Below are 144,179 nucleotides of genomic sequence, written 5' to 3'. Positions count from 1 at the left end.
TCCATGGGCTCACCTATGCTGTGGGTGCAAAAAAACTTTCCATTGCATTGTTTTACCTTCTGGCAGACAAATACACTGACTGACTTGGGTAGGATGCAGACAGCTTTCCTATTGTTGTGTTTTATCTATCTGCCACAAATATACTGAATGACCAGAAGTGTTGGCCAAGGTCCTGGGCGGGGTAAATTCTGCCATGTTTGGGCACTCTCTTTTCTTCCGGCTTAATTTTTGACCCTTGGTTCCAGGGGCTCGCCTATACTGTGAGTGCACAAAGGCTTCCCCATTGCATTGTTAATCTATCTGACACATACAAAGAATGAATTGGGCAGAAATGTGGGCCGAGGCGGAGGTCCTTGGTGGGGTGAAACTCTGCCATGTTTTGGCACTCTGATTTCTTCATGTGTAATATTTTCCTTGAGTTCCTGGGGCTTGCTTATGCTGTGGGTGCACAAAGACTTGCCATTGCATTATTTTACCTGTCTGGCACAAATACACGGACTGACTAGGGCAGAAATGTGGGCCGAAGCCGAGCCCTTGGCGGGGTGAAAATCTGCCATGTTTGGGCACTCTGTTTTCCTCATGTGTAATACCATCTTTCAGTTCTTTGGGCTTGCCTATGCTGTGAGTGCACAAAGACTTCCGATTGGTGTTTTTCGTGTCTGGCACAAATACACTGACTGACTAGGGTAGAAATGTGGGCGGGGTGAAACTCTGCCATGTTTGAGCACTCTCATTTCCTCATTTGCAATAACATGTTTGAGTTCCTTGGCCTCGCCAATGCTGTGGGTGCACAAAGACTGCCCATCGCAGTGTTTTACCTGTCTGACACAAATACACTGACTGACTAAGGCAGAAATGTGGGCCGAGGCCAAGGTCCTTGGGGGGTGAAACTCTGCCATGTTTGGGCACACTGATTTCTTCCTGTGTAATACCATCTTCGTGCACCAACAGCATAGGTGAGCCCAAGGAACTCAAAGACTTACCATTGTGGTGTTGAGCTATCTGACACCTACACAGAATGAATTATGTGGGGACACATGGATTTCCCATTGCTATGCAACTCACGGCACCTTGGGTCACACAAGATGGAGGCTGGGACTGAGCCTGACCCTGGGCCCGCTCACATGCTTCCCACACAGAGTATTGCTGCATTGTGGAGATGTGTAGAAGTGCACGCACCTGAGTCCCTTTATGCCCACATTTGCGGCTCCTGACAATTTTGTGATGGAGGAGGCACGGGATTGGAATGATGATCGTACGTCAATCTATCATCCATTCTCAACAGCATTGTGGGCTATCACCCACACTTTAAAAGAGCGTCGCTGCCTGGCCCTGCCAACTCTCTGCAGTGTGTGCATACGGTTCCTCCTCATCCAGTACACACTTATAAATCGACATGAGGGTGGTGTGGCTTTGAAGCGAGTGTGTGGCATGAGGGCAGCTCAACGCTGGGCAGGGAAACTTTTGTGTGCGCTGTGGACGCAGGGTCGTGCTCAGGGTTGGACAGCAATGCCAGCATGTAACCCAAGAGAAGAGGCAGCGGTGTCACCCGCATGGAGGGATTGTCCTTGGTTGCAGATACTGTGGTGCTAAGCTAAGGTGTGCCTGCCAGGCTCTTGCCCCATTTTTGCTTAATAGTGGGACCTGGAAGCCTCAGATGCAGCCATGCATGCTGCCCCTGCCCTTCCCTATCCGTTTCTGTGGTGTTTCCATGACTTTCTAATGTTTTCCTGTGTTTCACAAGTCATCAACTATGTGGAGCATTGGTTCCATACAAGAATGCTCGAGTCGCCCATTGACTTCAATGGGGTTCCTTACGCAAAACGAGCTCTCGAGCATCACAAAAAGTTCGACTCAAGTACCGAGCACCCAAGCATTTTGGTACTCGCTCGTCTCTAATCTGGAACGAACACACTCAGGAAACCTCTCTTCTTCTTCCATTCTTCACCACATGGGAGTTGAAGGTACCCCCATGTGGCTGGCACTCTCAGAAACCCAGAAGAATCTCTGATGAAAGCCCTTTCCCGCTCTCAAACACTCACATTTATAACTTCATTCATACCACCTGTCGAGACAGAAATTGTTACATTTTCCAGACAGTCATGCCCCAGCCTCATGCAAACAGTTAACCCATCCCACGCTGCAGCTGTGCAATACACATAACAGAATGACTAGACACTTTTGCGCAGCGCACCAACATAAGACATTACACATATGACATTATGGAGAGGCCAGGAAAGTATGTACTGGGCTACTACACAGTGAGAAGATGGACTGATCAAGCTGAGGAGTAACAAAACGTTGTGCTGAATTACAGAGAATGATAACAGAATAGAACAGGGACACTTGGGATAAATGCCTGATGGGACATCCTGTTATAAGCAGCCTGATGGGAGCAGAACATGTTATAAAAACTTATGTCACTTTTGGAAGTAAGTAAGATAAGAGATAAATCTGATTTAATGGAAACGTGTTATTTTCTAAGACCAGGGAAACATTTCAGTCAGTAAACAGCTGAGCCTCGACCTAAATCCAGACCAGAGATGTATGATACTGTACTGCATAAAAGGAGGGGAGATGCTGACATCTAGTACATTGTCCTTGGTCCTACACCATGCCTCATGACCCTGCGCTCCACAAACACCTGGACCCGCTTTGTGTTATATTGGGGTTCCCTGTGCTGCATGATGTTTTATGACCCAATACTCTACAGCCAGCTGCTCCTGCTCTGTGTTATATTGGGGTTCACGGCTTTATCTGGGGGAGTCCTGCGCAGATCTCTATTCTCCGCACACTCCAGGACAGCCCTGTTACTTGTACTGATTCTCTATGTGACACATTGTAGCTCCCAGAATCCACCACCAGCAGTCTGTAATCTGCACCTAATAGACTCTGTTGAGGACTATGAATATTTTCAGGATGGAGACATCATTGTCGGAGGAGTTTTCACCATCAATTATTTTGTGAATTACATAAGCTTTGATCGCTTTATTTATAATTACCTTTGCTTGAGGTAAGTGGGACTGTCTTGGGGTGAGCAGTGACGAACTCTCAGGGTGAGTCGTGAGGAGTGCGCGGTATAGGTGATGAAGAGTTCTCAGGCTCACATGACAAATTTGGTACCACATTTCTCAGATTATAAGAAGCCCCCGGGTTTAGACAACAGAAAACAGGAAAATATTTCATACTAATTTAAATGTCTCTGGGGGTCTAAGGAAGTGCAGAGGTTACTGTCATTAACTTTGATGTTCCAGTATAGGAAAGAGGGTTAACAGTGAGCAGTCAGCTTCTATCAGACCTAGTGTGTCCACTTAAACAATGGAGTAATCACATAAATTCACATTATACACAGCACTGCTGCACACAGATGTACACAGCTCTGCAGCATTCACATACAGCTCTGCTACATGCGCACACACACACACATCCAGCTTTGCTACATGCACACAAACTTAAAGCTTATCCAGCTCTGCTGCATACACACATACAGCTCATCCAATACTGCTACATAAACGCACACACATACAGCTTATACAGCTCTGCTACCTGCACGAACAAATACAGCTTTGCTACATGCACACACAGCTCATCCAGGTCTGCTACATGCAACACAGCTCATCCAGCTCTGCTACATGCACACACACAGCTCATCCAGGTCTGCTACATGCAACACAGCTCATCCAGCTCTGCTACATGCAGACACACAGCTCATCCAGCTCTGCTACATGCACACACACAGCTCATCCAGCTTTGCTACATGCACACACACAGCTCATCCAGCTCTGCTACATGCACACACACACACACACACACAGCTCATCCAGCTCTGCTACATGCACACACAGCTCATCCAGCTCTGCTACATGCACACACACACACACAGCTCATCCAGCTCTGCTACATGCACACACACAGCTCATCCAGCTCTGCTACATGCACACACACACACACACACACAGCTCATCCAGCTCTGCTACATGCACACACAGCTCATCCAGCTCTGCTACATGCACACACACACACACAGCTCATCCAGCTCTGCTACATGCACACACACACACACACACAGCTCATCCAGCTCTGTTACATGCACACACACACACACAGCTCATCCAGCTCTGTTACATGCACACACACACACACACAGCTCATCCAACTCTGTTACATACACACATCTGCAGTTAGCATGTAAGACAGTCATTTTATCCCCAATAAATACCCCTATACAAGTGTAGTAATACATGACCCCCTCTAGCGGCTCCTGGTCACATGATTATGACATCATCTGTGGTCTTGCTCTTACTGCAAGCACTTTCATCTTTGCTCTTGTCTGTCCCTGTGTGTACAGAGGAGCATTCCTTCTGAAAACTATACTGGGATTTTCTGATATTTGTCCGATAAACATGGGGTCCCCTTTTAAAATACTCCAGTGTTTACTCAGAATGATTTTCATTTTTTTATGTTTGGAGTTATAGCGAGTGATGAATTGTAATTCTGAGCTTTGATTTAGCCGGATGCTCTTTTCTCCATTCAATCTATGCTTTCCTTCTTTTTCTGCTCCTTCTAAAGATGCCAGAGTCAAGTTTTCTGGATAGCTCTTCTCTCTAAAACGCTTTGTCAAAGCCTGATTGTTTTTTTAAAAACTTGTAGGGATGAGTAATTCCGCCTGATGCCTTTATATTGTCTAAAGGGAACATTAAGTTTCCATTTTTTGGCATGACAGCTAAACAAATCTAAAAAACTATTGCAGTCTACCGGTTTAAGATGGGTCTTTGTCTGAATGCAGCCCTCCTCTATATATGGATCCAAATCTAGAAAAGGGATATTCCCTGAGTTAAAGGATCCCATACATTTTAGACCCCATGTATTAGTATTTAAAGTCTGAATAAAACAATGTCAATCTCCTCACAAGTGCCATCCCATATAAAAAGAACATCATCAATAAACCTAATGCGGGGGTTATTAATACATTGTTCCTCAGATGCCCCCATGTACAAATTCACATAACAAGGGGCACACTTAGTCCCCATTGCTGTTCCCTTTAGTTAAATATAAAATTGGTCATTAAAAGTGAAATAATTATTAGTAAGAATAAAATTAATCAAGTATAAGTTCTTTTTGTCGATCTGGCATCAATGGGTCTTGGTTTAAAACATATTTGACTACTTTCAGGCCTAGATTGTGTGGAATATTTGAATATCGGGGCGCTCACATCTAGAGACACCCATATATCAGATTCTCTCCATGGGATTGTTATCAGAGATAACAGGTGACTCTTACAAATCTATGGAGCTGTCTGCTGATATACTCTGACAGACCACTAGTCAAGGACCTAATACCCACTATAATGGGTCTTCCTGGGGGTCTTATCAAGGACTTATGGATCATTGAAATCTTTGTGAGCTGCTTCAGGATGTTTCAGATGTAGAAACTCTTTTTCTAGTTTATTTAGACACTTATTATCACATGCTTGTTTTATAAGATCTTTCAAATCTTCCATTAGTTCAGCTGTCTGATCACCCTTAAGTTTTCTATAATACTGTTGATCATCTAAAAATTCTTGTAGCTTCCTCCAAGTAATACCTCATATCCATCAATACGATGCCCCCACCTTTATCTGCCCCTTTAATGATTATGTCCTTATTTTTAGACAAGGTATACAAACAAGACCGTTGTTCCTGATTTAAATTCCCTTTTCTGGAACTCTCCCCATTTTTGGATTTCGTCTCCTTCACTGTCACTTTCTTAAGATCTTCCATTACTTCATCATAAAAGGTCTCTACAAACAGGCCTTTATATTCTGTTGGTTAAAAGCTACTCTTAGGTTTTAGGTTTGTCATTACAGGAGCTTCTAAGACGCTTTCAGCATCTCAACAAGTATCTTCTTCACTACCCCTTGTTATTTTAAACTATTTTGTAAAAAGAATTTCTTAAGGGTTAATTTCTAGAGATGAGCGAACGCGTTCGTCCGAGCTTGATATTCGTGCGAATATTAGGGTGTTCGGGATGTTCGTTATTCGTAACGAACACCATGCGGTGTTCTGGTTACTTTCACTTCCTTCCCTGAGACGTTAGCGCGCTTTTCTGGCCAATTGAAAGACAGGGAAGGCATTACAACTTCCCCCTGCAATGTTTAAGCCCTATACCACCCCCCTGCTGTGAGTGGCTGGCGAGATCAGGTGTTCGCCTAATATAAAAGTCGGCCCCTCCCGCGGCTCGCCTCAGATGCGGTGTGAGTTAGATGAGGGACAGTGCTGTTTATACCGGAGCTGCTGTAGGGAAAGAATTGGTAGTTAGTGTAGGCTTCAAGACCCCCCAAAGGTCCTTATTAGGGCCACTGATAGCTGTGTGTTGGCTGCTGTTAGCAGTGGGATTTTTTTTCTTCTCAAAATCGCCTCTGCAGACCGTTGCACCTGGCATTAGGGACAGAAGTGCTGCATAGGCAGGGAGAGTGTTAGGAGTGAGTGTAGCCTTCAAGAACCTCAACGGTCCTTTCTAGGGCCATATTTATCCGTGTGCAGTACTGTCCAGGCTGCTGTTAGCTGTGCTGCATTTTTTTTGGGCTTCTCAAAATCGCCTCTGCAGAGCATTCCACCCTCCATTGATACTGCAGGGAAAGAATTGTATAGGCAGGGCCACAACACAGTTATTATTCATAGAATATACGCAGTGCTGCCTTTTGGTGGGAAAAAACTGAAAACAAATCTATTTGTCCAGCCTCTGTCCGTCCTTACGGGCGGTGGAGACGTGTGAGCTGCGTGAAGAACAGTGCTAAATCAGACGCACCCAGCTACGCTTTACTGCTGGCTTCGCCATTTGCTTTCCTTAATTGGGAAAAAAAATACCTGCTCTGCCAGAGTTATAATAACTCTGCTACCCTCACGTTCTGTGACACATAAGCAGGGACACAGCACAGTTATTAAACTTCTCATGTTCATAGAATATACGCAGTGCTGCCTTTTGGTGGGAAAAAACTGAAAACAAATCTATTTGTCCAGCCTCTGTCCGTCCTTACGGGCGGTGGAGACGTGTGAGCTGCATGAAGAACAGTGCTAAATCATACGCACCCAGCTACGCTTTACTGCTGGCTTCGCCATTTGCTTTCCTTAATTGGGAAAAAAAATACCTGCTCTGCCAGAGTTATAATAACTCTGCTACCCTCACGTTCTGTGACACATAAGCAGGGACACAGCACAGTTATTAAACTTAGATAATTCATTCACTAGAGGCAGTGGGGCCTTTCGTTTTCCAAAAAGGGCAAAAATTATATTTGGCCTGCAGTCTTGCGCCAATTTATTTCCTGCCTGTGAAATCAAATCACTGGTAATACAGCATGCTGAGGGGTAGGGGTAGGCCTAGAGGACGTGGACGCGGCCGAGGACGCGGAGGGCCAAGTCAGGGTGTGGGCACAGGCCAAGCTCCTGATCCAGGTGTGTCGCAGCCGACTGCTGCGCGATTAGGAGAGAGGCACGTTTCTGGCGTCCCCACATTCATCGCCCAATTAATGGGTCCACGCGGGAGACGGTTATTAGAAAATGAGCAGTGTGAGCAGGTCCTGTCCTGGATGGCAGAAAGTGCTTCGAGCAACCTATCGTCTACCCGCAGTTCTGCGCCGTCCACTGCTGCCAATCCGAATCCTCTGTCTGCTGCTCCTCCTTCCTCCCAGCCTCCTCACTCCACTACAATAACACCTGCTCAGGAGCGGGAGCACTCCCAGGAACTGTTCTCGGGCCCTTGCTTAGATTGGGCAGCAGCGGTTCCTCTCCCACCAGAGGAGTTTATCGTCACTGATGCCCAACCATTCGAAAGTTCCCGGGGTCCGGGGGAAGAGGCTGGGGACTTCCGCCAACTGTCTCAACAACTTTCTGTGGGTGAGGAGGACGATGACGATCAGACACAGTTGTCTTGCAGTGAGGTAGTAGTAAGGGCAGTAAGTCCCAGGGAGCAGCGCACAGAGGATTCGGAGGAAGAGCAGCAGGACGATGAGGTGACTGACCCCACCTGGTGTGCAACGCTTACTCAGGAGGACAGGTCTTCAGAGGGGGAGTCAAGGGCATCAGCAGGGCAGGTTGCAAGAGGCAGTGCAGTGGCCAGGGGTAGAGGCAGGGCCAGACCGAATAATCCACCAAGTGTTTCCCAAAGCGCCCCCTCGCGCCATGCCACCCTGCGGAGGCCGAGGTGCTCTAAGGTCTGGCAGTTTTTCACAGAGACGCCTGACGACCGACGAACAGTGGTGTGCAACCTTTGTCGTGCAAAGCTCAGCCGGGGAGCCAACACCAACAGCCTCACCACCACCACCATGCGCAGACATATGATGGCCAAGCACCCCGCAAGGTGGGACAAAGGCCGTTCACCGCCTCCGGTTTGCACCCCTGCCTCTCCCCCTGTGCCCCAACCTGCCACTGAGATGCAACCCCCCTCTCAGGACACAGGCACTACCGCCTCATGGCCTGCACCCACACCCTCATCTCCGCTGTCCTCGGCCCCATCCAGCAGTGTAGTTCAGCGCACCTTTCAGCCGTCGCTTGCGCAAGTGTTCGAGCGCAAGCGCAAGTACGCCGCCACGCACCCGCACGCTCAAACGTTAACCGTCCGCATCGCAAAATTCATCAGCCTTGAGATGCTGCCGTATAGGGTTGTGGAAACGGAGTCCTTCAAAAGTATCATGGAGGCGGTGGCCCCGCGCTACTCAGTTCCCAGTCGCCACTACTTTTCCCGATGTGCCGTCCCAGCCCTGCACGACCACGTCTCCCGCAACATTGTGCGCGCCCTCACCAACGCGGTTACTGCCACGGTCCACTTAACTACGGACACGTGGACAAGCACAGGCGGGCAGGGCCACTACATCTCCCTGACGGCACATTGGGTGAATTTAGTGGAGGCTGGGACAGAGTCAGAGCCTGGGACCGCTCACGTCCTACCCACCCCCAGAATTGCGGGCCCCAGCTCGGTGCTGGTATCTGCGGAGGTGAATGCTTCCTCCACTAAAGCACCCTCCTCCTCCTCCTCTGTCTCACAATCAAGATGTGTTAGCAGCAGCATGTCGCCAGCAGTCGGTGTCGCGCGGTGTGGCAGCACAGCGGTGGGCAAGCGTCAGCAGGCCGTGCTGAAACTACTCAGCTTAGGCGATAAGAGGCACACGGCCCACGAACTGCTGCAGGGTCTGACACAGCAGACCGACCGCTGGCTTGCGCCGCTGAGCCTCCAACCGGGCATGGTCGTGTGTGACAACGGCCGTAACCTGGTGGCGGCTCTGCAGCTCGGCAGCCTCACGCACGTGCCATGCCTGGCCCACGTCTTTAATTTGGTGGTTCAGCGCTTTCTGAAAAGCTACCCACGCTTGTCAGACCTGCTCGTAAAGGCGCGCCGGCTCTGCGCACATTTCCGCAAGTCCCACACGGACGCTGCCACCCTGCGCACCCTGCAACATCACTTTAAGCTGCCAGTGCACCGACTGCTGTGCGACGTGCCCACACGGTGGAACTCTACGCTCCACATGTTGGCCAGGCTCTATGAACAACGGAGAGCTATAGTCGAATACCAACTCCAACATGGGCGGCGCAGTGGGAGTCAGCCTCCTCAATTCCTTTCAGAAGAGTGGGCCTGGTTGGCAGACATCTGCCATGTCCTTGGTAATTTTGAGGAGTCTACCCAGGTGGTGAGCGGCGATGCTACAATCATTAGCGTCACCATTCCTCTGCTATGCATCTTGAGAAATTCCCTGCAAACCATAAAGGCAGCTGCTTTGCGCTCGGAAACGGGGGCGGGGGAAGACAGTATGCCGCTGGATAGTCAGGGCACCCTCCTGTCTATTTCTCAGCGCGTACAGGAGGAGGAGGAGGAGCATGAGGAGGATGAGGAGGAGGGGGAAGAGACAGCTTGGGCCGCTGCTGACGGTACACCGGCTGATTGCCTGTCATCCTTTCAGCGTGTATGGCCTGAGGAGGAGGAGGAGGAGGAGGAGGATCCTGAAAGTGATCTTCCTAGTGAGGACAGCCATGTGTTGCGTACTGGTACCCTGGCACACATGGCTGACTTCATGTTAGGATGCCTTTCTCGTGACCCTCGCGTTGCACGCATTCTGGCCACGACGGATTACTGGGTGTACACACTGCTCGATCCACGGTATAAGGAGAACCTGCCCACTCTGATTCCCGAAGAGGAAAGGGGTTCGAGAGTGTTGCTATACCACAGGACCCTTGCGGACAAGCTGATGGTAAAATTCCCAGCCGACAGCGCTAGTGGCAGAAGGCGCAGTACCGAGGGCAAGGTAGCAGGGGATGTGCGTAGATCGAGCAGCATGTACATCCCAGGCAGTGCAACAGTCTTTAAGGGCCTGGCCAGCTTTATGGCTCCCCACCAAGACTGTGTCACGGCTCCCCAGTCACGGCTGAGTCGGCGGGAGCACTGTAAAAGGATGGTGAGGGAGTACGTAGCGGATCGCACGACCATCCTTGGTGACGCCTCTGCCCCCTACAACTACTGGGTGTCGAAGCTGGACACGTGGCCTGAACTCGCGCTGTATGCCCTGGAGGTGCTTGCTTGTCCTGCGGCTAGCGTCTTGTCGGAAAGGGTGTTTAGTGCGGCTGGGGGAATCATCACAGATAAGCGTAGCCGCTTGTCAACCGACAGTGCCGACAGGCTAACACTCATCAAGATGAACAAAGGCTGGATTTCCCCAGACTTCTGTTCTCCACCAGCGGACAGCAGCGATACGTAAGCAATACGTAGGCTGCACCCGCGGATGGAAGCTACGTTCTCTCTCACCATCCAAAACGGGGACATTTCTGCTTCATCAATCTGTGTCTAATATTCCTCCTCCTCCTCCTCCTGCTCCTCCTCCTGAAACCTCACGTAATCACGCTGAACGGGCAATTTTTCTTAGGGCCACAAGGCTCAGTCAAATAATTTTTCAGAACAATTTTTAAAAGTTTCAATGCGCTTAAAAGCATTGGAACTTTAACTTGAACCAATTTTTCGTTACACTGGGCTGCCTCCAGGCCTAGTTACCACTTAAGCCACATTAACCAAAGCGATTAATGTGTTTCACCTGCCCTCTTGGCTGGCCATGGCCAATTTTTGGGATGTACATTAGTACTGTTGATACAGCAATTTTTGTGGGCCCTCGCCTACAGTGTAATCAAATTAATTTTTAGCCCACCTGCATTACAGCTGACGTAACCTCAGCTGTGTTGGGCAATGCAATGGGATATTTTTGTGTACCGCCGGTGGGTTCCAGGGAGCCACCCATGCTGTAGGTGCACACGGAGTTTTTAATACATCTGTACACTTCTAAAGAACCCCAGTCTGACTGGGGCATGCAGTGTGGGCCGAAGCCCACCTGTATTACGCACAACATTACTACCTCAGCTGTGTTGGGCAATGCAATGGGATATTTCTATGTACCGCCGGTGGCTTCCTGGCACCCACCCAGGCAGTGGGTCCACAGGGAGTTTAACCTACATGTGTCCACTTGTAAAGAACCCCAGTCTGACTGGGGCATGCAGTGTGGGCCGAAGCCCACCTGCATTAAGCACGACATTACTACCTCAGCTGTGTTGGGCAATGCAATGGGATATTTTTGTGTACCGCCGGTGGGTTCCAGGGAGCCACCCATGCTGTAGGTGCACACGGAGTTTTTAATACATCTGTACACTTCTAAAGAACCCCAGTCTGACTGGGGCATGCAGTGTGGGCCGAAGCCCACCTGTATTACGCACAACATTACTACCTCAGCTGTGTTGGGCAATGCAATGGGATATTTCTATGTACCGCCGGTGGCTTCCTGGCACCCACCCAGGCAGTGGGTCCACAGGGAATTATAAATGCATCTGTTTCCACTTATAAAGAAACCCAGTCTGACTGGGGCATGCAGTGTGGGCCGAAACCCACCTGCATTAACCCTTTCCAGTCCACTGTGTGACCTGTGAAGACATTAGGGTTTAAGGCTGTACAGCTCCGTTGTTGGTAGACGTCCGTCGGGGTTCTCTTACTGTATATTGCCAGCCTCTCTGCTGTCGGAGCCTATCCTACGTGTCAGCTCATGCAGTACTGGCTTTAGCCAGCATATAGCGCCGTTGTATAACGGCAGAAAAAGAGTAAGCCCCCTAGGAAAACCATATACAAATTGGATTGGAAAGGGTTAAGCACAACATTACTACCTCAGCTGTGTTGGGCAATGCAATGGGATATTTCTATGTACCGCCGGTGGCTTCCTGGCACCCACCCATGCTGTAGGTGCACACGGAGTTTTTACTACATCTGTACACTTATAAAGAACCCCAGTCAGACTGGGGCATGCAGTGTGGGCCGAAGCCCACCTGCATTAAGCACGACATTACTACCTCAGCTGTGTTGGGCAATGCAATGGGATATTTCTGTGTACCACCGGTGGGTTCCAGGGAGCCACCCATGCTGTGGGTCGACAGGGACTTCACAATAGGGAGTTGTACCTGCCTGTGTCTATGAATTAAAAAGCCCGGTCTGACTGGGGCATGCAGACACCTTGACAGAATGAATAGTGTGTGGCACATAGGTTCCCCATTGCTATGCCCACGTGTGCAGCTCCTGATGGCGGTGGCACAGGATTCTATTTCTCATTGCTTCTGTACAGCATTGTGGGCTATCGCTCCGCCACTTTTAAAGAGGGTCGCTGCCTAGCCGTGCCAACCTCTGCAGTGTGTGCCTGCGGTCCCTCGTCATGGCAGACGCAATTCTAAATAGACATGAGCGTGGTGTGGCATGAGGGCAGCTGAAGGCTGCCCAGGGACACTTTGGTGTGCGCTGTGGGGGGGAGGGGGGGCGGTTGGTCAGCATGTAACCCAGGAGAAGTGTCAGTGGAGTGTCATGCAGGCAGTGATTGTGCTTTGTTGGAGGTAGTGTGGTGCTTAGCAAAGGTATGCCATGCTAATGAGCGCTTTTCAGAAGTAAAAGTTGTTGGGAGGGGGGGGGCCCACTCTTGCCGCTATTGTGGCTTAATAGTGGGACCTGTGAACTTAGGATGCAGCCCAACATGTAGCCCCTCGCCTGCCCTATCCGTCACTGTGTCATTCCCATCACTTTCCTGAATTGCCCAGATTTTCACACATGAAAACCTTAGCGAGCATCGGCGAAATACAAAAATGTTCTGGTCGCCCATTGACTTCAATGGGGTTCGTTGTTCGAAACGAACCCTCGAGCATCACGGGAAGTTCGTTACGAATAACGAACACCCGAACATTTTGGTGTTCGCTCATCTCTATTAATTTCCTTACAAACCGATTAAGATCTATAAACCATTCAAATATTTCCGTTTCACTTGACGGTTCATTAGATACTAGAATAAGTGTATACCTACTATGTACTTTTAATGATATTTATGGATCATATGATCCGAACTGGGTCACCTGTGCAGTGTATATGACAGTATCACACAGTTTTGGTATGCATGGTTGCGCAAGACCCGTCCAATAGCGCCGAGGAGTCTTCTACAGTGGAACGCTTATTGCGTTCCAACAAGGAGCTCCCCGGTCACATGAACGCGACTCACATTGCGTCAATAGCCGGCGCCCCCGCCCCCCTCCCCCCCCCCCCCCCCCACACACACACACTCCACTGTGTTTCAACGAGGAACTTCTGGTCACATGAACGCGACCGATATCACGTCATCAACCGGCGTCACTTCCCTGCATCGGAGAATGGCGTGAGGAGGTGGGTAAGAACCTTTCTAATATATATATATATATATATATATATATATATATATATATATATATATATATATATATATATATATATATATAATGTCATTCCAGTATGTATTTTACTGCTTGAGAAAGGCTTCCTGTTAGCAGAAACACGTTATATTTATTATGTCTGAATAAAAGAACTTGTCTTTGGAACGTGTGAAGTCTCGCATCACCACAAATTTCCATCTAACCATAAGTGGTATTCAGGTGGTACTGGATAAGGGGTGCACTCATCAGATGCACCCCTGTGAAGTTAGTTCTTCACCATCTACAATGATGAAGCTCTGAGTTTTTTTTTTATAAGATTTACCTATACTATTGGTTTTTGCTTTCACCCCCGATGAACTATTCTTCGGATTCCCATTGATGCTCTCCCAAGTGGATGTCTTAACCCCTTGAGTAGCATGCCCGGAAATTTTTCGGGACGAGCTCCATTGCCCATAGCCCATAGATTTCTGGGCTTTATTTCACTATGGAACCTGCAGAGCACAATGCTATAAGCTGTTGCATTGTGCTCTGCCTGCACAGTCACACACAGAGCAGTGCAGGACTTAGAAAATAGAAGCAGGAAGATATTACCGATCTGCCAGCACTGATATTACCAAACTCCAGCACTGCTTTTTTTACAGGTTGCCATGGAGACCATCATCTTGTCAGAAGCCAGATGATGGTCTCTGTGGAAGTGAGAGTTGGTACTTGGCTGTCAGAGGATAGCCAGGCACCAGCTCTTACAGCATAGATGGGAGAAAACCCCTGATCTCTGCTGTGTTAACCCTTTACATGCCGTAGTCTATACTACCAGAGCATGTAAAGGGCTGACAGAGGGAGGGGGCTCCCTCTGTCAGAGGATTGCTGAACACTAGCTCTTACACAGCAAAGATTGGAGAAAACCTCCGAACTCTGCTGTGTTAACCCTTTACATGCCACGGTCTATGCGACTACAGCATGTAGAGGGCTGTCACTATTGGACCCCCGGAATGTGATCAGAGGGTCCTGATGGGTCTCTGTTGAGGGACAAATTTTTTTTAAAAAGTTAAAAAAAAGTAAAAAAAAATAAAAATAACAACAATTTTCTCTCTTTACTTTGTAAGAAATTAAAAACAAAGTTACATATGTGGTATCCCGACGTCGTAATGACCCAGAGAAGGAAGTTAGTACATTATTTATCCGCTTAATGACGCGCCCACCCCCTTTTTTCCCTTTCTCTTTTTTCCCTATCCTGTTTAAAAAACTCATACCTCCTTTATTTACCCATTAACTTCGCTGCATGGGGCTTGGTTTTTGCTGAATGAGTTGTACTTTTTTAATGCTGCTATTTAAAGTACCATATAATGTACTGAAAAACCTTTACAAAATTCTAAGTAAGGAAAATAAAAAAATAAAAAATGACATTCCACCATCTTTCAGCGCATTTGTTTCTACGGCGCACAAGTTGCAACAAAAATGACATGATAGCATTTTTCTATGGGTCAGTACTAGAGATGAGCGAGCGTACTCGTCCGAGCTTGATGCTCGGGCGAATATTAGGGTGTTCGGGATGCTCGTTACTCGTAACGAGTACCACGCGATGTTCGGGTTACTTTCACTTTCATCTCTGAGACGTTAGCGCGCTTTTCTGGCCAATAGAAAGACAGGGAAGGCATTACAACTTCCCCCTGTGACGTTCAAGCCCTATACCACCCCCCTGCTGTGAGTGGCTGGCGAGATCAGATGTCACCCAAGTATAAAAATCGTCCCCTCCCGCGGCTCGCCTCAGATGCATTGTGACTAAGCTGAGGGAAAGTGCTATCGTGCTGGAGCTGCTGTAGGGAGAGTGTTAGGAGTGAGTGTAGGCTTCAAGAACCCCAACGGTCCTTCTTAGGGCCACATTTAACCATGTGCAGTACTGTGGAGGCTGCTGTTAGCAGTGTTGCACATTTTTTTTTTTCAAAATTGGCCGTGCAGAGCATTGCTCCCTGCAGTAATACTACAGGGACAGAAGTGGTGGTTAGGCAGGGAGAGTGTTAGGAGTGAGTGTAGGCTTCAAGAACCCCAACGGTCCTTCTTAGGGCCACATTTAACCGTGTGCAGTACTGTGCAGGCTGCTGTTAGCAGTGTTGCAGATTTTTTTTTTTTCCAAATCGGCCGTGCAGAGCATTGCGCCCTGCAGTAATACTACAGGGACAGAATTGTGTAGGCAGGGCCAGAAGACATATATTATTGATTGAATATAGTCAGTGGGCCTTTCCTTAAAAAAAAAAGGGAAACATTCTATTTGGCCTGCCTCTGACAGTCCTCAGCGTTCTGGGTACGTGTGTGGTGGGTGGAGAACGTAAAAAAATCATACGCAGCCAGCTAAGTTTAACAGCAGGCTTGCGCCAATTTATTTCCTGGCTGGGAAATCACCGCTCTGCTGCAGTTAATAACAGTGCAACACTGCAGTTCTGTGACACACAGCAGGGCCACTGAACACATTTGTTATTGATTGAATATAGTCAGTGGGCCTTTCCTTTAAAAAAAAAGGGAAAAATTCTATTTGGCCTGCAGGCTTGCGCCAATTTATTTCCTGGCTGGGAAATCACCGCTCTGCTGCAGTTAATAACACTGTACTTCTGTGACACACAGCAGGGCCACAGAACACATTTATTATTGATTGAATATAGTCAGTGTGCCTTTCCTTTAAAAAAAAGGGCAAAAATTCTATTTGGCCTGCAGGCTTGCGCCAATTTATTTCCTGACTGGGAAATCACTGGTAATACAGCATGCTGAGGGGTAGGGGTAGGCCTAGAGGACGTGGACGCGGCCGAGGACGCTTAGGCCCAAGTGAGAGTGTGGGCACTGGCCGAGCTCCTGATCCAGGTGTATCGCAGCCGACTGCTGCGCGATTAGGAGAGAGGCACGTTTCTGGCGTCCCCACATTCATCGCACAATTAATGGGTCCACGCCGGAGACCTTTCTTAGAAAATGAGCAGTGTGAGCAGGTCCTGTCGTGGATGGCAGAAAGTGCTTCGAGCAAGCTATCATCCACCCACAGTTCTGCGCCGTCCAGTGCTGCAAATCCGAATCCTCTGGCTGCTGCTCCTCCTTCCTCCCAGCCTCCTCACTCCACTACAATGACACATGCTCAGGAGCGGGAAGACTTCCAGGAACTGTTCTCGGGCCCCTGCTCGGATTGGGCAGCAGTGGTTCCTCTCCCACCAGAGGAGTTTATCGTCACTGATGCCCAACCATTGGAAAGTTCCCGGGGTCCGGGGGATGAGGCTGGGGACTTCCGCAAACTGTCTCAAGAACTTTCTATGGGTGAGGAGGACGATGACGATGAGACACAGTTGTCTATCAGTGAGGTAGTTGTAAGGGCAGTAAGTCCGAGGGAGGAGCGCACAGAGGATTCGGAGGAAGAGCAGCAGGACGATGAGGTGACTGATCCCACCTGGTGTGCAACGCCTACTCAGGACAGGTCTTCAGAGGGGGAGGCAAGGGCAGCAGCAGGGCAGGTTGCAAGAGGCAGTGCGGTGTCCAGGGGTAGAGGCAGGGCCAGACCGAATAATCCACCAACTGTTTCCCAAAGCGCACCCTCGCGCCATGCCACCCTGCAGAGGCCGAGGTGCTCTAAGGTCTGGCAGTTTTTCACAGAGACGCCTGACGACCGACGAACAGTGGTGTGCAACCTTTGTCGCGCAAAGATCAGCCGGGGAGCCACCACCAACAGCCTCACCACCACCAGCATGCGCAGACATATGATGGCCAAGCACCCCGCAAGGTGGGACGAAGGCCGTTCACCGCCTCCAGTTTGCACCGCTGCCTCTCCCCCTGTGCCCCAACCTGCCACTGAGATCCAACCCCCCTCTCAGGACACTGGCACTACCGTCTCCTGGCCTGCACCCACACCCTCACCTCCGCTGTCCTCGGCCCCATCCACCAATGTCTCGCACCGCACCGTCCAGCCGTCGCTAGCGCAAGTGTTGGGCCGCAAGTACGCCGCCACGCACCCGCACGCTCAAGCGTTAACCGTCCACATAGCCAAATTTATCAGCCTGGAGATGCTGCCGTATAGAGTTGTGGAAACGGAGTCCTTCAAAAGTATGATGGCGGCCCGCGCTGCTCAGTTCCCAGTCGCCACTACTTTTCCCGATGTGCCATCCCAGCCCTGCACGACCACGTCTCCCGCAACATTGTACGCGCCCTCACCAACGCGGTTACTCCCAAGGTCCACTTAACAACGGACACGTGGACAAGCACAGGCGGGCAGGGCCACCACATCTCCCTGACGGCACATTGGGTGAATTTAGTGGAGACTGGCACAGAGTCAGAGCCTGGGACCGCTCACGTCCTACCCACCCCCAGAATTGCGGGCCCCAGCTCGGTGGTGGTATGTTCGGCGGTGTATGCTTCGTCCACTAAAGCACCCTCCTCCTCCTCCTCCTCAACCTCTGCCTCGCAATCTAGATGTGTCAGCAGCAGCAGGACGTCGCCAGCAGTCGGTGTCACGCGGCGTGGCAGCACAGCGGTGGGCAAGCGTCAGCAGGCCATGCTGAAACTACTCAGCTTAGGAGATAAGAGGCACATGGCCCACAAACTGCTGCGGGGTCTAACAGAGCAGACCGACCGCTGGCTTTTCGCCGCTGAGCCTCCAACCGGGCATGGTGACAACGGGCGTAACCTGGTGGCGGCTCTGCAGCTCGGCAGCCTCACGCACGTGCCATGCCTGGCCCACGTCTTTAATTTGGTGGCTCAGCGCTTTCTGAAAAGCTACCCACGCTTGTCAAACCTGCTCGTAAAGGTGCGCCGGCTCTGCGCACATTTCCGCAAGTCCCACACGGACGCTGCCACCCTGCACACCCTGCAACATCGGTTTAATCTGCCAGTGCACCTACTGCTGTGCGACGTGCCCACACGGTGGAACTCTACGCTCCACATGTTGGCCAGGCTCTATGAGCAGCGTAGAGCTATAGTGGAATACCAACTCCAACATGGGCGGCGCAGTGGGAGTCAGCCTCCTCAATTATTTTCAGAAGAGTGGGCCTGGTTGGCAGACATCTGCCAGGTCCTTGGAAAGTTTGAGGAGTCTACCCAGGTGGTGAGCGGCGATGCTGCAATCATTAGTGTCACCATCCTCTGCTATGCCTCTTGAGAAGTTCCCTGCAAAGCATAAAGGCAGATGCTTTGCGCTCGGAAACGGAGGCGGGGGAAGACAGTATGTCGCTGGATAGTCAGAGCACCCTCCTGTCTATATCTCAGCGCGTTCAGGAGGAGGAGCATGAGGAGGATGAGGTGGAGGGGGAAGAGACAGCTTGGCCCACTGCTGACGGTACCCATGCTGCTTGCCTGTCATCGTTTCAGCGTGTATGGCCTGAGGAGGAGGAGGCGGAGGAGGAGGAGGAGGATCCTGAAAGTGATCTTCCTAGTAAAGACAGCCATGTGTTGCGTACAGGTACCCTGGCACACATGGCTGACTTCATGTTAGGATGCCTTTCTCGTGACCCTCGCGTTGCACGCATTCTGGCCACTACGGATTACTGGATGTACACACTGCTCGACCCACGGTATAAGGAGAACCTTTCCACTCTCATTCCCGAAGAGGAAAGGGGTTCGAGAGTGTTGCTATACCACAGGACCCTGGCGGACAAGCTGATGGTAAAATTCCCATCCGACAGCGCTAGTGGCAGAAGGCGCAGTTCTGAGGGCCAGGTAGCAGGGGAGGTGCGGAGATCGAGCAGCATGTTCAGCACAGGCAGTGCAACACTCTTTAAGGCCCTGGACAGCTTTATGGCTCCCCACCAAGACTGTGTCACCGCTCCCCAGTCAAGGCTGAGTCGGCGGGAGCACTGTAAAAGGATGGTGAGGGAGTACGTAGCCGATCGCACGACCGTCCTCCGTGACGCCTCTGCCACCTACAACTACTGGGTGTCGAAGCTGGACACGTGGCCTGAACTCGCGCTGTATGCCCTGGAGGTGCTTGCTTGTCCTGCGGCTAGCGTCTTGTCAGAGAGGGTGTTTAGTGCGGCTGGGGGAATCATCACAGATAAGCGTACACGCCTGTCAACCGACAGTGCCGACAGGCTTACACTCATCAAGATAAACAAAGCCTGGATTTCCCCAGACTTCTTTTCTCCACCAGCGGACAGCAGCGATACCTAAGCAATACGTAGGCTGCACCCGCGGATGGAAGCATCGTTCTCTATCACCATCCAAAACGGGGACATTTCTGCTTCATCAATCTGTGTATAATCTTCCTCCTCCTCCTCCTGCTCCTCCTCCTGAAACCTCACGCAATCACGCCGAACGGGCAATTTTTCTTTGGGCCACAAGGCTCACTCATATAATTTTTCTAAACAATTTTTATGTGTTTCAATGCTCTTACAAGCGATGAAACTTTAACTTGAACCAATTTTTCGTTAAACTGGGCTGCCTCCAGGCCTAGTTACCACTTAAGCCACATTAACCAAAGCGATTAATGGGTTTCACCTGCCATCTTGGTTGGGCATGGCCAATTTTTTCTGAGGTACATTAGTACTGTTGCTACACCAATTTTTTTAGGCCCTCACCTACAGTGTAATCATTGTAATTTCTATGTTCTTGGCCTGCACTCATGGTACAGAAAGGTGTGTGGGGTTGGCCTACACTTTTGCTACATAAATGTAACTGGGGCCTTGTCTATACTGCAGCTACTGAAATGTGAAAGAGACTGTTATCTCCCTAAACTGCTGCAATGGGAATTGTTACTGGAGCTTGTCTTGAGTGCTACTATTACTGAAATGGAACTAAGACTGCGCTCCTCCTATACTGCTGCTTCGGAATTGTTACTGGGGCCTGTCTTGAGTGCTACTATTACTGAAATAGAACTAAGACTGCGCTCCCCCTATACTGCTGCTAGTGATATGTTAGTGGGGCCTGTCCTAATGCTACCGCTGAAATGTTAATAATTCTCGGCTCTGCCTATACCGCAGCTAATGGTATGTCACTGGGGTGTGGAAACAGAGGCTTCACAAAGACATGATGGCAGCGAGGCCATTTCCCACCAACGCTGTTACTGTTAAGGTGCATATAACCACGGACATGTGGAGAGGACACATAGTGCCTCCAAAACATCCCCCTCCTCCTCCAACAATGAAAACATTCTTGGCAAATACCTTTGCATTGGTCCGTCTGGTGGCAGTCCAAGAATTTCACCTTTAACGACACAACAAGAGAGCACCACCACCATCCCCCCACCACGGCCCACTTAATCATGGCCACATTCCGAAAACCAACTACATGAAACCGCGCTACTAGGTCCGCAGTCACCACCACATTACCACCAACGAGGTTACTGTTAAGGTACATATTACCAGTCTGACTGGGGCATGCAGTGTGGGCCGAAGCCCACCTGTATTGTATCTGACGTTAGCTCTGCTGAGTAGGACACTGCAATAGGATATATTTATGTACCGCCGGTGGCTTCCTGGCACCCACCCATGCTGTGGGTCCACAGGGAGTTGTTACTACATCTGTCCACTTGTAAAGAACCCCAGTCTGACTGGGGCATGCAGTGTGGGCCGAAGCCCACCTGCATTAACCACGACATTACCTCAGCTGTGATGGGCAATGCAATGGGATATATTTATGTACCGCCGGAGGGTTCCAGGGAGCCACCCATGCTGTAGGTGCACACGGAGTTTAACCTACATCTGTCCACTTGTAAAGACCCCCAGACAGACTGGGGCATGCAGTGTGGGCTGAAGCCCACCTGCATTAAGCACGACATTACCTCAGCTGTGTTGGGCAATGCAATGGGATATATTTATGTACCGCCGGTGGCTTCCTGGCACCCACCCATGCTGTGGGTCCACAGGGAGTTGTTACTACATCTGTCCACTTGTAAAGAACCCCAGTCTGACTGGGGCATGCAGTGTGGGCCGAAGCCCACCTGCATTAACCACGACATTACCTCAGCTGTGATGGGCAATGCAATGGGATATATTTATGTACCGCCGGTGGGTTCCAGGGAGCCACCCATGCTGTAGGTGCACACGGAGTTTATCCTACATCTGTCCACTTGTAAAGAACCCCAGTCTGACTGGGGCATGCAGTGTGGGCCGAAGCCCACCTGCATTAACCACGACATTACCTCAGCTGTGTTGGGCAATGCAATGGGATGTATTTATGTACCGCCGGTGGCTTCCTGGCACCCACCCATGCTGTGGGTCCACAGGGAGTTGTTACTACATCTGTCCACTTGTAAAGAACCCCAGTCTGACTGGGGCATGCAGTGTGGGCCGAAGCCCACCTGCATTAACCACGACATTACCTCAGCTGTGATGGGCAATGCAATGGGATTTATTTATGTACCACCGGTGGGTTCCAGGGAGCCACCCATGCTGTGGGTGCACACGGAATTCCCATTGCGGAGTTGTTCCTGCCTGTGACTATTTATAAAAAAACGCGGTCTGACTGGGGCATGCAGACACCTTGACAGAATGAATAGTGTGTGGCACATACGTTCCCCATTGCTATGCCCACGTGTGCAACTCCAGATGGAGGTGGCACAGGATTGCATTTCTCATTGCTTCTGTACAGCATTGTGGACTATCGCCCCGCCCCTTTTAAAGAGGGTCGCTGCCTAGCCGTGCCAACCCTCTGCAGTGTGTGCCTGCTTTTCCTGTGGCAGACGCACTTATAAATAGACATGAGGGTGGCGTGGCATGAGGGCAGCTGAAGGCTGGGCAGGGACAGTTTGGTGTGCGCTGTGGACACTGGGTCGTGGGGGGGGAGAAGTGGCAGCGGAGTGTCATGCAGGCAGTGATTGTGCTTTGTTGGAGGTAGTGTGGTGCTTAGCTAAGGTGTGCCATGCTAATGAGGGCTTTTCAGAAGTAAAAGTTGTTGGGAGGGGGGGGGGCACTCTTGCCGGTATTGTGGCTTAATAGTGGGACCTGTGAACTTGAGATGCAGCCCAACATGTAGCCCCTTCGCCTGCCCTATCCGTTGCTGTGTCGTTCCCATCACTTTCTTGAATTGCCCAGATTTTCACACATGAAAACCTTAGCGAGCATCGGCGAAATACAAAAATGCTCGGGTCGCCCATTGACTTCAATGGGGTTCGTTACTCGAAACGAACCCTCGAGCATCGCGATAATTTTGTCCCGAGTAACGAGCACCCGAGATACCAAACTTGTATAGCTTTTTGTACTTGTATTTTTTTCAAAGACATTTAATTTTTTTAAACTATTTTCTGCTGCATAACTTTTTTATTTTTCCGTCGACGTAGTGGTGTGGGGGTCATTTTTTGCAGGATGTCCTGTACTTTACATTAGTTCTAATTCGGAATACATACGACTTTTTGATCGCTTTTTTTTCCATTTTTTTCTGGGAGACAAGGTGACTGAAAAAGTTCATTACTGGTGTTCTTTATTTTTTTCCAGACTACATTCACCGTGCGGGGTAAATAATGCACTACTTTGATAGATTGGACTTTTACAGACGCGGTGATACCAAATATGTATTTTTCTTTTATAATTTAGATTTTGTTTATTATAGACATTGCAAAAGGAGGGGAATTTAAACTTTTATTACTTTTTTTAAACTATGAAAAGGTCGCGAAAAAGAAAAATAACTCTTACAATGTGGTATTGGCGTAATCGTACCGGCCTGGAGAATTACTGAAACATATTATTTATACTGCTCAGAGAATGCTGGGAAAAATAAAAAAACAGCCAGAATTACAGATTTTGTTAATCTTGCCACTAGAAAAATGGAATAAAAAGCGAACAAAATTTAAAAATTCCTAAAAATTAGATAAATGAAGACTGGAGTTCATCCTGCAATAAACACGGCCTTCTAGAGCGCTGGCAATGGAAAAAATTAATACGGCTCTTGGAATGTGGAGGCACAAAAGCAAACCTTTAAGAAAAAAAAATGTTTTAAATGTACAAAAATAGCAAAACATAAAAGAACTGCATAAACTTGGTATCGCCGGAATCGTGTGACTCAGAGAATAACGTTATCACACTATTTATTCTGTACGCTGAATGCCGGAAAAATCTTTTTACAAAAGTTATGCAATACATTATATCCACCCAAAAATGATGGCTTCAAAAAGTACAACTTGTCGCGCAAAAAACAAGCCCTCCTATATCCGTGTCAATGGAAAAATGAAGAAGTTATGGCTCTTGGAATGCGACTGCAAAATTATTTGAAATTAAATGATTAGACCATTCAAAAAACCTGCCCTGGTGGGTCTGACAGGGTGGTAAGCAACCCAGCATTCAAAGGGTTAATGGACCAGTGCATACATATTCATAGCCTTACCAGGATATAGGATGTACCAGAGCACCCTGACATATTGGTGAGTCTGTTGCAACGGGCGAATCCAGCCAATATTTTATATATATTTTTGTACTCCTAATTAGAGATGAGCGAGCACCAAAATGCTCGGGTGCTCGGTACTGCAGTCGAACTTTTCAGAATGCTCGAGAGCTCGTTTCAAGTATCGAACCCCATTGAAGTCAATAGGAGACTCGAGCATTTTTGTATGGGACCAATGCTCCACATAGGTGATGATTTGTGAAACACCTGAAAACATCAGAAAGTCATGGAAACACCATAGAAATGCACAGGGAAGGGTAGGGGCAGCATGCATGGCTGCATCTGATGCTCCCACGTCCCATTAATAAGCCAAAATGGGGGCAAGAGTCTGGCGTCACCCCCCTAACAATTTACTTCGGACAAACCCTCATAAGCAAGGCACACGCGCGGGCACATCTTAGCCAAGCACCACACTAGCTGCAACCAAGGACAATCACTGCCTGCGGGTAACACCGCTGCCTCTTCTCCTGGGTTACATGCTGGCATTGCTGTCCAACCCTTCTCACAACCTTGCATCCACAGCGCACACAAAATATTCCCTGCGCAGTGTTTAGCTGCCCTCATGCCACACGCTCGCTTCATAGCCACACCACCCTCAGGTCTATCTATATGTGTTTAATGGATGAGGATGAACTAGAGGCACACACTACAGAGGATTGGCTGGGCAAGGCAGCAACCCTCTTTCACAGTGGGAGCGATAGCCCTCAATGCTGTTGATAAGTGATGATAAATTGACGTACGATCATAATTCCAATCCTGTGCCACCTCCGTCACAAAAGCCGCAAACGTTGCCCTAAAGGGGACTCAGGTGCATGCACTTCTACACATCTCCGCAATTCAGCAGCGCATACTAACACCAAAGATTGGTTTGAAGCTGGAGGTGTCATAAAAGTAGCCACCACAGGTATACACTGACCCTGTGAAAGTCTAATGAAATCCGTTTTGCTTCCTGTGAATGCTTCAATCCAGTATTTTGGATAACTGTCGTAATTTGGGCGAAGGGTCAGGCTCGGTCCCAGCCTCCACCTTGTGTGACCCTAGGTGCCGTGAGTTACATAGCTATGGGAAACCCATGTGTAGGTGTCAGATAGCAGAACACCGCAATGGAGGAAGCCTTCTACACCCAACCCAAGTCATTCAGTGTATTTCTGCCAGACATTGGCGAGCCCATGTAACTCAAAGATGGTATTACACAAAGACATCAGAGTGCTTTAAACAAGGCAGAATTTCACCCCGCCAAGGACCTTGGCCCACACTTCTGCCCTAGTCATTCAGTGTATTTGTGCTACCTAGGTAAAACACCACAATGGGAAGTCTTTGTGCACCCACAGCATTGGCGAGCCCATGAAATTCAAAGACGGTATTACACATAAAGAAATCTGAGCGCCCAAACATGGCAGAGTTTTACCCTGCCCAGGACCTCGGCCCACACTTCTGGCCTAGTCAGTCAGTGTATTTGTGCCAGAGAGGTGAAACACAGCAATGGGAAGTCTTTGTGCACCCATAGCATAGGTGACTCCATGGAACTCAAAGGCGGTATTACACATAAAAAAAATCTGAGTGCCCAAACATGGCAGGGTTTCACCCTGCCAAGGACCGCGGCCTCGGCCCACACCCTCAGAAATCATGGGCATAAAGCGGACTCGGATGCTAGTACAGCTGTGAACGTCTCATTAATTCAGTAACGCTCCTTTTGTTTGGCCCAAACCAGTGTCTCAGATAACTGTGGTAACACGAGAGCAAATACATATTGCCGAGTGCTGATCCCCAGACCCCAAGCAGGAGGAGATGGTAGCATAATAAGGCCGAGAAACCACGACCGAGGTAGGAGCCGCAATACTCTGTGAGGGAAATACCTGAGCGGGCCCTGTGTCAGGCTCGGTTCCATCCTCCACCTTGTGTTGTGAGGGTATATGTATATATTGCCATGTGTTTTTTATGCTTTTATACCTGTATGCAAGTTCTATTCAATGCTAAAATGAGAAAAACTTAAAGGGGTTGTCCCGCGGCAGCAAGTGGGTCTATACACTTCTGTATGGCCATATTAATGCACTTTGTAATGTACATTGTGCATTAATTATGAGCCATACAGAAGTTATAAAAAGTTTTTTACTTACCTGCTCCGTTGCTAACGTCCTTGTTTCCATGTAGCCGACTAATTTTCGCCGTCTAATGGCCAAATTAGCCGCGCTTGCGCAGTCCCGGTCTTCTTCTTTTTTCAATGGGGCTGCACGTGCTGGATGCCGGCTCTGTGTAGCTCCGCCCCGTCACGTGCCGATTCCAGCCAATCAGGAGGCTGGAATCGGCAATGGACCGCACAGAAGCCCTGCGGTCCATCGAGTGAGAAGATCCCCGCGGCCATCTTCATCAGGTAAGTAAGAAGTCACCGGAGCGTGGGGATTCAGGTAAGCGCTCTCCGGTGTTCTTTTTTAACCCCTGCATCGGGGTTGTCTCGCGGCGAACGGGGGGGGGGGGGGTTTGAAAAAAAAAAAACCCCGTTTCGGCGCGGGACAACCCCTTTAATATGTCGCCTTACATCAGATATTCCAAAGGTTTGCAAGGCTGAGAGAGATGTGTCCAGAAATTCAGACATGATACAGACCCGGATACGAAGGCCGCATGCTTGGCTGTTTTCCCAGAAGCGCCGTATCTAGATAACGACTGTTTAACTACGTATACAACTATCACTGCCTCAGGCAGAAATGCGGACTTCACAGATATGGTTATGCGGTGAATTTGAGCCAATGAGACCATCACCCATTCCTAGTGACGTGACCAAAGGGTATAAGACCCCATGTAATCTGTAATAAAGTGCGCAGTTATGTCCCCGTGTGAGGAACTATACCAGACCTCCGTGTGTGGTGTCTCTTCTTTACCGCCGGCAGCGGGGCATTAGGGTGGGCCTGATTGGTGCTGTACTCAGAATTTCCCTGACAGTGTGACGCAAGGTGCCGTGAGTTACATAGCTAGGGGAAATCCATGTGTCCGCACACACTTCATTCTGTGTATTTGTCAGGCAGCTGAACAGCGCTATGGGCAACCTTTGTGCACCCACAGTATAGGCAGATGTCTGAAACTTTTCTGTTGCAAGAGTATAGGTGAACCCGTCAAACCTTTCAGTTGGGAATGTATAGGTGGACCCCTGAAACTTTTCTGTTGCAAGATTATAGGTGAAGCCCTCAAACCTTTCAATAGCAAGTGTAAAGGTGGACCCCTGTAACATTTCTGTAGCAAGAGTCTAGGCGAACCCCTCAAACCTTTTAGCAGCAAGTGTATAGGCGGATGCCAGTATCATTTCTGTAGCAAGTGTATAGGTGAATCCCTTAAACCTTTCAATAGCAAGTGTATAGGTGGACCCCTGTAACATTTCTGTAGCAAGAGTCTAGGCGAACCCCTCAAACCTTTCAGTAGCAAGTGTATAGGCGGACCCCAGTAACAGTTATTGTTACCATACAGCGCGGCACGGGGTCCCGCAGTCGGCGCGCGTCGCTCCGGCGTCGGCTCCAGCAGCCTGGAGCCCTGTGTCGAGGTCATTCCAGCAGCTTGGGTTGGCCAGTGGGCGGCGGCGTGGGCGTGCCCGCCCGTAGGGTGCCGCCCGCACTCCTCTGTGCTTCTTATACAGCAGCGGGTGGAGTTGCCTCCTCCCACTCTCCGCCCCTGGGCGGAACCTTGTGGTTAAAAGACTGGCAGTGACCTGAGCTCACTGCCAGTTATTGGTTCTGCATGCACCTAGCCAGTCTGTCTGCGGTTCTGCTCAGCCAGTCCCTAGTTGTCGGTCAGCTCCCTCTGGTCCCCTATTACTCAGTCTGTTTTTGTTGGTTCTGTTTGCCTCTAATCTAGTCTGGCCCAGTCAGCACTAGTTGCTATCCAGCACCCTGCCAGTTTGCCTGTGAGTTCCATCTCCAGCCTTGTAAGTTTTGTTGGTCTGATTCATCTGCCTCCTCTGTCGGCACTCTGTTCCCCCCATTAGGTAGTTTCCTGCTTGTCAGCCGCCAGGTCCCTAGCCAGGGCAGGGACCACCGTCCAGTTGTCCGCCTGGGGTTAGCCAGGGCCGAGGCAAGTAGGCAGGGACAGTGGGGTGCGGGAAGATCAGGGCATCCCACTTGGCGCTCGGGGGGCAGAGTGCCGTAACATAATAACTGGCCCTTAAAATATTGTTTTTCTTTTCATGGCGGCGATCAGCGCCCTTGCAAACCAGCTGCAAGACCTGGTGCCAGTGATCCGGGATTTGTCAGCTCGCATGGTGGCCCAGGAGCAGTGGGCGTTGTCGCAGGGGCAGAACGCCTTTACCTGTCCCGAACCCAAGTACCCTCTTCCTGAGGTGTTCTCTGGGGAGAGGAACAAGTTTTTTGTTTTTCAACAGGCGTGTCGCCTGTTTTTTCGGATGCGTCCCCATTCTTCCGGCTCGGAGGTCCAGAGGGTCGGGCTTATAATGTCCCTGCTGCGGGGCTCTGCCCAGACCTGGGCCTTTTCCATTCCCGAGGGTTCCCCCTCCCTGCAGTCGGTGGACTCCTTTTTTCAGGAACTCGGGGGTATCTTCGATGAACCGGACCGAGTGGGGTTGGCGGTTTCGCGGTTGCTGGCGCTGCACCAGGGGTCGCTTTGTGTGGAGGATTATTGCTCCAATTTCAGACGCTATGCGGGCGATACTGCATGGAACGATAGCGCCCTGAAAGACGTTTTTATGCAAGGTCTCTCGGACGCGGTCAAAGAACTGTTGATCTCCCATCCCGTTCCCGGGTCCTTAAAGGAGGCTATGGAGTTAGCAGTGAAGGCAGATAGGAGGCTCAGGGCTGGGAAGCAAGATAGACTGACCCATAGAGTCAGGGAGGTCATTTGTCCTGTTCCCTCCCCGTCCGTACCAGTCTCTGTTCCCGAACCTATGGAACTGGACCCGCTGGACCCCCAAGGAGCGACGCCGGATTCGGTTATTACATCATCTCTGTCTCTACTGCGGGAAAGCTGGACATCGGGTGATAACTTGCCCCGGGAGGCCTCAGCGTCCACAGTCTGAATCGGCAGAAAGACTTCCAGTCCTAGGCGATTGCAGGGAGGGTCGCCTAGGACCTCAGGTACGTCCTAGACTTCTGATACCCTGCCAGGTTAGATTCCGGCACTTCTCCCGCCTAGGGCAGGGGTTTATTAATTCCGGAGCAGCTGCTAACCTGATTAGCATGCGTCTCGTTGAGCCCCTGAGGGCTGAACTTGTGGCGCTGAAGACGCCAATTCGTTTTGCTAGCATTGATGCTACTCCTCTTGCTTCGGGCTTGGTACGATGGAGGACCCCAGTGTTACAACTCATGGTGGGGGGTCGCCATTCGGAAGGTCTATCATTCCTGGTGATGGAGAAAATGTCGGTAGACATGGTACTAGGGATGCCGTGGCTGGCGTTGCACAACCCCCAATTCGATTGGGCCACTGGGGAGCTAACCCAGTGGGGGCCGTCCTGCCATAGCCATCGCGCTCCCCCTCCTCCCTGCTCAGTCGATACCGCACTCAGTCCCCGAGGTATCACTTACCCTCACACCCCGTCCGCCCGTCCTGCTGCTGATGTCGCCGCCGGTGCGCTGCAGGGGGGACGGAAGAAAGGGGTGGGGTCTCGTATGCAGTTGCATTGTGAGGAGAGTCGGTCGGTATTTGAGCCGTACAGGGTGGGACAGAAGGGGCACCGGTCCTCTGGAAATCGCAAAAGGAGGGGTCGCACGGGGTGCCATAAGTCCTTGTCGAAACCTGTTGTCTCTTCGGTGATGCCCACCTCCGGTCCCCCGCCGCCCACCCTGGTCTGTGATGAAGTTGAACACAAGGCCCAGGAGGTCCTGGATTCTTGCCGGGGTCCAGGAACCGTACAATATTTGGGGGCCCGGAAGAGTTTTTTGGAGTATGATAGCTCAGATGACAGTGATTTTAAAGTTAGAGATGCCTCAGATTTTGAAGGCAGCGTCATTGGTAGCGAGGATGGGTCAAAAGACAGTGGCGAATGGTTGGACATTGACTCGGAAGACGACCTGAAACATGACGATATGTCAACGGTTGGCCCTGAAGGAAATGGGGCAGCCACAGACTACCGAAGTCATGGACCTGAGGATCAGTCCATGGTGTCCGCTCAGGAGGGTCACATTCTCGGGTTGGTACAGCGTTTTCACAGCCGTTGCCTGGATAAGCCTGGTCGAGTTTCCGGGGGCCCGGAGGTCCCCCGTCAGAGGAGGGGTAATGTTACCATACAGCGCGGCACGGGGTCCGGCGGTCGGCGCGCGTCGCTCCGGCGTCGGCTCCAGCAGCCTGGAGCCCTGTGTCGAGGTCATCCCAGCAGCTTGGGTTGGCCAGTGGGCGGCGGCGTGGGCGTGCCCGCCCGTAGGGTGCCGCCCGCACTCCTCTGTGCTTCTTATACAGCAGCGGGTGGAGTTGCCTCCTCCCACTCTCCGCCCCTGGGCGGAACCTTGTGGTTAAAAGACTGGCAGTGAACTGAGCTCATTGCCAGTTATTGGTTCTGCATGCACCTAGCCAGTCTGTCTGCGGTTCTCCTCAGCCAGTCCCTAGTTGTCGGTCAGCTCCCTCTGGTCCCCTATTACTCAGTCTGTTTTTGTTGGTTCTGTTTGCCTCTAATCTAGTCTGGCCCAGTCAGCACTAGTTGCTATCCAGCACCCTGCCAGTTTGCCTGTGAGTTCCATCTCCAGCCTTGTAAGTTTTGTTGGTCTGATTCATCTGCCTCCTCTGTCGGCACTCTGTTCCCCCCATTAGGTAGTTTCCTGCTTGTCAGCCGCGCGGTCCCTAGCCAGGGCAGGGACCGCCGTCCAGTTGTCCGCCTGGGGTTAGCCAGGGCCGAGGCAAGTAGGCAGGGACAGTGGGGTGCGGGAAGATCAGGGCATCCCACTTGGCGCTCGGGGGGCAGAGTGCCGTAACAGTTATGTAGCAAGAGTATAGGGGGACACCTGTAATATTTCTGTAGCAAGAGCATAGGCGGACCCATGTAACATTTATGTAGCAAGAGTATAAGCGAACCCCAGTAACATTTCTGTAGCAAGGGTATAAGCGAACCCCAGTAACATTTCAATTGCAAGAGTATAGGCGAACCCCGTAACCTTTCAGTCGCAAGTGTACAGGCGGACCCCTGCAACAATTATGTAGCAAGAGTCTAGGCAAACCCCTCAAACCTTTCAGTAGCAAGTGTATAGGCGGACCCCAGTAACATTTATTTAGCAAGAATATAAGAGAACCCCAGTAACATTTCTATAGCAAGAGTATAGGCGGACCCCTCAAACCTTTCAGGAGCAAGTGTATAGGCGGACCCAAGTAACATTTATGTAGCAAGAATATAAGAGAACCCCAGTAACATTTCTATAGAAAGAGTATAGGCGGACCCCTCAAACCTTTCAGTAGCAAGTGTATAGGCGGACCCAAGTAACATTTATGTAGCAAGATAGAAAATGTACTTTAAAATGCGCCTCACTTGCAGTTTAAAAATGCTTTTGTAGCTAAATGAAAGGTGGACTTACCCGGTGCCAGAAGGGTTAATCCGGTGGTGAAGGAGTTAACCCCTCTGCACCTGTTGTCCACGTTTGCCTTCAGCAGGTTTCTTGCTTCTCCATGTTTCTTTTTTGGAGTGGCGTCCAGGGATATCCTTTCACCGTGTTTGCAAGCACGGTCGGGCTGGATAACTTAGTATAAAAGTAAAAAATAAAAACTATCCCGCGCCTTGGCAGAAAACCAATCTCTTTTTATTCTTTAAAACAACGCGTTTCAACACAATATGTGTCTTTTTCAAGTTCATCATTTCTGCCAAGGCGCGGGATAGTTTTTATTTTTTACTTTTATACTAATTTATGTAGCAAGAATATAGGAGAACTACAGTAACATTTCTATAGCAAAAGTATAGGTGGACCCCTCAAACGTTTCAGTAGCAATTGTATAGGCGGACCCCAGTAACATTTCTATAGCAAGAGTATAGGCAGACCCCAGTAACATTTCTGTAGCCAGAGTATAGGCGAACCCCTGTAACATTTCTGTAGCAAGAGTGTAGGCCAACCCCTGAAACATAGGTGCAGCAAGAGTATATGCGAACACCTGAAAAAATATCGTGACCAAGAGTGTAGGCGAAGGCCGGAAAAATTTGTTAGATAACAGTGTAGGCAAAGGCATGAAATTCGGTGTACCAAGAATACAAGTGCACCACTGAAAAATTGCTCAAACGCGAGGGCAGGTGAAACCCATAAACATTTTTTAAAGACACAGCTCGCTGTTACTTAATTTGTAAGCCCTCTGAAAAGATTGGTTTCAGTTAGAGTATAAAAACTTTTGAAGCTTTTAAAAATTGTAAAAAACTTTTAAACAGAGCCTTTTTGACGGCAGAAAAATTGGCAGTTCAGCGTGATGACATGATGTTTTAGGAGGAGGAGGAGTAACAATATCCGAGAGGGATTGATGAAGCTAATTCCCCCTTTTTTGTGATGATAGAGGATGCATTTTTATCCTGTTGCAGCGAAAAGAATCATTAGGTTCTGTTGCTTTCTGCCGTTGGAGAAGAGAAGTTTGGGGAAATCCAGCCTTTGTTCATCTTTATGAGTGTAAGCATGTCGGCACTGGCAGTTGACAGGCAGGTACACTTATCGTGATGATTCCCGCAGCTGCACTAAACACCCTCTCTGATAAGAAGCTAGTGGCAGGGCAGGCCAGCACCTCCAGGGCGTACAGCACCAGTTCGTGCCATGTGTCCAGCGCAGACACCCAATAGTTGTATAGAGCAGAGGGATCAGGGATAACGGTGGTATGATCGGCTATGTACTCCCTCACCATCTTTTTACAGTGCTCTCTTCGACTCAGCATTGACTGGGGAGTGGTGACACAGTCTTGCTGGGGTGCCATAAAACTAGCAAAGGCTTTGGAGAGTGTTCCCCTGCCTGCGCTGGACATGCTGCCTGATCCCCGCGCGTCCCCTGCTAGTTGGCCCTCGGAACTGCGTCTTCTGCCACTAGCGCTGTCAGATGGGAACTTTAGTATCACTTTTTCCACCAGGGCCCTGTGGTATTTCAACACTCTCATACCCCTTTCCTCTTTGAAAATGAGAGTGGAAAGGTTCTCTTTATACTGCGGGTCTAGAAGGGTGTACACTCAGTAATCCGTGTGGGCCAGAAAGCATCTAACGCGAGGGTCACAGGAAAGGCAGCCTAACATGTATTCAGCCATGTATGCCAGGGTCCCAGCACGCATCACATCGCTGTTCTCACTTGTAGGATGACTTTCAGGATTATCCTTCTCCTTCTCCTCCTCCTGTTCAGCCCATACACGCTTAACAGATGAGAGGCAAACAGCATGGGTACCCTCTGCAGTGTGGCCAGCAGTCTCTTCCCCTTCCTCCTCCACATCCTCTCCCTGCTCCAAAACGCGCTGAGATATAGACATGAGGGTGGTCTGGCTATCAAGTGACATACTGTCATCCCCCGTTTCCTGTTTCAACTGCAAAGCTTTGGCCTTATGCTTAGCAGCGAACTTCTCAGCAGACAAAGCAGCGGGATGGTAACACTAATGATGGCCGCATCACCGCTCACTATTTGGGTAGACTCTTCAAAGTCTCCGAGGACCTGGCAGATATCTGCCATCCATGCCCACCCCTCAATAAAGAATTATGGAGGCTGACTACCACTACGCCGCCCATGTTGCAGCTGGTATTCCACTATTGCTCTACGCTGCTCATACAGCTTGGCCAACATGTGCAGCGTAGAATTCCAGCATGTGGGCACGTCGCACAGCAGTTGATGCTCTGGTAGCTGAAACCAACGTTGCAGGGTCCTCAGAGTGAATGCGTACGTGGTGCACTTGCGGAAATGTGCGCAGACGCGGCGCACCTTGCCGAGCAGGTCAGACAAGTGGGGGTAGTTTTTCAGAAACTGCTGAACCACCAGATTGAAGTTGTGGGCCAGGCATGGCACGTGTGTAGGGCTGCCGAGCTGCAGAGCCGCCACCAGGTTATGGCCATTGTCACACACCACCATGCCCGGTTGGAAGCTCAGCGGTGAAAGCCAGAGGTTGTTCTGCTCTGGCAGACCCTGCAGCAGCTCGGGGGCCATGCGCCTCTTGTCACCTAAGCTGATTATTTTCAGCACGGCTTGCTGACGCTTGCCCACCGCTGTGCTGACGCGCCGCGCGCTACCGACTGCTGGCGATGTGCTCATACTTAATTGAGAGGTAGAGGTGGCAGAGGAGGAGGAGGGGAGGGTTCGGAGGAGGTGGCATAAAACGCTGCAGATACCAGCACCAAGGTAGGACCCGCTATTCTGGGTGTGGGTAGGACGTGAGCAGCCCCAGGCTCTGACCAAGTTCACCCAATGTGCCATTAGGGAGATATAGTGGCCCTGCCCGCCAGTACTTGTCTATGTGTCCGTGGTTAAGTGGACCTTCCCAGTAACCACGTTGGTGAGTGCACGATTTATGTTGCGGGAGACGTGCTGGTGTAGGGCAGGAATGGCACTCCGGGAAAAATAGTGGCGACTGGGGACCGCCATCATGTTTTTTAAAGCCTCCGTTTCCACAAGCCTGTATGGCAGCATCTCCAGGCTTATTAATTTGGCAATGTGCACGTTAAAAGCTTGTGCATGCGGGTGGGTGGCGGCGTGTTTGCACTTTCGCTCCAACGCTTGTGTTAGCGACAGCTGAACGCTGCACTGAGAGACATTGCTGGATGGAGTGGAGGGCGGTGGAGGTGAGAATGTGGGTGCAGGCCAGGAGGCGCTCGTGCCTGTGTCCTGGGAGGGGGATTGGATCTGTGTGCCAGGTTGGGGCACTGGGGAAGAGGCAGTGGTGTGACCTGGAGGCGGTGAATGGCCTTCGTCCCACCTTGTGGAGTGCTTGGCCATCATATACCTGCACATGCTGGTGGTGGTGAGGCTGGTACTGGTGGCTTCCCAGCTGATCTTGGTGCGACACTGGTTGCACACCACTGTTCGTCGGTCGTTCACGCTCTCACTAAAAACATCCACACCCTTGAACACCTAGCCCTCTGCACGGAGGCTTGCCGCAAGGGGGTGTTTTGGGAAACAGTTGGGGGATTCTTCACTCTGGCACTGCCTCTACCCCTGGCCACCCCACTGGCTCTTCCAACCTGTCCTGCTGCTGCACTTGCCCCCCCCCCCCCCCTCTGAAGCCCTGTCCTCAGTAGGCTTAGCAAACCAGGTGGGGTCAGTCACCTCATCGTCCAGCTGCTCTTTCTCCGAATCCTCTGTGCGCTCCTCCCTCGGACCTACTGCCCTTACTACTACCTCACTGACAGACAATTGTGTCTCATCATCCTCAACCACAGAAAGCTCTTGAGACAGTTGCCGGAAATCCCCAGCCTCATCACCCGGACTCCGGGATCTTTCCAAAGGTTGGGCATCGGTCACGACAAACTCCTCAAGTGAGAGAGGAACCAGTTTTTTCCCACTCATGTCAGGGACCCGTGAACAGTTCCCGGGAGTCTCCCTGATTAGAATATGTCATTTTGATGGAGTGAGGAGGTTGGGATGAAGGAGGAGCAGCCAGAGTATTCAGAGTTGCAGTCCCTGGGCCGGAAGTAGTGGACTGCGTAGAAGACTGGTTGGTCGATACATTGCTGGACGCGTTTTCTGCCATCCACGACAGGACCTGCTCACACTGCTCTGTTTGTAATAAAGGTCTACCACACGGACCCGTAAATTGTGATATGAAGCTGAGGAGCCCAGAAACTTGCCTCTCTTGTAAACCCACAGCAGTCGGCTGTGATTCACCACGCCAAGGAACTCGGCCTGTGCCAACACCCTCACTTGGATGTCCGCATCCTTGACCCTTACCCCTACTCCTCATCATGGCAGATTAAGAATAGAGCAGGGCCCAAATTTATTATCCCACTGTACAGCATTGACAACTGTGCTTAATTCACTGCACACAGAGACTTGTAGATAGCAGAGGCTCTATGCTGTGACTTCAAAAAATTAACCCGCTGTTTTGCGCTGATACCTAGGGGTAATTTACCGCTCGCAGAGACTTGTAGATAATAGAGGCTGTATGGAGTGGGAGAAGACTCTAAAGCGAGTGGCTAGTGCTTGTAACTGCGGTAATCTCAACCTCACCAAGGAAAGGGTATTGTGAGATGCTCTACACAGCGGCAGAGCTGAAATACTTTGCAGTGGCCCAGGAAATATTACAGTACTGTTTATCGGTGAGACCTCTGTCTAATGCACTGCAGACATTGAACAATATAGCTGAAATAGTTTGCAGTAGGCTAGGAAATATTAGAGAGTAGTTTCACGGTGAGAGCTGGTTGTACGGCACTGTAGGCTGAGAAAGCTATTACTGAAAGGCTGGGAACAGGCCTAGATGCGTAATAAAAAATGAATGCACTACTACTCCCAGCAGGCCACAACTATAATGCACATGGTCAGATGTAGCCCTAAGAAGGACTGTTGGGAATCTTGCACAGAGGATCAGGAGGGCTGTATAACTTTCCCTATATAGGCAGCACTGTCCCTAAACTCTGCATAATACACTGCAGACTGAGAACGCTATAGCTGGAATGGCCTGCACAGCCCGAGATGCTTAAAAAAAAAAAAAAAGGTGCACTACTGCTCCCAGCTAGCCACAGCAGTAATACACACTATGAAGAGTAGCCCTAAGAAGGACCGTTGGGGTTCTTGAAGACAGGATCCTATGCTAACACTATCCCTGAATGAGCAGCAGCAATTTCCCTAACCTCTGCCAGCATGCGTTTGAGGCGAGCCGCAGGCGGGACCAGTTTAAGTACTCAGCGGTCACCTGATCTCGCCAGCCACTCACTACTGTGGGGAGGAGAGAGGGCTGGCACGTCACAGCAGGAAGTGGTAATGCCTTCCCCGCATGTCTATTGGCTAGAAAATGGTGCGGAACATGCGGGGAAGGAAATGCAATTGACTCGAGTACCGCATGGTGTTCGTCTCGAATAACGAGCAACTCGAGTACCCTAATACTCGAACGAGTATCAAGCTTAGACAAGTGTGCTCGATCATCTCTATCACCGAGTCATTCAGTCAGTGAGTCAGTCAGGTAGTGAGTCAGTCAGCGAGTTAGCAGGGGGAGCTGTCAGTCAGTGTGTCAGTCAGGCAGTGAGTTAGTCAGTCAGCAAGTTAGTCAGTAAGTCACTTGGTCAGTTAGAGCCAGTCAGTCAGAGAGCCAGTCAGTCAGTCAGTGAGTCAGTCAGTCAGTGAGTCAGTCAGTCAAGGAGTGAGACAGTGAGTCAGTCAGTGAGTCACTCAGGTAGTGAGTGAGACAGTGAGTCAGTCAGTGAGTCAGTCAGTCAAGGAGTGAGACAGTGAGTCAGTCAGTGAGTCACTCAGGTAGTGAGTGAGACAGTGAGTCAGTCAGTGAGTCAGTCAGTCAAGGAGTGAGACAGTGAGTCAGTCAGTGAGTCACTCAGGTAGTCAGTGAGTGTGGGCTCCCACAAACTTGCGTTTGCATTTTTTGTTAACGTGATTGTCAATGGGACTTTCTAATGTTAAAAACGCAACGCAATGCACCAAAAACGCAAGTTGCGCTGCGTTGCGTTTTTAACATTAGAAAGTCCCATTGACAATCGCCTTAACAAAAAACGCAAACGCAAGTGTGTGGGAGCCCTCAGTCAGTCAGTCAGCGAGTCAGTCAGTCAGTGAGGGAGTCAGTCAGCGAGTTAGTCAGCTAGTGAGTCAGTCAGTTATTAAGTTAGTCAGTCAGTCAGCGAGTGAGTCAGTCAGCGAGTCAGTTAGGCAGTAAGTAAGTTAGTCAGTGAGTGAGTCAGTTAGTCAGTGAGTCAGTCAGCAAGCAGTCAGTCAGTGAGTCAGTCAGGCAGCAAATCATTCAGTCAGCGAGTTAGTTAGTCAGTCAGTCAGTTAGTGAGGGCTTTCACCTTCATATATATAGATATCTTCTGACATTGAGAAGCGATTCTTAAAGGGGTTGTCCCGCTGTGACAAATACATCTATACTTACCTGATCAAGTACCCCCCCCCCCTATATTTACCTGTCCAATGCCCTTGGATACAGCAATTCCAGCAGTGTCTCATGCACGCGCATGCACAGTCCACTCACCCCATGGCTCTCACTGACGGTCTGGACCTTAAGATGAGGAAGAACAGCGGCTTCCCCCTGTGAACTGTCCTCAGCTAAGGGGTAAGTTTGGGATGGGGGGCTTATGTATGTTACTGTTTATGTGCTGGGGAGGGGGGCTGTCAGAGCAATTTGTCGGGCCGGGGGAAAGGGGCTGTCACAGTAATTTTTCTTGCGGGGCTGTCACAGTAATTTGTCAGGCAGGGAGACTGTCACAGTAATTTGTCGTGGGGGTGGGGGGAAGGGTTTCTTTCACAGTAATTTGTAGTGGGGGTAGTGGGGGGAGGGTTGCTGTCACAGTAATTTGTAGTGGGGGGGAGGGTTGCTGTCACAGTAATTTGTCAGGGTGGGGGGCTATCACAGTAAATTGTAGTGTGAGGGAAGGGGTGCTGTCACAGTAATTTGCTGCGGGGGTAGGGGGAAGGGTGCTGTCACAGCAATTTTTCATGGGGGTGGGGGCTGTCACAGTAATTTGTCATGGGGGAAGGGTGCTGTCACAGTAATTTGTTGTGGGGGGGTGGACTGATGCTGCTTGGGCTACTATTGTGGGGTTACTATTACTGCTGTGACTATAATTGTGGGGGCACTGATGCTGTTAGGGCTACTATTGTGGGGGCACTGATGCTGCTGAGCTATGATTGGGGGTAACTAATGCTGTTGTTGATACAATTGTGGGGGGCTGATGATGCTGTGGCTACAATTGTGGGGGCACTGATGCTCCCGTGGCCACTATTGTGGGGGCACTATTACTGTTGTGGCTATAATTGTGGGGGCACTAATGCTGCTGTGGCTACAATTTTGGGGGCACTATTACTGGGGATAGTATTGTAGGGGCACTGATGCTGCTCAGGCTATAATTGTGGGGAAACTTATGCTGTCGTGGCTACAATTGTCGGGGGCTGATGCTGCTATGGCTACAATTGTGTGGGCACCGATGCTGCTGTGGGTATTTTTATTGGGCACTATTACTGCTGTGGCAATAATAATTTGGGCACTGATGCTGTTTGGGCTATATTGTGGGGCACTGATGCTGCTGAGGCTATAATTGTGGGGAAACCTATGCTGTCGTGGCTACAATTGTCGGGGGTCTGATGCTGCTGTGGCTACAATTGTGTGGGCACTGATGCTGCTGTGGGTATTTTTATGGAGCACTATTACTGCTGTGGCAATAATAATTTGGGCACTGATGCTGTTTGGGCTATATTGTGGGGGCACTGATGCTGCTGTGGCTATAATTGTGTGGGCACTATGTGGGAGTACCATGTGAGGGACTGTGGGAGCACCGTGTTATGTGGGAGCACTATGTTATGTGAGGTCACTGGGGGGGCACCGTTAGGAGACACTGTGGGAGTACCATGTGGTGGCAGTGTGGGGGCACCATGTTATGTGGGGTGCACTGTGGGAGCATCATGTTACGTGGGGGTGCACTGTGGGGGCACCATGTTATGCGGGGGCACTATGTGGGGGCAGTGTGTGGTGGTACTTTATTATGTGGGGACACACTGTAGGGGAACTATGTAGGTAAAGCATGGGGGGCACTGTGGGGGCACCATGTCATGTGGGGGCAATGTTTGGGGGGCACTATGTTATCTGGGGGCACACTGTGGGGGGGCAATGTCATGTGGGTGCACTATACTATGTGGGGGTGCACTGTGGGGACACAATGTCGTGCGGGGGCCCAATATTATGTGGGGGCGCACTGAGGGGGAACTATGTAGGTAAAGCATGGGGGCACTGTGTGCGTTACTTTCACTTTTCAATTACTTTCAATGGGACATAATCACCATCTCCTGCTAGAGCTGTGACAGCTGTGACAGGAGGTTCCTTCATCTCCCCGGCATGTCCCCTCATCACTGGACATGGTGACAATGATGTGACTGTTGTGTCCCAGTGTCCAGTGATGAGGGGACATGCCAGGGAGATGAAGGAACCTCCTGCTACATCTGTCACAGCTCTAGCTGGAGATGGCGATGCTTTCTTTCAGTGTGCACCTGTCGGTCTTCCAGTCATGTGACCGGCATCATCGGGACCGCGCCCGCTAAGGAGGAGAGAGAGCAGTGCATCATGGGTACTATCCCAGCGGTGCCATCTTTGAAAGTTTGTATAGGTCAGCTGTACAAGGAGAAGATAATGAATAAAAGGTGAGCAGAATATGGTTTCTATGTGTAATGCTGGATTGTAGGATGCTTTCACTTCACAGGCAGTAATGCAGCCCCTTTAATTACTGGGTATATCTGGGCCTCTGCAGCAGGGAGGCACAACATTCCATCGGCCATCAGATTCCAGCACTTCGATGTATAGAATGAACTTCTGGGACCAAGTACAGTAGGCTCCGATCTCCAGAGCTGTAGGCGCTCCATGCTCTGCCTCATAGCCTGAGCTCTATAGAGGGGTCATATGAGGACATAATGAGGCTTATTTCAGTTACATTATTTGTATTTGTGTTCAACTCATTTACATAAGATACAGTTAAGATAGCCAAAGGGGAACAACCTTATATTAGCCCCTTAATGACGCGGACCCTTTTTATAATCCATTTTTGTTTTCACTGCCCCTCTTTTTAAAAATCCTAACTCATTTATTTATCCATCGACGTAGGAGGGCTTGTTTTTGTGGGACAAGTTGTATTTGCTAATGGTACTAGAAAATGTACTGAAAAACTTTAAAAAAAACTGTAAGTGGAGTAAAATGAAAAAAAGAATGCAAAACAACATTCCGCCATCTTTCAGTGCGTCTTGTTTCTACGGCGCACAAACTGCACCAAAATGACATAACTTTATTCTATGGGTCACTATGATTACTACGATTCCAAAGTTATACAGTTTTTTTTGTTGTACTACTTTTTTTTCAGACATTTTGGAATACATACGACTTTTTGATCGCTTCTTATTGTATTTTTTTCTGGGAGACAGGGTGACTGAAAGTGCGTTTTTGAGGTTCTTTATTTTTTTCCGGACGATGTTCCCCATTTGGGGTAAATAAGCCACTACTTTGATAGATCGGACTTTTCTGGACGCAGTAATTCCAAATACTTATTTTTGTTTTATGATTTAGATTCTTTTATTAAAAGTATTTGCATGCCATCTTTCTGCATGTACACTTTATTATAAGTGTCCTTATTTGAGAAGAATTATCTTGTAACCGATTCTGGTTCAGATAGAAGGATGACACTTCTGTCTCTACTAGGAACATTGTATGCTAGCATTTAAATATCAAATCACTTTGGTGTAACTGACCATGTATTGGCCATATAGTAGGAGCATAATTATGATTCACAGTCCCTCAGAAATGTTTTCCTCCACAATTAATGTGTTCTGGTTGGCAAACATCTATTTTCTAAATCAACTGAGTTCATACCCTTTTTCAAGATGGCCGACAGGGATTCATTCATCTATCACGTCATCACACGGCCGGCCTGCCTCTGGCGTATGCCAGGGTCTCCTATGACAACACGCCGGTCTTGTCATGTCATTAGTGGCGCTGAGCGTGGTGACATCATCACGTCATGCCGCCGATCATGTCACGTGGCCTCTCAGGATGCCCAGCACAGTGATGTCACCACAGCACACAGACGATCATGTCACGTGACCCGTTAGGACGTCACGGCAATTCCCATTTTACAAATGGGTTGCACTGGGCCGGGCCTCCCACTGACATCTGATAAGCGGTCATCATGGCGATCATTATGCGGCGATTGACCGGACACTCAGGGACGTCTTATCTTCACCACAGTAATGGGTTTCTTTATACTGCAAACATTACTAATACCTATGAGAGGGGACATGGTGGTAGTGAGCAATGATCCTGGTATCGTTCATTATTTACATCAGTAATGAGGGGGAGTGTCAATCATGTACCCCCTCCTATGGGTGGAGCACAAACGCCATATATTCCCTGCAACTCCTCTTTGGCGGTTGATACTCTAGTCCACCATCCGGGCTATGAGTACTTTTTTATTTTTTATCTCTGATAGAGGGGGTGATCTTTAAGAGGCGACTTTACTCGCAGCCCTAGTTAGCATTAATCTGGGGCTTAGTAGCACCGAGGGTGGCATAGCACTATCTACTGGATTAGGGTGGATCACCAACTATTCCACCTTCTAACAAATTGGGTGCCACCATAGGAGCAGTTAATTGGACACATAGAACATAGTAGCCTGCAATATTATGGCTCCTACAAGATCTTAATACTCCCTCTCAGACAGTACATGCTATATTACGGGAGTTGTGATTTGGGTGCACCACTATTATCAGCCCCTAACACTCCCCCTCTCTTAGCACATTCTACACTACGGGAGCTGTGATTTGGGCACCATATTATCAGCAGCCCATAACACTTAGGCCCGTGTGTGTATTAGTATCTTCCCCCTAGCACAAATGTGCTCTTCTGTGTGCCCCCATCGTGTTACAGCTCTCTGTAAATTACACTAGCTGGTAGATGGTCTGTCTTCATTAGTTTGGGCAGTTAATTGAGTTTTGGCTATGCCACTGACAATTACTTCCTGATGATCTATGAGATCCATGGGGAAACGCGTCGAAGTTTCGAGTCATAACACATATACATATACTTACATAGGGAGTCATGATCCTCTGAATTGCAATTTTGCAAAAAGACCCTGTGGGTTTTGAAAGGTGCAAAAATAATGATATGCGCAGAAAAAAACATTGATTCAATAAATTCAAAATTATCCATGTTTGCCTTCCATATTTAGACCTGGATGCATTAGTAGAGGCGGGCAATCCATCATTAAGCCCCCCGCATGAGGCTGAATATACTATCCGAGCTGCATATTAGTAGATACTTTAGTTCCAAGTCGCAAGAAGCATTAATATATGCTATAGCTCCTTACATGGAGCAGTGATTCCATAAATTTGAATAATTAACACTGCCCTGGGTGCTCTTGGATTAGGCTGTATCAAGAGAGGTATTTCTTCTCACTTGAGCCTCCCACCTAGTATTATCTTGGAGAGAGTATCCCAGCAGCACACTTTAGGATAAGGAGTAGTGTTGGCATTAGTTTTTAAAACATATATCGTGAGTGCCAGCAACTTCGGTTCATTGCCCAAATGGTTATTTGTTTTGTGTTCTTGTATGTTAGGTGTGCCCTATTGTGGTAAATGTTTTTAAGCAAATATCAATAAATTTATTTTTAGAATAAGGTATATACTGTGAAACACAGACACACAACATATGAAAGCAAAAAGGGAGAAAGTAATAGAAAATACCAGTCTATGAAGCTGTTTCACACAGTCTTGGGGCGCGGAGTGAGTAGAAAGGTGGACAGTTCTGCATTTAGATGCATCTCCTGAGTCTGTGAGTGTGGGAAGATCCCCCTTTTGTTTTAAAGTCTATGAGGGTCCCACCTCCACCATCCTCTTCATGACTTCACTGAGGGTTAGCTGAATATGTGCACAGATCTTCCAGATGGAAAACTAATGTAACATTTCTGCCATATTTCCCTAGCAGGCCCTCAAATAGGTGAGATATGGCCACCATGTTTTAACCTACAAGTGGATACTTTAGGGGGTCTTTCAAGGGAGACCACTGCGAATGTTGCCGGGTCCAAATCAATGCGTCTGATCAGCGAGTACTCGGAGAAGACATAAAATGACACCACATGCAGTGTGGTGAAATCAGAATGAATTCTTCTTTATTGAAGCAAACACATCAGATTATATAGACCATAGACCATCGCCCATGCAGGAGGCGGTTATCTTACAGCCAGCATATTATTGCATAAACATATTCTTTCTTAATGAGCTATTATTTCTAAAACTTAGAGACAGAACATCCTGTTAGTCTAGCACAGATGTTCGTGGTCCGCTGCGTCCAGTTACAGGAGATAAGCAAGACCTTGAGAAGCTCGGAGAAATCAGTTTTCAACCAGCTGGTTCCTATCTCCACTAACCAAAGCATACTTTGTTTTTCAACTATTTATTCTTATTTTGATAGCTTAGCAACATAATTAACCCCATACATAATCCCCCATTTGGACATGGAGTCAAGGCAAGCACGACTCCTAGTCCATAAACACGTACTTCATATTGGTGCAGAGAAAGCTTTTTCAGTACATTTGGTGACACATGAGATTACAATTTTTATAGCTATATACATGCATAATAAAATCATCACAACTTGTAATATACTTTGTAGGATCCCCATAAACCAACCTCCTAATCCCGAGAACCAATTTGCAGGATTGAGGAAACTAAACCACCCCTGATCTTTATCTTGTTTTATGCTGGCGGCTATTTTCCCTAAGTTATTGATTCTTTGGTGTATGGATTCTGAGTGATCAGAAAGGTTAAAACAACACATCCCCTCAAATTCCTCACATCCGTGGTTTAGCGCAAGTAGCAAGTAATCTATGGTGGCCCTGTTCTGTAGGGCTGCTTTTCTAACTCCCTGTATATCTAATAGAAGAAGATCCAAAGCCTGAGATGTGGCATTCAGACCTTTTACCATATCACATGCTCGGCCATTAATTACTCTTGCCTTATATTGGGCCAGCCCGGGAACACCCACAATACTGACAGCAAGTGCCCTGTGTTCCGAAAAACTCAGTAAAGTGGGTGTTCCTTCACACTTGCTATCTAGCCCCTTCAACTCCCGTCTTTGTCTATTCATGGATCCCAGGCTGTTAGGTTTTTGGTACATTAGTATACTTAGCCTGGACAATGCACACAGTCCACCTGAAATATTACCAGGGATGTATGTATAGGTTTGATTACCACAGGATAAGACCCATCCCACCGGCAGTTTGACATGCCTAAAATGACTGGGGCTTCGGAGCGTGTAGTTGCAGAGCATAGGGGTCTGTATTCTCTTGCATTGCTCCTTTGTACGGTTACAAAGTATCTGGGAATCATTAGTTACTGTGTGCCCTGGCGCACACCCTCCAATATACCTTTTATCACATGTGAAGTTATAACACACCTCAGCCGGAGCAACATTCCTTATCTGAAACCGAGTCATATTTGACCAAAGTGTGTGTTCGATGGCATCGCAATGGGGACAATATTCATATACATTTAGGAAGGTATTTTCTTGAACAACATTACCATCTCCCACATAGCTATCATTATGCACTATTGAATATATATCGCGAAGTGTTTTTACAGGAGTGGGGACAGACAGTAGACAAGTCCGCAAAATATCTTTCCCACTCCGAAGGTTGGGCATACACATGTGGGAAATATTTAATACGTCTTTTGTGAGGTATTCCCACATATTGGGGTGTCCTTCTGCCCATCCAGTCCATCTTCTTTCAATATGGATCGTTGGTGGGGGTGCATCCCGATAAAAGGACAGTCCAATAAGACAAACTGCAGATATCAGGGTCAAAATACCCAGTATTGTCCACCCTGGCATAAGTGCCGCATCCCACCCTGGTCTCCTGACCGCAACCCTCCCTTTCATTCTGTGACAGGCTCGGGCACTTTCTTGCAGTGGGAGGCGTGAATCCAAGTGGCTTTTCCTTCGAGTTTAACTGAAGTGGGAGTGGTCAGCAGCACTTGATATGGTCCGTCAAAGTGAGGTTCCAAAGCCTTTCTCATGTGTCTTTTTACGACCACCCAATCTCCAGGCTGCAAGGAGTGAGTTCCTTCTAGGTTATCAGGGTCTGGAATTGAAGAAAACACTAGATTGTGTGTTATTTTCAGCTTACGGCATAGTTCTTGTACATATTCAGTAACTTTATCACATCCTTGCTGAAGAGCCTGTGGATGGTACAGGCCTAATCTTGGCATTGAGCCAAACAGTACTTCATATGGAGAAAGTCCTGTCTTTCGATTGGGGGTGGTACGTACAGAGTAAAGGGCCATCGGGAGACACTCTGGCCATGGCTTCCCTGTCTCAGCCATGGCTTTTTGTAACTTCAATTTCAGGATACCATTTAGTCTCTCAACTTTCCCTGAACTTTGTGGGTGGTAGGGGGTGTGGAAAGCTTGCTCTACCCCCAAAGCAGCCATTACCTGCTGCATTATTTCACCAGTGAAGTGAGTTCCTCTGTCACTTTCAATTGTTTCTGGCACCCCAAATCTACACACCAATTCCATCACCAGTTTCTTGGGGGTGACTTGAGCGGTGGCACTCCCCATTGCGTAAGCCTCAGGCCACCCAGAGAAGAGGTCCATGCAGACGAGCACGTACTCATACCTTCCTGACCTGGGCAGTTGGATGTAGTCTATCTGTAGTCTCTGAAAGGGGTACAAGGGCCGAGGTGTACATTTCTTAGGAGTTTTGACAACCTGCCCTGGGTTGTGTAGTGCACACACTTCACATGCCCTGACATATGCCTTTGCCATTCTGTCAAACCCTGGAGCGTACCAAACCTTATCCACAAGAGCTACCATGGCATTGTGAGAGGCGTGGACCTTTCCATGGGCTAGTGACGCCAAACTAGGATAGGCAGCAGCCGGTAAACACGCTCTCTCTCTCATCATCCACACATCCTTCACTTTCCTCCCTCCTGCCATGGCCCATCTCTCCTCTTCCCTTCTGGTGGGCTTCAGTACCACCTCGGTAGAAGCGGCTAAAGAAGAAATGCCGGCAGGTACCCCGGTGTCCTCAGGTGGGCAGGATCTTTGCTGGGTACTAACCCTGCGCACTCGGTCCTCTCTGTCCAGCAGGGCTGCAGCCTTGGCTGCTCTATCGGCCTTCTCGTTGCCCTTGCTCTCCATGGACTGACCCTGGGTGTGTGCTTTAACTTTTACTATAGCTACCTGTTCTGGCAACATGATAGCTTCCATCAATAAACGTACAGCTTTTCCATTCTTGATCGGCTTGCCTTGAGCTGTGAGGAAGCTCCGTGCGCGCCAGATAGGCCCATAGTCGTGTGCCACACCAAACGCGTACCTGGAGTCAGTGTAGATGTTGGCAGTTACGCCCTCGGCTAGTTTACAGGCTTCAGTCAAAGCGCACAGTTCCGCTTCTTGTGCTGACACATGTGGGGGCAGTGGTTGACTTACCAGTACCTCCTGCAGAGTTACTACAGCAAAACCTGTCACAAAACCGCCTTTCTCATTCAGGTATCTAGATCCATCCACAAACATTTCAAGGGGGGGGGGGGTTATGAGGGGTTTGTCAGTGACATGTGCGAACCCAGCTGTTTCCTGCTCCATGAGCGCTGCACAATCATGCTGGTGTTCTGTGTCAAAGGCCTCCTCCTCATCAGTCAGGGAATTTGCAAAAACCTGGTCCCCTGTACTTACTTCCCCATTTGAATCAGTGTCACCTAATGGTAATAAGGTGGCCGGATTCAAGGTGGTGCAATGTTGAAATGAGACATTGGATGAAGAGTGTACCGCAAGTTCCATTTTAATCTGTCTAGCAAGAGACAGATGTCTACGGCTTACCTGGGTCAGAATTCCATGTACATCATGGGGTGTCAGAACCACCAGAGGGTAGTCTAGGACCATCTCAGAGCCTTTCTCAAGTAGTGTTTGTACTGCCAGAACTGCTCTTACACAGGAGGGTGAACACCTGGCTACTGCGTCAAGATTTGCACTGTAGTATGCTACAGGGCCCTTTTTATCACCATGCTCTTGTGTGAGGACGGCAGTAGCATGTCCCGCCATCTCAGTCACGAACATCTGGAAGGGTTTATCATAGTCTGGCAGACCCAGTGCCGGAGCACTGGTAATCTGTATTTTCAGCTGACGGAAAGCTGACTCGGTTTCCGGGGTCAAAGCAAATGGCTTGGAACCCAGGCAGTCATACAGAGGCTGCATGGTCATGGAGGCAGAGCGAATCCACGGCCGACAATATGAAACTAACTCCAGAAATGTCTGCAACTGAGCATGTGAGGTAGGGAGTGGCATGTCCTCCACCACCTTGGTACGTTCTGGCGTGAGGTGTTTTGTACCAGAACCTAGGCAGTGACCAAGAAACACAACATGAGATTTGCAAAACTGCAATTTGTCTTTACTGGCTTTACACCCGCTGTCTGCAAGGAAACAAAGAAGGCTTAGGGAAGCATCTATGCATATAGACCTGTCCGGTGCACAGAGTAGTAAGTCATCAACATACTGTAGGAGGACCACTCCAGGCGGGGCGGCCCAAGCATCAAGCACTAACATCATACATCTGATTGGGGCTATTTTGCGCCCCTTGCGGTAGGACGGTCCAACAATACTGTTTCCCTCGGAATGTAAATGCAAACAAATACTGACAGTCAGGGTGCAATAGAACTGAAAAGAAGGCATTTACTAAATCCACCACTGTATACCAGCAAGTTCCAGAAGGTACGGTTGACAACAAAGTATGTGGGTTGGAAACCAACGGTGTTTCTAAAACAGTTACTTTGTTAATTTCTCTTAAATCGTGAACCATACAGTAGGTGTCGGGCTCGCCCTTCTTTCCTTTCTTTTTCACTGGGAAGAGTGGCGTGTTAGCGGAGGAGACACAAGATTTTAAAGCATTCAAGGCACATAACTCTGTGGCGGTGGAGGCTATTGCGTCTTCTTGTGCCATAGCAAGAGGATACTGGCGAATCATGGGGGCTTTTTCCCCATCTTTGAGGTACACCATGACCGGGGGTACTTGGAGACGCCCCAAGTCCATCTTCCGCCTTGCCCATAGAGTCTCTGGAACTGCTGAAAGAACCTGTGCATCTTCTGGGGTTAACATATAGACAGCACAAGAAGGAGGCGGAGTGACCAAGTCTGCTGCCATGAGACAGAATACCTGGTGGTCGGCCGCAGTGGTGCTGACATGAGCCTCACCCGAAGGGTGAAGCTGTATGCAGCACCCCAGGGGTCCCATCACATCGGTTCCTATGATGCAATCCCCAGCAGCTGACACCAGGAAGCGAGTGAGGACTCGTGACCCTTGAAAGCAGACTTCCACAGGCTCCGTCTCTCTCATCGGGGTGGGATCGCCAGAAATACCAAATGCCACATGTATAGTGTCAGATAATGGTAGCTGAAGGTCCTGAACTTTCTTTCTACTTATACAAGACTTAGTAGCCCCAGTGTCTATCAAAAAGGGCACCTCCTCCCCGCTAAAGTTAGAGGTTGAAACACCTGTATTCCACATTCAGCCGCTGCCATAAGGGCCATGGGGGCAGGATTGCCGGACCTTAATTGATAATTTACATAACCTCCTGGGGCTGGCGGAGGTGGTGGCATGTCTGGTGGCTGGCGTGTGGCGACGGGCGGCTGCTGATTTCGCGGGCGTTTAGGGACTCTACAGTTGCGTGCCAGGTGACCGGGTTTCCTGCAATTGAAGCATTTATGGGTCTCTCTCTGTTGGGGCTGGTCACTTATGCGTACTCGGTCACCATCCATGGTATAATTTTTAACAGCCACACCACCGGATCGTTTATCATCCATGGCGAAGCCCACCGCTTTCTTGTAAAGCTTTGATTTTGTTGGCCAGGCTCTTTTTTATGCCTTGCATAAAAGCTTCCGTGAACAAGGTGTCATGTATGTTATCAGGACAATTTTGTAGATTCATGTCTCTGGTACACTGTTCTAGCCGCCCATAATAACAATCAATAGTCTCATTTTTCTCTTTCTTACAGGTGGTTAAGGCTACCTGTCTGTCTCTTGATTGTTTTTCTAGCCAGGGACTTAAGTGGTCTAAGAATACTCTGCCGCTGTCAAGGGTGCGTGTATCCCGTGGCGGCCCGTCCAGTTTACAATGGGTGGAAATGTTAGCATATAACCCATCGGGACATTTAGTGTGCATTAGACAGTCCATGTCTGTCCATGCGGCATTGTAATTTTTCTGTATTACTTCTATTTTTCTACGGAAGGCTGCTGGTTCAGTCTCTGGGTCTGGTAACTGTTGGCATAAGGCCATTTGGTCCGTGACTGACCAGGGACGCCATGACGAGACAGTTTTAGTCTGTTCAGTCTGTGTAAAGGAAGGGGGGGGGGGCGCTCCCCCGTTAGCCGTGACCCCTTTTTCCGTGGTAGTGGTGGAGGTTACAGGGAACATTTGGCGGGTAACATTAGAAGGGGACCTATTGCCGGGGACACATTGTCCATGGGGTCTGGGGCCCCCACAAGCAAGACAATCTTCCCGATAGCAGGGATTCTGCTGCCTGCATCTGGGACAATCCCAAGCTGGACCCCTGAAAGGATTATTGTCCGGTGCTGGGGGAGCCGTAGAAGATGTGGGAGTTGGGTAGGCAGGTGGAAGCTCTTCTGCAAGGTTTGGATAAAGACCCGTAGGAATTGACGGGGTTGGTGGAGGGGCCAGAGGACAATGAACAACTATGCCTTCCCTGGCCTCCGTGTCCCAGTGTTCGTCTTGGGCTTTCCTAGATAAGTCTATTATGGCCTCGATACCTTTTTCTAGCTTTAAGTCACGTAGCATTTTAACATTTTTATTTTTAAATTGGGACCAAAATTCATAATTGAAAGTTCCTGCCTTTTTAAGTCCTATTTGTCTGTATATCTTATAAGCTTATTTACTGATATCCTACCCCGCCCTCTCTCTTATTATCTCGATAGGGGTAAGATAAGTTTTAGACTGTTCTGCCCCCATCTTCATATGCTCACTATTCTTCACGAAGTATACAGGACACTATATCACACAGTACTTTATAGGAGGACACACAGTCTTCCTTGTCCTGGAATAGTTTTATAGCATCTTCCAGCAATCACACAGATTACTTCGGAGGGTTCAGGGGAGACCACACTTTGCCTCTCAGGGAACTTTTGGTGATGTTATAGCAAAGCCAACAAAAACAGATAATTGCCAACGTGATACAAACAATCAGTACAGAAACTTCAAGAATTTCCTCAGGCAACATGGCATAAAACAACAGGGTATGAGTTCTTCCGTCTATTACAGTTTCATGAACATCATACGTTAAAACATGGCGGAGTATTCTTAAAGATACATGCAGCGACTAACCTTCTGCAACATTTCATCACACAGTGTATCTTTACACACCATAAAAACTACACAACCTTAGCCATCTGATTTCCTGAAAATCTAGAATCCATAGTTGTCATGAAGGTTTTTCCACAATAGAACATAAAAATATCAAAATGGTAAAAATATCAGTAGGGTTAATACTTACTGATCAGATGGTCGCCAACACGACCTCCATTCATCTCCTACCACTTTATCTCATCTCCATAGACCCGTGCCTCAGTACTACAGGTATCTTCTGACTTTCCGTTTCGCTATTGAGGAAATTAACCGAGATCAGACAATTCTACCCAACATCTCTCTGGGATATCATGTATATGACTCGTGCTCCGAAAGCAAGAAATCTGTGAGAAGTGTCCTACAGATTTTATCAGGACCCGGAAGGACCGTCCCCAATTATTGTTGTAGAGAGCAGAGGAATGTAGTCGGATTTATTGGAGACCTGGGTTCAGTATCTACGGTGTCCATGGCTCAAATACTCGCCATATACCCATACTCACAGGTAGGTGGCATCCTCATGTCCTTAGCTCTGTCAGAAAAACATGTTTCTGGTTCTCATTGATCATTGAGACTCGGATCTTAGCTGCATAGGTCGGTATCACTGAAAGGATAATGATAAAATATGACTTTTAATACTTAGAATTAAAAATCAGGAACTGCTCATAGCTAACAGTGATGACATTAATATGAAGCAAAGCATAAACCCAAAAACACAAAACCAAAAACGACACAAAAGAAGGGAGGACGGGGGGAACGCACCATGAAATGGCTGGATCTCCTTTTGTAGTTGGTTATCCCCATAGGCGTATACAAAAATGGCCTCTAATGGGTTTCCAAGCACAAAATGTGATAATTTGTGTAATACACACCGCGATCCTTCATTTATTAAATCATGTGTGTTGCAGACACAGGCCCTTGGCATCATAATGATTGATCGTGGAGGTGAGAGCACACTGTTTATTGGCAAATGCCACCATGCGAATGCGACCTCATCGGTGATGAACCATCAGATGCCGTATCAATAGTTTGTGTTAAATGTCGTATAGTTTAAGCTTTGGTTGTATTGTTGTTCTTAGGCCACTATCAATAGACCTTACACGCATCCGTTGTGGTACCCATCTAGTGACGTGAGGAGCGATAAACTCTTTTTATAACAACCGTTGTTTGACACTATGTGCGTTGCAACCACGTTAATGGTATCATCAGGGGTCCTATATGTGGACGTAACATTTATAACCATAAGCACAAAATGCAATGAAGGTCTAGGTCTAACCCCCGCATTCCTACACCCGATCTTAGCACTATTTAGTATTCCTCGTATATTTTGAGCTGCTGGGTGATTCCCTGTTCCATCATTTACATCAGATTTGAGTTCTACGTATGCATTTATGCTAGTATTATAATTGTTACATCCACATTACTGTCACTGAACGGCCACTCCTAGTAGGATATGAGGTACCAAGGATCAATGAACCAAAAAAGAAACTGGTACTTTCCGATATAGGACCGCTGATAGTTTGGTTGAAACATGCGTAGGGTCAAATAATGGTTGTTACAAAAGACGAGTCAATTAATGGATGTTATAAAAAGAGTTTATCGCTCATCACGTCACTAGATGGGTTACACAACGGATGCTTGTAAGGTCTATTGATCTTGGCCTAATAACAACAATACAACCAAAGCTTAAACTATATGACATTTAACACAAACTATTGATACGGCATCTGATGGTTTGTCACCTACTAGCTGATTACCCGGCGTTACCCGTGTATTTCCTTTTATACTCACTGACTTCTCCTGTAATTTTTGTTGCCAATGGCTATTTCTTATACCGCTGAGGTAAAATGAAAGCTGCACTGTGAATGGTGCCTATGGGTAACACAGACTTCCTTTCAGACAGCTTTCATAAGAGTGGGTGCTGGACTCATTTCTGTGTGGTACATAGTGGCTCAGTGCTAGTGGGAAGCTGTGTGGTAGTTGGAGCAGAGGAGGAGGTTGTCTGTGTAAGATATCGGAGGAGCAGGAGGTCTGTGTAATAGATTAGTATTTCAGGAGGAGGAGGTCGTCCATGTAATAGATTAGTGTATGATGAAGAGGAGGTTGTCTGTGTTAGATAAGACTGTGAAATAAAACCCATCTGCTCAAGTGCAATTCCTGCATTCCCACACCCCTACCCATATACATACTCACAGACAAGTGGTCGTTAGTAGTTTGATTATCCTTTCAGTGATACCTTGTTATTATAAGGATACCCATGACGTCTATACTGAGTATGTCATTTTCCAAATAAGGAATATGGAAAAATACCTCTGCAGCGCCACCTATAGGAGGGTGGCATTCCTTCAAATTAACGGGACTTTTTCACAAGTCTTAACAATAATTGGGAATAGAAAACCAAGACAGGAAACCATCCACAGACAGCTGCTGTTTTTCTGGTTTGGTTTCCTATTCCCAATCATTATTAAGACTTGATAAAAAGTTACATCGATTTGGGAAGATGAAACAAAAGGGGACCTTTTTGTACAAATGCACAATGTTATATTTGAAGGAAAAGAGAGCACTCAACACCAACACCAAAACCTCATCCAACAGTGGAGCCTTGTGGAAGGCGGATCATGGTTTGGAGCAAATAGTGGAAGGAGCATCATGGTTTGGGGCTATGATAGAAGCAAAAGGTTTTTTCAGGCAGCACTCACTCAACATCCACAAAGGCAGGACCAAAATCCCATGCAATGCCACGGAATCGGCATCCCAGATCTCAGTTCCACATAAACAGCATATAGTAGAAAGTGAGGTCCACGGCAGCATAAGTTGATGCATAAAATCTTTGTATGTTAGTCCTCCATGTAGATTGCGACGATCTACATGGAGGAATAAAATACGTTTTTATGCATCAACTTAAACTGCTGTGGACCTCACTTTCTACTATAGTTTGGGGCTACAGTGGAGGAAGTATCATGATTTAGGGCTATGATGGAGGGGTTTCATGGTTTTGGTGGCTTTGGCATGTGATCACAGAGGAAACAATGATCAAACTGAAGGGTGATGCAACAAGGCAAGGATCCAAAGTACACAAGTGATAACATAAACAATGGTGGTAAAAAAAAAAATGTTTTAGAATGGCAAAGTCAATCCTGGCCTTAATGTTATAGAGATGCTGGGACATCAACTGAAGAGGGATGCTCACACAAGGCATCCCAGAAATAATGATAACCTGTAAAACATTTTCAAGGATAAATGGCCCAGCATTTCGCAATATTGTGCAAATCTTATTTGCAGCTACAGCCCATCACAGAATAGACATATTTAAAACTAAATTTTAGTCAAACTATTAAAAAATTCAGGCTGAAAACACATACAGAAGCTGAGTAGTACCCACACATGAAGTTTGGAAAGTGCAGGGCTGTAAACTTTGAGACATACACATTACATAAAACTACATAGACAAACCCCTGTTGGTATCCAAGATGAAGGAATCCCTATAAAGTATACAGAACACAATGACCCATAAAGCAAAGATTGGTAAAAGGAAAGAGATCTGATTTAAGGTATGCCAACCAGTAAATGGGTTACAATGTAAGGTTAGTACACTGAGAATGACAGAGCCAGGATTGTCTTACTGCCTTCATTCATTCAACACAGATCTATAATATGATCCTTGGATTAAACAGTAAGTTGATTTGTGATTTTCAAATGTAACCTAGAATGATTTTTACTTTACAGAGTGAATTCATTCATGGTTTAGTACTAGAGATGAGCGAGCATACTCGTCCGAGCTTGATGCTCGTTCAAGTATTAGGGTGCTCGAGATGCTCGTTACTCGAGACGAACACCACGCGGTACTCGTCTCGATTAAACGAGCACTGACCATTGAGTTCAATGGAGCCGGCAATACAGCCGGCTCCATTGAAAGCAATGGGCTGCGGGCGATCTCAGGATGAATTTTCGGGAAGGGCTTAAAAATATAAGCCCTTACCTGAAAATCATCCTAAAATGTGTAAAAATAAAAAAAAAATGTATACTCACCTTTCCACTGCAGCCGGAGTTCAGCCGCGTCCGGCCGGCAGTTCTCCTGAACTGCTCTGTGTAGTATTCAGCAACCGGGGATTTAAAATCCCCGCCTGCTGAATGAGCTGCCTCTGATTGGTCACAGCCTCACCAATCAGAGGCAGCTCTCACTCACACCCATTCATGAATTCATGAATGGGTGAGTGCTGCTCTGATTGGCTCAGCGCAGGGACCAATCAGGGGCAGCTCTCAGCTGTCAATCAGAGGCAGCACTCACTCACCCATTCATGAATTCATGAATGGGTGTGAGTAAGAGCTGCCTCTGATTGGTGAGGCTGTGACCAATCAGAGGCAGCTCATTCAGCTGTGGCAGAGGAGAACGATCTTTATGCTGACAATGCGGGGGGGGGGGGGGCGGGGGGCACTCTTGTCGCTATTGTGGCTTAATAGTGGGACCTGGGAACTTGAGATGCAGCCCAACATGTAGCCCCTTGCCTGCCCTATCTGTTTCTGTGTCGTTCCCATCACTTTCGTGAATTTCCCAGATTTTCACAAATGAAAACCTTAGTGAGCATCGGCGACATACAAAAATGCTCGAGTCGCCCATTGACTTTAATGGGGTTCGTTACTCGAAACGAACCCTGGAGCATCGCGGGAAGTTCGACTCGAGTAATGAGCACTCGAGCATTTTGGTGCTCGCTCATCTCTATTTAGTACACGTTGGTTCATGGTTTGACGTGTTTCACCACAACAACAGCTCATCAGGAACCTACAGAACCTATTCTCTCAATAGAGAAAAAGGCAATGAAAACTTCCCAGATTTTGGGAGGAATCAACTATAGGATCTATATGTAACAGGACCCAACCTAAGGGGTTGTCTGAATACTCGGTCCTAATAGGCAGTTAAATAGTGAGAGTTTTCTCAACCTTCGGCTAATAATATAGTCATACAGAGACTCGGTTAGGAAGTAAAGAGGAAGAAATAACTGGGTTTTCAAATTAATCTCTGAGGGAGAGGTGGGATAATAAACTATCTATGTTAGACCCCCATTTCTCAATGTCTGCTCTATATCAACCTTCACCTTGTAGTTAGTATAACCACAAAAACTAAGTCCCTTTGAGGAGTACTCGCACCCTAAAATCATTTCTAGGCTAGCTTAGAACAACCAGGTTACGCAGCTAAGGCTGTTCCTGGACCTAGAGGGCTAGGACCACGTTAGCTAAGCTAAATAGTGGATGGAAGCATAACACCTGGCTGTATGAAGCTTAAGTTCTTGTGTAGTGGCACAGCATATGCTTTCCTGCCCCCTCCATGAATATCATATTTGCTATGTCTAATGTTGATGTACTGTGCAAAAACTGTCAAGTCATCGTGCTATGTGTATTGCACAGCTGCAGCACGTGATGGGTTAACTGTTTGCATGAGACTGGGATATGACTGTCCCTTAAAAGTAGCAATTTATGTCCTGTCACATGGTGTGTCTGAGATTATAAATGTGTGTGATTGAGAGCGGGAAAGTTAGTTCCATTCAGGGTTCATCTTCCTAGTCTAGGAGAGGAAAGCACAGAGCAACATGGGGGTACCTTTAACCCTAATGTGGTGAAGATGGAAGAGGAGGAGAGGTTTCCCATTGTGAAAGGACCATGAATGCTAGAGGAGTGATCCCCAAAGAGAGAGAAAGCATGAGCTGAACATGAGACTAATTGTCCAAGGCCCAGTGCAGAGGTACTCTAGTTATTTCTGAACTTCCTACATGAGCCTCCTAAAGTCTGGGATCACCACGTAGAGCTACTCTTCTTCAATTGTTCACACCTGAGCGTCCTGAAGTCTGGGACCACTGGGTGGAGGTACACATCTTCAATTGTTAACACACAGGTGTTCTGAAGTCTGGGATCGCTGTGTGGAGGTACTTCTACTCAAGTCTGTCTTAATGCTTGCACTTGGAATATTTTTTTTTGCCTTGTACTGATGGAAGTTCATTTCAAGTAAAGTTTCGCCAAGCCATGACTGTTCCCTGGACCTGAGGTACATTATATCTGTCTGTGGCTCATTTATTCTCTGCCAAAGGTCATTCCAGTGTGTAACGGAAAAGTAGTGTCACCCATGACAACACCTCAATCACTGTTCGCTATGTTTATTGGGCATCCCTTTCCAAGGAGTGTCCGGAAGAAGCCCAGCAGTGCCCTGGCTGTGGCTACATGCAGTCCTCTGGAAGGGAGCGTGGTAAGTGCCGCCGTGACAAGCCAGCATCTTGTCGTCCCAACTCCTTAACGTATGCCCTGTGTCCAGGATCTAGATAAATAGGATTTCAAAATAATAAAAGATGAGACGTGACCTGTAGCCCTGATGGTGGACTATAGGCAGGGGCATAACTATAGGGGATGCAGTTGCACCTAGGCCAAGGAGCATTAGGGGGCCATAAGGCAATATAGAAAGCCCAATACTATAAATAAAGCATTATAGTTATGGGGCCCTGTTACAGTTTCTCGTGCGGACGGTGCGCTGAATACATCAAGAGACACATGCTTCTTTAGGCACTCAGTGCATACTCCCATCCTCTGTGTGCCTCGGCAGAAATGTATGCCTGTCCCCAACAGGCCCACATTTCTGGCATAACTTAGGCCAGTGTCTGGGATAAATTATTCATAAGTTTCTTGGTACACCCTCCAAACAAGCTGCACCCACTTTTCAAAGAAGGTTGCAGGGCTGACGCAGAAGGCTTAAAAGTCACGACATTTTTGTCCAAACGGCCCTTGCAGAAAATGTTCCCCATTGTGTCTGGCTATAATTGTAACTTAGATGCAACCAGACCACATTTTATAATCAGTGCAGAAATGTATGGACTTCATTTACTGTTTCTTCCATCTGCAGTTAGAGTCCAAGAGCGGAGGTTCTGCCCTATGTGTGGGCTAGGCTGCTATTTCATACCAGCAATCATTTCTATTTCTTTTGGTTTTCCATTAGATTCTAGGCTGTTTATTTGGCATTAATACTTGTTTTATATCATTACGCTTTATAGATCAGTTATGGGGCAACAAGTTCTGTTTTAAATGATCGACATCGCTACCCAACTTTTTACCGGACCAGTCAAAGTGCCCAGATCAGTTGTTTGGTGTTATCCAAGATAATGAAGTTCTTTAGATGGACATGGGTTGGGATTGTATGTTCAGATGATGACAGTGGTAATGAGGAGATTCGGATTTTGACACAATATCTAACCATGAATGAAATCTGTGTGGCCTACACCATAAAAGTAAAGCGTGTGAGATTAAATGCTATACATGAGATAGAAAGAAAAAACATGGAGATCATCAGCAAGTCATCAGCCCAGGTTATCATACTCTGTGGGACGTATTCTGTATACCTTGCAGATTGGTTACATGCATTACGAATTGTGTTGCGGGATAAGACTCTGGTCTTCGGTCCTCCATTTGCTTTAATAGCAGCTTTTATGGAACATCACAGAGAAGAATTAAATGGGAGTTTGGCTATCCACCCTACTCGGCTGCCTCTTCCAGATATGAGCAGCTTCTATGAAAGTTTCCAGACTGTAAATCATCCAGAAGACATGTTACTGGCTCATATTTGGCTGGTAAATGTCCACTGTCTATCAAGAGATTCCCGAATGAATGAATTACATCAGTTTGCATACAATAAATCTCTTCATAACTGTACTGGCACAGAAAGGGTCACAAACTTTTATAACTTCCAAGACCCTGGTCTCTCCGACCGAGTCTATAAAGCTGTGTACATATTGGCTCAGGCTCTACATGATCTATACCTCACCAGGAACTGTCAATCTGCAGAGATAAATTATAAGCACAGTCACCTGGTAAGTGCAAAATGCGAGTGCCCATAAACATCTTATGGTATAACTGATATGTATGCCCAACTGTACTGTGAATAGTTGATCGTTGGCACATTCGCCGGCGTTGTGTACCTACTGCCATTATATTGCACTGCTAATGATGTTCTCCCTCTCCTAACATTCACTTTATTCACAAGCTGTTGGCAGAGATATATGTACGATGTACATACTCCGTGATGGTAGTAATTGTACACAGTAAAGGCTCTCATACCCATTAGTGTTTAGTCATCCAATCCCCCTATTACAGCTGGGCCAGACAAATCTCTAATTTCTATGTGGGATGCTCAACTTCCTCTGACAGATGAGATTGGAGAAAAAAGCATCAGGGACCTTGATGCTCAATGCTTGAATTGCTGTGACCTATCCCCCCTAAAGACGTAAACACCCAGCCAAGCCAAACAGAGCTGAGGGACAGGATGATCATTTGGCCAACAGCTGTTGAAGGTGTGTGGGCACCTTTAATTTAACCCCTTAGTGACCAAGCCTACTTGTACCTTAATGACCAGGCAAAATTTAGGAAACCTAACATGTGTCACTGTAATATAGAATAACTCCGTAAAGGTTTTGCATATCCAAGTGATTCTGACATTGCTTTTTCGCCACATATTGTGCTTCACTTTGGTGGTAAAAATAGACGTATATAACTTGTGTACATTTGTTAAAGGTGCCACAATTGGGAAAAAATTGTCATTTTTTTCAACTGCAATATCTCAAATATGTGCAAACATACTCTCCCAATTTTTGATAAGATATATTTCTCCATGTGTTTACTTTATTCTGGAAGCGCATTTAAAAAACTTTATTTATTTGTTTTTTTTTTACAATTTAAGGGTGAATACAGACTAGGGTTTTTTTTTTCCGCTTGCAGATTCGCTGCATTGTTTTTTTTTCCAGATGTCAATGGGACTTTCTAATGTTAAAATCACAATGCAGTTAACGTTTTTGTGTTTTTGCTGCGTTGCTATTTTAACATTAGAAAGTCCCATTGATATCTGGAAAAAAAATGCAGCAAATTCACAGCGGAAAAAAAACTCTAGTGGATAGTCACCCTTAGAGACATTCAGATTTAACATCTATATATATAAAATTGAATGTATGTCTGTGTGTCTGTTTGTCCTTTCTGCGCTACTACACCATTCATCCGATCACCATGAAACTTTGGAAAGTTGTTGAGTACACTCCTGGGAAGATTATAGGCATAGTACAACTATCCTACGATAGGTGGCGCACGTGCGAGCGTCGTCGACTGTTACGCCCCACCCTCCCAATGTCGTAGAAACTTGAAATTTGGCAGGAACATTGATTATGTCATAAATAGGAAAAGTTAAAGGGTCTCAACTCGATTATTCAAATCTAAGCGCCAAAGAAAGAGCGTCCAAATTTTACGTACAGAATCTAATTCTCTCACTTCCCGCTGTAATTTGGCACAAGCATTGATTATGTCATAAATAGAAAAAGTTAATGGGTCCCAACTCGATTATTAAGTTCTAAGCGCAAAACAATTAGCATCCAAATTTTACGTACGGTATCTAATTCTCTCACTTCCCAATGTCATAGAAATCTGAAATTTGGCACGAGCATTGATTATGTCATAAATAGGAAAAGTTAAAGGGTCCCAACTCGATTATTCAAATCTAAGCGCCAAAGAATTAGCGTCCAAATTTTACGTACGGAATCTAATTTTCTCACTTCCCGCTGTAATTTGGCACGAGCATTGATTATGTCATAAATAGGAATAGTTAAAGGGTCCCAACTCAATTATTCAAATCTAAGCACCAAAGAATTAGCGTCCAAATTTTACGTACGTAATCTAATTCTCTCACTTCCCAATGTCATAGAAACTTGAAATTTGGCACAAGCATTGATTATGTCATAAATAGGAAAAGTTAATGGGTCCCAACTCAATTATTCAATTCTAAGCACCAAAGAATTAGCGTCCAAATTTTACGTACGGAATCTAATTCTCTCACTTCCTGATGTCATCTATATATATAAAAATGAATGTCTGTCTGTCTGTCTGTCCTTTATGCATTACTACACCATTCATCCAATCGCCATGAAACTTTGGGAAGTTGTTGAGTACACTCCTGGGAAGATTACTGGCATAGTACATCTAGCGTATGATAGGTGGCGCGCGTGCGAGCGTCGTCGACAGTTATGCCCCCCAGACAAAGATCGTTTGATTTCCATCTCAAGCACAAAAGCAAAAGGCATTACGAGCAACGGGATGCGTGTTCAACTACAAAATGATGCATCCGCCGAACGTTTCGCAAGACAATTGCTGGATATTAAGAATGCTGAGGTAAAATGAAAGCTGTGCTGTGATTGGTTGCTATTTCCTATACTGCTGAGGTAACATGAAAGCTGTGCAGTGATTGGTTGCTATTTCTTATACTGCTGAGGTAACATGAATAGCTGTGCTGTGATTGGTTGCTATATATTATACTGCTGAGGCAACATGAAAGCTGTGCTGTAATTGGTTGCTACTTCTTATACTACTGAGGTTATATGAAAGCTGCGCTGTGATTGGTTGCTATATATTATACCGCTGAGGTAAAATGAATGCTGCGCTGTGATTGGTTGCTATTTTTTATATTGCTGAGGGAGAATAAAAGTTGCGCTGTTCTGGTTGTTATTTCTCTTACTGCTGAGGTAACATGAAAGCTGCACTGTGATTGGTTGTTATATATTATAAAGCTGAGGTAACATGAAAGCTGCGCTGTGATTGGTTGTTATCTAGATATATAAAAACGAATGTATGTATGTCTGTCGTCGCAGCAACGTGCGACGGGTAAGCTAGATTATCATAAAACTTTTGAGGAACATTTTGTTTTCCTACGCCAAGCCAAGTTTGCAAAATCTCATAGGTGTCAGAATGATAGATACCCCCACAAATGACCCTATTTTGAAAAATACACCCCTTAATATATTCACTAAGGTGTGTAATAAGTATTTAGACCCCGCAGTTTTTTTTCAGGAATGCATGCAATTTAGGAGAGAAAAAACTCAATTGTTTGTACTCACCGTAAAAATTCATTGGGGGACACGGCTTCAACGTGGGTATATAGCAACTGCTGATCAGAGGTGGACACTAAGTAGAACAAAAGAGTTGGCTGCTCCTGCTTGCTTTATATCTCCTGCAGGCACTCAGCTAATTAGTTTTGCATACAAGCAGTAGGCGCGCCTCAGTTGGGCTTGTTATGATATGGCAGTTCCTAAAATAACTTAGAATGGTGCCAATGTGACAACAAAAGAGCTATCCCAACAAAATGCAAAAAAAGACCCTTATTGGGTGGGTACTATGTCCCCGACTGAACAAAATGAGAAAAAGAAAAGGAGAGATTCTGAACAGGCATACTCCCAAGAACTGCTCTCAGGTCCCTGCCCTGAGTCGGAAAGAACAGTTCATCAGCTACCTGAGGAGTTTGTCGTGACCGATGCCCAAAATTTGGAATTTGGAGTCAGGGTGATGAGGCTGGGGACTTCCAAGCAGTGTTTCAAGAGCTTTTTGTGGAAGATGATGAGACACAGTTGTCTGTCAGCGAGGTGGATGTTAGGGCAGTAAGTCTGAGGGAGGAGCGCACAGAGGATTCAGAGGAAGAGCTGGAGGACGATGAGGTGACTGACCCACCTGGGTTGCTGAGCCAACTGAAGACAGGGCTTCAGATGGGGAGGCAAGTGCAGCACCAGAACAGGTTGGTAGAGGCAGTGGGGTGGGCAGAGGGAGAAGCAGGGCCACAGCAAATAATCCCTCAATTGTTACCCACAACAGCTCCTCGCAACAAGTCTCCATGCAGAGGGCTTGTGTTTGAAGGTCTGGAGGTTTTGTATTGAGAGCGCGAACGAACGACGAACAGTGGTGTGCAACCTGTGCCGCACCAAGATCAGCAGGGGAGCCACCACTACCAGCCTGACCACCACCAGCATGCGCAGGTATATGATGGCTAAGCACACAATGGGGTGGAACGAAGGCCATTGACCACCTGCTGGTCACACCACTGCCTCTTCCCGTCTCACATCCTGGAACAGAGATACAATCCCCCTCCCAGGACGCAGGCACCAGCGTCTCCTGGCCTGCACCCAAACCTTCACCTCCATGGTCCTCCACTGCCTCCACCAACGTGTCCTAGCACAGCGTTCAGCTGTTACTAACCCAAGCGTTGGAACGCAAGCTGAAATATGCGGCCACCCACACGCATACACGCATACACAATCTTTAAATGTGCATATTTCAAAACTACTCTGCCTGGAGATCATATAGACTAGTAGAAATGGAGGCTTTTCACAAGCTAATGGCGGCGGCCGTCCCTCAGTACTTGGTCCCCAGTCTCCACTATTTTTCCCACTGCACCATCCTCGCCATACACCAGCACGTCTCACGGAACATAAACCGTGCCCTCACCAAAGCGATTTCTGGGAAGGTCCACTTAACCACTGACACGTGGACAAGTGCTGACGGGCAGGGACACTACATCTCCCTGACGTCACATTGGGTGAACTTGGTGGAGGCTGGGACTGAGTCTGACCCTGTGTCCGTTCGCGTGCTACCCACACCGAGGATTGCGGGTCCTACCTCGTTCATGGTTTCTCCAGCTTATTATGCCACCTCCTCCAAACACCTCACTCCTCCACCACCTCTACCTCTCGTTTACCATGTGTGAGCACGTCGCCTTCAGTGGCTAGCTCGAGGCGCTGCAGCACTGCAGTGGGGAAGTGTAAGCAGCCTGTGCTGAAACTCCTGAGCTTAGGTGACAAGATGCACACCGCCCAAGAGCTGTTGGTTTGACAAAGCAGACAGATCTGTGGCTTACACCGATGAACCTCCAACCAGGCATGGTCATGGGTGGCGGCTCTGCAGCTTGGTAGACTAACACACGTGCCATGCCTGGCCAACGAGTCCAATCTGGTGGTTCAGCACTTTCTTAAAAATTACCCCCATTTGTCTGACCTGCTCAGCAAGGTGCGTTGGGTGTGTGCACATTTCAGAAAGTCCACCATAGATGCTGCCACCCTCAGGACACTATAGCATCGCTTCCAATTACCAGTACACCGACTGTTGTGCGACGTGCTCACGCACTGGAATTCTACGTTCCACATGTTGGCCAGGCTTTACAAGCAGTGTAGAGCCATTGTAGAATACCAGCTGCAACATGGCCGTCGGAGTGGTAGTCAGCCTTCACAGTTCTTCACAGAGGAGTGGGCATGGATGTCTGACACCTGAAATGTCTTAGAAAACTTTGAGGAGTCTACACAAATGGTGAGCGGCGATGCGGCCATTATTAGCGTAACCATCCCGCTGCTTTGCCTGCTGAGAAGGTCGCTGCAAGGCATTAAGGCCGACGCTTTGAGAATAGAACAGGAGATGAGGGATGACAATACGTTGCTTGATAGCCAGACCAGCCTCACGTCTGTTTCTCAGCGCGTATTGGAGGAGGAGGTGGGAGAGGAGGAGGAGGAGAAGTGGGGGAAGAGACTGCTGCCCGCACTACAGAGGGTACCCATGCTCACATGTGGTACGAACTTGCGCTGTACACCTTGGAGGTGCTGGCCTGCCCTACGCTAGCATCTTAACAGAGAGGATGTTTAGTGCTGCTGGGAGGATTATCACAGATAAGCGTACCCACCTGTCAACTGAGAGCGCCGACAGGCTTACACTCATTAAGATGAACCAAGCCTGGATTTCCCCTGACCTCTCTTCTCCACCGGTGGAAAGCAGCGGAACATAAATATTGTTTAAGCTGGAACAGGAGAACCATGCACCCTCTATCACCACAAAAAAGGGAGAAGTAGCTGGGTCTATCCCTCTCTGATCTTCCTCCTCCTCCTAAACCAGCATGTCATCACGCTGAACAGCCAATTTTTCTGAGGGCCAAAAGGCTCTGTAAAAACTAATTTTTTCGGAGGGCTGCCTCCAAGCTCTTATTAACCCATTTACGACCAGCCACTGTATATATACGGCGGCTGGTGCTGGGCTTAAAGGACCACCGATCGTAAAAATACGGCGGTGCTCTAAGCCTCCTGCCTCTGCAATCAGTCAGAGCAGGAACAGGTTATCAGCTATTAGTGACAGCTGATAACCTGGAGCAGAAGGCAGGAGGGGTTTTTAACCCTTCCTGCCTTCTGCTTCCCCAATATACAGTGCTCAATGAACACTGTCGGGGCAAAGTGAAAGTAAGAAGTTCTTTCATTACGGGAGCCTCGGGGGGTCATGTGACCTCCCGGGATTCCCTGCTACTGCAGAGCTGGAGGGTCAGACTAGACCCTGGCAGCTCTGCAGGTGACTAATGTCACCACAGGGGTTGCTATCCCCTGCAACTGGGGATCCTATGGACGCCCCAGCTACAGTGGAAAAATGTCAAATAAAGTTAAGTGAATGTCCCCCAGAGGTCTTATATGACGTCATGGGGGACACAGATAGTAAAAAACACAATTACATACATAAGTAAAACAAAACAACAGAATAAAACAACAAAACATACATAAAAAAGAGAATAACACAAAGCAGACGCCAACAAAAACCGTCACCGTATGCGCCCTATAAACCAAAACCATACATACTATATATCAAAACGTCCGAAATAAATAGAGGAACCCATTTCCATACTTTATTTTAGTGTAAATATAAAATAATTTTTTAAAAAACTATAAATGTTAAAAAAAAATCATTTTTTTTTAGCATTTTACCCCCAATAAAACTAAAAAACAGAAAAAAAAGGCAGTGAAAAAGATATTAAAAAAATAGTCCTATATGTCACGGAAAAAAAAACCACAGCAAAAATAATTTTGGTAGCTAAAGGAAAAAAAAATAGAGCAGTAAAACCGCCACATGGGTAAAATCCCTAAAAAGTGTCTGGTCCTTAAGGTACAAAACAACCTCGTCCTTAAGGGGTTAAGCGAGTAAGAACTCTGTTTAAAAAATTTTTCTGGCTTTCACCTGCACTCTGGGTAAACACATTTTTCTGGGCTTTGCCTATACTCTTAGCAAACAAATTTTTCTGGGCTTCCCCGATACTCTTGGAACACCAATGTTTCAGGGGTTCGCCTATACTCTTGGTACACAAATGTTTCAGGGATTACACCTATACTTTTTGTACGCAAATTTTTCAGGGGTTTCGCCTATACTCTTGGTAAACAAATGTTTCAGGGGGTCGCCTATACTTTTGGTACAAAAATGTTTTGGAGGGTCGCCTATACTCTTGGTACACCAATGTTTCAGGGTTTCGCCTATACTATTGGTATGCAAAGGTTTCCCAACACGGTGTTCAGCTATCTGACACATACACAGAATGAATAGTCCCGCTTTGGTCACTCAAATTTCTTCATGTTTCATGCTGTCCATGGAGCGATCAAAGGAATCGTAACTGATTTAATGAGACTTTCACAGGGTCACTGTATACCTGTGGTGGCTACTTTTGCAACACCTCCTGCTTCAAACCAATCTTTTGTTTTAGAATGGGTTGCTGAATTGTGCAGATGGTTAGAAGTACTAACATCCAAGTCTGCTTTATTGCCACGTTGGTGGCTCCTGACAATTGTGTGACGGAGGTGGCAAGGGAATAATTGGAACTCAACAGTCCTTTCTAGGACTACAACTCCTCTCATTGTGTGCATCAGCGGTTTGGCTGCCTAGGACCATTAGTGCGCGCACAAAGCATTCGCAAGTATCCCGGCTGTATAACAGGACAACTCATTGTACACTGCCTGTTTTTGGATGTCAGGAGATGTATAATGCCCTGAGTGGTAAACAGTCGGATTGGTTTAGGCCTGATAAACGCACGCATCCCTGGGGGTAAGCACTGGTCGGTATGTAGAATCTGCTCCAGATCTGCTGCCCAAAGTGGGGTCCTGCTTTGGCCACTCAAATTTACGCATGGATCACCCGGTCCTCGTAGCAATCAAAGGAAGTGTAACTGATTTCATGAGACATTGACAGTTTCACTGTAGAACTGTGGTGGCAACTTTTGTGACACCTCCTGCTTCAAACCAATCTTTGGTTTTGCAATGCATTGCAGAATTGTGGAGATCTGTAGAGGTACTGGCATCTGAGTCTGCATTATGGCCACGTTTTTGGCTTATGAAATTTTGTGACGGAGGTGGCATGGGATTGGAATTATGATGGTACGTTAATTTATCAGCAATTCTCCTCAGCATTGTGGCCTATCGCCCACGATTTCAAAGAGGGTCTCCTGTTTCTCCTTATGCAATATGCACTTATGAATAGACATGAGGGTGGTGTGGCTATTAAGTGACCGTGTGGCATTTGAGTACGCTGTGGACGCAGGCTCGTACAAGGGATTGGACAGCAATGCCAGCATGTAACACTGGAGAAGAGGCAGTGGTGTCACCCGTAGGCGTGGAATGGCCTTGGTTGCACCTAGTGTGATGCTTAGCTAAGATATGCCAGCACGTGTGCTTTGGTGATTATGGTCTGGCCCAAGTAAATTGTTAGGGGGTGACCGCCAGGCTCTTGCCCACAATTTGGCTTAATAGTGGGACCTGGGAGCCTCAGATGCAGACATGCATGCTGCCACTGCTGTTCCCTATCCGTTTCTGTGGTGTTTCTATGACTTTCTGATGTTTTCGGGTGATTCACACTGTCAGGGTAATATTTCTAAGTACAGCACCAATCGGGCCCACCCCACTTGCCCGCTGCCGGCGATAAGAAGAAAACACCACACAGAGGTCTGGTATAGTTTCTCACACGGGACATGGTTCTCGGCTGTGTTTTATTACAGATTACATGAGATCTTATACCCTTTGTCCCATCCCCATCAAGGGGTGATGGGCTTATAACCATATATGGGCAGTCCGGATTTCCGGCCTGAGACAGTGAGGAGCCTCTGGCTTATGTACAGAAAATCACGTATTTAATTAACTCCAGTGCAAAGAATCACCCACTCAATTCTAAGAAAGCGGCCAAGCATGCATTCTCCATATATGGGAAGTCCGGATTTCCGGCCTAAGACAGTGAAAATTATGTACATAGTGGAACATCTTGATACGGCACTTCTGGGAAAACGGCCAAGTACATGCGGCCTTCATGTCTGGTTCTTCTTTGCTGTGTTTAAGATACATTTTGTTCAAGATACGTTTTTGTCTTCGCCTGGCAAGGCCTCTTGGAATATCTGATGTAAGGCGACATATAAGTTTTTTCTCATTTGGAATTGAATAAAACTTGCATATAGGTATAAAAGTATAAAGAACATATGGCAATATATATATATATACCCTCACAAACCCCCCTAAAAAACTTAATATGGAGATCAAGCATCAGACTTTGCACTCTTCCTCGGTCGTCTCTCCCTTGCGTCAGGGTTTCTCCACTGCCCGTAAGTCCCTACTCCTAAGAGGGAGGGATCCCTACCTCACCTCAGAAGGAGGCCATGGATTCCCTGGGCTTATTTCCGGGCATCCATACCCTCTATCTGTACGAGTTAACACCCCGCAGGGTGTGCCCTCGCCGGAACCTAAGGTCTTCTGCACTATCCCTAGGCAAATGGGAAGTCCACTGACAGTCCATCTTATGAGACCGGGGCGGCGCAGTACTAGTCCATCTCTCCATTCTTCTGGTAACGTACGTGGTTGGCATTATCGGAACTGGCTCTTCATCTTTTTCAAACAAGGGAAATTTTGGTGTCATTAAAGGGATAATACACAAACAGGAAATTACATACCCCACCTCTTTCTGCTAAAATCATATCCACGGCCACTCTATTTTGGAACGCCATGGATGCAGTGGGCCCTAACTGGTCAGCTAACCCTTGCAAAGTATCCCTGGTGTAGTTTACAAACCTCTGCTGATTGTAATAGATATAATTCATCCAATCTACATTATTATTAACAGTGACAAAAGCAAATAAGGACTCAAAACCTGCTTTAACCTGATCTCTAGAATTAAATTCATCTGGCACCCCCCTTGGCACTCCTATTGCATCTATGTGTACATGTGGATTAAAGTTACCACCTGGAGCGTCAACTTCTCTCTTAGCACGATGCGGTGTTGGATTCTCACCCTCAGTGTACTCTTGTTGATTGTATTAATTTGTTCTGAAACAGGGGGCTAGTGTACAGTAGTCAAAGGTGTGTGTTAGAGGAATTGTACCACATTATAGCATGTAAAGGATATGCAGGATCATTAGTTTTTTCAGTGCGAAGTGTGGATCCAAGTGGGCTTTCCTTCGAGCTTGACTGCAGTTGGGGTGGTGAACAACATCTGGTAGGGACATTCAAACCGGGTTTTTCTCTCAAACTTTTTCACATAGACCCTGTCACCTGGTTTCAGATTGTGACACTCATCTGTAGGACCTGGGAGAAAAGCAGAGACTACAGAATGGATTACTAACAATTCCTTGGAGAGACCTATGACAAAATTAACAAGAAAATCATTCCCCAAACTCTGCTACTTTGGCATGTATCCTCCTAGGAAAAAGAAAAACTAATAGAAGACACTCAATTCAAAATTTACCCATTTCCTCTATTGTCTTTTGTATCTACTTTCCCCCTACTCCGCGGATGGTAGGGTGTGTGAAAAGCCTGAAATATACCCAAAGCAGACATAATGTGTTGCATTATTTCACCTGTGAAGTTTGTACCTTTGTTTGACTCAATTACTTCCGGTACCCCGTATCTGCGGATTACCTCATTCATGAGCTTCCGTGCGGTTACCTGCTTATTTACTTTGGTAACAGAGTAGGTCTCCAACCTGAAAAGAAATCAACAACAAGCACATATTCATGCTTCCCAACAAGTGGGAGCTGAGTGTAGCCAATTTGCAATCCCTGAAATGGGTAGAGTGGTCCCGGCAAGTGTGATGTGGCAAATTTACTTCTGCCCTGTTGCTTACGGCAAAGATCATGCAAAATTGGACAAATGATGCAGCAGCTACAGAAAACCAAGGAGCCACCCGTCCTTGTTCAAGCATAGACATCATTACTGCTTTGAGAGGTGCGTCTTTTCGTGCGTCAGCTGGGCCATCATGGGGCACAGGGACTATGGTAAGCAAGTTCTGTTGACTGTTCACCATACGCCGTCCCTTTTTAGTCCATTTGTCTTTTTCTTAACTGTAAACTCTTTAGCATATCAAAGTTCAAATTTTTATCAAAGTCCAAGATTTTATCAAAGTCCAAGATTTTATCAAAGTCCAAGTGTAGTCAAATTCTTCTTTTCTTCTGTTCTTCCACGGCTTAAGGGCCGCTGCTTTTGCTGTGTGGTCTGTGATGGCATTGCCTCTTGCTTCTCTGGTGTAGGAATTGGTGTGAGCTTTCCACCTTGTCAGGTAGAAGTAGGGCCTCCGTGAGACTGCACCGCTGCATCATTCTTAATTGGCTGTCCTGCTGAGGTAAAAAACTGTCTGGCCTTCCATGTTGGGCCGTAATCATGAGCTATGCCAAATGCATACCGGGAGTCAGTGTAAATGTTTGCCGTCTTACCTGTGGCCACTCTGCACGCCTCAGCGAGGGCTTTTAGTTCCGCTTCTTGTACTGCGACATGCGGAGGCATTCTGCTTTTAGGACATCTTGTTGTGTAACCACTGTATATCCAGTGTGGAGTCGTCAATCACCCTGGTACCATCTATAAAAAACAACTCAAAATATACATTATTAACAAGGGCTTTCAGTAACTTTTTAAAACTTAAATTTTCTTGTTGCATCAATGCTAGACAATCATGCTGGTATTTTATTTCAAAAAGATCAGAATCTTGTTGCAAAAAATTAAAAAAATTAAAAAATGGCTTGCAAAAAATTTAAAAATGGCTGAATTTAAAAATGGCTGACTTGCAATACCTAGATCACCTATGCCTTCTCCTCCCCCCCCTTTGAACCAGGGTACTCAATTGGAACAATAGTACCCAGTTTAAGGTAGTACGACATTGTAAAAGGATTTGATGGATGCAGATAAGGCCTGTAAGATGTTAGCACCAATAACAGACATGAGTTACATCGGGGCAGAATAACATACAAAACATCTATTAATATTGGAAATGTGATATCCCTTTAGGTGAATTCATTATTAGTCTGATCCTGCCTGCAATATCTTATCAAAATTTGAGACAGGAGAAAAAACAAAACAAAAAACTTTTACTAGCTGCTCAAAATCCTCACCCCTCCCTTGTACAAGAAGGATGAAACATTACTACGTACTATTACATCATCTAGCTCCACCCCTTCGATATTGGCACATTGCGTCCGTCTTCTCAGCTCATTTCAGCTTAACAGTCCACACGTCCACATCTCAACCAAGCAAAGTCCCATGCATGGGGAGGACTTTTATCCCTAGTCAATTATCTGCATCACACATTCCACCACAGCTTGAACACGGATCACTAACTCTCATCCATCCATGCTCTCAAGTCTGCTCCGTCACCCCCCTTGAAGGTGTACCAGTCCATACAGATGCACAGAAAAAAAAGTTTGACAAACATACATCATCAGCTGAAAAACATTGAGGTGAGTGCTATAATTTTATAAAGTACATTATTCTATTGAGATGAGATTGTGAATGAGCGCTATCTTTGACAAATTATGTGAAAAAAAGTTTGCTGATACATTCTATATTTCTTATCTACTGAAGCTATTATATGCTGTATTAAACGCTGAAGTATTTTAGAATCTCTGGGTATTTTTCTGCCCCCCTTGTGACCCTGAGCTCAGAGTGAATCTGAAAGCCCCCACCTTTTTAAAACAAACTGTTATCTCTCTACGAATATGAAACACAGACTGAATAAGTTTTAGCTTAAACTATTGCCTGCATTTTGAAATCATAATTACAGCGCAACATGTTCTTCATTTTCAACCCCTGTATAAGTAAGAATATACATTAGAAATTACTATATTTCCTGTCTACTAAGACAGTATAATTAATTAAATTCATTTCAAGCCTCCATTCCATTTACGCAAGCAGAGATATTATCCAGGGTTATTGTTGCATTTTCTCTTGCTTCGTTATCTCTTGACCTTGAAGACTGAACACAAGCTCGCAGCTACATGTCAACAAAACTCTTCTCCCCTAAAAGCAAGCTCAGTTAACTATTTGCACATACAGTATATACATATATATACACACACATATATATCTATATCTATTATCTATCTTGTATTATACACATTTTTCTCCTTTCTTTGCCAACAAATCACATGCATTGTAACCTTCTTATCGACTTGCCTGCTTCTTCAGCACTTTCTCCCTACCTAACTGCCAATATAACCTTTAATAGACACTCTCCTGACGCCCTCTTGATCACTTACTGTACTTTTCAACATTTCACTTACGGATACTTTCTTAAACAAATAATGTGTACATACTTAACTTACTCTGACTGTCTCTCTGCTTCTAGCAAACCTTGGTCTTCCAAGGCACCTCTCGGTCCTAAAGACCTCCTCCCAGACACCATTTTGTAATCTGCCGTGCGGGTCGGTGTCACACATTTTCATCAGAGTTTTCTTACATTCTACAAATTCATCCACACGGCGGCAGCCCTTGAGGGGCTCTGTCTTCTTTAATAAGATCTTACGCATATTAGAACAACAATAACAATAATAATAACACGCTCCATAGAATGCATCCCTCTGACCCGAATTGTCAGCCCCTTATATATGGCAAAACAACCGAAGGCATCTTTTTCCATGGAACCAGTCCCAAAGAGTGCATCCCTCTCAGCTAAACCATCAACAACTAAACTAAACTAAAACGGAGGGTTCCTTCGTCTATGGGACCTATCTCACAGAGTGCTTCCCTCTCAGCTAAACCATTAACGACTAAATAAACTCAAACGGAGAGTTCCTTCGTCTGTGAGACCAAATGAAAAGTAAGAGAAAAAAAATTCTGCAGATACAACAAACAATCAAACAATCTGCACTATCGCTAAAACGCTACGGACTTCAACAACAAATAGACTACAGACTAGTTTCCGGGTGACCGATTGGTGCGCATATCACGGTCAGTGGTCCATGACGGCAAACCCGGAGCCCACACGAGTTACCGTGTAGAACTCTTAACCCAACCCGTCCGGTCACAAACCACAGATAGTCAGTCCTGCTGCAAGACTCTCAGCGTAAAACACAACATAAATATATGCTGGCCTTACCTGGAGTTCTAAGTGAGTTGATCAGGCTCGGTTTGCAGCAGGACGGCTTCCCCGTGGCGTGGATCCGGGTGAATTGCGCTGTAAGCTCCTGGTTTTACCGCCCCAGTTGGTTGCGCCATTTGTCAGGGTAATATTTCTAAGTACAGCACCAATCGGGCCCACCCCACTTGCCCGCTGCCGGCGATAAGAAGAAAACACCACACGGAGGTCTGGTATAGTTTCTCACACGGGACATGGCTCTCGGCTGTGTTATATTACAGATTACATGAGATCTTATACCCTTTGTCCCATCCCCATCAAGGGGTGATGGGCTTATAACCATATATGGGCAGTCCGGATTTCCGGCCTGAGACAGTGAGGCGCCTCTGGCTTATGTACAGAAAATCACGTATTTAATTAACTCCAGTGCAAAGAATCACCCACTCAATTCTAAGAAAGCGGCCAAGCATGCATTCTCCATATATGGGAAGTCCGGATTTCCGGCCTAAGACAGTGAAAATTATGTACATAGTGGAACATCTTGATACGGCACTTCTGGGAAAATGGCCAAGTACATGCGGCCTTCATGTCTGGTTCTTCTTTGCTGTGTTTAAGATACATTTTGTTCAAGATACGTTTTTGTCTTCGCCTGGCAAGGCCTCTTGAAATATCTGATGTAAGGCGACATATAAGTTTTTTCTCATTTGGAATTGAATAAAACTTGCATATAGGTATAAAAGTATAAAGAACATATGGCAATATATATATATATATATACCCTCACAACACAACCTCTCCTATGCGGAGCGTCGGTCACCTTGAAAAATGCTCGAATCTCCCATTGACTTTAATGGGATTCGTTACTCCAAACGAGCTCTCAAGCATTACGAAAAGTTTGACTCAAGCAATGAGCACCCGAGCATTTTGGTGCTCGCTCATCTCTATTGGTAGCACATTTTGCAATCAACCTCAAAATGAACTCCACGTACTATCTTAGAAACTGTTAGAAAAATATTCTGCGCTTGCTTTGTGTGTACTATCTTAGAGGGCAGCTTGCACTCCAATATTAGTTAGTAAGGAGCGCATTTAATGCACTCCTTTTTCACTATTACAACAAAATTACCATAAAAATTTAATCATTCATGAAAATTATTCCTCAATAAATAAGATATACACTTAAAACCTATATATCAATTTCACAAAAACTAGTTAAAATAAATCTATCCTCCATGAATTGTATTATCATAAATAACATTTTATGCATATAAAATTACCCAATATAATAAAAACATAAAAAAAAAAACTGTTGATTTAGCAATAGATAAAGACTAAAAATAGAGATGAGCGAGCACCAAAATGCTCGGGTGCTCGTTACTTGAGTCGAACTTTCAGTGATGCTCGAGAGTTTGTTTCGAGTAATGAACCCCATTGAAGTCAATGGGCGACTAGAGCATTTTTGTATATGACTGGTGCTCCGCTAAGGTTTTCATTTGTGAAAATCTTAGCAAATCACCAAAGTCATGTAAAAACACAGAAATGGATAGGGCAGGCGCAAAGCAACATGCAGGGCTGCATTTCGGGCTCCGAGGTCTCACTATTGAGCGACAATAGTGGCAAGAGTGAGACCCCCCCCCCACTGTCAGCATAACGATCGTTCTCCTCTGCCACAGCTGTAACAGCTGTTGCAAAGAAGAACGATGTTAGCCCATTGAATTCAATGGAGCCGGCAATACAGCCGGCTCCATTGAAAGCAATAGGCTGCCGGCGAGCGCGGGATGCATTTTCGGGAAGGGCTTAAAAATATAAGCCCTTACCTGAAAAAGAAAGATTTTAGTGTAAAAAAGAATAAAAATGCAGGCATTCTCTTCAATGGAGCCGCTGCTGCTGCCGGCGACTCCATTGAAGACAATGGTCCGCTGGCACACCTGAATTCTTTTTCAGGGAAGGGCTTTACATATAAATGCAGTTGTCCTATTGTTTTCCTTATTTTGAGTTGTTTCTTGTACTCTTTGATTAACATGTCTCTTTTCACTATTACTCTCGTAGTCTTCTTCGTCCATTATTCTTTTATATGGATTATCAACTAGGTTTTGGTTTTTTTTTTTCTCCCTAAAGCGTTTTTTCAATAATGTAGCTTGTGTTTTAAAATTTTTTAGTGCAATTCCATCTAATTGTCTTCATTTGACTATATGGAATATTTTTCTTCTAAAAACCTGCATGGCAGCTAGAAAAATCTAAAAAACTATTCATATCAACCTTTTTAGTGAAGGTAAAATGTAAATTATTATTATTATATTAAGATCCCTAATACGATGCATTAATTCCGATTCATTACCCTCCCAGATCAATAAAATATCATCAATAAGACGCTTATGACATTTTATACATAGATCTAAAAATCTTTCTTGTTCAAAAAACTCCATGTATAAATCTGCAAAAGATGGTGCGAACTTGCTTCCCATTGCGGTTCCGTACGTTTATTTATAAAAACTATTTTCATGTAAAAAATAATTATTTTTTAAAATAAAACCTATTGCTTCCTCTAAAAAAAATGTTTCATTTAATGGCATTAAAGGATCATCGTTCAGAAAATGGGTTACTGCTAGAGATGAGCGAGCACCAAAATGCTCGGGTGCTCGTTACTCGGGACGAAATTATCGCGATGCTCGAGGGTTCGTTTCGAGTAACGAACCCCATTTAAGTCAATGGGCGACCCGAGCATTTTTGTATTTCGTCGATGCTCGCTAAGGTTTTCATGTGTGAAAATCTAGGCAATTCAAGAAAGTGATGGGAACGACACAGCAAAGGATAGGGCAGGCGAGGGGCTACATGTTGGGCTGCATCTCAAGTTCACAGGTCCCACTATTAAGCCACAATAGCGGCAAGAGTGGGCCCCCCCCCAACAACTTTTACTTCTGAAAAGCCCTCATTAGCATGGCATACCTTAGCTAAGCACCACACTAGCTACAACAAAGCACAATCACTGCCTGCATGACACTCCGCTGCCACTTCTCCTGGGTTACATGCTGCCCAACCCCCCTCCCCCCTGCACGACACAGTGTCCACAGCGCACACCAAACTGTCCCTGTGCAGCCTTTAGCTGCCCTCATGCCACACCACCCTCATGTCTATTTATAAGTGCGTCTGCCATGAGGAGGAACTGCAGGCACACACTGCAGAGGGTTGGCACGGCTAGGCAGCGACCCTCTTTAAAAGTGGTGGGGCGATAGCCCATAATGCTGTACAGAAGCAATGAGAAATCCAATCCTGTGCCACCTCCATCAGGAGCTGCACACGTGGGCATAGCAATGGGGAACCTATGTGCCACACACTATTCATTCTGTCAAGGTGTCTGTATGCCCCAGTCAGACTGGTAATATGTACCTTAACAGTAACCGCGTTGGTGGTAATGTGGTGGTGACTGCGGACCTAGTAGCACGGTTTTATTTTGTTGGTTTTCGGAATGCGGCCAGGATTAAGTGGGCCGTGGCGGGGGGATGGTGGGGGGGCTCTCTTGTTGTGTCGGTAAAGGTGAAATTCTTGGACTGCCACCAGACGAACCAATGCAAAGGCATTTGCCAAGAATGTTTTCATTGTTGGAGGAGGAGGGGGATGTTTTTGAGGCACTACGTGTCCTCTCCACGTGTCCGTGGTTATATGCACCTTAACAGTAACCGCCTTGGTGGGAAATGGCCTCGCCGCCATCATGTCTTTGGGAAGCCTCTGTTTCCACACCCCAGAGACATACCATTAGCAGCGGTATAGGCAGAGCCCAGAATTCGTAACATTTCAGCCGTAGCATTAGGACAGGCCCCACTAACATATCACTAGCAGCATTATAGGGGGAGCACAGTATTAGTTCCATTTCAGTAATAGTAGCACTCAAGACAGGCCCCAGTAACAATTCCGAAGCAGCAGTATAGGAGGAGCATAGTCTAAGTTCCATTTAAGTAATAGTAGCAGCCTACACAGGCCCCAGGAACAATTCCGAAGCAGCAGTATAGTGGGAGTGCAGTCTTAGTTCCATTTCAGTAGCTGCAGTATAGCCAAGGCCCAAGTTACATTTATGTAGTTAAAGTGTAGGCCAACCCCACACACCTTTCTGTACCATGAGTGCAGGCGAAGAACATAGAAATTGCTATGATTACACTGTAGGTGAGGGCCCAAAAAAATTGGTGTACCAACAGTACTAATGTACCTCAGTAAAAATTGGCCATGCCCAACCAAGATGGCAGGTGAAACCCATTAATCGCTTTGGTTAATGTGGCTTAAGGGGTAACTAGGCCTGGAGGCAGCCCAGTTTAACGAAAAATTGGTTCAAGTTAAAGTTCCAACGCTTTTAAGAGCATTGAAACGTATAAAAATTTTTTAGAAAAATTATATGAGTGAGCCTTGTGGCCCTAAGAAAAATTGCCCGTTCAGCGTGATTACGTGAGGTTTCAGGAGGAGGAGCAGGAGGAGGAGGAGGAATATTAGACACAGATTGATGAAGCAGAAATGTCCCCGTTTTGGATGGTGAGAGAGAACTATGCTTCCATCCGCGAGTGCAGCCTACGTATTGCTTAGGTATCGCTGCTGTCCGCTGGTGGAGAAGAGAAGTCTGGGGAAATCCAGGCTTTGTTCATCTTGATGAGTGTTAGCCTGTCGGCACTGTCGGTTGACAGGCGGGTACGCTTATCTGTGATGATTCTCCCAGCCGCACTAAACACCCTCTCCGACAAGACGCTAGCCGCAGGACAAGCAAGCACCTCCAGGGCATACAGCGCGAGTTCAGGCCACGTGTCCAGCTTCGACACCCAGTAGTTGTAGGTGGCAGAGGCGTCACGGAGGACAGTCGTGCGATCGGCTACGTACTCCCTCACCATCCTTTTACAGTGCTCCCACCGACTCAGCCTTGACTGGGGAGCGGTGACACAGTCTTGCTGGGGAGCCATAAAGCTGTCCAGACCCTTAAAGACTGTTGCACTGCCTGGGCTGTACATGCTGCTCGATCTCCGCACCTCCCCTGCTACCTGGCCCTCGGAACTGCGCCTTCTGCCACTAGCGCTGTCGGATGGGAATTTTACCATCAGCTTGTCCGCCAGGGTCCTGTGGTATAGCAACACTCTCGAACCCCCTTTCCTCTTCGGGAATGAGAGTGGGAAGGTTCTCCTTATAGCGTGGGTCGAGCAGTGTGTACACCCAGTAATCCGTAGTGGCCAGAATGCGTGTAACGCGAGGGTCACGAGAAAGGCATCCTAACATGAAGTCAGCCATGTGTGCCAGGGTACCTGTACGCAACACATGGCTGTCCGCACTAGGAAGATCACTTTCAGGATCCTCCTCCTCCTCCTCCTCAGGCCATACACGCTGAAATGATGACAGGCAAGCAGCATGGGTACCGTCAGCAGTGGGCCAAGCTGTCTCTTCCCCCTCCTCCTCATCCTCCTCATGCTCCTCCTCCTCCTGAACGCGCTGAGATATAGACAGGAGGGTGCTCTGACTATCCAGCGACATACTGTCTTCCCCCGGCTCTGTTTCCGAGCGCAAAGCGGCTGCCTTTATGGTTTGCAGGGAACTTCTCAAGATGCATAGCAGAGGAATGGTGACGCTAATGATTGCAGCATCGCCGCTCACCACCTGGGTAGACTGCTCAAAGTTTCGAAGGACCTGGCAGATGTCTGCCAACCAGGCCCACTCTTCTGAAAAGAATTGAGGAGGCTGACTCCCACTGCGCCGCCCATGTTGGAGTTGGTATTCCACTATAGCTCTACGCTGCTCATAGAGCCTAGCCAACATGTGGAGCGTAGAGTTCCACCGTGTGGGCACGTCGCACAGCAGTCGGTGCACTGGCAGATTAAACCGATGTTGCAGGGTGCGCAGGGTGGCAGCGTCCGTGTGGGACTTGCGGAAATGTGCGCAGAGCCGGCGCACCTTTACGAGCAGGTCTGACAAGCGTGGGTAGCTTTTCAGAAAGCGCTGAACCACCAAATTAAAGACGTGGGCCAGGCATGGCACGTGCGTGAGGCTGCCGAGCTGCAGAGCCGCCACCAGGTTACGGCCGTTGTCACACACGACCATGCCCGGTTGGAGGCTCAGCGGCGCAAGCCAACGGTCGGTCTGCCCTGTCAGACCCTGCAGCAGTTTGTGGGCTGTGTGCCTCCTATCTCCTAAGCTGAGTAGTTTGAGCACGGCCTGCTGACGCTTGCCCACCGCTGTGCTGCCATGCCGCGCGACACCGACTGCTGGCGACGTCCTGCTGCTGCTGACACATCTAGATTGCGAGACAGAGGTTGAGGAGGAGGAGGAGGGTGCTATAGTGGAGGAAGCATACACCGCCGAACATACCACCACCGAGCTGGGGCCCGCAATTCTGGGGGTGGGTAGGACGTGAGCGGTCCCAGGCTCTGACTCTGTCCCAGCCTCCACTAAATTCACCCAATGTGCCGTCAGGGAGATGTAGTGGCCCTGCCCGCCTGTGCTTGTCCACGTGTCCGTAGTTAAGTGGACCTTGCCACTAACCGCGTACAATGTTGCGGGAGACGTGGTCGTGCAGGGCTGGGACGGCACATCGGGAAAAGTAGTGGCGACTGGGAACTGAGTAGCGCGGGGCCGCCGCCGCCATCATAGCTTTGAAAGCCTCCGTTTCCACAACCCTATACGGCAGCATCTCAAGGCTGATAAATTTGGCTATGTGGACGGTTAACGATTGAGTGTGCGGGTGCGTGGCGGCGTACTTGCGCTTGCGCTCCAACACTTGCGCTAGCGACGGCTGGACTGTGCGAGACATTGGTGGATGGGGCCGAGGACAGCGGAGGTGAGGGTGTGGGTGCAGGCCAGGAGACGGTAGTGCCTGTGTCCTGAGAGGGGGGTTGGATCTCAGTGGCAGGTTGGGGCACAGGGGGAGAGGCAGCGGTGCAAACCGGAGGCGGTGAACGGCCTTCGTCCCACCTTGTGGGGTGCTTGGCCATCATATGTCTGCGCATGCTGGTGGTGGTGAGGCTGTTGGTGGTGGCTCCCCGCCTGATCTTGGCGCGACAAAGGTTGCACACCACTGTTCGTCGGTCGTCAGGCGTCTCTGTGAAAAACTGCCAGACCTTAGAGCACCTCGGCCTCTGCAGGGTGGCATGGCACGAGGGTGCGCTTTGGGAAACAGTTGGTGGATTATTCGGTCTGGCCCTGCCTCCACCCCTGGCCACCGCACTGCCTCTTGCAACCTGCCCTGCTGCTGCCCTTGCCTGCCCCTCTCAAGACCTGTCCTGAGTAGGCGTTGCACACCAGGTGGGGTCAGTCACCTCATCGTCCTGCTGCTCTTCCTCCGAATCCTCTGTGCGCTACTCCCTCGGACTTACTGCCCTTACTACTACCTCACTGCAAGACAACTGTCTCATCGTCATCGTCCTCCTCACCCACTGAAAGGTCTTGAGACAGTTGCCGGAAGTCCCCAGCCTCATCCCCCGGACCCCGGGAACTTTCCAATGGTTGTGCATCAGTGACGATAAACTCCTCTGGTGGGAGAGGAACCACTGCTGCCCAATCTGAGCAGGGGCCCGAGAACAGTTCCTGGGAGTCTTCCCGCTCCTGAGCATGTGTCATTGCAGTGGAGTGAGGAGGCTGGGAGGAAGGAGGAGCAGCAGACAGAGGATTCGGATTTGCAGCACTGGACGGCGCAGAACTCTGGGTGGATGATAGCTTGCTCGAAGCACTTTCTGCCATCCACGACAGGACCTGCTCACACTGCTCATTTTCTAATAAAGGTCTCCCGCGTGGACCCATTAATTGGGCGATCAATGTGGGGACGCCAGAAACGTGCCTCTCTCCTAATCGCGCAGCAGTCGGCTGCGACACACCTGGATCAGGAGCTCGGCCTGTGCCCACACCCTCACTTGGGCCTACGCGTCCTCGGCCGCGTCCACATCCTCTAGGCCTACCCCTACCCCTCAGCATGCTGTATTACCAGTGATTTCCAAGCCAGGAAAGAAATTGGCGCAAGCCTGCAGCCAAAATAGAATTTTTTCCCTTGTTTTTCAAAGGACAAGCCACACTGCGTGTATTCAATGAATACTACTAAGTTTAATAACTGTGTTGTGGCCCTGCAAATGTGTCAGAGAACTGCAGTGATGCAAAGTTATTCGCTACAGCAGATCAGGGATTTCCCATGCAGGAAAAAAATTGGCGCAAGCCTGCAGCCAAAATAGAATTTTTTCCCTTGTTTTTCATAGGACAAGCCACACTGCGTGTATTCAATGAATACTACTAAGTTTAATAACTGTGTTGTGGCCCTGCAAATGTGTCAGAGAACTGCAGTGATGCAAAGTTATTCGCTACAGCAGATCAGGGATTTCCCATGCAGGAAAAAAATTGGCGCAAGCCTGCAGCCAAAATAGAATTTTTTCCCTTGTTTTTCAAAGGACAAGCCACACTGCGTGTATTCAATGAATACTACTAAGTTTAATAACTGTGTTGTGGCCCTGCAAATGTGTCAGAGAACTGCAGTCATGCAAAGTTATTCGCTACAGCAGATCAGGGATTTCCCATGCAGGAAAAAAATTGGCGCAAGCCTGCAGTAAAACGTAGCTGGCTGCATCTGATTTTTTTTAACGTTCTGCACGCAGCACACACGTACCCAGAGCCCTGAGGACTGTCAGAGGCAGGCGAAATAGAATTTTTTCCCTTGTTTTTCAAAGGAAAAGCCACACTGCGTCTATTCAATGAATAATGTATATCTTCTGGCCCTGCCTACACAATTCTATCCCTGTAGTATTAATGCCGGGTGCAATGGTCTGCACAGCCGGTTTTGAGAAAAAAAAAAAAATTCAACACTGCTAACAGCAGCCTGGACAGTACTGCACACGGATAGATGTGGCCCTAGAAAGGACCGTTGGGGTTCTTGAAGCCTGCACTCACTGCTAACACTCTCCCTGCCTAACCACCACTTCTGTCCCTATTGCAGGGCGCAATGCTCTGCAGATCCAATTTTGAAAAAAAAAATAAAAATACAGTGCTTACACAGTACTGCACACTATTAGATGTGGCCCTGAGAAGGACCGTTGGGGTTCTTGAAGCCTACACTAACTCCTAACGCTCTCCCTACAGCAGCTCCAGCACGATACCACTTTCCCTCAGCTAACTCACAAGGCATCTGAGCCGAGCCGCGGGAGGGGCCGATTTTTATACTCGGGTGACATCAGATCTCCCCAGCCACTCACAGCAGGGGGCTGGGACGGCACATCGGGAAAAGTAGTGGCGACTGGGAACTGAGTAGCGCGGGGCCGCCGCCGCCATCATAGCTTTGAAAGCCTCCGTTTCCACAACCCTATACGGCAGCATCTCAAGGCTGATAAATTTGGCTATGTGGACGGTTAACGATTGAGTGTGCGGGTGCGTGGCGGCGTACTTGCGCTTGCGCTCCAACACTTGCGCTAGCGACGGCTGGACTGTGCGAGACATTGGTGGATGGGGCCGAGGACAGCGGAGGTGAGGGTGTGGGTGCAGGCCAGGAGACGGTAGTGCCTGTGTCCTGAGAGGGGGGTTGGATCTCAGTGGCAGGTTGGGGCACAGGGGGAGAGGCAGCGGTGCAAACCGGAGGCGGTGAACGGCCTTCGTCCCACCTTGTGGGGTGCTTGGCCATCATATGTCTGCGCATGCTGGTGGTGGTGAGGCTGTTGGTGGTGGCTCCCCGCCTGATCTTGGCGCGACAAAGGTTGCACACCACTGTTCGTCGGTCGTCAGGCGTCTCTGTGAAAAACTGCCAGACCTTAGAGCACCTCGGCCTCTGCAGGGTGGCATGGCGCGAGGGTGCGCTTTGGGAAACAGTTGGTGGATTATTCGGTCTGGCCCTGCCTCCACCCCTGGCCACCGCACTGCCTCTTGCAACCTGCCCTGCTGCTGCCCTTGCCTGCCCCTCTGAAGACCTGTCCTGAGTAGGCGTTGCACACCAGGTGGGGTCAGTCACCTCATCGTCCTGCTGCTCTTCCTCCGAATCCTCTGTGCGCTCCTCCCTCGGACTTACTGCCCTTACTACTACCTCACTGCAAGACAACTGTCTCATCGTCATCGTCCTCCTCACCCACTGAAAGGTCTTGAGACAGTTGTCGGAAGTCCCCAGCCTCATCCCCCGGACCCCGGGAACTTTCCAATGGTTGTGCATCAGTGACGATAAACTCCTCTGGTGGGAGAGGAACCACTGCTGCCCAATCTGAGCAGGGGCCCGAGAACAGTTCCTGGGAGTCTTCCCGCTCCTGAGCATGTGTCATTGTAGTGGAGTGAGGAGGCTGGGAGGAAGGAGGAGCAGCAGACAGAGGATTCGGATTTGCAGCACTGGACGGCGCAGAACTCTGGGTGGATGATAGCTTGCTCGAAGCACTTTCTGTCATCCACGACAGGACCTGCTCACACTGCTCATTTTCTAATAAAGGTCTCCCGCGTGGACCCATTAATTGGGCGATGAATGTGGGGACGCCAGAAACGTGCCTCTCTCCTAATCGCGCAGCAGTCGGCTGCGACACACCTGGATCAGGAGCTCGGCCTGTACCCACACCCTCACTTGGGCCTACGCGTCCTCGGCCGCGTCCACGTCCTCTAGGCCTACCCCTACCCCTCAGCATGCTGTATTACCAGTGATTTCCAAGCCAGGAAAGAAATTGGCGCAAGCCTGCAGCCAAAATAGAATTTTTTCCCTTGTTTTTCAAAGGACAAGCCACACTGCGTGTATTCAATGAATACTACTAAGTTTAATAACTGTGTTGTGGCCCTGCAAATGTGTCAGAGAACTGCAGTGATGCAAAGTTATTCGCTACAGCAGATCAGGGATTTCCCATGCAGGAAAAAAATTGGCGCAAGCCTGCAGCCAAAATAGAATTTTTTCCCTTGTTTTTCAAAGGACAAGCCACACTGCGTGTATTCAATGAATACTACTAAGTTTAATAACTGTGTTGTGGCCCTGCAAATGTGTCAGAGAACTGCAGTGATGCAAAGTTATTCGCTACAGCAGATCAGGGATTTCCCATGCAGGAAAAAAATTGGCGCAAGCCTGCAGTAAAACGTAGCTGGCTGCGTCTGATTTTTTTTAAAGGGGTTGTCCCGTGCCGAAACGGGTTTTTTTTTTTTTCAACCCCCCCCCCCCCCGTTCGGCGCGAGACAACCCCGATGCAGGGACGTAAAAAAAAAGCCGCTCAGCGCTTACCTTAATCCCCGCGCTCCGGTGAATTCTATACTTACCGGTGTAGATGGCCGCCGGGATCCTCTTCCTCCGTGGACCGCAGCTCTTCTGTGCGGTCCATTGCCAATTCCAGCCTCCTGATTGGCTGGAATCGGCACGTGACGGGGCGGAGCTACACGGAGCTACACGGAGCCCCATTGAAGAAAGCAGAAGACCCGGACTGCGGAAGCGCGTCTAATTTGGCCATTCGACCATTTTAGACGGCGAAAATTAGGCGTGCTCCATGGAGACGAGGACGCTAGCAGCGGAGCAGGTAAGTAAAAAACTTTTTATAACTTCTGTATGGCTCATAATTAATGCACAATGTACATTACAAAGTGCATTATTATGGCCATACAGAAGTGTATAGACCCACTTGCTGCCGCGGGACAACCCCTTTAACGTTCTGCACGTAGCACACACGTACCCAGAGCCCTGAGGACTGTCAGAGGCAGGCGAAATAAAATTTTTTCCCTTGTTTTTCAAAGGAAAAGCCACACTGCGTCTATTCAATGAATAATGTATGTCTTCTGGCCCTGCCTACACAATTCTATCCCTGTAGTATTAATGCCGGGTGCAATGGTCTGCACAGCCGGTTTTGAGAAAAAAAAAAAATGCAACACTGCTAACAGCAGCCTGGACAGTACTGCACACGGATAGATGTGGCCCTAGAAAGGACCGTTGGGGTTCTTGAAGCCTGCACTCACTGCTAACACTCTCCCTGCCTAACCACCACTTCTGTCCCTATTGCAGGGCGCAATGCTCTGCAGATCCAATTTTGAAAAAAAATAAAAAAATACAGTGCTTACACAGTACTGCACACTATTAGATGTGGCCCTGAGAAGGACCGTTGGGGTTCTTGAAGCCTACACTAACTCCTAACGCTCTCCCTACAGCAGCTCCAGCACGATACCACTTTCCCTCAGCTAACTCACAAGGCATCTGAGCCGAGCCGCGGGAGGGGCCGATTTTTATACTCGGGTGACATCAGATCTCCCCAGCCACTCACAGCAGGGGGCTGGGACGGTACATCGGGAAAAGTAGTGGCGACTGGGAACTGAGTAGCGCGGGGCCGCCGCCGCCATCATAGCTTTGAAAGCCTCCGTTTCCACAACCCTATACGGCAGCATCTCAAGGCTGATAAATTTGGCTATGTGGACGGTTAACGATTGAGTGTGCGGGTGCGTGGCGGCGTACTTGCGCTTGCGCTCCAACACTTGCGCTAGCGACGGCTGGACTGTGCGAGACATAGTGCTCTCCCTACAGCAGCTCCAGCACGATACCACTTTCCCTCAGCTAACTCACAACGCATCTGAGGCGAGCCGCAGGAGGGGCCGATTTTTATACTCGGGTGACACCTGATCTTCCCAGCCACTCACTGCAGGGGGGTGGTATAGGGCTTGAACGTCACAGGGGGAAGTTGTAATGCCTTCCCTGTCTTTCAATTGGCCAGAAAAGCGCGCTAACGTCTCAGAGAGGAAACTGAAAGTAACCGGAACACCGCGTGGTACTCGTTACGAGTAACGAGCATCCCGAACACCCTAATATTCGCACGAATATCAAGCTCGGACGAGTACGTTCGCTCATCTCTAGTTACTGCATCTATTCCTAAATTATGGGAAATATTTGTATAGAGCGATTCCACATCAAGTGTACACTACAGATGAGCGAGCTGAGCACCAAAATGCTCGGGTGCTTGTTACTCGAGTCGAACTTTTCATAATCTTCGAGAGTTCCTTTCGAGTAACGAACCCCATTGAAGTCAATGGGTGAATCGAGCATTTTTGTATGGGACCGATGCTCCGCATAGGGGATGGCTTTTCAAACACAAGAAAACATCAGAAAGTTATGGAAACACCACAGAAACAGATAGGGAAGGGCAGGGGCAGCATGCATGGCTGCATCTGAGGCTTCCAGATCCCACTATTAAACCAAAATGGGGACAAGAGTCTGGCATCACCCCCGTAACAATTTACTTCGGACAAACCCTCATTAGCAAGGCACATGCGCTGACACATCTTAGCCAAGCACCACACTACCTGCAACCAAGGACAATTACTGCCTGCGGGTGACACTGCTGGCTCTTCTTCAGTGTTACATGCTGGCATTGCTGTCCAACCCCCCCCCCCCCCACACACACACACACACACTCACACACACGACCTTGCGTCCACAGCGCACATAAAAGTTTCCCTGCGCAGCATTCAGCTGCGCTCATGCCACACACTCGCATCATAGCCACACCACCCTCATGTTTATTTATAAGTGCGTACTGGATGAGGAGGAACCGCAGGCACACACTGCAAAGGGTTGGCAGGGCCAGACAGCGACCCTCTTTGAAAGTGTGGGCGATAGCCCACAATGCTGTTGAGAATTGATGATAGATTGACGTACGATCATCATTTCAATCCCTTGCCACCTCCATCACAAAATTGGCAGGAGCCGCAAACGTGAGCATAAAGGGGACTCAGGTGCCAGCACTTCTACACATCTCCACAATACAGCAATAATCTGTGTGGGAAGCACGTGAGCGGGACAAGGATCAGGCTCGGTCCCAGCCTCCACCTTGTGTGACCCAAGGTGCTGCGAGTTACATAGCAATGGGAAATCCATGTGTCCCCACACAATTCATTCTGTGTCAGATAGCGCAACACCGCAATGGGAAGTCTTTGAGTTCCTTGAGCTCGACTATGCTGTCGGTGCACAAAGATGGTATTACACAGGAAGAAATCAGAGCGCCCAAACATGGCAGAGTTTCACCCCGCCAAGTACCTTGGCCCACATTTCTACCCTAGTCAGTCTGTGAATTTGTGCCAGACCGGTAAAACACAGCAATGGGAAGTCTTTGTGCACCCACAGCATAGGCGAGCACCTGTAACCCAAGGAAAGTATTACACATAAAGAAATCAGAGCACCCAAACATGGCAGAGTTTCACCCCGCCAAGGACCTCGGCCCACATTTCTACCCTAGTCAGTCAGTGTATTTGTGTCAGACAGGTAAAACACCACTATGGTAAGTCTTTGTGCACCCACAGCATAGGCGAGCCCAAGGAACTTAAAGATGGTATTACACATGTGGAAAACAGAGTGCCCAAACATAGCAGAGTTTCACCCCGCCGAGGACCCCGGTCCACATTTCTACCCTAGTCTGCCAGCGTATTTGTGCCAGACAGGTAAAACACCGCTATGGGAAGTCTTAGTACAGCCACAGCATAAGCAAGCCCAAGGAACTTAAAGATGGTATTACACATTAAGAAATCAGAGCGCCCAAACATGGCAGAGTTTCATCTCGCCAAGGACCTCCACCCACATTTCTACCCTAGTCAGTCGGTGTATTTGTGTCAGACCTGTTATACACAGCAATAGCAAGTCTTTGTGCACCCACAGCATAGACGAGCCCTTGGAACCCAAGGAAATTATTACACATAGAGAAATCAGAGCACTCAAACATGGCAGTTTCACCCTTCCAAGGACCTCAGACTCGGCTCACACCCTCATTAATCGTGGGCATAAAGCAGACTCAGATGCTTGTGCAGCTGTGAACGTCTCATTAATGCAGTAATGCTCCTATTGATTGGCCCAAATAATTGGCTCAGATAACTGAAGTAACAAGAGAGAAAATACATGTTGCCCAGCGCTGATCCCCAGAACCCAAGCAGGAGGAGGAGGTGGCATAATAAGGCCGAGAAACCATGACCGAGGTAGGACCCGTAATACTCTGTGTGGGAAGTACGTGAGCGGGCCCTGGTTCAGGCTCGGTCCCAGCCTCCATCTTGTGTGACCCAAGGTGCCGTGAGTTAGATAGCTATGGGAAATCCATGTGTCTCCACACACTTCATTCTGTGTAGGTGTCAGATAGCTCAATACCGCAATGGGAAGTCTTTGAGTTCCTTGGGCTCGCCTATGCTGTCGGTGCACAAAGATGGTATTACACAGGAAGAAATCAAAGTTTCATCCCGCCTGGGCCCACATTTCTGCACAAGTCAGTCAGTGTATTTGTGCCAGATAGTTAAAACACTGCAATGGGAAGTTTGTGTGCACCCACAGCATAGGCAGACCCCAGTAACATTTCTGTATAAGGAGTTTAGGTGAACCCCTCAAACTACTCAGTAGAAAAGGTATAGGCAGACCCCACTAACTTTTTTTAGCAAGAGTATAGGCGGAACCCAGTAATATTTCTGTAGCAAAAGTACAGGCAGACCCCAGTAACATTTCTATAGCAAGAGTATAGGCGGACCCCAGTAACATTTTTGTAGCAAAAGTATAGGCAGACCACAGTAACATTTCTGTAGCAAGAGTATAGGCGGACCCCAGTAACATTTCCGTAGCAAGAGTATAGGCGGACCCCAGTAACATTTCTGTAGCAAGAGTATAGGCAAAACCCTCAAACCATTCAGTAGAAAGGTATAGGCAGACCCCAGTAACATGTCAGTAGCCAAAGTATAGTCAGACCCCCGTAACATTTTAGTAGCCAAAGTATAAGCCGACCCCAGTAACATTTTAGTAGCCGAAGTATAAGCGGACCCCAGTAACATTTTTGTAGGAAAAGTATACGCAGACCCCAGTAACATTTCTATGGAAAGAGTATAGGCGGACCCCAGTAACATTTCTCTACCAAAAGTATAGGCAGACCCCAGTAACATTTCTATAGCAAGAGTATAGGCGAACCTTAGTAACATTTGCGTAGCAAGAGTATAGGAGGCCCCCAGTAACATTTCTGTAGCAAAAGTATAGGTGAACCCCTCAAACCGTTCAGTAGAAACTGCATAGGCGGACCCCAGTAACATTTCTGTAGCAAGAGTGTAGGCAAATCCCTGAAACATTGGTGTACCAAGAGTATAGCCGAACACCTGAAAAAATTTGGTTACCAAGAGTGTAGGCGAAGGCCGGAAAAATTAGTTAGATAACAGTATAGGCGAGGGCCAGAAAAATTGGTGTACCAAGAGTACAAGTGCACCCCTGAAAAATCACTCAACCACGAGGGCAGGTGAAACCCATAAACATTTTTTAAAGATACAGCTCGCTGTTGCTTAATTTGTAACAGAGCTTAGAGGCAGCCCTGTGAAAAAAGTGGTGTCTGTTAAAGTATCAATACTTGTGAAACGTTGAAAAATTGTAAAGAACTTTTGAACAGAGCCTTTTGGGCCGCATAAAAATTGGCAGTTCAGCGTGATGACATGATGTTTCTGTTCAGCGTGATGACATGATGTTTCTGTTTTTTTTCGCTCCTGTTGCAGCAAAAAGATTCTTTAGGATCAACTGCTTTCCCCTAATGGAGAAGAGAAGTCTGGGGAAATCCATACTTTGTTCATCTTTATCAGTGTAAGCATGTCGGCACTGGCAGTTGACAGGCGGGTACGCTTATCCGTGATTATTCCCCCAGCTGCACTAAACACCCTCTCTGACAAGACGCTAGCAGCATGGCAGGCCAGCACCTCCAGAGTGTACAGTGCAAGTTTGTGCGACATGTCCAGCTTTGACACCCAATAGTTGTATGGAGCAGAGGCATCACAGATGATGGTGGTACGATCGGCTATGTACTCCCTCACCATCTTTTTTCAGTGCTCTCTCTGACTCAGCCTTGACTAGGGAGAGGTGACACAGTCTTGCTGTGGAGCCATAAAGCTGGCAAAGGCCTAGGAGAGTGTCCCCCTGCCTGCGCTGGACATGCTGTCTGAACCCCGCTCCTTCCCTGCTAGTTGGCCCTCTGAACTGCGTCTTCTGCCACTAGCACTGTCAAATTGGAACTTTAGCATCACTTTTTCCACCAGGGCCCTGTGGTATTGCATCACTCTCGTACTCCTATCCTCTTCGGGAATGAGAGTGGAAAGGTACCATGGCTTGAGAAGGGTGTACACCCAGTAATCTGTGTTGGCTAGAATGCGTCTAACGCGAGGGTCACAGGAAAGGCAGCCTAACATGAAGTCAACCATGTGTGCCAGAGTCCCAGTATGCAACACATCGCTGTCCTCACTAGGAGCATGCCTTTCAGGATCCTCCTCTTCAGCCCATACACGCTGAACAGATGAGAGGCAAGCAGCATGGGTACCCTCTGCAGTGTGGCCAGCTGTTTTTTCCCCCTTCTCCTCCTGCTCCTCCCTCCCTTCTCCTCCTTCAAAATGCGCTGAGATAAAGACATGAGGGTGGTCTGGCTATCAAGTGACATACTGTCATCCCCTGTCTCTTGTTCCAACCGCAAAGCGTCGGCCTTTATGCTTAGCACAGAATGCTTAGCAGGCAAAACAGCACGATGGTAGCGCTAATGATTGCTGCATCGCCGCTCACCATCTGGGTAGACTCCTCAAAGTTTCGGAGGACCTGGCAGATTTCTGCCATCCATGCTTACTCCATAGTAAAGAATTGCAGAGACTGACTACCACTCCGCCGCCCATGTTGCAGCTGGTATTCCATTATTGCTCTACACTGCTCATACAGCCTGGTTCAGCAATGTATCGACCACCCAGTCTTCTACGCAGTCCACTACTCCCACCTGGGGACTGCACCTCTGAATCCTCTGTCTGCTGCTTCTCCTTCCTCCCTGCCTCCTCACTCCATGAAAATGACATATTCTGAGCAGGCAGACTCGTTCTCGGGTCCCTGCCATGAGTGGGAAAAAACGCTTCCTCTCTCACCTGAGGAGTTTGTTGTGATCGAGGCCCAACCTTTGGAAAGTTCCCGGAGTCCGGGTGATGAGGCTGGGGACTTCCGGCAACTGTCTCAAGAGCTTTTTGTGGATGAGGATGATGAGACACAGTTGTCTGTCAGCGAGGTAGTACTAGGGGTAGTAAGTCCGAGGGAGGAGCGCACAGAGGATTCGGGGAAATAGCAGCTGGACTATGAGGTGACTGACCCCACCTGGTATGCTAAGCCTACTGAGGACAGAGCTTCAGAGGGGGAGGCAAGTGCAGCAGGGCCAGGGGTAGAGGCAGGGCCAGGGCCAGAGCAAAGAATGCCCCAACTGTTTCCCAAAGCATCCCCTCGTGGCAAGCCTCTGTGCAGAGGGCTAGTTGTTCAAAGGTGTGGATGTTTTTTAGTGAGAGCGCAGACGATCGACGAACAGTGGTGTGCAATACGTGCCGCACCAAGATCAGTCGGGGAGCCACCACTACCAGCCTCACTACCACCATCATGTGCAGGCATATGATGGCCAAGCATCCCACAAGGTGGGACGAAGGCCATTTACTGCCTCCGGGTCACACCACTACCTTTTCCCCTGTGCCCCAACCTGCCACACAGATCCAATCCACCTCCCAGTATGCAGGCACGAGCGACTCCCATCCTGCACACACACCCTCACCTCCACCGTCCTGCACTTCATCCAGCAATGTCTTCCAGCGCAGCGTTCAGGTGTCGCTAACGCAAGCGTTGGAGCAAACGCGAAAATATGCCGCCACCCACCCGCACGCACAAGCTTTAAACGTGCACATTGACAAATTAATCAGCCTGGAGATGCTGCCATACATGCTTGTGGAAACGGAGGCTTTCAAAAACATGATGGTGGCGGCGGTCCCGCACTATTCGGTCCCCAGTCGCCAGTATTTTTCACGGTGTGCCTTCCTTGACCTACACCAGCATGTCTCCCGTAACATAAACCGTGCCCTCACCAACGCGGTTACTGGGAAGGTCCACTTAACCACGGACACGTGGACAAGTACTGGCAGGCAGGGACACTGAATCTCCCTGACGGCACATTGGGTGAACTTGGTGGAGGCTGGGATCGAGTCAGAGCCTGGGACCGCTAACATCCCACACACACCCAGAATAGCGCGTCCTACCACAGTGCTGGTATCTGCAGAGTTTTAAGCCACCTCCTCCAAACACTCCCCTCCTCCTTGTCTGCCACCTCTACCTCTCAATTAAGAAGTGTCAGCACGTCACCAGCAGTCGGTAGTGCACGGCAGCACTGTGGTGGGCAAGCATCAACAAGCCGTGCTGAAACTAATCAGCTTAGATGACAAGAGGCACACGGCCCCTGAGTTGTTGCAGGGTCTGACAGAGAAGACAGACCTCTGGCTTTTGCCGCTGAGCCTCCAACCGGGCATGGTCATGTGTGACAACAGCTGTAACCTGGTGGAGGCTCTGCAGCTTGGCAGCCTCACACACGTGCCATGCCTGGCCCACGTCTTCAATCTGGTGGTTCAGTGGTTTCTGAAAAACTACCCCCACTTGTCTGACCTGCTCATCAAGGTGCGCCGCATCTGCGCACATTTCCGCAAGTCCACCAAGAATGCTGCCACCCTGAGGACCCTGCAATGTCGGTTTCAGCTGCCAGAGCACCGACTGCTGTGCGACGTTCCTACGCGCTGGAATTCTACGCTGCACATGTTGGCCAGGCTGTACAAGCAGCGAAGAGCAATTTTGGAATACCAGCTGCAACATTGGGGGTGTAGTGGTAGTCAGCCTCCGCATTTCTTCACAGAGGAGTGGGCATGGATGGCAGACATCTGCCAGGTCCTCCGAAACTTTAAGGAGTCTACCCAAATGGTGAGCAGTGATGCGGCCATCATTAGCTTTACCATCCTGCTGCTTTGCCTGCTGAGAAGTTCGCTGCTAAACATAAAGGCCGACACTTTGCAATTAGAACGGGAGACGGGGGATGACAGTATGTCGCTTGATAGCCAGACCACCCTCATGTCTATATCTCAACGCGTTTTGGAGGGGGAGGAGGGGGAAGGGGAGAGGGGGGAGGAGGAGGGGGAAGAGACTGCTGGCCACACTACAGAGTGTACCCATGCTGCTTGCCTCTCATCTGTTCAGCCTGTATGGGCTGAAGAGGAGGAGGAGGATCCTGAAAGTCATCCTCCTAGTGAGGACAACGATGTGTTGTGTACTGGGACTCTGGCACACATGGCTGACTTCCTATTAGGCTGCCTTTCCTGTGACCCTCACGTTAGACGCATTCTGGCCAACACAGATTACTGGTTGTACACCCTTCTCGACTCATGGTATAAGGAGAACCTTTCCACTCTCATTCCCGAAGAGGAAAGGGGAACGAGAGTGATGCAATACCACAGGGCCCTGGTGGAAAAAGTGATGCTAAAGTTCCCATCTGACAGCGCTTGCAGCAGAAGACGCAGTTCAGAGGGCCAATTAGCAGGGGGACATGGGGATCAGGCAGCATGTCCAGTGCAGTCGTGGGAACACTCTCCTAGGCCTTTGCCAGTTTTATGGCTCCCCAGCAAGACTGTGTCACCACTCCCCAGTCAAGTCTGATTTGGAGGGAGCAGTTTAAAAAGATGGCAAGGGAGTGCATAGCCGATCGTACCACCGTCCTCCGTGATCCCTCTGCTCCATACAACAATTGGGTGTCAAAGCTGGACACGTGGCACGAGCTTGCGGTGTATGCCCTGAAGGTGCTGGCCTGCCCTGCCGCTAGCGTCTTATCAGAGAGGGTGTTTAGTGCAGCTGGGGGAATCATCATGGATAAGCATGCCGCCTGTCAACTGCCAGCGCTGACATGCTTACACTCATAAAGATGAACAAAGGCTGAATTTCACCAGCGTGCTGCATCTTTAAAAAATGTTTATGGCTTTCAATTACCCTCACGGTTAAGCAATTTTTCAGGCCCTCACCTATACTCTTAGCCAACCAATTGTTCCTGCCTTTGCCTATACTCTTGGTACACCAATGTTTGAGGAGTTTGCTTATACTCTTGCAACAAAAAAGTTTCAGTGGTCCGCCTATACACTTGCTACTAAGAGGTTTGGAGGGTCCACCTATACACTTGCTACAGAAAGGTTTGAGGGGTTCACCTATACACTTGCAGCAGAAAAGTTTCAGTGGTCCGTCTATACACTTGCTACTAAAAGGTTTGGGGGGTCCGCCTATACACTTTCTACTAAAAGGTTTGAGGGGTTCGCCTATACTCTTGCAGCAGACAAGTCTCATGGGTCTGCCTATACACTTGCTACTAAGAGGTTTGGGGGGTCCTTCTATACAATTGCTCCAGAAAGGTTTGAAGGGTTCGCCTATACACTTGCCACTAATAGGTTTGAGGGGGGGGGGGGTCTGCCTATACACTTGCTACTAAAAGGTTTGAGGGGTTTGCCTATATACTTGCTACTAAAAGGTTGGAGGGGGCTGCCTATACACTTGCTACTAACAGGTTTAGGGGGGGGGGGGGTCTGCCTATACACTTGCTACTGAAAGGTTTGCGGGGTTTGCCTATATATTTGATACTAAAAGGTTGGAGGGGGTCGCCTATACACTTGCTACTAACAGGTTTGGGGGGTCCACCTATACACTTGCTACAGAAAGGTTTGAGGGGTTCGCCTATACACTTGCTACTAAGAGGTTTGGGGGGTCCACCTATACACTTGCTACTAAAAGGTTGGTGTGGTTTGCCTATACTCTTGCTACAGAAAAGTTTCAGGGGTCCGCCTATAAACTTGCTACTAAGAGGTTTGGGGGGCCCGCCTATACACTTGCTACAGAAAGGTTTGAGGGGTTTGCCTATACTCTTGCTACTAAAAGGTTTGAAGGGGTTCTCCTATACTCTTGCAACAGAAAAGTTTTAGGGGTCCGCCTATACACTTGCTACTAAGAGGTTTGGGGGGTTTGCCTATACACTTACTACTAAAAGGTTTGAGGAGTTCGCTTATACACTTGCTACTAAAAGGTTGGAGGGGTCCACCTATAGACTTGCTACTAAAAGGTTGGAGGGGTCCACCTATACACTTGCTACTACATTTTTTGAGGGGTTTGCCTATACTCTTGCAACAGAAAAGTTTCAGGGGTCTGCCTATGCACTTGCTGCTAAGAGGTTTTGGGGGTCCGCCTATACACTTTCTACAGAAATGTTTGGGGGGTTCGCCTATACTGTGGGTGCACAAAAGTTTCCCATAGCGGTGTTCAGCTGTGTGCCAGAAATACATAGAATGACTAGGACAGAAGTGTGGGCCGAGGTCCTGGCCGGGGTGAAACTGCCATGCATGAGCATTCTGATTTCTTCATGTGTTTTTGAGCTTCATGGGCCTGCCTATGCTGTGGGTGCACAAAGACTTCCCATTCCAGTGTTTTAGCTGCACATCTGGCACAAATACACTGAATGACTTGGGTAGGGTGCAAAGTGCAGACTGCTTTCCCAGCGCGGTATTCAGCTATCTGACACATACACAGAATGAAGTGTGTGGGGACACATGGATTTCCCATTGGTATGCAACTCACGGCACCTTGCGTCACACAAGGTGGAGGCTGGGACCGAGCCTCACCCTGGGACTGAGTCTGACCCTGGGTCCGCTCACGTGCCCCCCACACAGAGTATTGTGGGTCGTACCTCGGTCATGGTTTCTCTGGCTTATTATGCTACCTTCTCTTCCTCCTTGGAGTCTGGGGTTCAGCGTTGGTCACCATGTATTATCTCTCATGCTACAAATTACCACAGTTATCTGGATTGGAGCGTTCACAGGAAGCGAAACAGATTTCATGAGACTTTCACAGGGTCACTGTATACCTGTGGTGGCTACGTTTGCGACACCACCTGCTTCAAACCAATCTTTGGTGTTAGTATGCGCTGCTGCATTGCTGAGATGTGTAGAAGTACTGGCACCTGAGTCTCCTTTATGCCCATGTTTGCGGTTCCTGACAGTTTTGTGAGGGAGGTGGCACGGGATTGGAATGATGATCGTACGTCAATTTATCATCAGCTCTCAAAAGCATTGTGGGCTATCGCCCACACTTTCAAAGAGGGTCGCTGCCTGGCCCTGCCAACCCTCTACAGTGTGTGAACTCCGTTTCCTCCTCATCGCAGACGCACTTATGAATATATATGAGGGTGGTGTGGCTATGAAGCGAGTGTGTGGCATGAGTCCAGCTGAAATTTTGTGTGCGCTGTGGAAGCAGGGTCATGCGGGGAGGTTGGACAGCAATGACAGCATGTAACCCAAGAGAAGAGGCAGCGGTGTCACCCGCAGGCAGTGGTTGTCCTTGGTTGCAGCTAGTGTGGTGCTTAGCTAAGATGTGCCAGCGCGTGTGCGTTGCTGCTTATGGTCTTTCCCAAGTAAATTGTTAGGGGGTGACCGGCAGACTCTTGCCCCCATTTTGGCTTAATAGTCGGACCTGGGAGCCTTAGATGCAGCCATGCATGCTGCCCTTCCCTATCTGTTCTGTGGTGTTTCCATGACTTTCTATCATCCCCTATGCGGAGCATCGGTACAATACAAAAATGCTTGAGTCCCCCATTGACTTCAATGGGGTTCGTTACTCGAAACAAGCTCTCGAGCATTATGAAAAGTTCGACTCAAGTATCGAGCACCCAAGCATTTTGGTGCTCGCTCATCTCTAATCTTAACTGATTCGAGCTGGCTCTCCGGTATACCACTGGATCATCGGGTTACTGTTATATGCGTTCTTGGATGTTGGGTGCCGGTGGGTCCCCTTCGGCAAAGTGTGTCTTATCTGGCACCAGGTAAGTCAATCTACCACCTGCTTTATTTTTTTCTCTTATTGAAGTTCTAAACTATGGAGTGCTGTTTCAAGTTTTGTTTTGCCTCAAATTTTTGGATTTTATGGCTGTGGTCAATAGCTAAAGAATTGAATGACACAAAAGTCCTAAGGTGAGGCAGACTGGTCAAAGTGTGGTGCAAGAAAAAGCATGTAGGCTTATTTATATTAGATATAGGGTGATTATGACTGCATCTCAGTGGTCCTGGGATAATTTGTTTTGTTCCCAACAGCAGACAAACAGCAGATGGACTTTAGCATGTAACACTGAACCGCCATGTACCCAAACCTCATGTGGAATTTCAGCAATGCTTGCTGCCTTGCCACTTTTCAGCTGTTTGCTAGTCTTGATGTCTCCTCCAAGGTGGGGATCTCATTAAGTTCTGTTTCCTCTGACTGTTTTGGGATGCAATGTATTGCTGAGTCCTGTACCATGTGTTGGTGCTGAAGAGGGTCTGAAAGTGTTCTGACCACCGATTTAGGATAGATGTCTTGTCTGCTAGAAGTGTTAGACCATCTACACCGTACAAGGGACTTTGAATTCTGTGTAAAAAACTATATATCATCTTCAGGCCTTCATAAAACACTATGCATTCATCAATCTCTGTGAGGAGCTGATTTTTCTCTGCAAGATTGGTCCACCATTCTTTTTGGATAACTCGTAGTCTATACTGAAGGTTACTACATGTACGACAGAAAATTGCTTTCTTGTCAGGGCGTGATGGTTGAGCAAGCTGCGCTTGGAATGCAGATCTTTTCTTTGCCAACAGTTCTTGGATCTCTAGATCATTTTTATCAAAGCAATCTTTATTCTTTTAGAGGTGTCTGTTGGCTGCAGATAGTCATCTTGAGAGGTGGAAATGAGCTTCGGCTATGCCATTTTTTTTAGGCCCCACTCTTTGGGGAGTAAGCAGTGCTGCTTGGTTGTTCAAGATGTTTCCGAGTGATGTTGTTGTCTCCAAGGTCAGAGACACACAACCTATAAATCTGAACTGCCTGCATGCAGAGTTGAAACTGTGGCTTTTAGTGGCACATTTTACCTACTGTTTTGCCCTTTTCTCATTGCTACAGAGTTTTGGGGTTGGTTGCAGACATGGGCATGCTTTACAAGCCTGTGCAGAGAGACTTTTAGGTGGAGTATAGTGTTCAGTACTGTCCCCACTCTTTACCCGCAGGGTTTATATGATATGGCTTAACAAGCTAAGACTTGGACAGCAAAGGTCTCTGGGTCATAGGTTTTTACATTAAAGCTGTCCTCTTAGACTAGTTGCCAAAAAGCAAGCAAGCCCAGACTGCCTTGGCTGAAACCTGTCAATTGCTTTAGTCATATGTTAGGTATCAAGAGGAGTCTATCGTTGGAGGAATGTCATTTATAAGTTTGCTGACTTGGTCTCCAGACTTGAACCTTTTTTTTTGGTGGGAGAGTTGGGTAAAGAGGTAGGAGAAACACAAATGAGTAAACTAATATTGCTGAATGCCCAAGATTCCTTCATCTTGTGCTAAGAACTTTTGATTTATGCCATTCCAGATACATTCTGGATAATAGAAGAAGCCCTTCAGATTGCTTTTTTAAACCAGTTGGTGAGAAACTGGTGAAATATGTGGTAGGGGAATCATCTACAACCCAAATTAATGATCTTCATTGTCCTTGCATTAACATTATAAACTCTAATACTAAACTTGTCATCTCCATGGAATCTTTATATATGATATAGACAGTTCACGGCTTCTTCACTGCTTGTCATATCACACTATGTCTTAGGGTCCTCTCACACATGAACGCAGCATTGACTCTTTGCACTTCTTCAGAAGAAACATTATCCCCTTAGACCCACATCCAAGGCCTCTCACACAGGCAACCAATATCCTGCTCTGCACTGACAAGGCACAAACACTCCAAAACAGTCTGTCTGCAGAAAGGCATCTTTCCTATCTGGAGAAGTGTCTTCTTTGGCTTGTATCCAACACATTATATCCAACACAAATAGACATTACACATATGTGAAGGGATTCCTGGAAATAACCAGATACATTTCCCTCCTTCATTCTTCCAGCTTCACCGATACCTGGGAAGCCAGAAAGATAATACTGGAAATCTGCTATTCCACGACAATGGAGATTTCATCTCCCAATATTCCATCATGAATTGGCTCCTTTCACAGAATGGATTGGTGCTCGTAAAATATATTGGTTCTACAACAACAAAACAAAATGCTGCATTTAATATCAAAGTGGATCGGATCTTGTGGAAGAACAGGGTCAGCAAGGTGAGACTATGGTAATCTGGGCAAGAAATGTAGGATCGCCAGTGAAAAGAGAGAGGAGGGAAGTTGGACTGGAAGACTGAGCTAATAAATCCTGAAAAATCCTCTGGTCCTGGACTTGTGGTCACAGTTATAGGTCACTTACTAGAATGATATAATCAGCCATCTTCCGGGTCAACCACAAAACATTTCTCTTGACTCACCATATGGTCCTATATGATGAAGGCAAAAATGAACCTTTCGTGTCAGACATCAGTATATATTATATTAGAGTAGAGGTGCAAAGTATCTCTGACTAGTTAGTGAGGAGATCCAACACACCAGAACTGAGTATACGGTCCCTGAGAGCTAGTATATAGGAGAGCTACTGTGCTAAAGAGTAAAACTTGGAAACTAAAGTAAGAATGACCCTTACAGCTTATCTCCCCTTATCTTCCCCTTTTCATTTCTTATTGTAGGGTAGGAATTTGGAGTCACATCGGGATCAGCAAGAAATGTTGTGGAATATCATTCACAAGTGTTTCGGAAGTAGTTTATTCACAATGGTCCCATAGCAATAACAATTTAAGCACATGTACAACTATATGTGTGTTTTTAGTTTAGTGAGATTTTGTCCAGAATTGTGACTTAATTAACTATAAGATGACATTTTATTAGTAATCAATGTGGAAATCTAGGGGTATACAAAGGTCTCACTTACTTTTTCTTGTAACCATAAATGTATGTGTGAGTGGTCAGCGTTAATGTTAGAATCAGATGGAGGCACAAGGACATCAACATAAAGTACAAGTGTCATAGTGGCATAGAAGGTTTAGGCAAGAATCATCAACCAGGTTTGGCATGTTCTGACTCCTTAAGGATTTAAAATGTGGCACAGTCTTCCATACTCAATTGAGAGACTGTAAATTTAGTTTATGGTGCCCTTCTAGAGACTGTAATTAATACATTTGTAAAGAGAAAAAAGTTTAGAACCATGTTAGCAAAATATGACTGTTCTCAGCAAGAGAAGTGTTCCTGTAGATATGATACCTTTTAATAGCTAACAAAAATACATCATGTTATAGCAAGCTTTAAAATTTACATAGGGTTCTTTCTCAGGCTTAAAGGGGTTGTCCCGCGCCGAAACGGGTTTTTTTTTTTCAACCCCCCCCCGTTCGGCGTGAGACAACCCCGATGCAGGGGTTAAAAAAGAACACCGGACAGCGCTTACCTGAATCCCCGTGCTCCGGTGACTTCTTACTTACCTGCTGAAGATGGCCGCCGGGATCTTCTCCCTCGGTGGACCGCAGGGCTTCTGTGCGGTTCATTGCGATTCCAGCCTCCTGATTGGCTGGAATCGGCACGTGACGGGGCGGAGCTACACGGAGCCGGCATCCTGCACGAGCGGCCCCATTGAGAAAAGAAGAAGACCCGGATTGCGCAAGCGCGTCTAATTTGGCCATTAGACGCCGAAAATTAGGCGGGCTCCATGGAAACGAGGACGCTAGCAACGGAGCAGGTAAGTGAAAAACTTCTTATAACTTCTGTATGGCTCATAATTAATGCACAATGTACATTACAAAGTGCATTAATATGGCCATACAGAAGTGTATAGACCCACTTGCTGCCGCGGGACAACCCCTTTAATGGGACAGATCCGAAGAGGCATAAATATTTATACACATACACATGAAAGTGCACAGACATGGTGTGATTAATTTGCACTTAAGTCAATACCAGAAAAGGATGAGTAAATACTTAATTAGTTCACTAATAAAGATGTGAAAGTTTTATGCTATCTGTCACATAGCAGACCAGAGGAGAGAAAGAAGGGATAATACCTATTGATCCTGCCTCTGTCCTCGATCATTCAAGCAGTACTGCAAGCTTGAAGTCATTAGAATACAGTTTAATTTATACCCAGCTTTCCGGGCTCCTGCACGCATGCAAAGTGAAAGCTCAAATCATCCACCTATTCCATTCTAACGCACTCCACATCTCTACAATGTTCATACAAATACACGCTGCCACCACCTGCCACCACCAGTTTTGGTATCTGTAGACTGAAACACAATCTATGAAGTTATGATTCATTTTTAAAATGGACAGGGCTAACATTTAAATTGCAGATTTAATCTAGAAAAGGTGCAAGATATCTGATATGTACAAAAATCAGTGCAAGATATCTGATATGTACAAAAATATACAAAAAAGGTTGTAACATGGGAGCATAAGGAAATGCAGTATGAATACACAACAAGACAGAATTTTAAAATAAGCAGGGACAAAATAAAAGAAAGATACCAAATTTGAATATTGGTCCAATGTTCCAATATGTGTGGAGTCACTGAAGCAAATGGGACAGCCTTAGCCGAAGAGTATCCCTGTAGGATCTGACAATTTGGGGCCTGTGAGATCCCACATTATAAAGAGTCCCTCAGAACACTCCTTTCCCCGCCCCCTCTGATGTCATTCAGGAGGGTTGGTGAGGAGTACTGTATCCCTGGTGGAAAAAAAAATCATAATTCCCCATTTCCAGTCATATCTGCAGGTGGACCTCCGATCATGAATTGGGGCCTGGCATTTTTTTAGTTATGATCTTACAAATGTTTTGAGCTCACACAGTTGGGTTCACTTCCATATTTTTTCCAGATATGCGGTTCTGGGTGTTCTGTTCCTCGGACATCAATATGTGTAGATGCTTTTTGTTTGGCTGGTCAGCCCAATTCTGAAAATATAATTCATATTGGGTCGGACCCTCATACACCCAAATATCCTTTATTAAAAGATTTCCTTCTGATGTGAAGTTGTCACCACTTTGGTTGTGTGGAAGGTGTCACTCCACACCAGCATGGGGTCAATTTAGCATCTCCTTGTCATTAGCCAGTTTATGGCCACCAGGACAAGGGATTTCCGGTCCTCTTGTACATCAAAGGTTTGCAGAATGCAAGAGAGGAAGGGGAGATTAGAACATTGAATTCATTCAGCTTTCCTACAGCCTGACAAACTACAAACAAAAAATGGAATCCGAGATAGGCCTAAGGCAAAATGTGCGACATCTTGAAGTCTCCACACCATAGTCTCTAAATTAGTGTTATGGGGTCACCAGGCCAGCATGTTATCTCTACTATAGATTTCTCATATTCTATAATCATGCATGAAGACATTTGCAATGTTTATTCCTGTCTTGAGAGGGTTAAAGATGGTTATAAACTTGTACTCCAAAATTCTTCTATGACATTGATATTTGAAGTTACCTTTTAACGCTTTGCAATCCAATTTTGGATTCAGGGTTTCCTAGGGCGCCGTCTGCTGACTAGAGCCAGTACTGCAGTATGGGACATGCTGGAAAGGTCCCCCGACAACATAGCGGCCAGTAATATACAGTAAGAATACCCTGCCGGACGTCTTCCGACATCGGAGCTCTTACAGCCTTCAACCAGAATGTCTTCAGATATCAGACAGTGGATTGGAAAGGATTAATATACTAACTTTCATGGTATATCTATTTGCCAAAGAGGAAATAGTTTTGTGTGAGGATGAACAACACACAACCTTTTTTCCTTTGAAATAGAGATATTCCTGCAACTCTCTGTAACCGTCATGGGCAGTAAAATGGCACCGCAATATGCCCACTTTTTCATGGCATGAAGCAGAAGTGACCTTCTGGCTTCCTGCTCCATCAAACCATTTGTCTACTTCTGCTACATTAATAACATCATAATCATCTGGACCAACTCTGACCAAGAACTAATACAATCCCATGAGATGTAAGGCATTCCACCCCACAACAAACCTGACATTAAGCTACTCTCCATAAAACACCACCATAAAAATTTTAAACAACTCAATACAGACATCCCTGTGCCGAAAAACTATTGATCTGCCCACATACCTCAGATGGGACAGTTTTCATCTTAAACACATCAAAAAGTCCATTGCCTACAGCCAGGCTATCAGATACAAATGGATCTGCTCCAACCCAACAGACAGAGAAGTACATCTATACCATCTTAAAAAAAACATTTTTAAATCAGGGCTACCACCCACCTCAATTGAAGACCAAATCACAAGAGCCACCAGGATACCCAGGAATCAATTGCTCTAATACAGAGAGAAGGAAGAAAATGATTGTGTACCTCTAGTTGTGACCTACAATCCATAGCCGGAGGTACTAAGGAAAACCCCAAAGAAACTTCATCATACCTACACAAGAATGACCATCTGAACACTATATTCCTGGACTCTCCCCTCTGTGTTACAAAGTAAATTTGAGTAACTTTATAATCAGGAGTCCATTTTCCTTCGACACACAAAAAGGAACTTATCCTTGCAATGTAAGGAGCTGTAAGACCTGCTGACATGTACGGACCACAGACAGGATACAGATCCCCAACACACAGCAGGACTACAAGATCCCTGTAATGTAAGGAGCTGTAAGACCTGCTGACATGTACGGACCACGGACAGGATACATAACCCCAACACACAGCAGGACTATAAGATCCCTGTAATGTAAGGAGCTGTAAGACCTGCTCACATATACTGACTGCGGACAGGATACATAACCCCAACACACAGCAGCACTATAAAATCCCAGGGACATTCACATGTTTTACCTTTGATGTTGTGTACCTGATCCCGTGCAGTGAATGCCCTCTTGGGGAGCCGTTGTGTTGGTGAGGATGAGATCTCATCACCACACAATTAGAGAGGGAAAGATTGAATTCCCTGTGGCGGAGCACTTTACTAGCCACAGACACAACATAGAATATATGAAGGTTACTATATAAAAAGGCAACTTTAAATCTCAACATCCCAGGTGAATTTTGGAGTACAAGTTTATAGCCATCTTTGACACTCTGAAGACAGAAATCAACATTGCAAGTGGCTTCATGCATCATCGGAGAATATGAGAAATCATAGCAAAGATAACACTCTGGCCTGGTGACCCCCTAACACCAATTTAGAGACCATAACATTTTTACCCCTAATCAGCAGACGAGTTAAATATTTACTTCACTACTCATCCTGTTTTAGTATTGTTTTAATTAATTGTTTTTATTAATCACACCATGTCTGTGCCTTTTCATATGTATGTATATACACTACCGTTCAAAAGTTTGGGGTCACCCAAACAATTTTGTGTTTTCCATGAAAAGTCACACTTATTCACCACCATGCGTTGTGAAATGAATAGAAAATAGAGTCAAGACATTGACAAGGTTAGAAATAATGATTTGTATTTGAAATAACATTGTTTTTACATCAAACTTTGCTTTCGTCAAAGAATCCTCCTTTTGCAGCAATTACAGCATTGCACACCTTTGACATTCTAGCTGTTAATTTGTTGAGGTAAGCTTGAGAAATTGCACCCCACGCTTCTAGAAGCATCTCCCACAAGTTGGATTGGTTGGATGGGCACTTCTGGCGTACCATACGGTCAAGCTGCTCCCACAACAGCTCTATGGGGTTCAGATCTGGTGACTGCGCTGGCCACTCCATTACCGATAGAATACCAGCTGCCTGCTTCTGCTGTAAATAGTTCTTGCACAATTTGGAGGTGTGTTTAGGGTCATTGTCCTGTTGTAGGATGAAATTGGTTCCAATCAAGCGCTGTCCACTGGGTATGGCATGGCGTTGCAAAATGGAGTGATAGCCTTCCTTATTCAGAATGCCTTTTACCCTGTACAAATCTCCCACCTTACCAGCACCAAAGCAACCCCAGACCATCACATTACCTCCACCATGCTTAACAGATGGCGTCAGGCATTCTTCCAGCATCTTTTCATTTGTTCTGCGTCTCACAAACGTTCTTCTTTGTGATCCAAACACCTCAAACTTGGATTCATCCATCCACAACACTTTTTTCCAGTCTTCCTCTGTCCAATGTCTGTGTTCTTTTGCCCATCTTAATCTTTTTCTTTTATTGGCCAGTCTCAGATATGGCTTTTTCTTTGCCACTCTGCCCTGAAGCCCAAAATCCCGCAGCCGCCTCTTCACTGTAGATGTTGACACTGGTGTTTTGCGGGTACTATTTAATGAAGATGCCAGTTGGGTACCTGTGAGGCGTCTGTTTCTCAAACTAGAGACTCTAATGTGCTTATCTTCTTGCTTAGTTGTGCAACGCGGCCTCCCACTTCTTTTTCTACTCTGGTTAGAGCCTGTTTGTGCTGTCCTCTGAAGGGAGTAGTACACACCGTTGTAGGAAATCTTCAATTTCTTAGCAATTTCTCGCATGGAATAGCCTTCATTTCTAAGAACAAGAATAGACTGTCGAGTTTCAGATGAAAGTTCTCTTTTTCTGGCCATTTTGAGCGTTTAATTAACCCCACAAATGTGATGCTCCAGAAACTCAATCTGCTCACAGGAAGGTCAGTTTTGTAGCTTCTGTAACGAGCTAGACTGTTTTCAGATGTGTGAACATGATGGCACAAGGGTTTTCTAATCATCAATTAGCCTTCTGAGCCAATGAGCAAACACATTGTACCATTAGAACACTGGAGTGATAGTTGCTGGAAATGGGCCTATATACACCTTTGTAGATATTGCACAAAAAACCAGACATTTGCAGCTAGAATAGTCATTTACCACATTAGCAATGTATAGAGTGCATTTGTTTAAAGTTAGGACTAGTTTAAAGTTATCTTCATTGAAAAGTACAGTGCTTTTCCTTCAAAAATAAGGACATTTCAATGTGACCCCAAACTTTTGAACGGTAGTGTATATATATGTATACTTCTTCAAATCTATTTTATTAAGCCTGAGGAAGAACCTTAAGTTGGTTTCAAAGCTTGCCATTAACAGATATATCTACGAGACTACGTGGTTTCTATTACATTTTTATACTTCCACATGCAAATAATAAAAATTTCTGTTTACATCAACGAGTATTTGAGACATTCCAGCATGGTGTACAATCCCTTACACGCCCATCATAGAAAAGTATTGGATATGGTTATATGGACTGTGAAAAAATTATTGCACAGGGAACATAGATCATTCTAGAAGTTTACTCATGCAAGGTAAATTGTTTTTCTCCCAAGATCCCTGCATCTCAATGTTCAGAGAACTGTTTACCAGGAACTCGTAAAGTCTCCCACTCCAAAATCCATACCTGCTGCTATAATTGTGTCCAGTGCTCCTCAGGAGAAATCTCCAACATTACAGGTATGAAAACCTCACGCATAGGTGTGCTCCACTGATGATTATGGACTAACGATATATTGACGATGCTTCAGATACTGAATATTTATGGTTTTTATTTTTTGATTTTCCAGACAGTGAAACCTGCATGAAATGTACAGACCTTGATTGGTCCAACATGAAGAAGGACCGTTGTGTGCCAAAGCGGCTGGAATTTCTCTCCTACACAGATGACACAATGGTCCTGGTTATTTCCCTGGTCTCTTCTATATTTTCTTTCCTTACATTCATGATTCTTGTTACTTTTATTTTGCACCAAGACACGGCCATCGTGAAGGCCAATAACAGGAACCTGAGCTTCCTCCTTCTGGTTTCCATCATGCTGAGCTTCCTCTGTGTCTTCTTGTTCCTTGGACATCCCGTGGACCTCACTTGCATACTACGTCAGGTCTCATTTGGAATCCTCTTCACAGTAGCCGTTTCTTGTGTCTTGGCCAAGACCATCATGGTTTCCATTGCTTTCAGAGCCACCAAGCCTGACAGTATCTGGAAACGCTGGATTGGAAGCAAGTGGTCTAATTCTTTGGTGGTGTTTTGCACATCCATCCAAGTAATAATCTGTATGGGTTGGTTGGCTCTAGCGCCCCCCTTCCTGGAGCTGGACACACATTCCTATCAGAGAAAGATCATTGTGCAGTGTAATGAAGGTTGTGTTATTGGGTTCTACTCTGTCCTGGGTTATATGGGGGTCTTGGCGGCTGTTAGCTTTATTATGGCTTTTTTAGCACGGACATTACCGGACAGTTTTAATGAGGCCAAGTACATCACCTTCAGCATGCTCGTGTTCTGTAGTGTCTGGATTGCCATGATCCCAGCTTATCTGAGCACCAGAGGGAAATACATGGTTGCTGTGGAGATATTTGCCATATTCACCTCATGTGCTGGACTTTTAGGGTGTATATTCTTCCCAAAGTGCTACATTATCCTATGGAGACCGGACCTCAACTCAAAAACACATTTAGTGGAGGGAAGAAGCAGATGAGAGATTTACATAGTAACAAAGTATGTTAGACTGAATTAAGACAATGTCTATCTAGTTCAGCCTGATTCAACCCCCCCTTGTTGGTCCAGAGGAAGGCAAAAAAAAAAAAAAAACTCAGCGAGTCAATTAGTTCCTATGAAGGAAAAAAAATTCCTTCCTGACTCTAAATAGCAGCCAGAGTAAACCCTGGATCAACATTTAAGATCAACAACCCTGCTGGTTATTTAATGTCTATTTTCTGTGATATCATAGTGTTCTAGAAAGACATCTAATCTCCTTTATGGTTTGCCATCACCACGTCCTCAGGCAGAAAGTTTCACAGTCTCACTGCTCTTACAGTGAAAAAAAACCCTTCTGTGTTGGTGATGAAACCTGCTTTCCTCTAGACCAGGGGTCCCCAACCACCGGGCCGCGGACCGGGGCCGGGCCGTTGGGTGGTTAGCGCCGGTCCGCGGCACCGCCAGGAACTTTTGCTCTAAACACAAGGCCCGCGGCCCGAATCCGGCCCACTGCCTTGTGCTATGTGGCCCGCGGCATGCCGACGCCGCTGACCACTGAAGCGATTACCAGCGGGGGCGCCGCAGCTCCCTGCTGGTAATCGCGCTGTTCCCGGCTCACACACTTACGTCTGTGCAGCCAGATTCCCCTCCCCGAGTCCCCTGCTCATTAGTTCCGCAGGAGAGGACTCAGGGAGGAAGCGTTCCGGGCTGCACACTGACGTCCGGGCAAGCAGAGAAAGAGAGCGACAGCAGGGAGGAGGTAAGTATATGCGTTGGGGGGGGCTGCCTATTACTGGGGGGGGCTGCATATTATGGGGGGAAGGGGGGGTGCCTATTACTGGGGGGGGCTACTTATTACAGGGGAAGGGGCTGCCTATTACTGGGGGGGGGGCTGGTTATTACTGGGGGGTGGGGGCTACTTATTACAGGGGAAGGGGCTGCCTATTACTGGGGGGGCTGGTTATTACTGGGGGGTGGGGGCTACTTATTACAGGGGAAGGGGCTGCCTATTACTGGGGGGTGGGGGCTACTTATTACTGGGGAAGGGACTGCCTATTACTGGGGGGGCTGGTTATTACGGGGTGGTGGGGGCTGCCTATTACGGGGGTGGGGTGGGGTGCCTATTACTGGGGGGGGGCTGCTTATTACTGGGGGGGACCTGCTTATTACTAGGGGGGGCTGCTTATTACTGGGGGGACCTACTTATTACTAGGGGGGGGCTGCTTATTACTGGGGGGCTGCTTATTACTGGGGGGACCTGCTTATTACTGGGGGGGCTACTTATTACTGGGGTGGGGGCTACTTATTACAGGGGGAGAGGCTGCTAATTACTGAGGGATGGGGGCTGTCTATTACTGGGGGGGAGATAAATTATATGCTGCCCTATGTGTGTGCTGGGGGGGATAGATTGCATACTGCCCAATGTGTGTGCTGGGGGAGGGGAGATAAATTATATGCTGCCCTATGTGTGTGCTGGGGGGGGATAGATTATATACTAACCAAAGCCCCGCCCATGTCCCGCCCAACCCTGCCAGGCCTTGTAAAAATGGTCTTGCTTGAAGCCGGTCCCTGGTGCCAAAAAGGTTGGGGACCACTGCTCTAGACGTAGCAGATGCCCTCTTGTTACTGTCGAACTCCTGGGTATAAACAGATCATGGGAGAGATCCTTGTATTCTCCCCTAATGTATTTATACATAATTATTTGGTCGCCCCTTAGCCATTTTTTTTCCAGGGCAAATGATCCCAATTTTGATAGCCTCTCTGGGTATTCCAGTGCTCCCAGTTATTAGTTTAGTTGCCCTTCTTTGAACTCCCTCAAGCACTACAAAATCTTTCCTGAGCACCGGAGTCCAGAACTGTAACCAGTATTCCATGTGGGGCCTGACATGTGCCTTATATAGTGGGAGGATAATGTTCTCGTCCCTCACCCCTATACCTCTTTTAATGCACCCCATAGCTTTATTTGCTTTTGCACCAGCTGACTGGCATTGGTTACTCAAGTTAAGCCTACAGTCCACTAGTAGCCCCAGCTCTTTTTCCATATCACATTTCCCTAGCTGTACCCCAGCCTTTTAGTGTATATTGGTGACACCTGTTTCTCCTGCCCATTTGTATAAATTTACATTTATCAACATTGAACTTCATTTGCCATTCCCCCCCAAGCCCCCAGCTTATCTAGGTCCTTTTGTAGCCGTACATTGTCCTCCATTGTATTAATTACCTTATAGAATTTTGTATCATCTGCAAATATTGATATTTTACTGTGCAGCCCCTCTATCAGATCGTTGATAAATATATTGAACAGAAGTGGAGCATAATACAGAACCCTGTAGCCCCCCACTAGCGACGGTGGCCCAATCAGAGTATGAACCATTTAATACCATCCTCTGCTTTCTATCTCTGAGCCAGTTCTTTACCCAGATACAGACGTTTTCACCCAATCCGAGCTGTCTCATTTTATATATCAGCCTATTATGCGGCACGGTGTCAAATGCTTTAGAGAAGTCCAGATATACGAGATCAATAGACTCTCCCAGGTCCAGCCTAGAGCTTACTTCATCGTAGAAGCTGGTCAGATTGGTCTTACCTGATCGACCCCTCATGAACCCATGCTGGTGAGGAGTTATTCCATTGTTCTCCTTGAGGTATTCTAGGATGGTGTCTCTCAGAAACCCCTTGAATATTGTTCTCTTCTTGACCCCTTTTTCTATATTGATATATTTGATTATATATATATATATATATACATATATAAAATTAAAAAGTTCCCTAAACATGTAGAATGTATAGCTAATGTACTACATACCAAATATAAATAACGGTGAGAACATGGATCCCTAGTGTTAACCCTATCATGTTGTGATCAATGCATAGTAAAAGATTCGCAGAGTGCTCCCTTTGTGACGCCATCAGCCCTTCGCTATGTAATCGCAGAGATCCAATAGGTTACTAAAGAAACTGGATGCCAGTCAATGGCGTCCTGGAAACATATATCTATATTACACTCAAGTTCATCATTAACAACCAATCAGGTTGAATCAGGGTACCCAAACAACCAATCAGGTTGAATAAGGGAACATAAACAACCAATCAGATAGCTAAGAATTGTGAATCAGAACCAATAAGGTTTCTGGAATTGATCCATTGTGCCGAACTTGAGTGATATATAGTCCAGGTCTGCTATGGCCTATGATCGCTCAGATAAGTAATAATACAAAGCAGTACAGGAGAACTGCAGTGTATTATTAGAGACATCATGGCATAATAGGTTCAAGTCCATCAGGTTCAGCTACATAAAAAAATGTAAAAAAAAAATTAAAAATAGAGATGAGCGAACATACTCTTCCAAGCTTGCTACTAGTTCAAGTATTAGGGTACTCGAGATGCTCGTTATTTGAGATGAACACCACGCGGTACTCTAGTCAATTTTATTTCCCTTCCCCGCATGTTTAGCGCCATTTTCTAGCCAATAAGCATGCGGGGAAGGCATTGCCACTTCCTGCTGTGACGTGCCAGCCTTCTCCCCTCCCCACAGTAGTGAGTGGCTGGGCCGATCAGGAGACCACCAAGTACTTAAATTGGTCCCGCCCACGGCTCGCCTCAGACGCATGCTGGCAGTGGTTAGAGAAAGTGCTGATGCTTATACAGGGAAAGTGTTACAGTCAGAATCCTCTCTACAAGAACCCCAACGATCTTTCTTAGGGCTACTCCTCACTGTGTGCATTATAGTTGTGGCTGGCTGGGAGCAGAAGTGCACCCTTTTTTTTTTTAAAGCATCTAGGCCTGTGCAGAGGATTACAGTTATACCGTTCTCAGTCTGCAGTGCATTGGACCGAGGTCTCATCATGAAACAGTACTCTAATATTTCTTAGGCCTCTGCAAAGCCTATTAGTTATACCGTTCTCAGTCTGCAGTGCATTAAACTGAGGTCTCACCACGAAACAGTACTCTAATATATCCTAGGCCACTGCAAAGTATTTCAGCTCTGCCACTGTGCAAAGCGTCTCACAATACCCTTTCCTTGGTGTGGTTGAGATAGCCGCAGTTACCAGCACTATCCACTGACTTTAGAGTTTTCTCCCACTCCATACAGCCTCTCTTATCTACAAGTCTCTGTGAGCGGTAAATGACCACTAGTTATCAGCGCAAGACAGCGGTTTAATTTTTTCAAGTCACAGCATAGAGCCTCCGCTGTCTACAAGTCTCTGTGTGCGGTGAATTAGCCACAGTGGTCACCGCTATACAGTTGGGTAATTTATTTGGGCTCTGCTCTATCCTTAATCCGCCAAGATGAGGAGTAGGGGTAAGGGTCAGGGACGTAGACGTGGACAGGAGCGTCAGAGTGAGGGTGTGGGCACAGGCCGAGTTCCTGGACAGGGTGAATCAGAGGCGGCTGCTGAGGGATTAGGAGAGAGGCAAGTTTGAAAATCCAACCTTTGTTCATCTTTATGAGTGTAAACATGTCAGCGCTGGCAGTTGACAAGTGGGTACGCTTATCTGTGATGATTCTCTCAGCTTCACTAAACACCCTCTCTGTCAAGACGCTAGCGGCAGGGTAGGCCAGCACCTCCAGGGCGTACAGCGCACGTTCATGCCACGTGTCCAGCTTTGACACCCAATAGTTGTATAGAGCAGAGGGATCACGGAGCATGGTGGTACAATCTGTTATGTACTCCCTCACAATCTTTTTACAGTGCTCCCTCCGAATCAGCCTTGACTAGGGAGTGATGACACTGTCTTGCTTGGGAGCCATAAAGCTGGCAAAGGCCTTGGAGAGTGTTCGCCTGCCTGCGCTGGACATGCTGCCTGATCCCCACGCCTCCCCTGCTAGTTGGCCCTCAGAACTGCATCTTCTGCCACTAGCGCGGTCACCTGATCAGCCCAGCCACTCACTACTGTGGGAGGGTAGAGGGCAGGCACATCACAGCAGGCAGCGGTAATGCCTTCCCTGCATGTTTTTTGGCTAGAAAATGGCACTAAACATGCAGGGAAGGGAAATTTAATTGACTCAAGTACAGCGTGGTGTTCATCTCGAGTAACAAGCATCTCGAGTACCCTAATACTCGAACGAGTAGCAAGCTCGGAAGAGCATGCTAGCTCATCTCTATTAGCTATCCCTCCTTTGATCAGTTTCTCATCAATTCCCTTCTCCAGATCATTAGAAAAAAGGTTAAACAACATTATGCCTAGGACAGAGCCTTGTGGTACCCCACTTGATACATTCTTCCACTTAGATGTGCAGCTATTTATGACCACTCTGAGTACGATCACTCAGCAAGTTCTGAATCCATTTAACAGTTGCCTTGTCAATCCCATATTTGGTCATTTTTTCAATAAGTATGGTATGAGATACTTTGTCAAATGCTTTACTAAGGTCAAGACAAACTATATCCACCGCATTTCCCTGATCAACCCAGTCAGTGATACTATCATAGAAGGAAATTAGATTAGTCTGACATTACTTGTTAGTTACAAACCCATGCTAGCTCTGGTTAATTACTCCATTTTCATCCAAGTACTTGTATACATGCTGTTTAATAATTTGCTCAAAGATCTTTCCCGGTATAGAAGTCAGGCTCACATGCCTGTAGTTTCATGGATCCACCTTCTTCCCTTTTTTGAAGATAGGGACAACATTTGCCCTTTTCCAATCTTCTGGGACTTCTCCTGTTCTCTAGGAATTTACAAATTTATGGCCAGTGGTTCAGCAATTACCTTCACTGCTTCCTTTAGTATCCTAGGATGTAATTCATCTGGACCTTGAGACTTGAATTCATTTAAGTTAGCTAAGTGTTCCCTCACCATCTCTTTGCTTACAGGTATCCTGCATTGTTTTATTCCCCCAATAGCACAGGGAAGATCAATTGATGTTCCATCTACTTTCTGAGAGAAAACAGATACAAAATAGGAATTTAAAAGTTCAGCCTTCTCAAGATCATTCTTAACTAGGGCTGAGCGAGTATACTCGCTAAGGCACTACTCGCTTGAGTAATGTGCCTTAGCCGAGTATCTCCCCGCTCATCCCGAAAGATTCGGGTGCTGCCGCGGGGCGGGGAGCTGCGGGGGAGAGCAGGGAGGAACGGAGGGGAGATCTCTCTCTCCCTCTCTCCCGCCCGCTCTGCCCCGCTCCCCGCCGCAACTCACCTGTCAGCTGCGTCAGCCCCCGAATCTTTCGGGACGAGCAGGGAGATACTCGGCTAAGGCACATTACTCGAGCGAGTAGTGCCTTAGCGAGTATACTCGCTCATCCCTATTCTTAACCAATTGACCATTTTCATCTTGTAAGCATCTTTGACTTTTCTTTTGCTTTTGTTAGTGCAATTTTCGCTATTCGATATACTGTGGGTGCCATATTAGATAGAAATAATGTACAGGCCTGGAGAGCCTTTCAAAGACCATACGTCTTGCATCATGTGTCCCAAAAGAGTATGTCTTTATTTAGGCGGGTAAACATTTATATGAGCTTTCAAATCAGGAAGTTAGGTAATTTAGGATACAGTTACATTATTTTGTGTGCTGATAGGTCATTCTCAGAGGGAGGTATTTGTGAGGTAGCTGTGAGATCATTCACCTAGGAGGAGCTTCCCTTGAGCATGCTCTATTCATTCTTGACTGGTTGTCTGAAGGAGATGCTTCCTGTTTCTCTCTCTCCAGCCATTTCCTGTTCCTTTACACAAAGACATTCCTAGATAAGTTCTCTGCTGGTTAGAACCGGTTTGACCAGTTTATGGGCATAAAGCACTGCTTCTTCAATTCTTGTGGAGGTGTGGGGGCGTGGGGGCGATGTTTCCTTCCCCCAGAGGATTAGATTAGAGACACAATATAGTATCTTCACAGTTGATAAAAATACAGAAAATACAGAGAAAATGACGAACCTCTCAACCATCTACCACAATTCCCTCTTTTGTTTGGGGTATTTTCATTCCCCTAGATAGTTTTTTTCCAATTTGTGTTCTCGGGCCTTTCCCTACCACCTACAGGGGATCCTAGCTGTCACCTACGCCATGGGGATGCCTCCCGCAAGGAAGACAACCCAAGCCACCGCCCTTTCCCTGTCTCCTATCTTATCCCTTCCTACTGCTGGGTGACATACAGGATAAGGAAAATACCTCACAACACATTACATTTTGCCAATGGTATTCTAGGTAGATGGCTCCTAAAAGATTGATCTTTTTCACATTTTCTGCATTAGCCACCTTGTTTATAGTTTAGATGACATAACATGTCTATTGTGATCGGCTTGCCAAGGTGTGATTTCAGTTTATATTGTTTGTTACATATTAACATTACACAATATGGCTGAATCATTGGTAGACTCACTGCTACCTTATTATATCTGTTGACATTTTCCGATCTCTGACACATTACATATGAAACAGTAATAACCCTCTTTACAGGATGCATGTCTTCTGTTACCCTTATGGGGAAGAAGAGAAATGACAGCCCAATGACCGCAAGGGTCCTTCATATAACAAAGGATATGGGCCACATTTGTCTCCTCCCTTGATAATCTTTATTCAATGACTGACATGAACCCAAATTAGCTTTTCTTCAAGTTTCACTGAGGTTGTAGTGGTTAACAGCACTTGAAAGTGTTCTTTGTATCTTGATTCCAAGCTCTTCCTTGCGTCTTTTTAGGACAACCCAACCACCTGAAAGCAAACTATGTGACTCTTGATCTGGAAACAAGGAAAATACACATTTATGAGTGACAGTTAACTCCTGATGTAAGGCACTCACGTGGGAGGTGAGGCCCTCCTTTTGGCCTGGAATAAGCAGAGGCCTATCACAGTAGCCCTCCCAAACAAAACCTTCATAGGGACTCAACTTAGTCTTACAATTAGGCGTGGTTCTAACCAAATAGATGACTAATAAAATGTTTTCCTCTATTATTTACTATGACTTCTGGTGTACAAAATTACTTTCGTAAAACTTTTTCTTTAGTCATATTCTTGGCGTGTCAATTTTTTTAATTTCTCAAGCCACCCCTCCAACTAACATGAAAAAAGGTCTATGCAAACCAACAACTCCAAACTTTCTGCAGTCACTGAAACAGATAGTCAGGCTCGCACCGAGAAGGTACCTTGACCAATTGACCTGGATTGTAATGGATGCATATCATGCATCCCTGTACAAACCATATCATAGCAGTGTTGAACCCTGGGGTAAGCCAAGCAGAAGGCACTATACCACACATTACCTCCTTGGATGAATGGGTTAGTTCTTGGATCAGGTGTGACATCATGGAGTACAGCGTGCAGGGGAGGCACAGGCATTTACCTTTCTGCCAGACCCCAGTAACGTTCTGTTCACTTTTTCAACTCCTCCTTTTTCTTCCTTTTGAGGCCCGTTCCTGCAAGTCAAACAACAGAGAAATATCTACACCTGTTTCAGGTGCAAGCAGATTACCAGCCGTTAACTCATTCAAGGGAAGTCAGGCTGCTGTGGTGCCTGCTCTCTGGTTCCTTTCAGCCTCAGTAGTTGTCTCTTTAACCTAAGCCTGGACTTTGATGATAAGTCACCTGTGTGGAAAGAGCTAAAACCTTGTAGAACAAAAACACTGCTTCTGCATTCTGGATTGGCTTATTCAAGGACCCCATGAAACTTCCACTGTGCCACATAGGATGTGAAATCGCGTACGATTCCAAATGTGTACCTTAAGTCGGTGCAGACATAAACAGTCTTACCTGCAGCCAGCCCGCATATTTCAGTGAGCGCCATCACCTCTATTTCCTGAGTACCTGAGTCTCTCAGTAGGAAAAGAATGTTTTTTGTATAATTAGCTCTTTTTTTTTTTATTAAATCACTTTTTATTGAACATTTTTCTTTATATTTACATTTACACATGTTGTATTCATGGATGTCCTTTTACTTGTTAACATCATGGCATTAAATTTTTCAAGTGAGCTAGCGATATGCCAGCCCTCATTAAGTTTTACAGTGAGAAATAACATTTTAACTGTTGTTGGTCTGTGTCTCCCTCTCCGGTCTGCACCGGCCCATTTCAAGAGCTTTGTTGATCGACCAGAGACTGAGACCAGATAACTAAATTGACAACCAGAGGGAGAATAGGTACTCTGCCCCTCGCCGCCTTTAACCAACTCCGACCCTTCAGCCGATATGACCCCTCCGGGCCTGTTACTCCCTTTCGCCTGGAGGCATCAGTGTGTGTCCCCAGAAGGAGCGTTATGTAGCTAATCGTGTCTCAATCGGGGAAAATAGAGAGACGGCCAGCAAGAGGAAGGCCTATTTGTGAAAAACACCCAGTGAAGTGCATCGGCCGGAGTCGGTGAATGACAATAGATTGAGAGAAAAGTGGGGTAGTAGATGTAGGGGTAGGTTGAACACAGGGGTAGGTAAGGGATGGAAGGGGTGGAGGAAAGGGGGGAGGGGGAGGTTGTATTTCTGCCAGAACATGGGATTTAAAGTGAAAGTCTATGTATGGTACATTGTTTCGTATATATTCATTCAGGCCCTAGCACTAGTTACATCCTCAAAAAGTAAAGTGTCTTCCCTTCATTATTATTGCCTTGAGGTGTGAGAAGAGTGGTGGGTCTAATCTATTTTGATTCTTGACCCTTAGAACTTAGTGGTCCTTTACAGTATGTGGGAGGTTGTTTTTCCAAGGAGACCATATCTTAAGGAATGAGGTATGGGATGAATTTGATTTAATTTTTCCCTCCACATCTCTATGGATGGAGGGTTTGTGCTTCCCCAACAGAGAGGGATTAAAGCTTTTGCTGCCACAATCATAAATGACATTAGCTTGTCCTTTAGAGGGTTGAATGATCCATTTGGTCTGCTCAGGATTACTTTGTTTTCCTGAGAGTTGTTCCAATTTCTCTCTCTACTTCCAACCAAAAGGGCCTAATCTCCTTGCAACTCCACTAAATGTGAAGATACGATCCTGTTTGCTCTTGGCATCTCCAGCATCTGTCCGACTCCGCGAGTTTATATGTAAACAACCACTCAAGGGTTTCGTACCATCTAGACAGTAGTTTAAAATGATTGTCTTGGAGTCGGACACATGGGGAGACCCCGTGTGCGGTTTTGAATATTGTCTTTAATTCCGCGTCTGTTATCCTTATTTTCAACTGCTTTTCCCAAGAAGATATGTAGGTCAGTTTAGATAAGTAACAGTGTGTTGTAAGATTCTCAGTCATATGTGATACCTTTTTGGCCTTTTTATTTTGGCTGTTAATTAACTTCAAATTCAGTCATAGGTCTTGATGATAAATGTTCTAATTAAAGTTTGATATTGTGTTCGATAGATGTGTGATATGTAGGTCCTGAATCTTCTTTTGTGGGACTAAAGAGTGTATTATGGTAGTAGCGTCTTTGTGAATAATATTCTGTAGGTCGTGAATTGATAAACCCTCAAAAATGTTCCATACATTTTCCGGTGTCCAGACCCTTGGTTGCTTAATAATGAATGGAAGTCAGCTTAAGGGTGCGTTGGGTGAGGGTGTGGGTGCTAATCCATGACCAAGTGAGTCCCAGGTCTCGCAGACACCCCTCAGCAGAACATTGAAGTCTCTAGAGCGGTAGGTTTTGGGCAAGGGAGCCACATGTCATTAAGGAAATTTTTTCCGTGTGCCAAAAGTGGCACGCCCGGCTATTGTTTTTAGTTTATAGATTTTATCGGAAACGTTAGACCTAACCATCTATTTAGATTAACCCCTTGAGTGGCACGCCCGGAAATTTTCCAGCACGAGCTACACTGCTGATAGTGATATAGCCCAGAAGATTTCTGGGCTATGTTTTACTATGGGAGCTGCAGAGCACAATGCTACAAGCTGTGGCATTGTGCTCTGCCTGCACAGACCCACAGGACTTTTGAAAAACAGAAGCAGGAAGATATTGCCGATCTGCCAGTACTCTCCCGCTTCTTAATTCAAAGTCCTGCTTTGTTTACAGATTGTCAGAAGCAAGCCGATAGTCTCTGTGGCAGGGAGAGCTGGTGCTTGGCTGTAAGAGGATCTCTGCTGTGTTAACCCTTTACATGCTGCAGTCTATGTGACTGCAGCATGTAAAGGGCTGTCAACATCGGACCCCTGGAATGAGATGAGGGGGTCCTGACCTATGACTGTGGAAGTCCCCTAAAGGGACAAAAAAGAAAAAATGTTAAAAAATTATTTAAAAATTAAAAATAAAAACACTTGTCTAACTTTACTTTGTAAAAAATTAAAAATGAAATTACACATGTGGTATCCCTGCGTCATTTTTTCCCCATTTCTATTTTTCCTCCCTCCGTTTAAAAAAATTATAACTCCTTTACTTATTCATTGACATCGCTATATGTGGGCTTGTTTTTTGTGGAATGAGTTCTATCTTTCAATGGTGCTATTTACAGTACCATATAATGTACTGAAAAACTTTTACAAAATTCTAAGTGGAGTAAAATGAAAAAAAATGACATTCCGCCATCTTTCAGTGCGTCTTGTTTCTACGGCGCACAAACTGTAACAAAAATGACCTGATAACTTTATTCTTTGGGTCAGTACAATTACTACGATACCAAACTTGTAGAGGTTTTTTTTTGCTGTAATACTTGCATTTTTTTCAAAAACATTTAATTTTTTTAAATTATTTTCTGCTGCATCTTCTGCACACAATAACTTTTTTATTTTTCTGTCGACGTACTTGATCAAGGGCTCATTTTTTGCGGGATGTCCTGCAGTTTACGTTAGTACTAATTTAGAATACATACGACTTTTTGATCGCTTTTTTTTGCCTTTTTCTGGGAAACAGGGTGACTGAAAAAGTGCATTTGTGGCGTTCTTTTTTTTTTTTTTTAACTACGTTCGCCATGCGGGAAAAATAATGCAATACTTTGATAGATCAGACTTTTACGGACACATCAATGCCAAATATGTATTTTTCTTTTATGATTTCGATTTTTTTTATTATAGATATGGCAAAAGGAGGGGGATTTAAACTTTTATTAATTTATGTGGAGGAAGAGAAATATTCAGTATTACTGATTTGGTTTTGTTAATTTTGAGATTTGAGAAACCGCCGTATATGTCTAGTAATCGGTTTAGACTGGCTAGTCCTTGCTGAGGGTTTGTGATTAGGAAAAGTACGTCATCTGCGAAAGCAGCCAATTGAATCTGGTCACCTCCCATCTCAAGTCCTTGTATCTCTGGGTTTTGTCTGACAGCTTGTAGCAGGATTTCGAGTGTGAGGATAAATAAAGTGGGGGATAGTGGGCATCCCTGATGGGTTCCATTTGTAATATTGAATGGTCAAGATAAGATGTCGTTTACTTTTAATCTGGCATGCAGCTTTGTATATAGAGAGAAGATTTCCTCAATTAATTGTGGAGGGAAATTAAATTTTTGTAGAACTGCTCTCATAAAGGTCCAATCAACTCGGTCAAATGCTTTTTCAGTGTCAATTCCTAGGAATACCAATGGGATGTTCTTTTTTTGGCATAGTGTATGGAATGTAGGAGTATTGCAGAGTTGTCTTTGCCCTCTCTGCCCTTTACAAAACCTGTCTGCTCGTCCTTTATTAGTTTGGGGATAATTTTACCAATGCGACAAGCTAATAATTTGGCCCAGATTTTCACGTCTAGGTTTAACAAAGAGATCGGTCTATAATTGTTACATTGAGATCTTTGTCCTCTTTATGTATTAGGGTGATATGCGCTTCTTGAGATTGTTTAGGTAGTGGAGCGCCCTTCAGGATTGCATTTAAGGTGAGCTTAAGATGAGGCAAAATCATCTGTTGTAAAGTCTTGTAATAGCATATAGTCAGACCATCAGGTCCTGGACTCTTACCGCTCGGGAAGCTATTTATGTTCTCGATAAGTTCTTCTTGGCTGACCGGTGCTAGTAATTTTGTAGATTCCTCTAGGCTTAATGAGGGAAGTTTCAGACCTTCCAGAAATGTATCCATTTTACTTTATTTATTTTTTAGGTCTAATTGTGTCAGACCCTCATCTAGGTTATATAACTTAGTATAATAGGTTTAAAAAGCTGCAGCTATACCTTGTGTGGAAGTAATTTTTATTCCTGTTTCATTCCTGATTTCTTTAATATGGGTTTTTTCTTTCGCCTTTTTTATGAGTGAGGACATTAATTTTCCTCCTTTATCACCGTGCGCATAGATCTTATGTTTATATGCCATGTGCGATTTGGTGAACTTTTTATCTAACAGGGACTTTAGTTGGTCTCTGAGGGAGTTGAGCTCAGGTTGAACTTTTTCTACTGTTGAGAGCTTTCTCTTCTGTTCTCTGGGACGCTATTTTTGCTATTATATTATCAATTTCTTTCTGTTTTTGTTTCTTAAGTTTTGATCCAATAGAGATAAGCAGGCCTCTCACAAATGCTTTATGCGATTCCCAGATAATAGGGAAGTTTGTATAATCCCTAGAGTTGATTTCAAAGAATTCTGAAAGACCTTTGATTATCTCTTGACGGGATCCCTCCTCTCTCAATTTAGACTCGTTCAAGCGCCATCTCCACTTGCCCACAGTGTTTGGTAGAATATTCAGTTCAGTATGTATTGGGGCGTGATCAGAGATTGTGATATTATTAGAGATGAGCGAACGTGTTCTTCCGAGCTTGATATTCGTGCGAATATTAGGGTGTTCGGGATGTTCGTTATTCGTAACGAACACCATGCGGTGTTCGGGTTACTTTCACTTCCTTCCCTGAGACGTTAGCGCGCTTTTTTTGGCCAATTGAAAGACAGGGAAGGCATTACAACTTCCCCCTGTGACGTTCAAGCCCTATACCACCCCCCTGCTGTGAGTGGCTGGGAAGATCAGGTGTCACCCGAACATAAAAGTCGGCCCCTCCCGCGGCTCGCCTCAGATGCCTTGTGAGTTAGATGAGGGACAGTGCTGTTTGTACCGGAGCTGCTGTAGGGAAAGAATTGGTAGTTAGTGTAGGCTTCAAGACCCCCCAAAGGTCCTTATTAGGGCCACTGATAGCTGTGTGTTGGCTGCTGTTAGCAGTGCCATTTTTTTTCCCTCAAAATCGGCTCTGCAGAGCGTTGCACCCGGCATTAGGGACAGAAGTGCTGCATAGGCAGGGAGAGTGTTAGGAGTGAGTGTAGCCTTCAAGAACCTCAACGGTCCTTTCTAGGGCCATATTTATCCGTGTGCAGTACTGTCCAGGCTGCTGTTAGCTGTGCTGCATTTTTTTTGCTTCTCAAAATCGCCTCTGCAGAGCATTCCACCCTCCATTGATACTGCAGGGAAAGAATTGTATAGGCAGGGCCACAACACAGTTATTATTCATTGAATATACGCAGTGCGGCCTTTTGCTTGTAAAACAAGTGAAAATAATTCTATTTGTCCTGCCTCTGTCCGTCCTAACGCCGGTGGACACGTGTCGGCTGCGTGTGCAACCTGTAAAAATCAGACGCACCCAGCTACGTTTTACTCCTGGCTTCGCCATTTGCTTTCCTTAATTGGGAAAAAAAATACCTGCTCTGCCACAGTTAATAACTCTGCTACCCTCACGTTCTGTGACACATTAGCAGGAAAACAGCACAGTTATTAAACTTCTCATGTTCATAGAATATACGCAGTGCTGCCTTTTGGTGCAAAAAAACGGAAAATAATTCTATTTGTCCTGCCTCTGTCCGTCCTAACGCCGGTGGACACGTGTCGGCTGCGTCTGCAACCTGTAAAAATCATACGCACCCAGCTACGTTTTACTCCTGGCTTCGCCATTTGCTTTCCTTAATTGGGAAAAAAAATACCTGCTCTGCCACAGTTAATAACTCTGCTACCCTCACGTTCTGTGACACATTAGCAGGAAAACAGCACAGTTATTAAACTTAGATTATTCATTCACTAGAGGCAGTGGGGCCTTTCGTTTTCAAAAAAGGGAAAAAATTATATTTGGCCTGCAGTCTTGCGCCAATTTATTTCCTGCCTGTGAAATCAAATCACTGGTAATACAGCATGCTGAGGGGTAGGGGTAGGCCTAGAGGACGTGGACGCGGCCGAGGACGCGGAGGGCCAAGTCAGGGTGTGGGCACAGGCCAAGCTCCTGATCCAGGTGTGTCGCAGCCGACTGCTGCGCGATTAGGAGAGAGGCACGTTTCTGGTGTCCCCACATTCATCGCCCAATTAATGGGTCCACGCGGGAGACGGTTATTAGAAAATGAGCAGTGTGAGCAGGTCCTGTCCTGGATGGCAGAAAGTGCTTCGAGCAACCTATCGTCTACCCGCAGTTCTGCGCCGTCCACTGCTGCCAATCCGAATCCTCTGTCTGCTGCTCCTCCTTCCTCCCAGCCTCCTCACTCCACTACAATAACACCTGCTCAGGAGCGGGAACACTCCCAGGAACTGTTCTCGGGCCCCTGCTTAGATTGGGCAGCAGCGGTTCCTCTCCCACCAGAGGAGTTTATCGTCACTGATGCCCAACCATTCGAAAGTTCCCGGGGTCCGGGGGAAGAGGCTGGGGACTTCCGCCAACTGTCTCAACAACTTTCTGTGGGTGAGGAGGACGATGACGATCAGACACAGTTGTCTTGCAGTGAGGTAGTAGTAAGGGCAGTAAGTCCGAGGGAGCAGCGCACAGAGGATTCGGAGGAAGAGCAGCAGGACGATGAGGTGACTGACCCCACCTGGTGTGCAACGCTTACTCAGGAGGACAGGTCTTCAGAGGGGGAGTCAAGGGCATCAGCAGGGCAGGTTGCAAGAGGCAGTGCGGTGGCCAGGGGTAGAGGCAGGGCCAGACCGAATAATCCACCAAGTGTTTCCCAAAGCGCCCCCTCGCGCCATGCCACCCTGCAGAGGCCGAGGTGCTCTAAGGTCTGGCAGTTTTTCACAGAGACGCCTGACGACCGACGAACAGTGGTGTGCAACCTTTGTCGCGCAAAGCTCAGCCGGGGAGCCAACACCAACAGCCTCACCACCACCACCATGCGCAGACATATGATGGCCAAGCACCCCGCAAGGTGGGACGAAGGCCGTTCAGCGCCTCCGGTTTGCACCCCTGCCTCTCCCCCTGTGCCCCAACCTGCCACTGAGATGCAACCCCCCTCTCAGGACACAGGCACTACCATCTCCTGGCCTGCACCCACACCCTCACCTCCGCTGTCCTCGGCCCCATCCAGCAGTGTAGTTCAGCGCACTGTCCAGCCGTCGCTTGCGCAACTGTTGGAGCGCAAGCGCAAGTACGCCGCCACGCACCCGCACGCTCAAACGTTAACCGTCCGCATAGCAAAATTCATCAGCCTTGAGATGCTGCCGTATAGGGTTGTGGAAACGGAGTCCTTCAAAAGTATCATGGAGGCGGCGGCCCCGCGCTACTCAGTTCCCAGTCGCCACTACTTTTCCCGATGTGCCATCCCAGCCCTGCACGACCACGTCTCCCGCAACATTGTACGCGCCCTCACCAACGCGGTTACTGCCACGGTCCACTTAACTACGGACACGTGGACAAGCACAGGCGGGCAGGGCCACTACATCTCCCTGACGGCACATTGGGTGAATTTAGTGGAGGCTGGGACAGAGTCAGAGCCTGGGACCGCTCACGTCCTACCCACCCCCAGAATTGCGGGCCCCAGCTCGGTGGTGGTATCTGCGGAGGTGTATGCTTCCTCCACTAAAGCACCCTCCTCCTCCTCCTCCTCCTCTGTCTCGCAATCAAGATGTGTTAGCAGCAGCATGTTGCCAGCAGTCGGTGTCGCGCGGTGTGGCAGCACAGCGGTGGGCAAGCGTCAGCAGGCCGTGCTGAAACTACTCAGCTTAGGCGATAAGAGGCACACGGCCCACGAACTGCTGCAGGGTCTGACACAGCAGACCGACCGCTGGCTTGCGCCGCTGAGCCTCCAACCGGGCATGGTCGTGTGTGACAACGGCCGTAACCTGGTGGCGGCTCTGCAGCTCGGCAGCCTCACGCACGTGCCATGCCTGGCCCACGTCTTTAATTTGGTGGTTCAGCGCTTTCTGAAAAGCTACCCACGCTTGTCAGACCTGCTCGTAAAGGCGCGCCGGCTCTGCGCACATTTCCGCAAGTCCAACACGGACGCTGCCACCCTGCGCACCCTGCAACATCACTTTAAGCTGCCAGTGCACCGACTGCTGTGCGACGTGCCCACACGGTGGAACTCTACGCTCCACATGTTGGCCAGGCTCTATGAACAACGTAGAGCTATAGTCGAATACCAACTCCAACATGGGCGGCGCAGTGGGAGTCAGCCTCCTCAATTCCTTTCAGAAGAGTGGGCCTGGTTGGCAGACATCTGCCATGTCCTTGGTAATTTTGAGGAGTCTACCCAGGTGGTGAGCGGCGATGCTACAATCATTAGCGTCACCATTCCTCTGCTATGCATCTTGAGAAATTCCCTGCAAACCATAAAGGCAGCTGCTTTGCGCTCGGAAACGGGGGAAGACAGTATGCCGCTGGATAGTCAGGGCACCCTCCTGTCTATTTCTCAGCGCGTACAGGAGGAGGAGGAGGAGCATGAGGAGGATGAGGAGGAGGGGGAAGAGACAGCTTGGCCCGCTGCTGACGGTACACCGGCTGATTGCCTGTCATCCTTTCAGCGTGTATGGCCTGAGGAGGAGGAGGAGGAGGAGGAGGATCCTGAAAGTGATCTTCCTAGTGAAGACAGCCATGTGTTGCGTACAGGTACCCTGGCACACATGGCTGACTTCATGTTAGGATGCCTTTCTCGTGACCCTCGCGTTGCACGCATTCTGGCCACGACGGATTACTGGGTGTACACACTGCTCGATCCACGGTATAAGGAGAACCTGCCCACTCTGATTCCCGAAGAGGAAAGGGGTTCGAGAGTGTTGCTATACCACAGGACCCTTGCGGACAAGCTGATGGTAAAATTCCCAGCCGACAGCGCTAGTGGCAGAAGGCGCAGTACCGAGGGCAAGGTAGCAGGGGATGTGCGTAGATCGAGCAGCATGTACATCCCAGGCAGTGCAACAGTCTTTAAGGGCCTGGCCAGCTTTATGGCTCCCCACCAAGACTGTGTCACCGCTCGCCAGTCACGGCTGAGTCGGCGGGAGCACTGTAAAAGGATGGTGAGGGAGTACGTAGCGGATCGCACGACCATCCTTGGTGACGCCTCTGCCCCCTACAACTACTGGGTGTCGAAGCTGGACACGTGGCCTGAACTAGCGCTGTATGCCCTGGAGGTGCTTGCTTGTCCTGCGGCTAGCGTCTTGTCGGAGAGGGTGTTTAGTGCGGCTGGGGGAATCATCACAGATAAGCGTACCCGCTTGTCAACCGACAGTGCCGACAGGCTAACACTCATCAAGATGAACAAAGGCTGGATTTCCCCAGACTTCTGTTCTCCACCAGCGGACAGCAGCGATACGTAAGCAATACGTAGGCTGCACCCGCGGATGGAAGCATCGTTCTCTATCACCATCAAAAACGGGGACATTTCTGCTTCATCAATCTGTGTCTAATATTCCTCCTCCTCCTCCTCCTGCTCCTCCTCCTGAAACCTCACGTAATCACGCTGAACGGGCAATTTTTCTTAGGGCCACAAGGCTCACTCAAATAATTTTTCTGAACAATTTTTATAAGTTTCAATGCGCTTAAAAGCATTGGAACTTTAACTTGAACCAATTTTTCGTTACACTGGGCTGCCTCCAGGCCTAGTTACCACTTAAGCCACATTAACCAAAGCGATTAATGTGTCTCACCTGCCCTCTTGGCTGGCCATGGCCAATTTTTGGGATGTACATTAGTACTGTTGATACAGCAATTTTTGTGGGCCCTCGCCTACAGTGTAATCAAATTAATTTTTAGCCCACCTGCATTACAGCTGACGTTACATCCGCTGTGTTGGGCAATGCAATGGGATATTTTTGTGTACCGCTGGTGGGTTCCAGGGAGCCACCCATGCTGTAGGTGCACACGGAGTTTTTAACACATCTGTACACTTGTAAAGAACCCCAGTCTGACTGGGGCATGCAGTGTGGGCCGAAGCCCACCTGTATTACACACAACATTACTACCTCAGCTGTGTTGGGCAATGCAATGGGATATTTCTATGTACCGCCGGTGGCTTCCTGGCACCCACCCAGGCAGTGGGTCCACAGGGAGTTAAACCTACATGTGTCCACTTCTAAAGAACCCCAGTCTGACTGGGGCATGCAGTGTGGGCCGAAGCCCAGCTGCATTATGCACAACATTACTACCTCAGCTGTGTTGGGCAATGCAATGGGATATTTTTGTGTACCGCCGGTGGGTTCCAGGGAGCCACCCATGCTGTAGGTGCACACGGAGTTTTTAACACATCTGTACACTTGTAAAGAACCCCAGTCTGACTGGGGCATGCAGTGTGGGCCGAAGCCCACCTGTATTACACACAACATTACTACCTCAGCTGTGTTGGGCAATGCAATGGGATATTTCTATGTACCGCCGGTGGCTTCCTGGCACCCACCCAGGCAGTGGGTCCACAGGGAGTTTAACCTACATGTGTCCACTTCTAAAGAACCCCAGTCTGACTGGGGCATGCAGTGTGGGCCGAAGCCCACCTGTATTACACACGACATTACTACCTCAGCTGTGTTGGGCAATGCAATGGGATATTTTTGTGTACCGCTGGTGGGTTCCAGGGAGCCACCCATGCTGTAGGTGCACGCGGAGTTTTTAATACATCTGTACACTTGTAAAGAACCCCAGTCTGACTGGGGCATGCAGTGTGGGCCGAAGCCCACCTGCATTATGCACGACATTACTACCTCAGCTGTGTTGGGCAATGCAATGGGATATTTCTATGTACCGCCGGTGGCTTCCTGGCACCCACCCATGCTGTCGGTCCACAGGGACTTCACAATAGGGAGTTGTACCTGCCTGTGTCTATGAATTAAAAAGCCCGGTCTAACTGGGGCATGCAGACACCTTGACAGAATAAATAGTGTGTGGCACATAGGTTCCCCATTGCTATGCCTACGTGTGCAGCTCCAGATGGCGGTGGCACAGGATTCTATTTCTCATTGCTTCTGTACAGCATTGTGGGCTATCGACCCGCCCCTTTTAAAGAGGGTCGCTGCCTAGCCGTGCCAACCCTCTGCAGTGTGTGCCTGCGGTTCCTCCTCATGGCAGACGCACTTCTAAATAGACATGAGGCTGGTGTGGCATGAGGGCAGCTGAAGGCTGCACAGGGACAGTTTGGTGTGTGCTGTGGGGGGGGAGGGGGGGGCGGTTGGTCAGCATGTAACCCAGGAGAAGTGGCAGCGGAGTGTCATCCAGGCAGTGATTGTGCTTTGTTGTAGCTAGTGTGGTGCTTAGCAAAGGTATGCATTGCTAATGAGGGCTTTTCAGAAGTAAAAGTTGTTGGGGGGGGGGGGGGCACTCTTGCCGGTATTGTGGCTTAATAGTGGGACCTGTGAACTTGAGATGCAGCCCACCATGTAGCCCCTCGCCTACCCTATCCGTTTCTGTGTCATTCCCATCACTTTGTTGAATTGCCCAGATTTTCACACATGAAAACCTTAGCGAGCATCGGCGAAATACAAAAATGCTCTGGTCGCCCATTGACTTCAATGGGGTTCGTTGTTCGAAACGAACCCTCGAGCATCGCGGGAAGTTCGTTCCGAATAACGAGCACCCGAACATTTTGGTGTTCGCTCATCTCTAGATATTATCAATTCGTGATTGCAGGACTACATTTAGTAATTTTGTGGATATAAAGCTTTAGTCTAGTCTCTGGTATGAGGCGTGGACTTGTGAATAAAAGGTGAAGTATTATTTTAGTTGGGTTTTTATACCGCCATGAGTCAAACAAATTGAATTCCTGTAGAGCTGAGTGTAATCTTTTTAGGGCTCTCTGCGAGACCTGGGACCTACCCCACGAGGAGTCTAGGAGCGGGTTGAGAGTGACATTAAAGTCACCCCCTAATATTATATGTCCTACAGTGAAGGATTTTAGTCTATTGATCGTATCAATTAGCCATTTGGTTTGGTGAGTGTTAGGCGCATATATGTTTGCTAGCATATAGTGTATTCCATTTATTGTGCCTCTGACAAAAATGTAACGGCCCTCCGAGTCTGCATGCTGTTGTTCAATATGAAAAGATAGGCCTTTATGGATGGCTATGGATACTCCTTTTGAGGCTGAAGAAGGGTTGCAACTTTGGTACCGTTGTGAGAAATAGTTCCTTGGGAGGGAGGGGATTTTGTTGTCTTTAAAGTGTGTTTCTTGTAAGAACGCTATTTTAGTATTGCTTTTCCTCAGTAACCATATCACATGGCGACGTTTGTTTGGTGAATTTAAACCCTTTGTATTAAAGGAAGAGATGGTTGTTTTTTCTATTTGAAGAGGTGTTCTTGTTTGCTGATAAGTTTTACTGCTTGGAGAAATACGGGTAGGAAGGGGGGGGGGGGGTGAATGCCTGGTAGGCATAGTAGAGTAGACTCAGTATCTATGAAAAAGGAAACTGAGATGCTAGCTTAATTTACTTGACCAAGATGGAGTACCTGGTCGACCTTGTTAACCAAACTAAATAAGAAAAAAATTGTGTGGTACAGAGGCACCGGGCACCTCCACGAGATGAACCATCGGCGCTGACGCCTTTCCTAGCATCTAATTGACCAATAACTGGAAAAAAGAAAGTGACAAGCCTGTCATGTATATAGAAGTTTTACTTACATGTGATCTTTGCTCCGATGATGTGAACTTCTGTGTCCTCCCAGTCGGAGTCCTGGCCTTCAAGGATGTCTTTTCACCTAAAGAGGACACGAAATCCTACCCAGGGAGACAGCACGTTCTGACTCGGGGAAAGGAGAGAGGGCAGGAAGCCGGAAGAGAGAGAGAAGAGGGAAAAGGCAAGGTATAAAAGAAGAAAACAAAACAGTCAACTTAATGCCTCCTTCCCTATCCCTCCCGTTGGCAAATTTAGCATTATATACTATTTTGATTTCACTCCGGGATGGGCCGCACCTCCAGCTGTCTTATAGGCGACGCATCAGGCAGAGGGCCCCGGGAGCCGACCCCTGTAGGGTCCCAGGAGCCCTGCTATACCCCACACGCCGTCCCACATAGTCACGGCCGCCCGCAACGCGCGGAACCCGAAACCCAGAGCGGAGGGGAGGCTACCTCACCTGTGTCCCGTGCCCCCGCACATCACCTGCCACCCCATCACCCTTCAGCTGCAAGGAACCATCTGTCTAATCTTCCTCCAGCCGGGCTTCCCGTCCATGGCTGCAGTTCAGTGTTGTGGTATTGGATCTCCTTTAGTGTTGATGGTTTTTCTATAGGATTGGTGCACCAGGGGCAGGGGAACCCAATGGAGAAAAGTCACAGCCCAAATGCGTACACAGTCCCAGAAATTTGTTTCATTTGGTCCAGCCCCCATACCCACCCCCGTGCCAGTCCATATGCGCCGCTCTACCTAGTGTCCATCACAGTCAGTTAAGGACTTATTATAATGTCTATGTAGAAGATTTTGAAGAATATTTCTTACCCTTGGGTGATTTAAACTTGGGAATTGTTTTCCAGGAATCCCCTTCTGGTAATGGAGGGATAGACAGGTCATATTGCGTAGGCATCCAGGAGGGAATGCAATTGCTTCAATGTCCAGTTGTTGCCACATCGAATCCAGATCTTCTGGGGTTCTGACTGTGATCCTGCATCCCCACTTGTTTATTGCCAGACCAAATGGGAATAGCCATGAGTATTGGATGTCTTTTGTTTTTAGCACTTCCAGTAGGGGTCTCAGGATTCGTCTTTTCGCCAGAGTAGAAGGCACAATGTCCTGGATTTGAGAGTCATTATATTTTAGTGAATGTTGTGATCTGGAAGCATTTAGTATTGCATTGTATCCGTGAATGAGAGCAAGCCGCAGATTACATCTCTTGGCGGGTCCCCTACTTTGGATTTGGGTCTAATTGCCCTGTGAATTTGCTCTATCTGGATACGTACAGCCCTCTCCTCTCCAAGTAGATCAGTGCATATTTCACCTGCAACTTTTTGAAGCGATTCTGCCGCCCAAGACTCGGGTAGACCTTTAATCCGTATGTTGCATCGCCAGCTTCTGTTTTCTTGGTCTTCTATCAGTGTGAGAGCGCAGTCTAGGTATGAGCGATGTACTTCTATCACTTGGGAAGTGGCCTTTGCATGTTTAATGATTGCAGAGCACGACCCTTCAAGATCTTCTACTCTGTGACCTATATGTTGAAGCTCGGATTTTATATCGGCTAGTTCTGTTATTATTGGTTGGGTGACCTTAAGAAGAGCTTTCTATAGAAATGATTTAGAAATTTGCGTCCCAAGATCACACTCCTCCTCCTCGATCTCGCTCTCTAACTCCGAATCTGGAGGGATTTGATCCGCTATGTTTTGTGATGACTGTGGTCTTGACAAGGGGCCCGGCGACTGTTTGCTCTTTTTCTTTAGAAATTTCTGCATGTCAACTTGATTCTTTTGTCTTCTCGGGGTGTCTGGGGGAAGGGGGGGGGGGGTTGTCACAGCTGTGTTCTATTTTGCCCTTCACCAATTAACACCCCTTTAGAGTGAGAACGGGATAAAGATCTAATTTTCCGACTGGATCCTGGCGCGTGGAGACGTTGGTCTCGCTTGAGTTAACACGGTGCCCCCTTTCACACGAGCCTCCCTCACACCGCCATGTTTGAAGTCAAATTAATGCCCGTAGGCGGTTTGTATTTATGAAATTGTAGTGAGGTTAGACCCTCTGCATGAGGGTCCAAAAAAATTTGCTTAAGGTTAGAACTTAGTATGCTAGTTCTGTAAAAATTAGAGCTGTGCTCTTTAAATATCTTCTGCCCAACTGTGAAGTGAGCTGTACGTGCTGCAAGGGGTTAATAGTTCACTTTAGAGCGCTTTCTCTTGTGCTTCTGCTCTCTTAGTCCAGGAGACCAGGGGGGGAATGGAGAAAGATGGTGGTGAAGTTAGGTGGGAAACTGGCTCGGGAAAGGGGGGGGGGGCAGAAGAGGGAAGAGGGGGACATGTAATGGTGACTCTGGTCTTATGCTCCGGTTCTCACTCCAAGCAGGCCTGGAGGGCAGCAGTGCCCCTACCACCTTCCGATCGCAGCGCTATGCCGACTGACCTTCTTATCAGGCACCACTTCTCCCGCTCGTGAGCCTCCTCCAGTGTCTCTTTTGTGTCACCGGGTGCCCGCGGGTCCGCTGCCAGCCTTTTTTCTGCTGCCGCCCTGGTTTGTCACGCGGTAAGCCCTCTGCTTCTATTAGCTGTTTGGGAGTTTGCTGCACTCTCGGAGCACTTCCGCGCGGCACCTTTCTCCTCCGCCTGGAAATCTAGGCCGCGGCTTTACCACTGCAGCTAGGCCCGGATTTTCGGATGTGTCCGATTCTGCTGCAGAGCCTCACAATCTGTCCCTTACTCTGCAGGGGTGCTGTTTGATGTATCATCTAAAGGTTGAAAGTTGCCAAAAGATGCGGGGAATCTTCCTTGGCTTAGGAGCCCTATAACAGTGTGTCCATACTCCTGCAGGCTAAACCACGCCCTCCTAATAACCGCTTTCTGTTGCTTACCATTGCATAGCCTGTTTTGCGTGTCCATTTCCACAATATTTGGAACCATCAATGGGAAAAAACTCAAAATTTACATTAACCAATGGCAGTTTCAACATTATTTTTAGGAACCCTGGTTTCTCTTTTCATTAATCTTCCGACAATCATACACATGTGCTTGCTATTTAATGTCATGGTCTGCGCCTGCCACCCCTTCCTCTCAGCTTTCCGAATTCAGTAAAAGATATGAAACGGCATTTGGAACCATACCCCTCTTGATTGCAATATATGAGGGTGCTAGCAGGACAGTCTCATACTTGGTTAGTCTGGAAGCTGAAAGATGTTTAATTTGTGCTCTATGCAGTATTTTATGACCCCTTGAGGGGTGTGTGTGTACACACACACACACACACGCACACACGCACACGCAATCCTGGACTATTATCTCACACAACTAGTCACAGGAAATTAAATTGGATGCCCCTCCTTTGGTAACCTACATTTGAGACTTAACATGGAGTCTAAGAGTGACCTTCCCTCTATACATTAACACTATATATCTATATCTATAAAGACGAAAGCCCTCACTCACTCACTCACTGACTCACTCACTGACTCACTGACTCGCCAAAAGTTCTCAAACTTCCCGATGTCGTAGAATCATGAAATTTGGCACAAGCATAGATTATCTCCAAAATAGGAAAAGTAATTGGGTCCCAACTCGATTATTCAATTCTAGCACAAAAGAATTGGCGTCGAAATTTTACGTACATAATCTAAATCTGTCACTTCCCAATGTCATAGAAACTTAAAACTTGGCAGGAGCATTGATTATGTCATAAATAGGAAAAGTTAATGGGTCCCAACTCGATTATTCAATTCTATGCGCAAAAGAATTAGCGTCCAAATTTTACGTACGGTATCTAATTTTCTCACTTTCCGGTGTCATAGAAACTCGAAATTTGGCAGGAGCATTAATTATGTCAGAAATAGAAAAAGCTAATGGGTCCCAACTCGATTATTCAATTCTATGCGCAAAAGAATTAGCGTCCAAATTTTACGTACGGTATCTAATTTTCTCACTTTCCGGTGTCATAGAAACGTGAAATTTGGCACGAGCATTGATTATGTCATAAATAGGAAAAGTTCATAGGTCCCAACTCCATTATTCAATTCTAGCGCAAAAGAATTGGCGTCAAAATTTTACTTGCAGAATGTTATTTTTTCACTTTCCGGTGTCATAGAAACGGGAAATTAGGCACGAGCATTGATTATGTCCTAAATAGGAATAGCTAATGGGTCCCAACTCCATTATTCAATTCTAGCGCAAAATAATTAGCGTCCAAATTTTACGTGCGGAATGTAATTTCTTCACTTTCCGGTGTCATAGAAACAGGAAATTTGGCACAAGCATTGATTATGTCATAAACAGGAAAAGCTAATGGGTCCCAACTCCATTATTCAGTTCTATGCTCAAAATAATTAGCGTCCAAATTTTACGTACATAATCTAAATGTCTCACTTCCCAATGTCATAGAAACATGAAATTTGGCACAAGCATTGATTGTGTCCTAAGTATGAAAAGTTAATGGGTCCCAACTCGATTATTCAATTCTAAGCGCAAAAGAATTAGTGTCCAAATTTTATGTACGTAATCTAATTCTCTCACTTTCTGATGTCATTTTATATAAAGGAAACGTTGCATGGTTGCCTCCACGTGGGGTTTCCTGGGTAACGCAGAGAACTATGCAAAATGGTGAACATATGTTTTTCCTCAGTATTTTTAAAGTAACCACGACTTCATAAGATTTTCCGTGTGAACACCAGATAAACACCAGTACCAAATTAACTCAGGCGAAGCCGGGTATATCAGCTAATATATATATATATATATATATATATATATATATATATATATATATATATACCGACATCCACTTAAATGGAGACACACTTTTCTCCTAGGCTGGTCTGTGTTGAGGGTGGAGCAAGACCTCTTTATATTGTTCTTCCCTCCCATCTCCTTACATCACCTAGCTCCACCCCCTGTGGTCTGGCTCAATGTTTGGTCATTCTTTTCTCATTTTGTCTCTAGCTACCGGACAGTATACATACCATATAACACAATAGAACTCTCATACGGGCCCTTCCATTTTATACACACAAATTCGCACACACTGGGGTTTTCATTCACTCATATACAGACTGATAAGTATCTCATGTGAAGTAGAAACTGGGATTGTATTTACTGTACATAGGACTGCCCACAGCGAACTATATATATGTATATGTGTGTGTAAAAACTGCGGTGCATAGGAGTTTTTATTATATATATATATATATATATATATATATATATATATATATATATATATATAAACTCCTATGCACCGCAGTTTTTACACACACATATACATATATATAGTTCGCTGTGGGCAGTATATATATATATATATATATATATATATAAATATATGTATAGGAAAAACTCTTATGTACCACAGTTTTTACATATTTTGTTCAGTATAGGCTATCCAATGACAAACACAATACAACTTATGCCCATTTCCACCCACATACTTATATTCACCACTCCAGATAGCAACTATTATCACCGTTCATTGTTAAACCTTCTACCTTTCCTTAACTCATTGACTTGTTTTTTTTACAAACATCATCTCATTGAATTTGCTTGCGAGTAACTCATATTTGATTTTTCCCACACCTCAAGACACAGGTCTGGCTTATATCACTAATAAGCACTTACCGTTTCGCCCCTGCTCTTTATGTCGTAATTGGAAAAATCTTTAATTGAGATTCTCTACTCTCGCACCTCATGACACAGATTGTACTTTTTGGCACCACATTGTGAAACCTCAAGAAGTCTGTTTGGCCTACCATAATCGGAGCAAAATCTCTGCTGGCACACACCATCAGACAGTCTCTACTGCCTGGAACCCATTCAAGCCAAATCCCTTAAGTTGATGTCTGCTAGCATGGCAAATGCAAGCATTCCATGTGTACCCCTCCCCCACCTAACAAAGGGATACCTCATCAGTCACATGTTGCTCACCGCATGGACACTCTACTCTGTTTTTAACCAGCAACTTTACTCACTACTATAACCTTCAGCTAAAATTGCTTACATCAACTTTCCTTTTTACTTTCTTTTAACAAGGTAACTACACATTCTTTGTTCCTTATTTCTAAAACCTAACCTGCACAGTCTGTTCACACCATTCACTACTACAGAGACAATATAAACCCCCCATAGCTCACACCTTTTTTACACTCAGGACATTACTTCACAGACAACATAAAAAAAACACACAGTATATCTACTTCAATGTTCTTTTGATACAGACTTATATTTCAACTCACTCGGACTGAGTCGGATCATAGCAGAGAGGGAGAGATGATACAGTTAAAAGAATAAAGCTTGTTACCTTGTTTGAGCTCATTATCTGTCCATGTCTGCTTGGAGGTCTCCTTGTGTCTAGATAACAATGAAATATCTTCATATCTCTGCTTCTTCATTATCTCAGCAGTGCCTCCAAATTTGTTAGCGCAATTTTCGCTATTCGATATACTGTGGGTGTCATATTAAATAGAAATAATGTACAGGCCTGGAGAGCCTTTCAAAGACCATACGTCTTGCATCATGTGTCCCAAAAGAGTATGTCTTTATTTAGGCGGGTAAACGTTTATATAAGCTTTCAAATCAGGAAGTTAGGTAATTTAGGGTACAGTTACATTATTTTTTGTGCTGATAGGTTATTCTCAGAGGGAGGTATTTGTGAGGTAGCTGTAAGATCATTCACCGATGAGGAGCTTCCCTTGAGCATGCTCTATTCATTCTTGACTGGTTATCTGAAGGAAATACTTCCTGTTTCTCTCTCTCCAGCTATTTCCTGTCCCTTTACACAAAGACGTTCCTAGATAAGTTCTCTGCTGGTTAGAACCAGTTTGACCAGTTTATGGACGCAAAGCTCTGTTCCTTCAATTCTTGTGGAGGTGGGGGGGGGGGGGGGCGATGTTCCCTTCCCCCAGAGGATTAGATGAGAGACACAATATAGTATCTTCACAGTTGATAAAAATACAGAAAATACGGACAAAATGGCGAACCTCTCAGCCATCTACCACACTTTTGACATATAACTTTAAAATAATTTTTTATTGCTTTTGGCCTCTGTTGCAAGTCTCAATTCACTATTAGCTTTAGCTTTTCTGACACTTGCCCTACAGTTTCTGCAGATTGCATTGTATTCTTCTTTAGATATTTCCCCCTCTTTACATTTGATTAACATATTTTCTTTAATTTTTAACATGTGTGCAAGTTCTGTGTTCATCCATCCTGGTTTCTTTAAATGCTTCCCATTGTTCCTTGTTTTAGGGATTATTAATGATTGTGCTTTGAGAATCTCATTTCACAATATTTCCCAACCTTCTTGGACATTTCTGTCCTTAAGAACATCCAGCCATTGGATTCTTCCTATTCTCTTTTTGAGTTCATTAAAATCTGCCTTTCTGAAATCCAACCTTGAAGTCTGAGTTTTCTCAGGTCTTTGTCCCCTTGTTACCCAACTTCCAAGGAAAGCATGATCGCTGCCTCATAAGGTCCCAGCCACCCTTACTTCCTCAACCATTTCCTCCCTGTTGGTAAGAATTAGGTCCAAGATAGCAGATCCCCTTGTTTTCTCTTTGACCTTTTGGAAGATAAAGTTGTAAGCAAAAACGGATAAGAAATTGTTGGATCCATTACTTTTACCTGAGAGATTCCTAACAAATTTCAGGATGAGTAAAATCCCCCATGATCACTATGTTGGGCTTTTTGGAGAGTTTGGCCATCTGATGTAGAAAGAGTTCCTCCATATCTTCTGCTTGTCCCGCGGCCTATAGTAAATGACTACAATGGTGTCCTTTTTGTTGTTCTCTCCTTGTATTCTTAACCAAACAGTTTCTACAGAACTCTCATGTTCTGAAGCTTGAATCTTTGTGGAGATGAACGTTTTCCTAACATACAACACAAGACCTCCTCCCCTTTTTTTTGGTCTGTTTCTTATAAATAAGTTGTATCCTTCAAGCCTTGTATCCAATCATGTGTATCATCCCAAGTTTCTGTGATGTAACAAAGTGATTGATTTTGATTTTGTCAATGACAATAGATATAACCTCGCTTTGTTTGTAGCATATAATAATATGTATTCAATTTATATACATTGCTGGCCTGATTGTAGGAACAGGTCTTCTTTCTATTATGTGTGCAATAGAGGTTAATTAACAACGTAGAGGTGGTTAAAAATCAGGTGTTGTTTTTAATTAGTTTGTCTAATCTATTTAAAGAATTGTATGGATAAGGAACATGGAGGTGATCAAGAACTCGACTTAGAGTTCGAAACGTGTTCTCTGATCCTGATTGATGGCACTTGTTTAATAAAGCAGAACACATATGTTTGTAGATCAAACAATCTTCCTATTCCTTTGTCTTATACTTGAGGCACGCTGTCATCCACTCTACGACCTGTTCTATATGTTGTGGATGTAACACTTTGACAGAACAACTTTTAAGTAATGGCAGTGGACTTGCCTCACCTCTTGCAGATCATGAAGCAGTGGCTTCTGTGGGAGCTATTTGAAGTGCCAACTTGGCCCATCCTCTATCCCCTCCATGTCCCCTGCCTCCTGTTTTCTTCCTGTTTAGTTTTTTTTTGTTTTTCTAATTTACCTTTCAGTGTAGTTTTATGCAAAGCATTAGCTAATAGAGATGAGCGAGCATACTCGTCCGAGCTTGATGCTCGTTCGAGTATTAGGGTGCTCGAGATGCTCGTTACTCGAGATGAGCACCACGCGGTACTCGTCTCGATTAAACGAGCACTGACCATTGAATTTAATGGAGCCGGCAATACAGCCGGCTCCATTGAAAGCAATGGGCTGCCTGCGATTGCGGGATGAATTGTCGGGGAGGGCTTAAATATATAAGCCCTTCCCTGCAATTCAACCAGAAATGTGTAAAAATAAAAAAATATATACTCACCTGGTCCCGGCAGAACGATGTTAGCCCATTGAATTCAATGGAGCCGGCAATACAGCCGGCTCCATTGAAAGCAATGGGCTGCCAGCGATCGCGGGATGAATTGTCGGGAAGGGCTTAAATATATAAGCCCTTCCCTGCAATTCATCCAGAAATGTGTAAAAATAAAAAAATATATATATACTCAGCTGGTCCCGGCAGATGGAGTTCAGCGCGGCAGGCTGCAGTTTCCCTGAACTGCTGTGAACAGCTGTGAGTAGTATTCAGCTGCCGGGGATTTAAAATCCCCGCCTGCTGAATAAGCTGCCTCTGATTGGTCACAGCCTGACCAATCAAAGGCATCCCTCACTCACACCCATTCATGAATTCATGAATGGGTGAGTGAGGGCTGCCTCTGATTGGCTCAGGGGCAGCTCTCAGCTGTCCCTGCGCTGAGCCAATCAGAGGCAGCCCTCACTCACCCATTCATGAATTCATGAATGGGTGTGAGTGAGGGCTGCCTCTGATTGGTCAGGCTGTGACCAATCAGAGGCAGCTTATTCAGCAGGTGGGGATTTTAAATCCCTGGCAGCTGAATACTACTCACAGCTGTTCAGAGCAGTTCAGGGAAACTGCAGCCTGCCGCGCTGAACTCCGTCTGCCGGGACCAGGAAAGTATATATATTTTTTTTATTTCTACACATTTCTGGATGAATTGCAGGGAAGGGCTTATATATTTAAGCCCTTCCCGACAATTCATCCCGCGATCGCTGGCAGCCCATTGCTTTCAATGGAGCTGGCTGTATTGCCGGCTCCATTGAATTCAATGGGATAACATCGTTCTGCCGGGACAAGGTGAGTATATATTTTTTTATTTTTACACATTTCTGGATGAATTGCAGGGAAGGGCTTATATATTTAAGCCCTTCCCGAAAATGCATCCCGCGATCGCCGGCTGCCCATTGTTTTCAATGGAGACAGCTGTATTTCTGGCTCCATTGAATTCAATGGGCTAACATCGTTCTTCTCTGCCACAGCTGTTACAGCTGTGGCAGAGGAGAACGATCTTTATGCTGACAGTGCGTGGTGGGGGGGTGTCTCACTCTTGCCACTATTGTGGCTTAATAGTGGGACCTGGGAACTTGAGATGCAGCCCAACATGTAGCCCCTCGCCTGCCCTATCCGTTTCTGTGTCGTTCCCATCACTTTCTTGAATTTCCCAGGTTTTCACAAATGAAAACCTTAGCGAGCATCGGCGATATACAAAAATGCTCGAGTCACCCATTGACTTCAATGGGGTTCGTTACTCGAAACGAACTCTCAAGCATCACTGAAAGTTCGACTCGAGTAACGAGCACCCGAGCATTTTGGTGCTCGCTCATCTCTATTAGCTAACTTTGTAGTTTGGAGAAAACCATTACTAGCTGCATAAATTCATAACACACATATGGGACATCAACCATTATACTAATGCATATTTGACTGATGACGGACTGTTTTTGTGTGAGGGCTGCACTCTCTTGTGAAATTAATACATTTTAAATAGTAATATTTTAATATGATCAGTAAATAAAGATTTTTTTTATATATTCCTTATCTGTGTATTGAGACTATCTTTTTGGGGTTATTGTAGTTTACTGCCATAGCTTTCTTTATCAGACACTTCATCAAGTCTTACTTGTTCAAGTTCACTTGTTTTAAGCCTTACCGTAAGTGGCGTCATGTTCTGCACCTGTTAAAATTTATAGCTGTCACAAATCTGAACTTTCATCTGGGATCATCTTTCTCTTGGGACAAAGAATCACGATTATTATAGCTCTGCTGTTGTGAAAGTCTCAGAGGATCTGAAATACACGGCTCTCTGGGAATTAGCAAAAGCTATGCTAATTAAGGGTTTGCTGATTACACATGAGATACTGACAGATTCTCAGGGTGGGAATTGTGGCAGAATCTGCTCACTGCTGGAAACTTGGGCCTAGGGAATAGCAAGGACTAGTGATATTATTCAATCTTATATATGGTCACTAGTAGAGATGAGCGAGCACACTCATCCGAGCTTGATGCTCTTTTGAGTATTAGGGTACTTGAGATGCTCGTTACTCGAGACGAACACCACGTGGTACTCAAGTCAATTGCATTTCCTTCCCCGCATGTTTAGCACCATTTTCTAGCCAATAGACATGCGGAGAAGGCATTACCACTTCCTGCTGTGATGTGCCAGCCCCCCCCCCCCCCCCCACAGTAGTGAGTGGCTGGGACGATCAGGTGACCACCGAGTATTTAAAGCAGTCCAGCCCACGGCTCGCCTCAGACGCATGCTGGCAGAGGTTTGGGAAAGTGCTGCTGCTGATATAGGGAAAGTGTTAGAGTATGATCAAGAACCCCAACGGTACTTCTTAGGGCTATTCTTCATAGTGTGCATTATACTTGTGGCTGGCTGGGAGCAGTAATGCACCCTTTTTTTTGTACCAATTTTGGGCTGTGCAGGCCATTTCGACTATAATGTTCTCAGTCTGCAGTGCATAACGCAGAGTTTAGAGACAGAGCTGCTTCTATAGGGAAAGTCCTGATCCTCCGTACAAGAGCCCCAACGGTCCTTCTTAGGGCTACATCTGACCATATGCAATATAGTTGTGGCTGGCTGGGAGCATTAGTGCATCAATTTTTGTATTACGCATCTAGGCCTGTTCCCAGCATTTTCGTAATAGCGTCCTCAGTCTGCAGTGCTGTACAACCAGCTCTCACCGTGAAATTTCTCTCTAACATTTCCTAGCCTACTGCAAATGACTTTAGTTATACTGTTCTGTGTCTGCAGTGCATAAGGCAGAGTGTAGGGACATACTTATATAGGGAAAGTTATACAGTCCTCCTAATCCTCTGTACAAGAAACCCAACGGTACTTCTTAGGGCTACATCTCACCGTGTGCTTTACAATTGTGGCAGTGCATTAGACAGAGGTCTCACCACTAAACAGTACTGTTATATTTCCTGGGACACTGCAAAGTATTTCAGCTCTGCTGCTGTGCAGAGCGTCTCACAATAGGGTTGAGATAGCCGCAGTTACCAGCACTATCCACTGGCTTTAGAGTCTTCTCCCACTCCACACAGCCTATATTATCTACAAGTTTCTGCGAGCGGTAAATTACCCCTAGGTATCAGCGCAAGAAAGAGGATTAATTTTTTCAAGTCACAGCATACAGCCTCCGCTATCTACAAATCTCTGTGTGCGGTGAATTAAGCCACAGTTGTCAGTGCTGTACAGTGGGGTAATTTATTTGGGCCCTGCTCTATTCTTAATCTGTCATGATGAGGAGTAGGGGTAAGGGTCGAGGACGCGGGCGTCCAGATGATGGTGCAGGCACAGTCCGAGTTCCTGGTCGTGGTGAATCACAGCCGGCTGCTGCGGGATAAGGGGAGAGGCAAGTTTCTGGGCTCCCCAACTTCATATCACAATTCACGGGTCCGCTTGGAAGACCTTTATTACAAACAGAGCAGTGCGAGCAGATCCTGTCATGGATGGCAGAAAACTCGTTCAGCAATGTATCGACCACCCAGTCTTCTATGCTGTCCACTACTCCCGGCCTAGGGACTACAAATGACATATTCTGAGCAGGCAGACTCCCAGGAACTGTTCTCGGGGCCCTGCCTTGAGTGGGAAAAAATGGTTCCTCTCTCACCTGAGTAAGTTTGTCGTGACCGATGCCTAACCTTTGGAATGTTCCCAGAGTCCGGGTGATGAGGCTGGGGACTTCTGGCAATTGTCTCAAGAGCTTTTTGTGGATGAGAATGATGAGACACAGAGGGGGAGGCAAGTGCAGCAGAAGGACAGGTTGGAAGAGGCAGTGGAGTGGCCAGCGGTAGAGGCAGGGCCAGAGCGAAGAATCCCCCAGCTGTTTCCCAGAGCACCCCTTCGCGGCAAGCCTCCATGCAGAGGGCTAGGTGTTCAAAGGTGTGGATGTTTTTTAGTGAGAGCGCGGATGACCGACGAACAGTGGTGTGCAACCTGTGTCGCACCACGATTAGCCGGGGAGCCACCACTACTAGCCTCACCATCACCAGCATGTGCAGGCAAATGATGGCTAAGCACCCCACAAGGTGGGACGAAGGCCATTCACACAACTGCCTCTTCCCCTGTGCCACAACCTGGCGCACAGATCCAACCCCCCTCCCAGGACACAGGCACGAGCGCCTCCCGGCCTGCATCTACACCCTCACCTTCCTCCACTCCATCCACCAATGTCTCTCAGCGCAGAGTTCAGCTGTCGCTAACACAAGCGTTGGAGCGAAAGCGCAAACACGCCGCCACCCACCCGCATGCACAAGCTTTAAACGTGCACATTGCCAAATTAATCAGCCTGGAGATGTTGCCATACAGGCTTGTGGAAACGGAGGCTTTCAAAAACATGATGGCGGCGCCGGTCCCACGCTACCCGGTCCCCAGTCGCCACTATTTTTCCTGGTGCGCTGTCCCAGCCCTACACCAGCACCTCTCCCATAACACAAATCGTGCTCTCACCAGCGTAGTTACTGCGAAGGTCCACTTCACCACGGACACGTAGACAAGTACTGGCGGGCAGGGCCTCAATATCTCCCCGACGGCACATTGGGTGAGCTTGGTGGAGGCTGGGACCCAGTTAGAGCCTGGGACTGACCTCTGGCTTTCGCCACTGAGCCTCCAACCGGGCATGGTCGTGTGTGACCACGGCTCTCACCTGGTGGCGGCTCTGCAGCTCGGCAGCCTCACACACGTGCCATGCCTGGCCCACGTCTTCAATCTGTTGGTTCAGCGGTTTCTGAAAAACTACCCCCACTTGTCTGACCTGCTCGGCAAGGTGTGCCACGTCTGTGCACATTTTCACAAGTCCACCACGGACGCTGCTACCCTGAGGACCCTGCAACATCGGTTTCAGCTGCCAGAGCACTGACTACTGTGCGACGTGCCCACACGCTGGAAATCTACACTGCACATTGACCAGGCTGTATGAGCAGCGTAGAGCAATTGTGGAATACCACCTGCAACATGGGGTTGGAGTGGTAGTCAGCCTCTGCAATTTTCTACTGAGGAATGAGCATGGATGGCAGATATCTGTCAGGTCCTTGGAAACTTTGAGGAGTCTACCCGGATGGTGAGTGGCGATGCGACAATCTTTAGCGTTACCATCCTGATGCTTTGCCTGCTGAGAAGTTGGCTGCTAGGCATAAAAGCCGACACTTTGCGGTTAGAACAGGAGACGGAGGATGACAGTATGTCGCTTGATAGCCAGACCATACTCATGTCTATATCTCAGCGCATTTTGGAGGAGGAGGAGGAGGAGGAGGAGGAGGAGGAGGAGGAGGAGGGTGAAGAGACAGCCTGCCACACTGCAGAGGGTACCCATGCTGCTTGCCTCTCATCTCTTCAGCATGTATGGGCTGAAGAAGAGGAGGAGGAGGATCCTGAAAGTCATCTTTCTAGTGAGGACAGAGATGTGTTGCATACTGAGACACTGGCACACTTGGCTGACTTTATGTTAGGCTGCCTTTCCCGTGACCCTCGTGTTAGGCGCATTCTGGCCAACACGGATTACTGAGTGTACACCCTTCTCGGCCCATGGTATAAGGAGAACCTTTCCACTCTCATTCCCGAAGACGAAAGGGGTACGAGAGAGATGCAATACCACAGGGCCCTGGTGGAAAAAGTGATGCTAAAGTTCCCATTTGACAGCGCTAGCGGCAGAAGATGCAGTTCTGAGGGCCAAGTAGCAGGGGAGGTGCGGGGATCAGGCAGCATGTCCAGCACAGGCAGGGGAACACTCTCCTAGACCTTTGCCAGCTTTATGGCTTCCCAGCAAGACTGTGTCAGCACTTCCCAGTCATGGCTGATTTGGAGGGAGCACTGTAAAAAGATAATGAGGGAGTACGTAACCAATCATACGACCATCCTCCGTGATGTCTTGGCTCCATACAACTATTGGGTGTCAAAGCTGGACACATGGCACAAACTTGCGCTGTACACCCTGGAGGTACTGGCCTGCCCTGCCGCTAGCGTCTTGTCAGAGAGGGTGTTTAGTGCAGCTGGGGGAATCATCATGGATAAGAGTACCTCGCTAGAGATGAGCGAACGTACTCGTTTCGAGTAATCACTCGATCGAGCATCGCTATTTTCGAGTACCTGGCTACTCGGGTGCAAAGATTCGGGGGGCGCCGGGGAGCGGGGGATGGCGTGGTGGAGCGGGGGGTAGCAGTGGGGAACAGGGGGGAGCTCTCTCTCTCTAACTCTCCCCCCCCACTCCCCTCTACAACCCCCCCCCCCGCTCACCCACGGCGCCCCCCGAATCTTTTCGCCCGAGTATGGTAGTACTCGAAAATGGCGGTGCTCGAGTGAAAAAGGGGCGTGGCCGAGTACGTTCGCTCATCTCTAGTACCTGCCTGTCAACTGACGGCGCCAACATGCTTACCCTCATTATGATGAACAAAGGCTGGATTTCCCCAGACTTCTCTTCTGCACCGGCGGAAAGCAGCGGATCCTAAAGAATCTTTTTGCTGCAACATGAGAAAAATGCCTCCTCTATCACCCCAAAAAAGGGGAGAATTGGCTTTGTGTATCCCTCTCGGATATTATTACTCCTCCTCCAAAACAGCATGTCATCACGCTGAACTGCCAATTTCTAAAAGGCCCAAAATGCTCTGTTTAAAACTTTTAAAAGTTTATCAGTTTTTAAAGTTTTAAAATTTCTCCCCACGTAAAAAGGTTTAAAAGCTTTT

General features: G+C 47.1%; 1 protein-coding gene across 1 annotated transcript; it reads left to right on the top strand.

The window, feature by feature from the left end:
• The first annotated feature begins 50,227 nt into the window (after positions 1–50,227).
• On the top strand, positions 50,228–106,986 carry LOC136599312 (vomeronasal type-2 receptor 26-like). The gene is made up of 6 exons (XM_066588774.1): positions 50,228–50,283; positions 51,207–51,498; positions 58,025–58,837; positions 98,610–98,822; positions 105,824–105,968; positions 106,079–106,986. The coding sequence occupies exons 1-6, from the start codon at positions 50,228–50,230 to the stop codon at positions 106,984–106,986; spliced, it is 2,427 nt and encodes an 808-aa protein (XP_066444871.1).
• The last annotated feature ends 37,193 nt before the right edge of the window (positions 106,987–144,179 follow it).

Source organism: Eleutherodactylus coqui, unplaced genomic scaffold (assembly GCF_035609145.1).
Source record: "Eleutherodactylus coqui strain aEleCoq1 unplaced genomic scaffold, aEleCoq1.hap1 HAP1_SCAFFOLD_110, whole genome shotgun sequence".
Lineage (NCBI taxonomy): Eukaryota > Metazoa > Chordata > Amphibia > Anura > Eleutherodactylidae > Eleutherodactylus > Eleutherodactylus coqui.
This window is presented reverse-complemented; position numbering and strand designations above follow the sequence as displayed.

What these genes read in the sequence shown, in the direction of transcription:
- LOC136599312 (XM_066588774.1), top strand. Translation starts at nt 50,228, where the DNA reads ATGTGGGAGTTGGGTAGGCAGGTGGAAGCTCTTCTGCAAGGTTTGGAT. An exon ending in ATTATAAGCACAGTCACCTG is followed by an intron (nt 58,838 to 98,609) that starts GTAAGTGCAAAA and finishes TCATTCTTCCAG; the next exon opens with CTTCACCGATACCTGGGAAG. An exon ending in AGAAATCTCCAACATTACAG is followed by an intron (nt 105,969 to 106,078) that starts GTATGAAAACCT and finishes TTGATTTTCCAG; the next exon opens with ACAGTGAAACCTGCATGAAA.